This window comes from Puma concolor, chromosome B3 (assembly GCF_028749965.1).
Source record: "Puma concolor isolate L17-30 chromosome B3, mPumCon1.1.hap2, whole genome shotgun sequence".
NCBI lineage: Eukaryota > Metazoa > Chordata > Mammalia > Carnivora > Felidae > Puma > Puma concolor.
This window is the reverse complement of record NC_141672.1, coordinates 84,579,857-84,721,189: the sequence shown is the minus strand read 5'-3', so window position 1 is coordinate 84,721,189 and position 141,333 is coordinate 84,579,857. Positions and strand designations below refer to the sequence as shown.

The 141,333-nt window shown below is 41.9% G+C and overlaps 2 protein-coding genes and 1 long non-coding RNA gene across 3 annotated transcripts; 1 reads left to right on the top strand and 2 right to left on the bottom strand.

Annotated features, from left to right (window-relative positions):
* Positions 1–21,011: 21,011 nt before the first annotated feature.
* Positions 21,012–101,005, top strand: RASGRP1 (RAS guanyl releasing protein 1). Its single transcript, XM_086710332.1, has 17 exons — positions 21,012–21,245; positions 25,659–25,843; positions 64,703–64,808; positions 70,437–70,499; positions 71,696–71,827; positions 73,928–74,081; positions 77,963–78,136; positions 79,107–79,223; positions 81,398–81,673; positions 82,979–83,059; positions 84,324–84,428; positions 85,143–85,252; positions 86,037–86,181; positions 87,038–87,074; positions 87,831–87,983; positions 89,154–89,539; positions 98,469–101,005. The coding sequence occupies exons 1-17, from the start codon at positions 21,211–21,213 to the stop codon at positions 98,601–98,603; spliced, it is 2,394 nt and encodes a 797-aa protein (XP_086566458.1). The 5' UTR covers positions 21,012–21,210; the 3' UTR covers positions 98,604–101,005.
* LOC147580168 (uncharacterized) lies at positions 81,084–86,040 on the bottom strand. Its single transcript, XR_015252570.1, has 2 exons — positions 85,810–86,040; positions 81,084–85,686 (listed from the first exon to the last, which is right to left on the bottom strand). It is a non-coding gene; the product is annotated as an uncharacterized LOC147580168 (long non-coding RNA).
* A 2,901-nt stretch (positions 101,006–103,906) lies between the features above and the next one.
* On the bottom strand, positions 103,907–141,022 carry TSLIG3B (tRNA splicing ligase complex subunit 3B). The gene is made up of 8 exons (XM_086710333.1): positions 140,870–141,022; positions 132,763–132,908; positions 131,519–131,653; positions 123,757–123,935; positions 120,848–120,928; positions 120,168–120,284; positions 107,223–107,390; positions 103,907–104,937 (listed from the first exon to the last, which is right to left on the bottom strand). The coding sequence occupies exons 1-8, from the start codon at positions 140,938–140,940 to the stop codon at positions 104,530–104,532; spliced, it is 1,305 nt and encodes a 434-aa protein (XP_086566459.1). The 5' UTR covers positions 140,941–141,022; the 3' UTR covers positions 103,907–104,529.
* Positions 141,023–141,333: the final 311 nt, after the last annotated feature.

Genomic DNA, 141,333 nt, shown 5'->3' with positions numbered 1-141,333 from the left:
TCTGTGCCTTGCTTGGCCTTCAACTGTTTTGCAACTCTAGGTTTTGACTTGTGGAGACCTGAGAGCCATGCAAATGATGCCTGTCCATTAAAAGCAAATGAATTTGGTCCGGTGAAATCACAACTGATTTCCACCCCTGTGGTACAGGCTGTTTTTGCATCAACTAGCAAGTTAAAATCAGCATTTCTGGTTGCCCATGTAAGCGACCATCTTTGGCTTTTCCTTTGAAGTAGTTGTAATATCGTACTAGTTCTCTCAATATTAGCGAGTTAAATAAAGTATTTGACATGGGTCCATTCTGTATCTGTATGCGAGTCATGGTTTTACTTTGAAAACAATTATTCTCTAACAGTTGAGAGTCCACAATTCAATAGCTAACAATGAAATCCTTTCTCACTCTGTTCTCAGCCGTGACCCTAAAATTAGACCAGATGCCGGTTCGTGCTGGCTCTCAGAAAGACGTAGCTTTATGGGTTTTTTTACAGCTTTTTATTACTTTTTTATTTTTTTTTTTAGTATGAAATTTATTGTCAGATTGGTTTCCATATAACACCCAGTGCTCATCCCAACAGGTGCCCTCCTCAATGCCCATCACCCACTTTCCCCTCCCTCCCACCCCCCATCAACCCTCAGTTTGTTCTCAGTTTTTAAGAGTCTCTTGTGTTTTGGCTCCCTCCCTCTCTAACCTTTTTTTTTTTTTCTTCCCCTCCCCCATGGTCTTCTGTTAAGTTTCTCAGGATCCACATAAGAGTGAAAACATATGGTATCTGTATTTCTCTGTATGACTTATTTCACTTAGCATAACACTCTCCAGTTCCATCCACGTTGCTACAAAAGGCCAGATTTCATTCTTTCTCAAAAAGGCACAGCTTTAAAAGTAAGTAAATGAAGTTTTAAAAGGCTCCTTGCAAGGGGACTAAGGACCTCATTGGCCATGTGCCATTCATTGGTAAAGACCACCTGGTTCATGGAGGTTACACCTGGGCAAGCAGGAAAATATCAACCAGCAGCATCTGGCCAAAGAAAGGTCCTGGGCAGGGGGGGGGGGGGGGGGGGAGGGTTCTGCAAGTATAGCTCGTGTGTGCTAGCCTCACACTAGGAGAGCTGGGACACAACCTTCCTAAAGAGAGGGGTGGAGAAAGCAAACGTGCAGAGAGCAAGAAAGAGTTCTAACTCACATCACTTAAGTTACTTGAGAATTGGGGATGTTTTAGTTGATATAGTCTCACTTGTCTATTTTTGCTTCTGTGGCTTGTGTTTTTGGCATTGTATCTAAGAAATCATTGCCAAAAGCAAAGGAATATTATTCAGCCTGAGAAGGAAATCCGGCCATATGCGACAACATGGATGAACCTAGAGGACTCTAAGCAAAGCAAAATAAGCCAGTTGTGGAAGGACAAACACTGCATGATTCCACTTGAGTAAGTATTTGAAATAGTCAAACTCGTAGAAACTGAGAGTGAAAAGGTGGTTGCCCAGGGCTGGGGGGAGGGGGAGTAAGGAGTTGTCATTCAATGGGTATAAAGTTTCAGTTACATAAGTTGAATAAGTTCTAGAGATGTGCTGCACAACATTGTGTCTATAAATAACAATACCATATTTAATACAACTTTGTGAAGAGGGTAGATCTTGTTGTGGGGCAAGAATATTCCGTCTCCTTTACAGGGAGCAAGAACTCCTGTGCCCTTTAAAGTCTTTGTAGCTGGACAAAGAATCAAATTGACATGAGACAGAGTAACAGGAGAAAATCAAATTTAATAGTATTATGCATGGAGAAGCCGCATAGACATGGAAATTCCAGAGTCAGGCAGGCAAAATGAGATGTATATGTCATCCTGAACTAAGGAGGATGGGTAGGAGTCTGGGACTTTGAAGGGAAGGAATGAAATTCACAGAGCAATGAGGAGAAGAGCAGATACTTGGTAGTTAAATGTTTTTCGGGCCAGACAGATGAGTTCCTCAGATAAGAATTATCTCTGGTAGCAAATCATTATTCTGGGAAAGACCCCCAATTTAGATTCTTCTGTTCAGTTAAGGGAGGGCCAAAATTTCTCTCGAGCCTGCAGGGTTTTGATTGTCATCAGCTCAGAATAATCATCATGCCAAAGTGACCATCTTTGGGAGGCCTGCCCTTGACCCTTCCAATCTCATTACCACAATAAAGGAAGGAGGAAGAGAGGAAGGGAGGAAGGGAGGAAGGGATGAAGGTCAGGGGAGGGAGGGAGGGAGGGAGGAAGGAACAAAGGAACAAAGAAAGGTGAAAACGGAGTAAGAAACTTAAAAAAAAAAAAAAGAATTGGGGGCTCTTTCAGATTCCAGTTTTTCATTGCAATGTTATTAACCCAAACCCAACAACACAGACCAGAACGTGGCTATCATGATGGGGGGGGGGGGGGGGGCTGGGGACCGGCACCAAAGTTACATGGGCAGCTACTCCATTCCATGCCCCTGAGTTTTGAGCTCCTTTGATCTTTCTTAACCTGAGAAAAAAGGGTCAGAGGCAGTGAGCAGTACGTGCCCCATCACCACACCACTGCCCAACTCCCGACACCACCACGACAGCAAGTAGCCTGGTGTCATTAAATAACACACGGGCCCCACGGATCAGCTGGTTTCCAATCATGGTCCCAAGACCACCTGCATCATAAAGCTTGTCAGAAATGCAGGTTCCCATTCTCCACCCTAAACATTCTGAATCAGCTGGTGATATGAATGTCCCTAAAAGTTGGTAAGGCACTAAATTTTAGTTCAAACATCCAAAAGAGGGAAGCATGTTGCTTATCGTCTGTGGGCCTTAAAAACCAGACAGAGCTGAGTCAGAACTGGGCTCCAGCTCTCCAACCATGCAGGCTTCTCCCACCAGGCCCTGCTGCCTCTGAGGCACAGTTGAGGTTGAGAAATGAAACTAGCTTGATAAAAGTGTTTTGCTCTTTACCATCTGTTTACCATTTTCAAACCATCTGTTCCTTCTCATGAACTATTGTGGCTATTAAGGCAGTAGGGACTGGTGATTAGGGCTGGAATCTTGACCTAGAATACCAAGATTGAAATTCTGACTTTGCCACTTTCGAGCTTTGAAACCCTGGCTAAGCTACTTAACCTCTCTGTGCCTCAGTTTTCTCATGTATAATAACAGTATTTATTATTGTTGTTGTGAAAGGTATACTCATGTAATTAATACTCTTTAATGCAAGTTGTGATAGTTTAACACAGGCTGTGTGAATTCAAATAACAATGTATGCAGAGAGTTTAAAGAGAGCCTCATATGTAATAAATGCTCAGGAAGTAGTAACTGTCACTCTTCTTATTATTGCCTTCTCCCCTCTGATTATTTCTTAAGATAGGATGAGGGTTTAACAAATAATTTGCATGTTGTGGGTTAATACTGAGAGGCAATGGCCCAGATGTCTTCTTAGTCTCCTGGCTTAAACTCCTTCATTTGGCCTTATCAGTCAAGGTCACGACCTTGAAGTCCTGCCCAGGTGCAGTTTCAGTGAGAACTGAGCTTGGCTGGCACAGACTGTATGAGATAAGAACATGAAGGGGAACCCAATTATGTTGTGACTGTGAGATATGTCACTGCTGGCTACTTTTCCCTTGGCTAGCTTTCAGTAGAATCAAAGGTCTCCTTTAATATTCCATCCCCCTGGCAAAAATCAGAAAGGCGTCAATGAAGACTGAGCACAGGCTCCTCAGGTAAGAAAAGTTTGAGACGTCTCCCTCCCACCCTAATTGGACCTTGTTCTTATATACCTCCCCCAGCTTTCCTACCAGGTAGGTCCCAGTCAGAGGACTCTCTCCGCACGGAGACTAGTGTTGTGATCAATTCTGTACACCTGGCCTCTTCTGAAGCACTTATAGCATGAATCTTGTCCTTTTAAAAGATGCCATCAAGAGGTGGCTATTACCAAACCAAGTCTGTCACTTAAATAAAGATCGAGCCCTGGAAGCGAGAATCACTTGAGGTAATAACTCTTCTTGCTGTTAGGAGAACTCATGACACTCACCATGCGCATTGGGTTGGAAAGTCATTAAAACTGCAGAAGCATGTTGTGTTACAGTGCACTCTGTCATGGAACCCCTAGACTCCTCCGCCCCCCAACGCAACATAGGCTGGTAAGCGTCACAAGTCTCAGAAATGCTGCCGGCTTATTAAACAGCAAATATTTGTCCTATGATGCTGTGGGCACCGGAGGCCACAGGGGATGTATGAGAACTGTTCTGCGTGGCCACGTGCTGTGCTCCTGATTTGGAATGAATACTGCAAGTCTCTCTGAAGTTTGATTTCCTCACCTGGGACACGGGGGGCAAATAAGTATATTAGTTAGGATGCTTTCTTTGGGTGGAAGTTACTGAGTGCTTTAATAATCATGGGAAAGCCCATCTCATGGAACAGCAAATGCCCAGGTATGCCGGGAACCAGGGCCTCCCTCTGCTTGGCTTGGCTCTGGCCTCTTCCCTCTGTGCTGGCTTCTGTTTCAGCTATAGACATTCCAGGCAAACATCTAGATACCAGAAGGTCCAGAGTAAGGAAGAAGGATGTCTCTTTCTATGTACTTGTCTTTCCTCAATGAGGAAAACTTCCCCTACCCCCAGCCCTACCCAGCCAAGCTTTACTCAGGCCTCCCTGGCTTGAGCAGGGTCACATGACTACCTCTGAACCAATCACTGATGATGGATGCCATGACTGGTTTAGAGTATTCAGCACTTACTCCTGGGCTGAGGGCGGCATCACCTTTCCCTAGGACAGCGTGATAGGAAAACAAACCTAAACAATAGCAGGACTTTGCAGATACGGAGGAAGCAGTAACTGGCTGGGGTATAGACAACCCACAGTGTTTGCTCAATACCCTATCAAATTCTACCATGAATATAGGAGATGGTGGATGAAAATGGCCCACCCAGTGCCTGGAAAGTGGCAATAATAATAGCAGTTGACATTTTTGAGGACTTATAATGTGCCTGTCACTTTACATAAATTCTCTGCCCTATAAAGTAGGCACCACTGGTATGCCCATTTTACAAATGGGGAGGCTGAAGCACAGGTGAGTTAAGTAACTTGACCAAGGCAGAGTCTGCATTGAAACTCAGGCAGTCTGACTTCCAAGTCCTACCCTCATGCATTCATTGTCTAAGACTTACTGGAATGGTAAGTCAAGTTCATCACCACATCTCCAGCCTAATCTCAAGAACTGTGTCAATGTTAAGTTCAGTGGGATTCACACACATGAAAAATTTGAACACAATACAATACAGCAGCTAATGACAATCTCGGTGGTATAACAGAGGATAGAAGTAACCCACCCACATGCTGAGCATAGGGATGACAGTAGGGGATGATGCCATGTTAAGAATGCAACAGGGCCTGAGCCTTGGTGGAGGTGGAGGGAGTCAATGGAGAGCATGCCAGACTGGGGTAGCAGCTTATAGTTCTCAGGAATAAAAAGCTACTCTTATGTGACTTGGCCAAAGGGAAGTAAGTGGCTTTGGAATCTACTCGAAGGAGTGGAGAAGCAGAGTAGGGCTCCAGCCACATTAGACTCTGGGAGAAACCTTGAAGGCTATTTTGCTCACAAAACCTTGGACCTCTGAGCTGCATTACAGTGGACTTCCTGAGTCATACCACTTTTGTGCAAGGCGAACCAAATCCTATCAGTAAACTCTAGAGGTTTCCTAGTGTTCTCATAACTCATGCCTGTGGGCTCCAATCTGTAGTATTTTTTTAAGTTTATCTATTTATTTTGAGAGAGAGAAAGAGCACACATGAGCAGGAGAGGGGCAGAGAGAGAGGGAGAGAGAGAGAATCCCAAGCAGTTTCCACACCCTCAGCACAGAGCCCGACTCGGGTGCTAGAATTCACGAACTGTGAGATCATGACCTGAACTGAAATCAAGAGTAGGATGCTTAACCAGCTGGGCCACCCAGGTGCCCCTCTATAGCACTGTAAACTTCTAAGAGAAGTTTGATATAGGTGGACAAGGCCTGGAATGCCCTGCTGCCCCCATCATGGCAAGATCTCCTATAGATTTGAGTTGGATGAAAACAGGTGCTCAAGTTCAAACTCAAGGTAACTGCACATATGCTCATCTCCCCAAGGATTACATCCCATGCCTGCAGTTTGGGGGCCCAAGTCTTCTGAATGACTGGAGATTTGGACCTAAGCCTCACATTCTTATGAAGAGTACCTTGGGCTTCCCACTCAGAGAGAACACGACAGTGTTAAACACTAGATGGTATTTCCCAGAGGAATCTGACTTGAAGCAGGGAATTTCTCCTTATGTGTTACACCTTTCTCTGTAGCACCAACTTTCATTCCAGGGAAGTATCTCCAAGAATATGTTCTGGGCAGCATTTCAAGTCATATTCTGTTCCTAGGTTGATGTGTTTCAATCATATTGCTAGGTCTAGATCCTATTGAGTGAGAGTTTTGTCTCTTATCAGGTCTTGTTTATGATCTTTTACTTTATGTGGTCTTAAAAGTACTTCCCAAATTCCTTTGAAATCTGATATTTAGGCAACAGGTACTTCTCCAGGTTAGCAAATTAGATCCAAGTTGGAGAAGGATGGTCTTTGTCATCAGAGCTGGAGTTTAAATTTAGAGCCTTGTCACTCACCACTGGGTGCTTCTGGGCCCAGGACTGAACTTAGGAGGCAAAGACCCCCACAGGCAAGACAGTAAAATGCTCCATCCAGGCAGGGTGAGCAAAGCATAAGGAAGTCATCTAGATCATTCTTTGGCACCTAACTGGTATTTTAAATGTTAATTTCCTCCCCTCTGTCCCTTTCCCTTTATGGGGAGCAAGGGAGGTTCAAATGTGGTAAAAGCGGAAAAGTCCTTGTGTAGTTTACAAGATGCTCGATTGTGCTACTAAATTGCTGTGTCCTTTGGGGCAAAACCTTTACCTTCTCTAATTCCATTTTTCTCATCTGCCAAAAGAGGAGGTTGGATTTGATATTCTCAAAGTCACCTATATATTTAGAATTATAGTTTTATTATACACTGTGTACATTCCCCAAGTTCTGGGTCACAGGAATTTCCCCAATTCATCTGTCACATCCAGGCTCCCCTGTTGTCTCCCTCAAGCAAGCAGGTGTGGCCTGGTTTCTTCTCTTTCAATTTGGCCAGGAGGACCCCTCCTGCTTCTGACCTGTTGTGAAATGGCTGCTGGCTAAGATTAACAAGTACCTACGGACCCCTTAGGGGGGATCTGGCGGGGACCCAGTGATAGTGATCTCAGAATGGTCTAGACTGCTGGCAGTTTAGTCAAAGTATCTGATAGCAAAGATGTCAGCAGAAAGGAATGTGAGGTCACCTTGCTCTGTGGTTTACAAACTGTGGTGTCTCAAAGACCTAAAGTTTCCTCAGAGCCCCTGGAGGCTAAGGGGACAGGGAGGCAGAAACAGATGGGCCCAGCTCCCCTCCACCATAGTGGGTTTACCTCTGGTTCACTTACTTCCCAGGTTTCTTCAAAAGTTTCTGCTGGAACAGTATATTGGCTGAAAACAAAAGAAAGCTGGAAAGTCACCAATTTCATCTTAACCCTTTCATTTTACAGATAAGGAAACTGTACTTCATACTTCAAAAGCCTAAGAATGATTCCTATACCCTTTCCAATCCCACTTTCAGGTAAGTTATCCTAAGAAAGGATTGATTTGTGTAAGTGTCAAGAATGTTAACCATGCTGTGGTTTAAAATGGAAAATCGGTAATGCCCGCAAGAAAGGAGTAGTTGAACAAATACTGGTACATCTCTAAACATGGCATATGGGGAAGTCCCATATATCATAGAAGGAAATTATGTATATGGAGGATCAGCTACAGTTGACCTGTGGCACTCACCTGTCCCTTCTCTCACCTACCAGCTCTCTCTCATGCATGACCTCTACCTCTGCCACCAAAAGAATAAGTATGTCCATACCGCTGTCCTATCCAACTGTCCCCATGCTTCCATTACCAGTGCACGGGAAGTCTGCTGGGTTCTTGGCGAAACAGGTAACTCCAAGCCATATTTTTTCCTGATCCTGAATCAGCCCTGCATGTGCCCAGAAGCACGCAGTCTTTTTTAAATTTTTTTTTTAAGTTTATTTATTTTTGAGACAGAGAGAGACAGAGCATGAACGGGGGAGGGGCAGAGAGAGAGGGAGACACAGAATCTGAAGCAGGCTCCAGGCTCAGCCATCAGCCCAGAGCCCGACGCGGGGCTCAAACTCATGGACCGTGAGATTGTGACCTGAGTTGAAGTCGGACGCTTAACCGACCGAGCCACCCAGGCGCCCCAAGCACACAGTCTTTTTAAATGGTTCCATCCATTTCTGGCCACCACTGCCTACCCCACAGGTTTCAAGTCCAATACTTCAGCCAGAACTAGAATAGACCTCACAGAACCTTCCATTCTCTATTTCTGATTTTACTTTTCTCTCTTCCCACAAAATAAACCAAAAATCTCCTCATTATTCCTCATATTATAACAAAAAACATTTTCCCTGGACCTTGTCAATCTACTACCTTACGTGGCAAAAGGGACTTTGCAGGTAGACATGAAAGATCTTGAGATGGGGAGGTTAGCCTTGTAGGCTCAGTGTAATCACAAAGGTCCTCATAAAATGAGCCAAGAGGGACAAAGCCAGAAAAAGGTGATGTGACAATGGAATTAGAGATCGGAGTGCTGAGCTGTGAAGATGGAGAAAGTGACAACAGGCCAAGGAGTGCCAGCAGCTTCTAGAAGGTGGAAAAGTCAACGACACGGATTCTCCCCTTGAGCCTCCAGAACGCATGCAACTCTCAACATGTGAGTACAGCCCATAAGACCCTTTTTTGACTTGTGACCTGCTAAATGGTGAGGTTATAAATTAGTGTCATTTTCAAGTCACTAAATTTGGAGTAACTGATAGCAGTAATAGGAAACAAATACTGGAAGTTCAGGAATATGGTTGTCATGCCAGGAACAGCCAAACTATCCTATTGTATCATGGTCAGGGCAGAGTAAATATTCTTTTGCTTATGTGTGTTTCTTATCTTTACTAAAATGAACATTTTAGTAACAAAAAATGACAAGTTACTATCTTCGAAAAGAAAAGTCTGATGGACCATTGCCTTACAGTCCTAGAAGGGAGCTGGCCCGATGGCAACAGTGGGGAGGGGAAAGAGTCAATGGGAGATCCAGCATGCGGTCTGGAACATTTCTAACACCCATTATTCCCAGGGCAACAATGTACAGGAACTCTTGAGAGATGGCTAAAACAGCCCTCCAGAGCACCTGGCTTTCCCCACACTGAATGGAGAGGATAAGCAGGCACAGAAGAACGAGAAAAAACTGAGAAAAAAATGCATTAGGCAAAAACAGAAAAATTAAAATATTATGTGAAAGTGAATCCTCAGACATTTTATGAATCTGTATGAAGGAGGCAGAAAGAGCAAAGGTCAATCTGCTGGCTACGCTGAGAAGATGCATGGGATGGAGGGATGTTTGCAGCACCTTTTTCTAGCAGATTCTGTGGGGTTCCTTCCATCAGAACATCCCATCCACACCCTTCCAAGAAACAGTCCTTTCTGCAGGTTTTTCCTAGCCCTTTCTTTCCCACCAAAATCTGTCATATTCCAAGGACTGTCCAACTGTCAGATTTCATTAAGTCAATGTCATCGGGCAGAAAGGAAAGAGGTACGTGAATGATTATAGATCCTAGTTCTAGAGATTCTAGGATTCTAGATCCTAGTTCTAGAGAAAAGAGCTATAAAAGGCATTCTTCGGGGAATTGAGAACATTTGAACAGGAAATGGACAACTGGGGGGGAAAAGGACTATAGACTAGTTATTGGATACTATTATAGAATTGTTGTTGTAAGTGAAAATTATGGATATGTGGGAGAGTGTCCTTATACTTAGGGGACTTAGGCTGATTGATGTACTTAGGGATAAAGCATCATGATGTCCCTAAATTATTTTTTAAAAGAAAGCAAGCAAGGGCACCTGGGTGGCTCAGTCAGTTGAGCGCCAGACTTCGGCTCAGGTCTTGATCTCACGGTTCATGGGTTCAAGCCCTGCATTGGGCTCTGTGCTGACAGGTTGGAGCCTGGAGCCTGCTTCAGATTCTGTGTCTCCCTCTCTCTCTGCCCCTTCTCAGCTCTCTCGCTCTCTCTCTCTCTCTCTCTCAAAAATAAATAAATCTTAAAAATATTTTTTAAAAGAAAGCAAACAAACAGGGCAAACTGTTAAGAGTTATTGGGACCAGGTGGAAGGTAGGTAGGTGTTCTGTGTACTGGTCTTTCAACTTCTCTCCATGTTTGAAATTTGTAACAAAAACTTGGGGAAAACACATACACACACATCTGCCCTAGACTGCATTCCAAACAGGGACAATTTATCTATTGAAAAGTGTTAATCTGCTGAATGAATTGTGCTCAAACATTTTTTAGGGTGAAATATTTTCTGGAGGAAGCAGCATGGTTAGTAGTAAAAACTAAATTCAAAGAAAAAAGATCAAGATTCCCGTTCTAGGTTTATCATTTACTAGTTCTCTAACTCGAGTAGCCCTATTTTGGGAGGTTGCAATTCATAAATATAACCATACATATGGCTCTTTCTATAGGAATTCCATTGGCTCTTTTTATGGGAGCCAATGAGTGAGGAAGCTACTTTTGTGCAGAGGTACCCCGATGATACCGTTATGTGTCCACCTGGTTCATAATGCTGGCATCCTGGCAGGGGAGGGGTTCTCTGAAACCTCTGTCCCCAGCCACATGCTCCTGAGCTATGGTGACAAAGTATTTGCCCTGCCCGAGGTACCATTGCCCCACTAGCAGGAGATGGATGGGCGGCCTGGGTCACCTGATAGCTGGAAATGGCTTTGAAATTATGAAATGTCAAACAATATCTAGAAGTAGAAATATCCAAATCATGTGGGAAGGGGCCATCCCCGTGGACAAAGAACACCAGACATCCACTAAAACAGTTTGTTTTGGAATAGTGTCCATTCATCCTCAAAGCACCATAGTCCATGTAAGATAAAGAGAAAGCAGATACGTGGGTGTCCACATCTGTCATTTTAAGTCAGCCTCAGAGGAGTCAGGCAATGTCAGCATCAAAGAAGGAAAGAAAAATAAAGATTTTACTAACCGGAATTAAAGCTCCTGAAGGAGTTTTGCATGTCCGTGTTCTCCCTAGAAATTGGTTGAATTGGATTGAGTTTTTTTTTTTACTCTTTGCCAGAGTCAGGAATAGGATACAGGCCTCTGCTTCTAAGTCACAAACCTCAAGACTCATTTGTTATCCCCAAACATAAACACTTAGCAAATACAGAAATAACTATCTATCTCAGAAATTCTATTCTGGTGGGTTCCATTTTTTATTCTGCCAAAGATCTTAAGATTTCTGATGACGTTACACAGGCCTCTAACTCCCCCTCTTTGTTTTTTATGTTGCAAATCTGTCTTTTACTTAATTTTAAAATTCCGAGATGATTGCTTTCCTCTTTTCTGTACAGGTAACTTCAATTGCCCTTTCTCCCTTCCTTGGGTCTGCTCCCCTGAAATCTGTCAGCACTAAACATCTATCACCACAGCACACACACCTGCAGGGGTACACCCTCAGACACACACACACACACACACACACAAACACATGCACCTAAACAGACTCATACATTTGAAGACCACACTCAAATCCCAGAGGTTGAGATTGTCCTCAAATATGGTGGGTCAGGCAGCCCGGGTGACTCTTTAGGTTAAGTATCCAACTCTTGATTTCAGCTCAGGACATGATCTCACAGTTTTGAGTTTGAACCCCCGTTGTGCTCTGCACTGACAGTGTGGAGACTGCTTGGGATTCTCTCTCTCCCTCTCTCTCTGACCCTCCTCCCCACCACCACGCCCCCTTGATCTCAAAATAAATAAATAAGCATTTGAAAAGAAAACTCATGGTTCAATCAGTCCCTCCAAACCTTATAAAAATTATAACATCTAGATAAACTTCTCAAGTTTGGACCAACTGATGTGAAGAAGGTCAATGTCATATTTGTATTTATTTTTTTTTACCTAACTTATTGTCAAGTTAGCTAACATACAGTATGTATACAGTTATGCTCTTGGTTTCAGGATTCCCATGATTCATAGCTTACATACAACACCCACTGCTCATCCCAACAAGTGCCCTCCTCAATGCCCATCATCCATTCCTCTACCCTCCCCATCAACCCTCAGTTTGTTCTCTGTATTTAAGAGTCTCTTATGGTCAATGTCATTTTTTTTTAAGTCTCATCTATAGAATATCTTTCAGGATATGGATTTTTGGGTTTTTTTTTTTAACCTCACAGGACATGTATTAATTGAAGCTTCTTTTAGAATGTTGGCTCTGTCTACTTTGCTCAACTTCTCTGTATTAGTAGCAGAAGCATTTAAAAAGCATTTGTATCTCCAAAGTAGTGTTCTTCTTAGCAGTTGAACTCCTTACTCCTCCAATCATATACTTAGGCTTAATAAATAATTTCTCCATATGTATGTTTTTAAAACAGTAAGCTTCATCTCATACCTCTGGAATTACTAACCTCTAAAAGGATTGAGTCTGGAATAATGATGTTTTACTGTATTGCTTATGTAACTGAAGATCAGGGTGTTCAGTCAAGATTAGGTGAGATGGGGATACCTGGGTGGCTCAGTCGGTTAAGCATCTGACTTTGGTTCAGGTCATGATCTCACAGTTCGTGAGTTTGAGCCCAGCATCAGGCTTCGGATCTTCTGGCTCTGCCCCTCTCCCACTCTCTCTCCCTCTCTTAAAAATAAACATTTAAAAGAAAAGATTAAGTGAGATTGGAAATTATCACAGATGCTATAAGTAGAGCACTGCCAGGAAGACTAAGATTTCAGGAGTGACCTGTCTAGTGTGCAAAGCAAAGAAACAAAGAACTGAACTAACAACCCACCACTGTTTACTTAAAAGCTAAGGAAAACACTACAAACCTCAAAGTCTGATGGTCCCTGACCTGCCTTTTGAAACTAGTTTAAGGGTATCCTGGCCTTTGCAGCTCCAGAGAAGGAGAAAGGAGGGAAGTATACCTCCGGGACCATCTAGCCCTTCCAGAAGTTCATTGTATTTCTGATCAGTGCTCTTTGGGAATTTTTTCTCAAGAAAACAAGGTATGAAATTCAGGAGATTTTTGACATTTATGTCCATAGTAAAAATGAACGGATTCTTCCAGTTTATATACACAAGTCCCTATTAAAAGACAAAAATGACATATTCAAGGTCAATACTAAAACTGCTCTTAGGCATCGAGTTGAGTACTTGCTTCCCTAAACTGTAAGACCAGACATGGCACACAGCAAGGGCTACAGTAGGGATGATTTCCGGGATACACACAGTCTTTGATATGTCATTTTATTTTATTTTTTGTTACATGGGTTTCTGCCTTTTTAAATGAAACAAAATGACTTAGCAGAGAAGGAGTGCATAAAAATAAAATTGTAAAATGCAGATCAATTACGAAGGCTAGCCAGACTTTGCAAATACCTGCTAGAAACCAGGAAACAGAAATGAGATGAACAAAGGCAAAGACAAAAGTTTTACTACCTGTGACATAATCTTTTCCAGAAAGACTCGATGCTGTTTCGGTCAAGAGGCCAAATTTGAAGACATGATGCAATTCTCAATTTGTTACTGACTCACCTTGCAGCCTAAGACAAGTCACTTATCTCTGTGCCTTGGGAAGGACTCTGGTGAGTAATAAACAAATAAAAATGGAAAGTCCTCTATGAACTAAGAGGCACCTCCTATCTACAGAAGTCCCAGGAAAAATTCGGGAAGATTTGGGATTCCCCACCCCTCAGCCCTGAAAGTCTAGAACTTCCCTGTGTTAGACAGTCCCCAGTCATGAAGACTCAGTCTAGCATGTTTCCAGAGGACTCCCACAACCCTAAATCTCCCCCAGCAAACCAGTGCATATTTAAACATTTTTTTTAATTTTAGAGGGAGCATTTGGGGGGAGGAGCAGAGGGAGGGGGGGAGAGAGAGAGAGAGAGAGAGAGAAAGAGAGAGAGAGAGAGAGAGAGAGAGAGAGAGAGAGAGAGAGAGAGAGAGAATCTCAAGCAGGCTCCATGCTTAGTGCAGAGCCCAATGCCAGGCTTGATCCCACAACCCTGGGATCATAACCTGAGCCATAATCAAGAGTCAGATCCTTAACCGACTGAGCCACCCAGGCGCCCCACAATGACTTAGATTTTTAAGAGGACTTTCTAAACAACTGCCAACATCAATTATATATAATTGTCCAGGTCCATCCTGAGTCCAACCCAGATTCCTCACCCCTCCCCACACAAATACAAACTTCTGACATCAAAGCAATAACACTACAGCGGGATCACACCTGCCTGGGCCAAATTAAGATCCAGCATGTGCTAACCTTCCTCAGGGAACAAAGCCTCACTTCTGGGGCACTTGAAAAATCACAAATAATGGGCACTGACTGGATTTATCACAACATATGGCAATGCTTTTAACCGATTAATTTAAAATCAACTAAGCAGAACACTCAGTTGACTGTTGACAGTGAGGTCTCTATCCATACTTACGAAGCCACAATGTAGACTTCTCCATCCAGCTGCCCACTTTGCTCAGAGTTCAAAGTATCCTCAGTTTGATACAAGGTACAGCAAAAAAAAAAAAGGGGGGGGGGGGTTGGGGGGAGGAGCAATATGAAACAAAAAAGACAGCTTTCTTTTACAGTAAATTTTGGCTATCATTTGGCTGGACGTTGAGATCAGTTGCTAATTAGACACGGAGGCAGATCAGTCTTGGTCAATATTTGCAGCAAATTTAAGCTTTGAGCTTTGTTTTTTAATCAATGCATTTCTAATTGTCATGTTGGTTGCTCTCTTGGGTGTGACTTTGTTATTCGTGAAACGCAAACTCTGTACTCAGGGAACACAGTTACCCACAAGGTTGAAGATACACCCTTCTTAGTGGGGCCGACAGAGCCTCATGTCCTACTTCCAAAACCAGAGGAACACAGAAGACGGGTGATTCCAGCTCACTTTATACTTTCCTAAGCCTGCTCTCTGCCCAGAAGAGTTTCACTCCTGTTCCTATGACAAAGAATCAGACTGAATACAAAGACACTTACACCCCACGTGGGGTGGGGAAGACTGGGCTTTGGCACAGAGCAGTGGGATGGGGGTGAGAACCCCACCTACTGCTTGTAAGTTGTGTGTGAAATAAGTTACTTCAGTACTTCTTAAATATGAATAACGTATGACCCATTTTAAAGGGAAAATTGTTTTATCTAGATTCTTAACTATATGTCTACAGATGACCCCCATTCGAGAAACACTCACCCCTATTAATGTACAGTGATTTTCCCCACTGCACACATGCAAGTGCATCTATTAATATTCAGGAGTTTTCATTTCAATCCTATACTTATCACAGCGCTTTTTTGAGTGTGTATTAAACAGTTTTTGTACCCAGAAAACCACATCCTTTGACTGGTCCAGGCCATTTGAATCTTTCTATGAACTGTTTTTTTCCAGCTTTTACCCATGTGTCTTTGTACAGGTTAAATTATTAAGCAGTAACGATGCTGACACGGTGCCAGGTACACAATAGGAGTTTTAAAAATAGTGGTTGCATTCCAAAACTAGCTTTAGCATTTAGATTATTGCCATTCTGTTTGCAATGCCAGCCATTTGAGAGGGAGCCCGGTGTTGGAGTTTAATTAACTCCGGTCCTTTTTCAACAGTTCCTTTCAAGCACCCAAAGGCAGACTTGAGGAGTGGTGTTAATTGAATCACGTCTAAAGTGGAGGGGATTTAAAGAGCTCATGGGGGGACTCGTCAAGGTGTGAAGCCTCTCAGATTCTGTCAAGGCAACAAGATTAAGTCAGACTTGAGAACCTTATTTATCCATTGGCAGGGGGTGGGGAGAATCAGAGTAATTTCCTGAGTGTCCTACTTAGTTCAGCAAAGCACTTGTTCTTCCTCCTCCTTACTTCCACATCCTCCTTTTCTCTGAAAGACTCTCCCCTCCCCTCCCCTTCCCTGGCCCTTCACCTCCTCTCTCTGTTTGGCTCACTGTTCACCTTAACCTTTGCATAGTAGCCTAGACCTCACTTCCTCTAAGAAGCTGGTTCCCCGTGAATCAACAGCTAGGGTACTATCCCTTTGGGTGTCATCGCATGGCACTTACTAGGTTCTGGAAGCATTCACTTTGTATGCCCACAACTTGGCACCGACTCATCCCTCAGCGGTTGCTACGTGCTAGGTCTCGGCCATGTCATATCATCACCAGCAAAGTTCCATGAGGTAGGCCTTGTTTGTATCCATTTTCACAGACATGAAAATGGAGGTCTAGAAAAGTTAACTTGCTCAGGGTCACATTACCGGGAGGTATGAGGGCTGAAATGCGTGAAAAATATACTCTTTGACTTTATATATATATATATATATATATATATATATATATATATATATATATATATATATATATAAACTTGAACAAAGCAGATTCACCGGCAACTCACCTTTGCTGGTCCCAGCCTTTGGTTTTTTAAAGCCACTCAGGCCGGAATCAAAAGGTAAGCTCTATGTCAGAATGATTCAAAATAGGATTTATTTATTGAATAGATGCTTGTGCATAATACAAAAATAAAAGCTACAAAAGAGGAAACAATGAAAATTAAGATTCTGCCCCCCTCCCCAACTCAGAGCCAGCTAGATGCCTTTTCCAGAAGTAACCAAGAAGATCTATTGTTATCACGACAGGTAGATCTAGAACTATATTTTATAAACGATGAATCCAGCCTAGTAATGGATCAATGCAGTGGGTCCAGAGCAGCATTCATTTTTTAAGGTCATTAAAAAGATATATTTGAATGAGCACTGGGTGTTGTATGGAAACCAATTTGACAATAAATTTCATATCTTAAAAAAAAGATATATTTGAAAGGATTATGTTTCACACAGCTTGTGTGTTGGTTTTACACATAGTGTAAATGTACATCAGAGCCACAGAGTGTAAAATGTAACTTTACAGTTCCCATCACAAGGTAATGTTCCAAGCAGTCTGCAAGCCACTCACCTGGTAGACCTAGAAGTTGGAAATTATGAAAGCCACTCCCACACAGAACCTCCATCCTTACCTCCCATGAGTCACTTTGGAACCCAGAAACCTGAATGACCCTAATGAAACAAGTCAGATCCATTTCTTCTCTGTTCAAAGCCCTTCAGGGGCGCCCGTCTGAGGAGGGCAACAGCTATGAGGCAGCATGTATTTCTCTTTGTTTGTTGTGTTAGCATCCTAAAAAAAATATATTCCAAATCAAAAATATGGGCTGCATAATATAAATAAATATGGCTTTGTGGGGAAGGGGCTCTGGGAAGAGACTTCACAGAGATCGGCAGCATCCTTCAAAGCGGCTGAAATTAAGAATGGATATTCACAACTAGGGTCTGTATATGAGATGAGCCATTTTAAAAACAGGACATTCGTACAATTCCCCTGGAAGAATTCTGGGCGTACCTGAAGGAGAACACTGCCCAGAACAGCTGGCCCATAGACAGAGAGGCTCCCAGGGAGGCAGGACTCTGCATCCATGAGAGGATGCTGAGGACCAAGAAATGAGCAGGGGTCCCACACAAGCCCCCAGTCTATAGGCACGAAGCAAGAGGGGCTGCTTCTCGTGTGGGCAGTTCCTGCAGCCTTGGTCCAAGGTGAGCGGCAGCAGGAACACAGTGTCCGGTGTGCTGCTGCATGGGACAGCAGCACCATAACAAAATAATGAGGCCAAGTCTCCGTGCCTCAGAAACAGGAGCAGCACTCAGCAGGAGAGTAAAGCGTGATGCCGCATCGGCTCCTTCCCTTCCCTCTCCATCCCTCTTCGCTCCTCTCTGGAGCTGTGGCAGCTTTGTCCTCTCAGTTGCATGTGGGGCCTCCACTGGGACACCTCATGGTGTCCCCAGCAGCACAGGGGTAACCAGACTCTGAAGGGGCAGCTCCTGGAAGTCAGAATGTAAAATCGTGGTGCATTTGTTCATTTGTTGACTTGGTTACTGTCTGTCTGTTGGATTAGTGAGCTTGCATGAACAGGGATCTCATCTGTCTTGTTCTCTACCAAATTCTCAAGGCCACGGACAGCATCTGACACAAAGTTGGCAAGCAGTGAATATATCTTAAACGGATGAATGTTCAGCAACAGAGAAAGTGAGAGCTGTGGTGGCCATAGGTTCTCCAAGGACAACTAGGCAGATTGCGAATGGTTTGTACCCCTCTGTACCTGGGAGGTAGCCCTGTATATCCCCTCTAGGGTGACTTGACAGTTTGCCATATATATGGTGTAGCTGTGCCTTTGTGTGTTTACCAGGTGAAAAGAGACGGCAGGCGGAAGGAAGTTCACAAGCAAAAGCACCAAGGCTTGTAAGAACACAGGGCACAGCATTACCAGGAGTGACGGAGGTGCCGCCTAAAAGGTCAGGTGCCTGGGAAGGCATGGCTAGAGGCTAGGCTGGACAGGTAAGGTCCGGTTGTGGAGACACACACCATTAACAAGTTTGCACTTTATTCTGTAGCCAACTCGGGATCCCTTAGTGGTTTGGAAGCAGACTAATGACGTGATCAGGTAACTCTGAAAGCAATATGAAAGAAGGATCAGAGAAAAGAAGGTTCTGTAAGTAGGGAAGCCAATTATGAGTCTATGACACATGTGCAGATTCAGAGATAATGGGGGCTGAGATCAACGTGTCGCCATGGAGATGGCCTCTGGGACAATGAAAAGAGGTGACCAGTTGGAAATGTGAGTGTGAATGTTAGATATCAAGATCGAATATTCAGACCGAAAGTCACATGGGTCCTGTTGAAGTCATGGAAGAAAATAAAAACGCCTAATTTGAGTAATGTATCATTTAGAAAATCTGATGAAAACTGGTGTTTTTAGTTTCAGAGGCTTTGCACATACCCACCAAAAAAGCCAAGTAAAGGTCCATGGACATCAGTTAAGAACACCTGATTGAACAGAGGAAGAATGACGGAGCCCCAACCTCTCTCAACGACTACAGTTGGTATTGGCTACAGCCCATCCGAGAGGTAGGAGAAGAAGACAGGACCAGAGAAATGGAGAACTTTGTTCTTGAGGTCAGAGGTGCCTCACACAACACCAGGGAGACTAACCACATAGCAGAAGATGAATAAAGAGATAGAGCTCACTTCTAATTTTTTACATGTTTAGAAAAGATAAATTGTTTAAGTAGAAATGACCAGAAAGCCTCATCAAAGAACTCAGGTGGGTTCAGACACAGTCAGGTGCAGGTGGAGTGCAGCACTCTCAGGAAGCCAGAGATAAAGACGCTTTCCAGGCAGAAGCAGGCCTCTTTCTTCAGTAAACTCAGCAAGACTTGCTTACCGACTGAATCACTAATAATTTCTATACTTCTATATGTAACAGACTCTGGTGTTCAGGTGTGTGCAACTGCCTACATGTGTGTATACACCAAATATATACACGATACACAGTATTGTGTGTATACACCAAACAGCATATTTATCTATAGATGTGGATATGAACACATATTTACATATAATTTTTCATTTACATAAAGGTATGTTTATCCATTTAGCATATATACATATGCATATGCCATATAGTCTAGAAAACTGCCATAATGTAATATTTAATAAATATCCACATGCTCCTTCTATATACATGGCTTGGACTGAGGACACCTTGGCTGTGACCCAATGTTTATGATGATTCTCTGGAGAAATTTCTTTGTGGTCTTACTATTAAGAAGAGTTGATACTCTCTTGAGTAATTTTTTTTGTCTTGCACGTGACAGAAATTTTATTCTAGACCAAGCTCCCTTTTGAACATGACTACTAGAAATCTGGGAGACAAATTTTGGTCCCAGTTGTAACCAAGTGCATGGAGATCTATGTGGTGCGTTAAAAAAACAAAAACACAAAAACACGACTTTCACTTCTGGCTCCATTTTATATGCCTTATTTTTCACTTTTCGTTTCACTCACTTTTTTCTGTAGGTTATGTGCCTTTGTAAGCTTTTCTTTTGGCATATAAACACGAAGAAATATAGAAATGACATCACAGAGGGAGACTTTAAGGTCCAGAACATTATGGCTGGGAAGAAACCTATTATTGTGGCTGGAGTTAAGGCATGTAACGATGATAATGGGTGTGTTATTAGGACAGCCCAGCAGCGATTACAGGGAGTGAGACAGATCTCAGCCCAGGTCCCAGTTCTCTCTGCTGTTTACCAGTCGTGTGGTGGGAGGCATCTTACTCTCCATGTCCTCTCATCTCGAAAACAGTGACTTCTTGGGATTTGGGGGGATGGCTTAAACGAGGCAACGTATAGAAAGCACTTTAGCACAACGCATTCCATCAGTTAGCTGCTGTTACCATCACTATCTTTTGGACAAGCAGAGCTAGGTCGCCATTCCTGGCTCGGTCCGCTGTAAGAAAGTTCTCCCCCCCCCCCCCCCCCCCCCCCCGCATCTCCCACACCCACAGTCGCCAGGCGGCCAGCCGTCTCCCGCCAAATACGGATCACACTTCTGGAGCGCACCTCCGCTCCCGCCGCCTCCCGAGGGAGTGCAGGGCGCCAATCTCCGGCCAAAGTCCCGCAAATTGCTACCAAGAAAGTCCGGGAGGCGCGGGCTAAGGCAGATCCACACCTGAGCTTTAGTTCCTTACCCCGCCCCGGCTGCCCTCTGACACTTACAAGGGGGCCTGCGAAGGGCCCCGGGGTCCTCCGCGAGGCAGGACTGGAATGCGGGGGCGGGGGCCCCAGCGAGCCGCCCGGCTCGCACCTCCCCCGCGGTGCCCCCGGAGCTTCCCCAGCCCTCGGCTCCCCTCCAGACTTGACCCGGGGGCCGGGAGCGGCGGGCTGCGCCGCGGGCGCTCGCGCTGGATGGGGGCGGGCTTCGGAGAGCAGCCCGAGAGCGCCACACATTTCCTACACCGATAGCATCAGCGCGTGTCAGGTGGTTGGTGCGGGCGAGAGAGTGCGCGCGCGCGTGAGGGCGAGAGGGCGCGCTCACAGAAACTTTGTGCTTGCGGGTGCGCCTCGGGCGGGCTCGCCGGCTGCGAGAGCGGCGTGTGGGCGGCCGGGGGCGGAGGGGCCCGGCAGGCGGCGGCGGCGGTGGCGATGCGCCGCGCCCCGCCGAGCCCGTCCCGCCGCGCTAGGTGAGGCGGCCGCGGGAGCGCCGGCCGCGGCCATGGGCACCCTGGGCAAGGCGAGAGAGGCTCCGAGGTGAGTAGGGGCCCGGGGCCTCGGCGGCGCCGTCTTCCTTCCTTGGGGCGGGCGACCCCGCGAGCCCTCTCAGGGGGCGGGGGGGAGGGGGTGAGTGGGGCGGGCGACGTGGGTGCCTCCTTCTACGGGAAGTTGCTGACCCGGGGTCCGGGCGGCGGCAGGCCAGGGTCTCGGCTCAAGTCCGGGGAAGCGGGCGGCCGGGCAAGAGAGGCGGGGAGCTGGGTCGTGCGCGCCACGAGCTCCGGAGTTGCACCGACGGCCCTCCCCACCCGGTCCCGGCTCCCCGGCGTCCGGCACCTGGGTCTCTCCCACTCGCGGACTTTCCGTACCACCCGCACCTGCTGCGGTCCCGGGGCTCCGGCAGCGCCACCTGCCGGCCTGTCCCTGCCCTGCGGATCCGGGGCAGGGCCCGGAAAGGCCAGCGGCCGTTTGCAGGGAGCGAGTGGCGGTCCCTGAAACATACAGCCTTCTGGGTGGAAACTATGCGCCCCTCCACCCCCACTGCGATTCTAGAGAGATGTGTTAGGAGCGTCTCGAAGATGAAGTTAGTGTGGTAGTGCAGTCTTTTGGCAGGGGAAAGAGGCCTGGGGGGGGGGGTGGCAGGCAACTTTGAGTGTGCCCCCTTAGAGCAGGGAGGGCCTGGTCACAGCACACCAGTGTGCTCTTCCCAACTTCCTCCACGTGGACTCTAGTGTGACCGGCCCGCACAGACATGCCCGCGAGAGGCAGGAAGCTTTGCTCTGCTGGACTTTTTGGAGCCGAAGGTTCTTGGCCCTTTCTGCACTCGGGCACCCTGACGGTGTTTGCCCCAGGGTGCAGCCCTGCACCTTCCCTAGATTGAGGGGAGGGGTGTCTGTAAGTTAAACTGAGTATACATTAGAGGGCTGAGGGAGAGGACAGGACTGGAAAGAATCCTAACCAGAAGCCAACCAAAGCCATCTTCTGCAGAGAAAGTTGTGGAAGTCTGTGTTCTCATTCCTCCGTTTCATCGCTTAACTCACTCTTCTTGGCTAGTTTTCCTAAAAAGTTCAACCTGAAAGTGTGTGCCCTCTGCTGAGTCACCTGTGCTGGAGAGGATTTCACTTGAGCCAGGTCAGAGTTTCCACCGCCTCCTTGCTTCCTGAGGCAAATTCCATGCAGCCTTGGCCACTCATAGTCTCAGAAAACCCCTTCAAGTTAATGTGTTTCTCTCTGGCCTTATTTTTTTATTTTATGTGTTAATTTACATGGGAACATTTGGCTCCAGTCCTTTAAAAATATGCCTTTGGAGACTTAGAATATTCTTTCTATGATTTTTAAATACTCCTTGATCTACCTATAATGAAACATTTTGTACATCCTTATCTGTAGACCTTTCACCAGAAGACCGAGTGGTTTGAAGGTTTGTCAGGAAGCAGCAGTCAAGAGACTGAGCAGCCAAAGAGCCGAGTTTCCTACTTTATGGCGCAGATAACCCTATCTTCCCAGACCTCTCGGGATGCAGTGTGGTTTTTAGTAGCATCTCTTCTTCCTGGTGTCTTGGGCCCAAACTGTGCCTCTCTTTGGCCTCCATTCTCCGAGATTACATTTCTCACCTTCCCTTCCCCCTACCCTAAATACTCCCTTCACACTCTTTTTCTTTCTGTGTGGATCTACCCCTTAGTTCCCTCTTAGTTCTGATAAAAGCATCTGCCTCTAAGAATCACCTTGTGAGCCAAAGTGGTTTCCCCTATGGCTGACATTAGGGAGCATTACCAGAATTAGAGCCAGCGCACTTTTCAGAATCCTCAGTGGTCGATGCCACCAACCGAGAGAGAAAATGGAATGTTTCCTGGATCCCACAGTTGAGAGACAGAGATTAACACCTCCCAGCCCCAGGGGAAAGAGCTGTATATGGAGATAGGGCTTGTGGCCTGTGGTTGAGTCCAGTGGCCGCCTCTCTTTGGAAGTCCTAAGAGAAAAAGACTTCTCTTGAGAAGGACTTTGTTTTCATCTTTCCCGCCTTTGCCTTGGTGGGGGTCTTCGTGGTGGAAAGGCAGCAACGGAGGCAGAAGTGTTTCCAACACTGGACAACGAGCACCAGGTTTAGAGAGTTGTCTGTACTTATAGGAGGGGAAGGGAGCCTAGCTGGCGAACAAAGCGTGGGGCGCAGGAGGCCCGGCGTCTACCAGCCTCTGCTCCAGTGGCATTGCCTTTCTGAGCCTGGACCTCCACATATGTATATGAAAGTTTGGAACGTGACCATCAAGAGCCTGCCCAGCTCTGAAGACTGTTCCAGGGGCCCACAGGAGGGTATGAGGTGGAGACTTTATGTTATCAGCTATGCTTTTGGATGATTTTTGAGTCTTAAACTTTTCAGGCTCTCTGTGGCAGTCTCCTTCTAATTCTAATGTAGTGAAAGTTGTATGGTCCCAAGCATAGTAAATACTTATCAAATAAAGCCAGAGAGGCATCAGGTACAAATCCCAGATCTAGCACATATGAGCTGTACAGCCGTGGCTATGTCATTTAGCAGCTTTTAGATTCAGTTTCAACTTCATGTAATGAAGGTGATCTCTTTCTGGGGTATAGGCTTTAAAAATCATTTAAACCTCCCAGTACAGTGCATGTGATATCATAGGTGCTAAGTTCATTATGGTCATTATTACTTTCTCTTGATTTCAGATACTGATCTGATCGTGGGGTTATCACAGGGCCTGGATAAAAATCAGTAATGGTCAGAAACTTAAGTCCTGTAACACCAACTTGATCTTTCAGAAATCACTTCCGTGGGTTAGTAGATTCTGAGTAGCCAATTGTTGATGCAATTTCACTGGGCCCACCCCAGGCCAAAAGCAGAGTCCAGTGGTCACTGCCGGACCAGCGCCATGGAGCTAGTTTGAAACAGATCAGAGGGCATGGTCTTCCCTCCACTAGTCTGGCTGTGTAGAGGGTGGCCCGTAGATCAGTACACTCTCTTTTAGCAGAGAATCCATGTGTGCCCCCAGCATTTCATTTTGATCAAAGCATTTCAGCCCCTTCTGAGGGATGAGATTATATCTTACTGGAGCAGCTTCCCCCAACACTCCACCTGGAACTGGTTCTCTCTCTTCTGAGAACATCACGCTTCTTACGCTTGACACCCACAGGACACTTAAGATTTATAGAGCTGTCTTTTCATGGTGTAGGTCTGATTCTCCAACTAGATTTTTGAATTAAGGAACGTCTAGTTTACCTTTCTACAACAGCAGCAATAACTAATGTAAGGAGTATGTCTTACAGTTTACAGAGTACCTCACATAGACTGTCTCACTCCAGTCCCCTTCCCCTCTGGCCTATCACAGTGTCTTACTAATAGAATAAGTACTTATTAACTAATGCCCTTACGTGTTTATCAAAATAAATAGTAGCTAAAGTTATGGATCTGAGGTACAAATTTTTTTGTCTTCTCTTCGGTCGTAAACTCTGAAATAACCAAAGCCACAGAATTAATTACATGTTCAAAGAAGTTAACCAGCAACGACAACCATCACTATTAAACCTGAAAAGATTATAGATATGCATCTGTGTGTCTAAATAGGAAAGAAAGTAAAATACTTCATCATTTTGCAAACAACTTGACCTGTACTGATGAGGTCATGACCAAAGACAAAAGCTGAGAGAGAACATAGGTGACCTATTGGATTCCTAAGCCATTTCCAGATCCAGACTTCTCCTTTTACATTCAGTTCTGAAATAAAGCTCACATAAGCTCTGCTTTTTTTTTTTAAATCAGTATTCCCCAATTAAGGACTTGATAGAATGATAATATTTAGTGGTAAAAACTGACATATAATGATTGCCAGTATTATCAACAATGGAAAACAGAATCTTCAAGATTTGTGAGAAAGGCAAGATTAGCTGAAAATCTGAACACCTCCACTGTAAATCCTCTCCCTTGCACATGGGTCCTTAGTCTTTGACTTCTCCCCTAAAGTTCACAGGTGTTTTTGAGGCCACCTGACCTTCTGCAGCATCTCTGGTATTGCTCAAGATGAATGAATTTAGTTGAAGATGAGACCAAATAAAACAGTGCTTCAGACCCAAGTCAGTGGACTTCCAGCTAAAATCTTGGTAGGAGCTAAGGACTACCTACATGGCCTGGCCTCTGCCTCTCTGGTTCAGGAGCCAGAGCCAGCACGCCAAAGCAATTCTAATCCCAGACTGAAGAGCCCTCGTTGCAGCCCTGAAATCTTACCTTATTATTTGCTTGGGAGATGTCTCTTTAACAGCCAACCAGTCCGTTTGGTGCATTTGCCAAGTGGGAGGGGTATGTCTTCTATCAGCCCAACTCTCAGGATTAATTGTCTTATCTCTACTCCTTTCCTGCCCAATCTGCCTTCAGAGCTTGGAGCTGCCAGTCTGTCTGTCCCCTGGCTGCTTGGCTTGCACTCACTGCCTCCCCTCTTTCCCCAGGAAACCTTCTCATGGCTGCAGAGCTGCCACTAAAGCAAAACTAGAGACGAAGTCAGCCAGCAGCCCCTTCCCTTCTCATCCCAGCCTGGCCCAGATCACCCAGTTCCGCATGATGGTGTCTCTGGGACATTTAGCCAAAGGAGCCAGCCTGGACGATCTCATCGACAGCTGCATTCAATCTTTTGGTGAGTTCGCTAACTACCCACATGCATAAAAATCTATTACTTTGTTCTTCCTTAAAAAGTTGCTTTGTGGAATAGCAACCTAGATTGTATTTTGGCTTTAAAAATATCTTTTGAGCCTTTGAAATGTTGGAGACCGTGTGCAGTGCCTATGGCACATGACTGTGTGGGTGTAATAGGTCGTGATGAGAGGCGTGATTTCAAGTGAGAAAAGTTAAGGAGGAGAGTTTGCATTTCCATTTCTCTTAGGATGGAGGTTGTTCCTGTGATGAGAAATCTCACAAAATGCTACTGTGCCTCTGGTGCTTTGACATTCTTCTGCCCTTGTGTTCGTAGGGCACACAAAGACAAGGTTACATGAGCAAACACTGTTATCAAACAGAAATTTGAAAGCCTTTGGATCATGTGGATGATAGAGTGTAATAATCCCCCTTACAATTGGAGGGTAGTTGTGAGGGACTAGGAAAGGACAGGATTTAAGGCCAGAATGTCTGTGACTGGAAGATACTGGTTAGGAAGTATTTGTGATTGGGGGTCAGGGATCTGGGCGGGGGGTAAGCAGACACACACATGGACCGTGAATTCTCTAGAATGCTGCCCTCTGTCATCACCATTCTCAGCCTGAAGGGTGCACGGTTTCATGCAGCTCACGAGCGGTTATCTGCAAAGATGCCCATTTTTTTAAAAAAATCTTATAAGCACTGTCTTTTTTTGGATTGTGATTTGTCAAATAGTGATTGAAAAATACTATATATTGGTTCCCCTCAAAAAAGGAATTATTAAAATCGATGGAAAATTCATAGATTCCATCTATGAACAGATTCACTGTTCCCCCCTCTGTGCCCACTTTGAACCCCTGCGTCTCCCACCAGGAAGCAGATGAGCACAGGTGGCTCAGCTCAGAAGTGCCTGCCCATCTCAGACCCTCGTGGAGCCTCCTGGGGGATGTAGGGGAGGCTCGACCCGATCCCAGGCAGCACAACACGCAAATCAGTTAGAATTCAGAACTAGGGATTCTTGGCTGGACATGTTTACCGTTGGGCCAGACCTTATTTATGGAATCGGGAAAGATTTGACATCTTAGGGATACTTGTTTAGTACACTTCAAGTACAAAATTGAGTAGTTCTGATGATTTCCACATTGGTTTAAAGCAGCAGTTCTCACATGTTGGTGCAGAATCACACGGAGGTTATCTTTTTTATGAACACAGATTGCTGGGCCCTGCCCCCAGAGTTTCTCCTGGGGTGGGGCGCAAGGATTTACATTTCTAACAAGTTCCCAGGTGATGCTGATGTAGCTGACCCACGTACTCGCTTTGAGAACACTACGTTATTGTTGTAGGCTTTTTAACTTGGAAAAGAGGCAGCACTTTTATTATTACTAGGTGAGCCTCAAATTTTAATTAAATTTGTATGTATTTACACTCTAATTTTTCAGTTAAGAATGACACGGGGAGTGGAATGAATGATTGTCTGTTTTAAAATAATCTTAGAAAATACATGGGCAAGGAGGTGAACCTAGAAGTCAGGAGACTAGTGGGCAGGTGGCTGTGAGGAGCCATTGTTCTTCCTGGGTCTTACTTTCAACTGGCTCCCAACTGGAATGAGCTGCAAAGTTCCTCACGCAGTCTTGGTAGTCCTACATACCAGTCTTTTTGCAGGGCACTGTTGCTGTTTCAGGAATAAAGATGTTTATTCTTTTTCCATTTCACTTTTGAGAAAATGGGGACCGGGAATGTATTATCAGTAACTTTCTTCCTCTTGTGCCAATCAGGCAACTGCTGGCTGAGGTCAAAGCTGTTTTCCTAACCTTCCAATAATCATGACATCTACCTGAGAAATAGATGACCAGTTCTGAAGTCCTTCCCCAAAAGAACCAAGCCTAATCCACTCCTCTCAACAAATCCTACAGGGGCAAAAGATGTATTGTTTTCTGGAATATGTTGAACTGAAAAAAGTACCTTAAAACCCAAAAGCTTTAAAAATCCCATAGAGTCCAAGAGTCTTATCCACCCTGAGGAAGCATTGATTAAGCCCCTAATGGCAACAGACACAGGCTAGGCAGTGCACAAGGAGAATTACTGTGACCAGACCCCTGTTCCAGTATCAGAGCTTAGAATATCTGAGAAATGCACCTTTCAAGGGAAAAAAGATAGATACACAAGGCAGGGAAATAATCTAAAGCATGTAGGAAGAATACATTCTTTATACATGTGGAGTTTTGAGAAAGTTCATTTCAAGGGTAAGGATGGATTAGGGAGAACAGCCACTGTTCAAACTCCTCTTTGGCCATGGGATTGCAGGGGGAAGGTGGGTAAGTAAGATCTCAAAGTTTTGCATAGTATGCATGCACGGTTTCCTGCCACAGAATTTATATGAAAGAGGTGGAAAAGAAAAGACATGCTACGTCTGGAGGGAGTGGGAGACAGCACGTGATTTTCACTCATGGGGTATCGTGGCCATGTGTCGCCAGGGAGGGGAGGGGAGCGGAGTTCGAACAACAGAGGTGAGCAGAGCTGGGGATCATGAGCAGCTCTTGACAAAGAATAATCTGTGGCAGAGTGCCTGCCGGTGCTTCTGGAGGTCTCCTCGGAGGTGATCCAAAAATAGTAGAGTGAGCCTTCTGTTTCTCTTGAACCTCTTCTTACTAGTTATTTTCCCATGTTTGTATCGGAAAGTTTTGCTTTAGAAGAAAGCAGTCTAGCTTAGTTTTTTGTTAATGAGTTGAGATGTCTTATTTTAATGCCTGTGAAAAGAGAGGGAAATGGTACAGACATGTGGGGAGACTATTATTGGTTTGGTTTTGGTAATCTTGCACTTCAGACTCTGGTTGCAGCCACTCTCCCACCAACTTGGGGGGAGAAAAAAAAAGGAAAAAACACCTGTTTTGAGCATAAAGACTAATTAGTTAATTTCTACTACCTTTTCAGCCGCACCTTCATGCAGATGCTTTGAGGAGGTTTGAATTAGCTAAAGCAGTATGGTGCAGTATGGTTGCTATTAGCCAGATCTGGCTATTTACATATACATTTCAACTAATTAAAATTAAAGTAAATGTAAAATGTAGTTCCTCAGCCTCACCCGGCATATTTCAAGTGCTCAGTATCTGCAAGTGGTAGCTGCTGCTGAACAGAGTAAACAAAATATTTCCATCATGTATGGCAGAAAGTCTGTTGCACAGTGCTGGATAGGGTAGATGGTTGACTTGAAGGGGGAAAGCAACAGAGAGACCTTCTGGAAACTGTGGAACTTGCATATTTCTAGCATCTCTAGGTAATAGCCTGAATACTCGCTAAGGTATCATAGACATTTGGATTTAGCATCTTTACTGATGCCTCTCTCTTTAGTGTTATTAGCCATTAATTACCACCCACACTGTTCTCAGAGAGAGGACTTATGACAATGCTTTTAAGGATGGGTGACCAGCACATACATATTAAGGGTAGTCTTGAAGGTCTCACAGCAAGCCTCCTATTGTCACATACAGGGTTACAGATCTGTGATTAGAAACTCAGAACCTTGAGTCATAGTTCATTGCTTTAACCATGAGACAACCCACTCCCACCTTCTGTTTTAATTGGAGGTCATGCTTTACATTCTCAGCAAATTATTGCCCATTAATCCACTCTTCAGCTGAGCATAATGAGGCAAGTCATCACAACCTGGTACATTTATGTCAAACGTATGTGAATCACACCATCTGTTTCAGGGGTAGAAAAGACCTATGAGATCATCTGGTTTTTAATGTTTTCACTTTTTAAGAGGGCTGCCAGCATTTGGGGCCAAACGGAAGGCTTCTTATGTCCAAATTCACAAAACTTCCCTTGTTCCCTTCTGAATGCCAGACAACTTTCAGCAGCATCAGAAAGAAAGCTGTGAACGTGTCCCAGAAAGGGACCCTCAGCAAGGAACCCTCCTGCTCCCAGGTGGGGTGTAGGCGGACATTCAGCGTCTCTGTCGTACCTGTCAGTGTGAAGGGAAACGCAGCTTAGCTGATACCTTTATATTTATAGAGCGTTGTTTATTTTATATTGGAGCTCCATATGTATTGGTTTTCTTTTAAACTCAAAACAGCTCTGAAATTGGAGGGTCAGGTGGTATTGTCTCCCCTGGACAAATGAGAAAATAAATTGGGCCTCTGAGAATTGATGCAATTTGCCTCGTGCCCTCAGTCTAGAGAGAAAACATGCTGCTCGAGTGCTTTTTCCTCTGTCCCCAGCAGCCCCTTGCAACCTGAGCTGGGGCTCGCTCAGACCCCTCTCCCAGGAAGGCCCCTCTTCGTGCACGGGATACCTGCATGCCACACGGGACATGCCTGAACCCTGTGCCCACCTTCTGCAGGCCTGGTCTCCCCCAGATTAGAAATTAAACTCATTCAATATGAGGACTGTTCATTGGACCCCACATATATATGTCTGCCTGAAATTCTATCTTGAGCAAAGTGTTAATTAAAATTTCCCATAGGTATTGTGCTAATGCTATACAAAGGCCTCCCAAACTAATAGGTATATTTTCTGCAGCACGGAACGCTTAGATGTTAGATGTATTTTATAGACCTCAGCTTGTTAAGGGCAAAACACTACACCCACTTTTAAAAATTGGAGCCAAAGAAGGCAAACACACACTTTTTGGGACCACACACAGTTCCCTCTGTGGCAAAGGGAAGGCTAGGGATTTCTCACCACTCTGCAGGTTACAGGCTGTGCACCACAGTGAGGTGTCCAGAGGCAACAGGAACACAAGACCAGAAGCCAAGGGCCATGATATCGAAGGGCACTCAGACCCAAGGATGGGCAACTCCAAGGAACAAAGCCAAGTGTAGTGTCAAGAAGGGACTGAAAGCCATGTCCATTGTCGAACACAGGCCCTTTGTGAAGAAGACCCAAGGTGACCCAGTAGCCTCCTCAGTGGAACCCCCAGGTGCTTGGGTGTCACATACAAAGGATAGTCCTTGGGACACCCATGTTCTAAGGCTTCTAGGCATCAGAACAGCTCCAGGGCGTGCCTGTCGTTAGCCCTCTGGAGCAAATTCACATCCTGTGATCCAGATGCTATTTATTCCAAGCAGTACCTTTGCTGCATCTTCGACAGGCTGGCATCACCCAGTGCCCAGCCTGGCGTGTCCGCCTCTCATGGGTGTGAGGTACAGTGACTGCCAGGCTCAAGAAAGAAGGAGATAGGAAACCCCTGTCACTCGAATCTGTCTCTCCTGCCTGGTGGTGTTGACGGCAGGCTTCCCTCTGTCCAGAGAGATGAGGGTTACCACTGAGAGACATAGACAGACGGTGGACTGACGCTGGTTGAACACTTACTTCTTGTGGGCTGTAGAGTACTGTGCGTTTACCTGAACTGGGCCCATCAATCTTTACAACAACCCTAATTAATAGGGAGTGGGAGCTCGGGGTGTCACATAACCTGGGGAACTTGGCCCAGTTCATTAGTTGGAGAGCCGCTGGGATCTGAACTGTGGTCATCTTGTCTCCGACGCTGTTGTTCTTTCTACTCTACCAGAGGTTCTCCAACTTGAACATGAGCAGGAATCATCAGGGGTGGGGTGTGTGCATTTAGATTCCTGAGGGTCAACTCCAGAGATTTTCATTCAGCCAGCAGTCGCTGTGGTTTTGATGGAGGTGACCCACGAACTGATTGTGAGAAATACTGTCCTACAGCACACTTGCTATCCCTTCTCAGCTGTGCCTACTTCCTTCCAAACTTCCTGCCTGTCAGCGGTTTGGCCGTGGAAATAGACAACGTGGGTGTTCCTTACAACTACAGTTTGGTTCTTTGCACTCAAAGGCAGCATTCCTCGCCTGCATTTCTGCCTTTAAGCCATGCTCAGACCAGTTTACTGGAGTGCTTAGGGCCCTGGACCCCGTTGTATGCTTGTCCCCCATAGGACAGAGCGTGGCTATGCTGGGAAACGGGAGAGGTGCTTCATCTAAGTACTTCTCCAAAAGTGCCGCTTTGCCAACAGATGTTTTAAGGCTAGTGGTTGACATGAAGGTTGTTGAGTCCGTGATGGAAACACATCAGGAAAGGACGTGAAAGCAAAAGCACTGTAATCAGTAGTTGACCGAAACAGCAGTGATTGGGCGGAGGCCACTGGAGGTGGTCTGAAGTGCGGGTCCTGCCCCAGGCCCTCCTCCTGGTGGTGGGACCGACCCTCTTCTGCTGGCGCGGTTACAGCTGCTGGATTTGGTGGCTTGTTCTGCAGGTAGTTTGGGCTACCACCTAGCTGGGGTTGTCCTAGAGAGGGAGACAACAGGGGAAGACAAAGAGCCTAAGCAAGGCCGGCTTCACCAACACCATATTCGGTTTAGTGCCGTTACAGTGCTGAAGCTCTTAATCTGCAAAAGCAGTATTAGATTTTCAGGAGTTTTCAAGGCAGTTGTTAGACACAACCACCATTAAAAACCTGAGATTATAGGAAACCAATTGGACAATAAATTTTATATATTGAAAAAAAATAAAAAATAAAAAATAATTAAAAAAAAAACCTGAAATTATATTAAAAATGAAGGTAAGAGGGGCACCTGGGTGGCCTCAGTTGAGCGTCTGACTCTCAGTGTCAGCTCGGGTCATGATCTCACGGTTTGTGAGCTCGAGCCCCAAGTCAGGCTCTGTGCTAACAGCACAGAGCCTGCTTGGGATTCTCTGTCTCCCTCTCTCTCTGCCTCTCCCCTGCAAGTTCTCTCCCTCTCTCTCAAAAATAAAGGAACATTTTAAAAAATGAAGGGGCTCCTGGGTGGCTCAGTTGGTTAAGCCTCTGGCTTCCGCTCAGGTCATGATCTCACAGTTTGTGAGTCCAAGCCCCATGTCAGGCCCTGTGCTGACAGCTCAGAGCCTGGAGCCTGCTTCAGTTTCTGTGTGTGTGTGGGGGGGGGGGGGGTCTGTCTGTCTGTCTGTGTCTCTGTCTGCCCCTTCCCTGCTCATTCTCCGTCTGTCTCTCGTTCTCTCTCTCAAAACTAAATATTTTTTTAAAATGAAGGTAAGAACCCTCAAAACTCATCATTTCCTAATGCATGACCACATTTTACTATTATTCTCTATTCTCCCGAGGTTATGCCTGTGGTCCCCACACGGTATGAATGCTACACGGTGGTATGCTGTAGTATATGCATCTCCTCCCCGCCCCCTGATCCGTGAAGTCATGCTGATTGCTTGAAATTGGCCTGGGTTTGGGGTATTTATACCATGGAATAAATGTTTGTCTACTAATCAGGGCTTCACACACACTAGTTACTAATCAGGGCTTCCGGTTGAACCCTGTCCCTGGAAAGGCCACTGTTACAGGTTTGTGAGCGTAGCGCTTACTCCCAGCTGCAGGGTTTACTTACATAGCGAGGTGTCTGTGGTAAAACCAGAAATGTTATTTTGTATCCCCTAATTAGGAGAAATAATATTTTGTCATCCTTTGGCTTCCTTCATATAAGAATCATATACAACTCCATGTGCTCTTCAAAGAAAAGGAACAGTTCACCTCAGCTTAGAGATAAGAAAATCAAATGTGGCTGAAGTTGAAAACTTTTCTTAAAGTGACAGTGGAACTGAAAACTAAAAGTCTCACTCAGAAGTTGATACTATTTGTTTTCATTTTTGCTTTTTTGGTTTACCTCCTCTAAACATTCCCCATGATTCAGCTGTCTCTCATTTCTGACCAGCCAGACCTCAGTTTTGTGACCTCCGTTCTCCACGTGTTATATGCTCTGTTTCTGAGTCCATCTATGTACTCGTTTGCCTCCATTTCCCGCTACGTGGTAACAGGTGCTATTGGTAGTTGGATAGATAGGTAGATCGGTATTTATTTTATATATATATATATATATGTATATGTATATATAATTCCAAGCTTTTGTTGAATATGTTTTCATAAGTTTCTTTGCCAACTATATTTCCAGTTTTGTGAACTGTTCATACCCTTTATCACTCGCTGTTTAATGTTCTTATTATTAGAGGTTTGCAAAAGCTTTTTATTTTTTTTAAACATTTTTTTAAACATTTATTTATTTTTGAGACAGAGAGAGACAGAGCTTGAACAGGGGAGGGTCAGAGAGAGGGAGACACAGAATCCGAAACAGGCTCCGGGCTCTGAGCTGTCAGCACAAAGCCCGACGCGGGGCTCAAACTCACGGACCGGACCGCAAGATCATGACCTGAGCCGAAGTCGGACGTCCAACCGACTGAGCCACCCAGGCACCCCTGCTGCAAAAGCTTTTTAAATGAAAAGCTCTTTGAATACCATTTGCTATAGGCATCCCTCCCACCCCAATCCTATTTTCATATTTTATGTTGGTTTGGGGATATTAATGTCTAAAAATTTTACATTTTTATGTAGTTAGATTGCACCACATGTTTAAAATCTTTTGCTTTATTAACTCAGAATTTTTTTAAAAAAATATCCTTTTTACACAGATACAGTGAATGCTCCATTGTCATTTTAATCAAAGTTTGAATAAATCTATTGTATGATACAGTTCTGTATCCCACTCTTGTGAATGATCAGTGAAAGCTTGTCAGTAGGTTTTTGCTGAAGAAAAAGAAGCCTCCAGTTTTGTTTCTGACACTCATTGGCTTAAAACCAGAGTCTGGACAGTCGCTTTGTCACTCAGGGCCTCAGTTTCCCCTCGCCATGATGGCGTTGAAGTGACTTCTGAAAGTGACAGTGTCTAGGAGAAGGTGTCATAAGGTCTTCTTGATCATGATGTTGAATGTGAATTTGAAGAAACTTCTTTACAAGTAATTTCTATGTTTAAAGAAAATACTTTGTTCTATTTGAAGCCAGTACCCTTAGGGTGGAGGCTTAGATAACCAACCAAATTTAAATCCATTTTTTCCTAAATTATTAATATAGAGTGAGTCTGTATTGTTCTTACACGTTTTTACTGTCATAAAATGTACAAAGCATAAAATTTACCACTTATATAGACTTTTAAACTATTTTAGTAGTAAACTTGAGTATTTACTGTGAACAATATGGTGTTCGTATTAATATGTTATAGATACATATTATCACTTAATCCCCACCCTTTTATAAGTTCTTGTATTTACAAAGATCTGACACTTAGCTCTCATATTTACTTTTCACATTTTAATAACTTTAAAAATTATGTTCACTACAGAAAATTTAGAAAATACAGATGAGCAAAAAGAACAAAATTGCAGTCCTCCTTTCTACCACCAAGAGCAAGATAAGCACTACGAATGTTGTTTGGTATATCTCCCTCAATTCTCTTCCGTGCATGTTTACATGTACTGTAGTCTTGTTGACTTTTCTATGGTAGACTTACTGTTATTAACTCTTTGTTTTCCATAATTCACATTTTAAACAATTGTTATCTTAAAACCAATATTAGTATTGGTAAAGAGGTATGCTAGCATACAAAGTTGCTACCCACTCATCAAATTGATTTTTTAAAAAAGTTTTGCCATAATCTCTTCAAATGTGGGACATAAAGTTGAAGGTTGTTTGGCAAGTGAAATGAGCCTAACAAGGATCAAGAAAAGTAGCTACTCATTTCTCTCTAATGCTAAGTGCTATAAGCATGACTGATTAGAGTTATGATGAATCAAGGAAACAAAAAAAAATGCTTCCATTAGCTTAAAATTCTAGATGTGAAGGTTTGTTTTGTTTTTAATGCACAGAGAAACTCAGATGGCTTTTGTTGAAGAGTTTTGCTTTCAGAAACAATGAAAAAAATCTCCTGTCTTCATTAACTTTCTGAGAGAATCTTAAGAAGTAGCCACTGGGAAAGATACATAGCAGAAACACAAAGATGCCACAGTTTGGTACATCTGTGATTCTTCTGCAGACTAAGAGAGGTGGTGGGCAGTGGTGTGGCATAGGCCACGTTGAGTACTTTGGTTTTTTCCAGAGAGTGGTCAAGGGCCTTGCTGAGGTTCTTACCAAAATCTTGAAGCAGAAGATACTGCCAGGATGGAGTTTGGATTGGAGGGATACCAATGATTAATTGAAGTGGACAAAAAAAGTGAGGACTTGAGGCACTATCCTTTTTTTTTTAAATGAAAGTTATTGTCAAATTGGCTTCCATACAATACCCAGTGCTCATCCCAACAGGTCCCCTCCTCAATGTCCATCACCCACCCTCCCCTCCCTCCTTCCCAACCCCATCAACCCTCAGCTTATTCTCAGTTTTTAAGAGTCTCTTATGGTTTGGCTCTCCCTGTCTAACTTTTTTTTTTCTTCCCCTCCCCTATAGTCTTTTGTTAAGTTTCTCAGGATCCACATAAGAGTGAAAACATATGGTATCTGTCTTTCTCTGTATGACTTATTTCACTTAGCATAACACTCTCCAGTTCCATCCACGTTGCTACAAAAGGCTATATTTCATTCTTTCTCATTGCCAAGTAGTATTCCATTGTGTATATAAACCACAATCACTGAATTTACCCAAGGGATACAGAAGTGCTGATGCATAGGGGCACTTGTACCCCAAAGTTTATAGCATCACTTTCAACAATAACCAAATTATGGAAAGAGCCTAAATGTCCATCAACTGATGATTGAGGCACTATTCTTGATGGGGGGAGGAAGAAGCAGAGATTGCCAGTTTCATAGTGAAGGAGAGAGTGGGCTAACCAGAGTAGTCAAGCGCTCAGAGATGAAGTCATCTGGGAATTTCCGGGGTGGAGGAGAAAAAGTAGCCATGTCTGGCTTCCCTTCACTGATCACTCTGAACCACCATCCAGGACTCATTTTTCTAAGTTTTAAGAGGGCACCCACAGCATTTAGGAGGCCAAGAAATATTCCAGCATTAGCATTTATGAGTCTGTTGTGTTAGACTTTAGTACAGTCTACAGAAAGTTCTTAAATCTGATGAGCAGTTAATCATTTTGGTCAGTTTTACCTCCAGTTATTTAATGCCAGGTATATAGGGGGGTTTTCGTGCTTCCTTGCCCTCTTACTCCCCAGTTCATTAGCATCATGGGTTCCAGATTTACTCCATCCAAACCTGCCTTGGTGGGTTTACCATTTACCTCTACTCCCAGGTAGTTCAGGTCACACAGTGAGTCTCTCCAGCTTCTATGTGCTGTCTCCCAGAACTTAGTTGTGGTACTCATGCTGCTGGCTGCCAGGCCCTTCAGTTAATGCCAAGGGTAAGCTGAGTACTTGGTCTCAGCGCGTGACTCTGGGCTTCACCTGTTTGGTCCTGCTTCAAGCCCCAAAGGAAAACTCCCCACACTTACTATACCCATGGTTCCCCAATCCTCTCTGTCCCCAGTGGCTTTGAGTCCCCTTACCTGGTCTGAAACCAGCAATATCTACCTGAGATGGACTTAGCTTTAGTTAACTGAGAAACTGTGCCCTCAAAATTGCGAGAAAGCTAGAGAAGAACTCTGGATTGAGAGAGACTCAAGGGACATTTCACCCAGTCATAGTGTGTGAATATTTTTTCTAAAAATTGTGTGCATGTGTGTATGTGCATATACATACACACATACACTGGTAATTATGTTAGTATATGATTACTTGTATTTGGAAATTTGTATGCTGACTGGATAATTCTCATGTTAGGGAATTACTATTCATTTTGTTTTAGGCATGTTAATGCATTTTTTCTTAAGAGTCCTTATTCTTAAAAGTGTATACTGAAATAGTTACTGTTGAAATATCGCATTTGGGATTTGTTTTAAACTAATATGAGATAGAGAAGTGAGTGGGGTACACATGGACCAAAATTGGCCATGTGTTGATAGTTGTTGAAGCTGGCCAAACCCGTAGAGGTTCTCCACATTGTTTTGCCTATTGTGGTAAACGCTTATAATTTTCCATAAGATCTTGGGGTGCCAGCCGGTAGATCATGCAACTCTTGAGGTTGTGAGTTCGAGCTCAGCATTGGGTGTAGAGATTACTTAAAAAAAATAAAATCTTAGAAATAAATGTAATTTTCCATAAGATCTTGAAAAGTGTTCTCAAACCTAAGAAAAGTAGATGATTAAGAACTAAAGAAAATTCAAAGGAATGTATTGTTCTAACTTTCTTGGATGATGAGCTAGAGTACCAGGTTTGTGTTAAGGAGGGAAGCAGAGAGTAAAGAATAAAAATGGGGTACTTTGGTTCCGTATCACTGAAATTATTTATTCATGTCCCGTACTCGATTTTCCCCATCACATGCAGCCTGTTCTCTATTCAGCATAGAGATGTTGAATTTCTTGTATCCAGAAAGACAAAAAATAAAACCAAACACTTTCATCTTCAACCCCATCATCAGAGGTGGGAGTTGGAGTGAAGTGAGAGAATGTCGTAGTCTCTCCCCACCGCACCTCACCCCTCACACAGCCAGTTTTGATCTGGAAAATGCCATGGCTTTGGCACAGCCTGATTTCAGCAAGGTAGTGAGCAGACTGCAGAGGGACCCATGGGAGACCACATAGCACCATGGTCTTTGGGATCTGTCCTGACTCTACCACTCACCAGAGGCTGGCCTGTGGCAGGCTGTTTTACTGTCATTTTCTCATCTGCAAGATAGATGGTAAGGGTGAAAAATATGAAAGGTTTTAGTTTGGGTGAAAATTAAATATGGTCTCTTATTAGAAATAAAGCATTTATGGAAAATATTATCAAAATGCCATTACACAGTAGATACTCAAAAATAGTAGCAATCATTATTGCCGTGGACTCGAATGTTAGTGAAACAGTCTCTCAGATTAATACAAACTGCCAAGGGATCCAAAACCACATTTTGGAGATCTAAGATGGAGATATGTGGCTGGAATGGCTTTGTCAAAGAAATAACCAGGATGTTATCATGATAGACAAGCATGAGCCTAGGAAATAGTGCTATACGTATTTTAAAATTTTACATGAACTTGAGCTACATTAATAGTTGTTCAGCAAATAAGTTCAGTAAATAAAGCCATTCTCTAATGTTTCAAACTATTAGAACAATGACAGAAATCTAACATGAACTATCCTATGGAATTTATTAAAAGGAATGTAAGTATTTCATATACAAGAAGAGTATAGAATGCCTGTGGAGGCCTTGGGAACATCTGAAATTAGGGACTAGAACATTATCAGGAGACACTAACATGTCTCTGTCTCTTTCTCTGCCCTTACTGTTCCCCTTCTTCTGTCTGTTCTCTTTCTCTTCTCTCACTGGCTTTGCTTCTGTTTGGCAGTTAATCATTCTCTTTCAGTGAAGATTTGTTTCCTTCATGGACAGGAAGTATGGCACTAACATCTGCAAATCTTGCATCTCTTTCCATTAGAGATTTAATTTTTCCCCCCTCAAGTTCAACGAAAAAATTGCCAGGGAAGAACTTGATTGGTTCCAATTGAGGCTACTGCTTGAACCAGTGATCTGTGGTCACAAGGGTGAAGTCATTTAAGAATGGAGCCTTTCTCTCTAGAACCACATGAGTGAAGTTGGGGAAGTAATGTTTCCCAAAGGAAGTCTGATGTTCTGGGCATACAAAACAATATCTGTCTATTGCACCCAAGACCTGACCAAACACTAGAGTACAAAATGTTATTAAATTCAGGTTTAGTCTCTGGGTCTTAAGATAGGAATGGAATGTTAGAGACAGGATAGAGGAGATAAACAGTTAAGAAATGATATAGAAATAGAATCTATGAGGATATAAGATGGCAGCACCTGAAAAGAAGACAAATAAGTGGCTTTTTCTTTCTTCTTTGACTTAACAGTGTGGGCATATGTATGCCCTGATACTGTTAAGCAAAGAAGAGTTGGTATGAATTATTTACCTCCAAGAGGACGAAGAGTGAATGGATTTAAATTTCAGCAAACAACTGAAGCTTTCCGTTCGTAAAGGTATTAAACATCAAAATAAGAACTTCCAGGTTTGGCTGTAATTAAATATTGGGTACTGGAATTATTTTCCTTCTGTAAACAACTATGTAACTGGACAAAATATGTGAAGCAGGTATTTTCAGGTATTGAATGACAGGACAGACTTGTAATTGTGGATGAAATCAAAAGACACAAGGTAAACCCAAAATTCATCTTGGCCCTCTGCTTGGGGGCACTTTACAAATTGTGGTACAGGGAACTAGGGCCCAGATAGCAGTGTCTTACCCGACAGAGGAAACAGAGTTTATATTCAGGGCTTCTGGGATGGCTGGCATTGGTGGAGTTGGGTACTAGGGAGGAGGGATCTCCTTTAGTCTTAGGCCAAATACTAAACATGGTGGGAATCCATGACACCAAATAGTTAAGGAGGTCTGTGAGACAGAAGAAGTTTCATCTCCTGAGAAATACTGCAGTTACAACTGGCCAGAATGGAGAGAGAGAACACTTTGGGCATTCAGTTGAAACATAAAAAAGATTGCAACATAGGCGTTGAGGTACTCTAGCCCTAGAATAAGAGCTAGTCTTGACCCATCCTAATAAAGCCTAAATCTAAGCCTTGACAGGATCAGTTTGAGGTTCCCATAAGTTAACTGCCTCTGCAAAGAAACGTGATCTAAATTCTCAGAATTGTGTCCACTGTGTCCAGCATGTAACATCAAACTGCAGGAAAATATGACCCATGACCAGAAGAAAGAAGGTTAATAGAAATGAACTGAGTTGATGCAGATGTTGGAATTAGTATATAAGGAATTTAAGACAACTATTATAAAGATGTTGAAGGATTTAAAATAAGATGAATGGGGAGTGGGGTGCCTGGCTGGCTCAGTTGGTGGAGTGTATACTCTTGATCTTAAGGTTGTGGGTTTGAGCCCCACTTTGGGTAGAGATTACTTAAAAATAAAATCTTTAAAAATAAATAAATAAGGTGAACAGATGGGCAACCTCAATAGAGAAATGGAAACAATAAAAGGAATCAAGTGGAAATTCTAGAAGTGAAAAATACACCAAAAGGAAAAATTCACCAGATGGGCTTAATATACTCCATTGGATACTGAGAAATGGAAGATCTGTGAATTTGAAGGCAAGTCAGTATCTCAGAAAAGACTGGGAAAAAAAAATGGAACAAAAACTAGAGTTTCAGGTGACACAACTAGAGCTGATATGGAGATGAAAGGACCTGGGACGGCCAAAACAACCTGAAAAAGAAAAGTAAAGTTGGAAATTTTACAGTGCCTGATTTCAAGATTGACTGTAAAGCTACAACAATCAAGACCATGAAGAAAAATATATCAGTGGAACAGAATAATGAATCCAGAAATAAATCCACATATATGGGCAATGTACCAAAGCAAGTCAACGGAAAAAGGAATGTCAGGAAATGGTGACAGAACAAGTGATATCCATGAAAACAAACAAACCATTACCTATATTTCATACCATATACTAAAAATAATTTGAGATGAGTCTGGGACTTGAATATAAAGTTAAAACAATAAAGTTTCTAGAAAGAAATATAGAGGAATATTTTTGCAAACCTGGGGCAGGTATTTTTAGACAGAATGCAAAGGAGTTGCCATTAATGATATATTTTGTAAGTTGAACTTCATAAAAATAAAAAAAAATTCTGCTCGTCAAAGGATACTATTAAATAAGTAAATGGCCAAGCCACAGAATGGGGGAAAATGCTTGGCAATACATACCTTTCAAGAACCTTTATTCAAAATCTATATATAAAGAACTGCAGCAACCAAATAGTAAAGACCAATGTAATTGCATGGAAAAATAGTTGAACTCCAGCTTCACAAAGGAAGATACATAAATGCAAATAAACACATGAAAAATCCTCAACATTACTGGAAAATGTGAATTATAATCTGAGATACCACCAGGCGCCCACTAGAAAGGCTAACACTGAAGACTGACAACAGCAATAGGTGAGGAGGCGGAGCATCTGGAACTCTTAAACATTACAGATGGTGTTGTGAAATGATCTGATCACTTTAAAAACTGTTCAGTTTTTTATAAAGTTAAGTATACATCTACCCAATGGCCCATCACTTCCACTCCTAGGTGTTTACGCAAGAGGAATGAGAACATGTATCCACGATATGACTTGTGTAAGAGGGGCCATAGCAGCTGTAGACCCAAAAATCCCACACTGAAAGCAACCCAAATGCCACTGAACATCAAAAAGAGTAAGAAGAATGTTATTTATAGAATAACATACCCACCCAGCAATAAAAAGGAATGGACCACTGATACAGTTAACATGGGTTAACCTCTAAAACATTTTGCTTTGTTATGCACAAAAATACATACTGTATGATTCCAATCATGTGAAGTTCTAAAATAGGCAAAACTAAATCTGTGATACGAAAAAATTACAATAGTGGCTTCATGGTGGGTCGAGTCAGAGGAGCTGACTGGGAAGATTAGGGAATTTGCTGGGTCAAAGAAATATGCTAAGTCTTGAGAGGAGTCTGGGTTACATGGATGTATGTATTTGTCAGAAGATGTCAAACTGTACATTAAGATATGTCCCTTTCACTGTACCTCAATTAAGATAGAAAAAGTTATTTTTATTTTTTCAACGTTTTATTTATTTGTTTTGGGACAGGGAGAGACAGAGCATGAACGGGGGAGGGGCAGAGAGAGAGGGAGACACAGAATCGGAAGCAGGCTCCAGGCTCTGAGCCATCAGCCCAGAGCCCGACGCGGGGCTCGAACTCACGGACCGCGAGATCGTGACCTGGCTGAAGTCGGACGCTTAACCGACTGCGCCACCCAGGCGCCCTGAAAAAGTTATTTTTAAAAAAGACAACAGCAGCACCCAAACAGGTGATGAGAAAACTGTAGAAGTTCATTCTGTAGGAACTTTAAGAGAGGGGAGGTCTCCTTTTAACAATCCGTGGCCCCGTGGCAAGGTTTGCTAGAAGGCAGAGCAAGACTTTTGAAGGCAGCAGCAGATGACTAACTTCTGGTTCACCTCTGGTCTAATCCTTTGGGTTCTTCTGTGGTTGTGTGTGCTCTAAAATGTGAGGAACAAGATGTGAGGGACAAAATGTCTAGTAACTCAGAAGCCAGGGCTCCCCTGTGATGACTCGTAGGGCAGGGGTAGGGAGATAAATAAGACCACCCACATATTTTGTTTTTTAATCATTCTTTTGAGTTTGTTCCGATTGTTTTACCAGAGTTGCTGAAATGCTATAAAATAACTAGCGTTCAATCAATCCCCCTGTGAGTTCTCTCCCTGGCAGAAGTGTTGTTAGTGGTAAAAAGCCAAGAATTGGGTGGTGAGAAAGGGAATGAGAAGTGTTTTAATATCATGGATAAAATGCCCCAGTTTAAACAAAGTAGACCAGGGTCATCCGTGGGATTGAACTTTTGGTGTCCCTTCGTCACGCCTGGGAAGTGATAGACCCCAGTGAACACTTCCTACCATACCAAGGGCAGAGGGGAAGAAGACTGCCTGCACATCACCATAGACAAACACCATTAATGAGGAGAGCCTGTGAAGACCCCAGGAGAGCTGACATCCTTATTTTGGAGAGTTTGAAGGGCCCTCATCTCTGCTTCAGGGGTAAAATACCACCTCAGCATATGGCTGTGCAAGCCCGATCGAGAAGAAAGCTTTGCTAGTTAACAGTAGGAAGCTCCCTGTGGCCCAGATCAATTACCTTTGATAATGGTCCTCTGGCGCACCCCACACTGATTTCTGATGTGCTTCTGATTGTGCTTTATAAGTTAGAACTAACCAAGGCCCACTGGGCATCGGTAATGTTGATACCAGGTCGCCTGTTTACTTCCCTTGCGTCTAGCCCTGAAAACAGCCAGAAGACCTCACCACTGATCTCTGGAATTGGATGTGTCCTCACGGGGTCCTATCATAGCTTGCAGACCTACCCCAGGGTGTGGAATGAACTAAACAGTCTCAATCAGCCTAATCAAACTTGACCAATCATCAGATCCCTAAAGAGATTTAAAAAAAAATTCTGTGCCCCATCCCTGGTTATCTTGATGCTAGCAGGTATGAGATGGGGGCTTGGAACCTGTTTTGGGGGAGGTTGTCTGGTTTATTCTTGCTTGTTTTTAAGCTACCCAAGAGGTCTTGAAAAATCAGTTTTGATATGTTCATTTGCTTCTGGATAAGCCTGAACATATTCTTTCTAATATAGAAAACCACTGATTTCCAACCCCCCTCCCTCCCTGAAACTCTTCATTAAGGCCTCCTCACGGTGGGGGGATCCACTTCACCTACCAAAGCCCAAAATTTTACACTATTGGGAACATTTTCTATTATGTTATCTCTTTTCAGAATGACTGTTATTATGTAAATAGTGGTTGACGATTATTGAAGTCTCCAACACCTTAATAGGGACACCTTTCCTATGGTTTCTGTAAGTAACCACATGTGCGGAGAGGCAGAAGGGAAAGGGAAAAAACACACCAGGTAGGGAAAGCATTGAAGTGCTCACCTGCTTCATACTCAGCTCTAGACCTCTCTGGACTGGCCGAAAATTATAATTTTACTTAAGTCACTAGTATGGATTGGGCAGATAAGCCAGGTGGTGCTTCTAAGGGGCCAAAGATGAAATGAGGGTATTTACCCCCACTGTGATAAAACTCAGCCCAGCAGGTGAAGCGAAAGCCTTGCCAACTTTCAGCCCCCCTCCCTGCTGACTTCTTACACATTTGGGGGGTCTGAATTTGTTTGAAAGTGAGTGGTCCAGCATCTCTGTGACAGATCTGGGGAGCCCTAAAGTCTTTGCTCCCTTGTAATCATGGATGGCTTCCGTATTCCTCAGCTTCTAAAGCAGATAGGGAAGGGTGTGGATGGGGAAGGAAGTTCAGAATTAAGATGCTAAGGCTGGCAAAGTGAGGTGGGAGTGATAATAATTGCAAATAACTGTCTTCTTTAATTGAAAATTAGTTGAGTTTAATGAACAGCATTTCATACTCTGATATGACCTCACTGTGACAGCAAGTGCACATACATATACATACACACTTTCTAGCCTTCCCTTGGTGGCTGTGTCTCTTTGGGTCTTTGCAGTTAGGGGGAAATACACACATAGAAATTAAAATAAGTTCAAGGTTCTTTAGAGATGATCCACCTTGAAAAGAGAAGGGCCAAGGTTGTAAGGTGCAAAATGTGGTAATTGGAACAGAATGCTAGGTGAGAGGACACTGCTTTGCTCCTTCTCTAGACCATCTGCTCTGGCAGAAGGTGAAGGTGAAGGTCAGAGTAAGGGCAGCTCCCAAGTTTAGTGTGTGAAGTCCCCACAGTGCAACTCTAATCTCCATTTCCACATTTCTCTCCCTGCTTGGCCAGTGCTTTCTGATTCAGCCAAACCAGGCTTTACATCTTTTCTCAGATATAGTTGTAACTGTCGCATTTCCCACAAAGCCATTTCTCCCCCAGCCCAGAATATGCTCACTTCCATCTTCATCTGTCAAAATTTGAGCCCTCCTCCACACTGCCTTAGTGTTCTGTTGGTACCTCTCTCCAGGCCCTTGCTGTATTTGTACCGTATAGACCTGGTAGCTCCTGAATACTTAGTGGGACAGGATCCTGGTTATCTCTGCACACCCCCCACCCCATACCTGTCACAGCACTCTTCAAACAAAATCCCTCGACTGATGATAAGAACATCCAAACCTGAAACTCCCAACTCTGTTCTTTGGTGATGGTGTTATCCATGAGCCAGTTGTTTATCCAGGAGTGATATGCAAAATACTTAATAACCTGTATGGCACAGGTCCTCATCAACCTGAACAGATGCCAGTTGGGCAGATGGAACATCTGCCCTGTTGTGCCTTTCTCATCTGTAAAAGAGAGTCCCTAGCCACCTCCCAAGTTTATTGTGATAGTCCAATGAGATATGCAGGTGAAAGTATTTTGTAAAGTGAAAAGTATTATGCAAACCAAGTCAGGGTTGTTGAGTGGGATTTCTGGGGTATGTGTGTGAGGTTGGTTGTCCTGCCCGTTTGCATTGCCCTGTCCTGTGCTCTGAGCAGGATCCCAGGAGCTGACTGAGGAGGTGTTGGTCAGTTGAACAGGCTACAAAATTAGAGAAATCTTGCCATCAACCTATTAGATCCCACGGAAACTCAGGATCTCAACTTGTTCAAGCATCTCCCCTTACTTTTCAGTTCTGAAAATGTAAATTTTTCAGTAAATAAGTTTTGGAAGATCTGATCAAAATGAAAAGACTAGAAAATGCTTTTTGAACATTAGTCTAAAAATTTTCTCACTGAGGGCTTTGTCTTATTTTTTATTGGAGTATAGTTGACATACAATATTATATTAGTTTTAGGTGTACTATATAGTGATTTGCTATTTATCTATATTACAAAATGATCACAGTAAGTCCAGTTATCATCTGTCACCATAAAAGTGATTACAGTATTACTGACTATATTTTCTATGCTGTAGTTTATATCCCTGTGATTTGTTTATTTTATAACTGGAAGATTGTACCTCTTAACCCCTTTTGCCTATTTCACCCATCCCCCTAGTCCCCTCTCCTCTGGCAACCCCCAGGTTATTCTCTATATTTATGAGTCTTTTTCTATTTTCTTTTGTTTGTTCCTTTCTTTTGTTTCTCAGATTCCACATGTAAGTAATCATAAGGTATTTGTTTATCTCTGGCTTATTTCACCTAACACCTTCTAGGCCCATCCATGCTGTTGCAAATGGCAAGATTTCATTCTTTTTTGTGGTTGAGAAATAGTCTATTGTATACGCATACCACATTTTCTTTATCCATTCCTCTATCACTGGACAAATAGGTTGCTTCCTAGTTTGACTATCATAAATAATGCTGCAATGAACATAGGGTTGCATATATCTTTTTGAGTTACTGTTTTTGTTTTCTTCAGATATATACCAAGAAGTAGAATTGCTAGATATGATATTTCTATTTTTAATTTTTTGAGGAAACTCCATACTGTTTTCTATAGTGGCTGGACAAGTTTACCTTTCCACTAACAGCACAGGAGGGTTTCCTTTACATTCTCACCAACACTGGTTATTTCTTTCTTTCTTTTTTTTAACATTTTTATTTTATTTCTGAGAGAGAGAGAGAAAGAAAGAGAGAGCGAGCAAGCATGAGCGGGGGAGGGGCAGAGAGGGAGATCCAGAATCTGAAGCAGGCTCTAGGCTCTGAGCTGTCAACACAGGGCCCAGTGAGGTGCTTGAATCCACAAACCTTAAGATCATGACTTGAGCCGAAATCATATGCTTAACCAACTGAGCCATCCAGGCATCCCAACACTGGTTATTTATCTTTTTGATAATAGCTAGCCATTCTGACAGGGATGAGGTGATAATTTATTATGGTTTTGATTGGCATTTCCCTGATGATGAGTGATGATGAGCATCTTCTTATTTATCTGTAGGCCATCTGGATGTCTTCTTTGGAAGAATGTCTATTTGTGCCCTCTGCCTATTCTTTAATCACATTTTTGGGGAGGTGTTAAGCTATATCAGTATTTTACATATTTTGGATATTAACACCTTGTCAGGTATATCATTTGCAAATATTTTCTCCTATGCAATAGGTTGCCTTTTTGTTTTGTTAATGGTTTCCTTTGCTGTGCAGAATTTTTTAGTCTGATCTAGTCCTAATTACTTATTTTTGCTTTTGTTACCACTGCCTGAGGGGACAGAGCCAAAAAAAAATATTGCTAAAACCAAGATGTCCAAGAATTTACTGCCTATGTTTTCTTTTAGGAGTTGTAAGGTTTCAGGCTTTCTATTTAGGTCTTCAGTCCACTTTGAGTTTATTTTTTGTATGGTGTCAGAAAGTGGTCCAGTTTCATTCTTGTGCATGTAGCTGTCGAGTTTTCCCTGCACCATTTATTGAAGAGGCTGTCTTTTCCCTATTGTGTCGTCTTGTCTCCTTTGTCATAGATTAATTTACTGTATATACATGGGTTTATTTCTGGGCTCTCTGTTCCATTTTTCTAGGTGTCTGTTTTTGTGTCACTCTCGTACTGTTTTAGTTGCTGTAGCTTTATAGTATATCTTGAAATCTGGGATTGTGATACCTCCAGCTTTGTTCCTCTTTCTCAAGATTACTTTTGGTTCTTGGGATGTTTTGCGGTTCCATACAAATTTTAGGATGATTCATTCTAGTTCTGGGAAACTACTGGTTTAATTTCATTACCGGTAATAATTCTATACCAATTTCCAATTTCTTCTTGATTCAATCTTGGAAGATTATGTGCTTCTGGGAATTTATACCTTCTAGGTTGTCCAATTATTGATATATATGTACTTATTGTTATTTTGTAAATTGTTTTGTACGGTTGTTTTCATAGTTCATCTCTGTTTCCTTCTGTCTCTTCCCATATAATTTGATGACTTTCTTTAATGTTATTTTTGGGTTCCTTTTTTTTTGTGTGTATCTATTTTAGGTTTTGGGTTTGTGGTTACCATGAGGTTCATATATAACACCCTATGTGCACAGCACACAATTCAAACACATTCTAAAAGCACTAAGTTTTTACCTCCTGTCCCCTAAATGTTTTATGTATTTGACATCATATTTTACATTTTTATTTTGTGTATCACTTAACTAATTATTGTAGATCCTGTTGTTTTTACTACTCTTTTCTTTTAGCCTTCATACTGGCTTTTATAGATGGCTGATCCATTACCCTTAGTATATGTTAGCTTTTACCAGTGACATTTTTTCTTTCCTAATTTTCTTCTATTTATAGCATTTCCTTTTCTTCTTAGAGAAGTCTCTTTGACATTTCTTACAAGGCCAGTTTAGTGGTGATGAACTACTTTAGCTTTTGTTTGTCTGGGAAACTCTATCTCCTTCAATTCTTAATAGGTAACCTTGCCAGGTAGAATATTCTTGGTTGTAGATTCCTCCCCCCTGTTACACTTTGAATATATCATGACACTCTCTTCTGCACTGCAAAGTTTCTGCTGAAAAATCAGCTGATAGTCTTGTAGATATTCGCTTGCATGTAACTAGTTGCTTTTCTTTTGTTGCTTTTAATATTCTCTCTTTAACTTTTGACATTTTATTTTATTCTTGTTTTTTATTTATTTTGAAAGGCAGAGCACAAGCCAGGGAGGAGCAGAGATAGAGGGAGAAAGGATCCCAAGCAAGCTCCATACTGTCAGTGCCGAGCCCGGTGGGGGTGGGGGTGGAGGGTGGGTGGCCCTTGAACTCACGAATTGTGATATCATGACCTGAACTGAAACCAAGAGTTGGCCGTTTAACCAGCTGAGCCACCCAGGTGCCTGTAACTTTTAGACATTTCAATTATTATGTGTGTTGGTGTGGACCTCCTTGGGTTCATCTTGTTTGGAGCTTCCTGGACTTCCTGGATCTAAACATCTGTTTCCTTCCCCAGGTTAGAGAAGATTTCAATCATTTTTTCAAATAAGTTTTCTGCCTCTTTCTCTCTTCTCATTCTGGGATTCCTGTAATGCAAATGTTAGTACACTTGATGTCCCAAGGGTCCCATAACCTGTCCTCAGTTTTAAATTTTTTTTCTTTCTGCTATTCACTATGGATGATTTCCACTATGCTATCTTCCAGATTACTGATCTGTTCTTCTGCAGCTGTTGTTGATTTCCTCTAGTATAATACTGGTACTATATCTGTTGTTGATTTCCTCTAGTATAATACTGGTATTATATTTTCTCTTTGTTGAAATTGTGACCATATTCATCCATTCTTCTCCCAAGTGCAGTGAGCATCTTTGTGACCATTACTTTGAACTCTTGCTCAGAGGTATTGCTTATTTCCATTCTTTTAGTTCATTTTCTGAGGTTTTTGTCTTGTTCTCTCTTTTTAACCGTATCTCTGTCTCCTCGTTTTATTGAACTGTGTTTTTTTTCTATGTATTCAGTAGATTAACTCCATCTCTGGGTCCTGAAGGACTGGCCTTGTGTAGAAGGTGTCTGTGGGGCCCAGAAGCACAATACCTCTGGTCACCAGAACAAGGTGCTCCACAGGCATCTCCTGTGTGGGATATATGCACCCTCCTGTTGTGGATAGGCTGCAACTGCTGTGTGTGTGGTGGAGGGAAGGGCTGACTGCAAAGCCTAGCCATGACTGTTATGGGTACACTGGTGGGCCAGGATGCTACCCCCACCCCCCAATGGTAGGAGGTGTTTTGGAGGGGTGTTGGTCCCACCTGAGGCCACCTGCTGGGTGTGGCATAGTGGGAGCCACTCGGGCCTGGTGCTAGTCCTGGCTGAGGCCAACTTCTGGGTGTGATGAGACAGGAGCCACTTGGAGAGGGCATTGTCTCAGCCAAGGATGCCTGCCAGGTGTGGCAGGGCAAGAGCCCCCTTGGAGGAGTGCCTGCAACACAGGCGAGTTGGGTGGGACAGGTCTGCAGGGGAACAGTGGTGTTGGGTGACGATTGCTAGCAAGGTAGATAGAGAGTGTCAGAACTGGCACCCACCAGTGTTGGACCAGCTAGACAGAAGCAGAGGGGAAAAAAAAAAGTCGTGCCTACAAGCACTTCATTCCCAGAGAAAGTTCCTACAAATCCCTACCCCTCTAGCACGTGCTTGAAAATCAGTAAATCTCCTTTACATGTGGCCCAGACATTTTTTCATCTGCCATCTCTGTGCTGGGTCTTGGAGCGAGTGAGATTATGTGTGGACCCTTTAAGAGTGGAGTCTTGATTTCCTTTAGCCCTCTAGTTCTGTCTGCATTAAGCCCTGCTGATTTTGAAAGCCAGACTTTATGGGGGCTCATCTGCGGGGGTGCAGGTCCCCAATGGTGGGGTGTGCCCGAGGTGGAACTCAAGCCCCTCACTCCTCGGAGAGGACCTCAGTACTGGTGATATCCCTCTCACTTGTGCACTGCCATGCTGGGGGTGTAGGTCCTGCCCAGACTGCATCTCTGCCACACCTACCCCTCTCGATATGACTTCTTCTTTATATCTTTAGCTGTGAACGAGCTGTTCTGCTCCAGGTCACTCTCAGACAGAGTTACTGTGTATGTAGTTGCAGGCTTCTTGTGTCTGTGGAAGGCGCTGAGTTCAGGACCCTCCTACTCTGCCATCTTGATCCGGCTCCTCACTTGAGGACATATTGTTCTATGGCACAGTGCCTTGAGACGAAGGATTCTTAAAGGTATCTGAGAAGCTCTTATTGTTACTGTGTCAAGGGACTGTTCTGTCTAGATCTGTGAATGGAAGGAATTAAATGCCAGTGACATTAACACAGATTGAAAGAACAGTCTAAATCTTAGTTCCTGCTTTGTCCTTATAGTTTCTCAACTCTTGTTTTCACCCTTTCTTTTTAAAAACTGTGTTAAAATTTCCTCGTCATCACCGCCCCCCCCCCCCCCCCCCCCGCATCCTCTCACATTCTCCAGGTCCTGGGAATATAAATCCTTAGCTGTTTCTTCCTTCTAAAGGCATTTAACTCTTCACAGTAAGTGTGTACTTACTGTTGTGTGTTAACAGTGGTTGCTAGCCAATGGCTATTCTTATACGCTATGATTTAAGTGAAGGTAATGAACCCAGTGTTAATGGGTACAGCAGGGGACTAGAGACTGTAGGAAACTGATGGTTTCCAGCATAGACTAAAAACCCTGGAGTCAGAATTATAACCAGGACAGGGGTGCCTGGGTGGCTCAGTCGTTTGAGCATCTGACTTTTGATTTTGGCTCAGATCATGATCTCACAGCTCATGAGTTGGAGTCCCACATCAGGCTTGCTTGATAGCACGGATCCCGCTTGGGATTCTCTCTCCCTCTCTCTCTCTGCCCCTGCCCCACTTGCATGCTCGCCCACCCGCCCTCCCTCCCTTTCTCTCTCTCAAAATAAATAAATATTTTTAAAAAAGAAACAACGATAACCAGGACAGCAGTTCCCTTTCCTCCCAGCCTCTTCTCTTTGGGACCAGTACTGAGTTATTTTACTTCTCTTGAGTGTTTCTTCATGTGTGAAATGGAGAATCATCTAGCGTACATAGGTGGTAATAATTAGAATACCCGGCACATGGGATGCTCGATCCATGGTGGCAGTTGTTGATGTTAGTATTCTCATTTACAGTCTAAGCTGGATCCAGCAACCCTCAGGTGCTGAGGTGAAGGATGTGCCTTTAATCGTCACGCCTCTCAGAATGAGAAGCAGTGGCATTCGGTGGAAAGGGCAGGGCTTGTGTCAAAAGACCAGAATTTAAGCCCCAGCAGTCACTCATCAGATGTGTCACTTGAGGCAGATCACACTGCTTTACTCTCCCATTCCCACCCCCCACCTCCCAAAAAATAATAAAAATAATACCTGTCCCACCGATTTGCCATGAGGCTCAAAAGAGCTAGCATCTGAGGAGACTGTGGTCGGCAAGAAAGCACCAATAAATGCACTTCAGCAACAGAGTGAGGGTTTCATGTGCCTACGTGACAACTGTCAGGCAGCCTAGATATTCAGGACCCACAAGTCAACCAGATGTTACATGGTTTGGACTCAGTTCAGGACCTTGTTCTCCCCAGAAGATATCACAGCTCCTTCCTTATCTCGATTGATCTCCTGATTATCTCTCTACTGGGCGGCATGGGGGCAGGACATTGCCAAGTTCTCACTATGCAAATGAGCAGGCTGTGGCTCAGAAATGATCAGAGCTATCTGAGGCCTGGGAAGCCTGGGTTCAAATCCCTGGTCTGCCACTTCATAACTGAACTCGGGGAAGTTAGCTCAGCCCCTTTCTGCTTCAGTGTCTTTCTTAATCTGTCAGATAATAATATCACCTATGTCATAGAGTTAATACACGTAAAGACTCTCTTACACGCAAGAAGCATTTCATGTGTGTTAACAAAAAGACACAGAGAAGGAGACGTGGTCAGGCTAACCTTTGAGCGTGGTTCATTTCTTCTAGTCCGATGTCGCATTTACTCCAGCAATGCCAAATATCCTCCTGGCTCTTCCATCTTCTAGTTGGTATCAGCCTTGTGTTTCACTGCTGCATTTGGGCTATTTCTGTAAGATGGTGACAGCACCAGTTTCTGTAAGATGGTGACAGCACCCAACACCAGTTGGGGTGTTTTGGAACATTCTTATTTGGCTCTTGGCTCCTGAGTAGAGGGAAGTTTCTTTTTTCCCTCAGACTGTAAGAGATTCTTTGCCTATCCCTGCAGTTCTCTCTGGATAGTAAGGCTGGCTGTCTTACTATCTGTTCTCTCTGGATAGTAAGGTGTGTAGGTCTGTTAGGACCAGACTTGTTTCTCAGGTCCTCATGCAGATTTTTCTGGCACCTCACTAAACTCTGAGCTGTCCTCCTGTCTTAAGAGTCTGAGGGGTAGGTGCACTTCAAACCTAGGATTGCAAGGAAGTTAGGAAGGCCCCCAACTAACTCTGCCATGGAGCGGGACCGTGCCTGAGAGGAAACCAAGTCCATTCTCATTGGCACAGGCAGCATTTCATACCACAGTGGATAGCCACTCTTTGAGTTATGGTTATAGTGTTTCATGAAAAGTCAAGAGTTCCATCCGGAGTAGCTGGAGACTAACAGGAGCAACGAGAAAAACAAAACGGTATTCCAAACCCAGCAAGAGAAATAAGAACAATTCACCAACTGCCGGAGGGCCTCACAGTTTACTGAGCACCTTTCTGTATTTAGTCAAACGTAATCTAATCCTATACAATCAAAGAAGGCGGGATGAGACTTTCACAGTAACTTCTGTCTGATTGCAAAAGACTTCGCTGAGTGGCTTTCGCCTACATGGTGGTCTGATGATGGTCTCGTACAGGACTGCTCGCTGCAGGGGATTATACACCGAGAGCCGAGTCTTTGGTGAAAGCGCAGTTTGTGATGAGACTATACTCAGCGTAGTGCTGTCTGATGTCAGTACATAGCGATTGCCTCAGTCCTGTCATGCCCTGGAACGAGGTCTGTTAGGATCAAGTCACACACACTGAGAAAAACTTGTTGAAGAAGATGGACTGTGAGGCTAACCAATCCATCTCAGCCAGGCCTTGTACTAATTCTTTCCCTGGAGAGCATTTGGGAAGTTCCCCAGGCTGCTTCTTAGTACCTATTCGGCCTGACAACAAATATGCAAAAAAGGCTCAAAATGTAACAGTCAAGAATGAAGCCATAGGAATGTGCTCCAGCGAGCAAGGGAAGAGTGCTGTCCCAGATTTTCCTCCCTGTTTTGTTTGCGTTTGTCTCTTTTTCTTTGTGTCCACTCCCCCTTTGCTGGCCTCTCTCCCGGCCACCTGCTGGCAACTGTCTGTGTCCTCTGGGGAGCCAAGACAGGTCTCTGCCTGACACATCCCTGTGCTGCTGTGATGGAGGAAGATGACTGCGTGAGCCAAGTAGGCTCTACTGACGGTAGCTCACCAAAGACTCAAACGGCAGCATAGCTACCCAGGCAGATAATTTGCTCCCAGGGATTTGGACCCAGAGAAGCAGCTGCATGCTGGGTTTAGTTGGTGCTATCTTCCGACAGTGGCTCACAGAGTTTGAGGTCATGGTGTTGTCCTAGGGTCAGATCACGGGGGCCCACCCAGCACCTGTCACACCTCTCCCTCCCTGTTCTCTAGGCGCCAGCCCAGTTCCCCAGCTCCCATCTCAAGAACTGTGTGCAATCTGCAGAACTGACGAGGACAGCTTCCCTCAGCCCCCTTATTCTTCAGACGTGACAGGTCCAGATTGAGGCAGCAGTCCCCAGGGAAGGCCAGCTGTCTTGCTCAGCAGAGGCGACACAGCTAAGAGCTCTTTTTCACATTAGGCGATTCATGCACTTGGTTAGACATTTATAGATTGCAGTCGCTCATCCGAAAAATCTGGGTCATCTTTTACATAGAGCTTCACGCTTTGGAAGAAAAGCTGTGCCCAGGGAGGAACGTTCCTGCTGATGGCTTGGCCAAGGGAGTGGAGAGAGCACCTGCTGCACCAGAGAGGGGGGAGGCAGGCCGACACAGGAGGGCTGGGAGCTCCCAGGGGCCTTGGCATTTCCACCCACATGGCCACTGGCTCACCAGGCATTCTGGGTTCTGGTTGTCCTAGCTAAATTGTGCCAGCAATAGCTGCCTTGTGTTGATGCCATGAAAAGTGGTAGGTTTGTTAGGCTCTCCAGGGTGATTGTTAGGGAATGTGTCATGATTGTAGTGAGAAAGTTGGTCTGTATGGGTGCAGGGCTTCTTGGACAGAGAACCAGAAGTGGGGCTGCTGGTAAAGGAGTTAGCCTGGTAGCATGGATGGCCAAAAGGTAGAGCTCTTCCCAATATAACCAGTCTTCACCCCATTCACCTAATCCCTGAAGGGACACTGGTGCCAAGGTAAGAGCCCTGGGCTGGGGGCCAGAGGATCATTTCTGTCCAGGAGCCTCCACTCACCAGCCCTGTGACCATGGCCAAGGCATGATTACCTTATTTCTTCATCTTTAAACTTGAGCCAACGGTCCCTGAGACAGCACAGAGTTGTGAAACTCCCACGTTCCACACAGGTGATTCTGTATGTGGAAACTAAGTGCTATAAAAACAAAGTATTGCTATTAGGTGTTGTCATCTGGGGAGACCAGCGCGGTTCTCCACTGGCTTCAGGGACAGCGTGTGTGTGTGTGTGTGTGTGTGTGTGTGTGTGTGTGTGTGTGTGTGTGTGTGTGTGTGTGTATGCATGTGTAAGTAGATGCTGTTCCACTTGAAATGCCTGCCTCGCCCTCCCACTCCACAGCTCTGCCCCAACAGGATGGAAAGTAGGTAGAATGAAGAGATGGTGCACAGGTTCTTTTCCTTCACCAGGCATCTCCCTGGTTGGCCTCTCTGGGTCAGGAGTCGAGAGAGGCCTGATTAGACCAGATCCCCTTTATTGTAGAGGCTGCTGAGCCAGGTTTTCCCCTTCTCTGAGTCCCTCGCCTTGGCTGTCATAACCCCCCAGGGGTTGGGTGGGAGCAGAGAAAAGAGGTGAGCCTGACCAGCCTCTTCCCCACTTGGGTAATACTCTGCTTTTTAAAGGCCTGTTGCAGAAGTTTGAAATTGCAGGTCATGGTTCAGTTGAGGCTTGCGTATTGTCTATGTCATGGCATTCCCCGGCCATTGCAAATAAATAATTAAAAGCCAAATTCAACCAAGATACTCAGAGCTCCTAGACACTGTACTGGGCCACGGAATAGGAAATATTCTAACTAGTCCTACACCCTCGCACTCACAAGGCAGCCTCCATGCCTTTGGCCTGGGTGTGATATGCCAGGTTATCCCAGAGGGAGTAAGAGCAGGGCTGGATTTACAAGGCACTGGGAGCCTCCCTTCTGCCACATCCTCACCTTACATTTAAATGTTTGTCCTGGGTTAGAGCACTAACCACTTCAAGAAATCGTTGCTGTGATGTAGATCTCTCTGAGAGGGTTCACCCTTCTCCACCCGAGGAGCTTCTTGATCTGGATTAACTGCTCATTCTGTCACTAGGCAAGGCCCAGAAGGCATGAGGTGAGGAGTCAGGAGCACCTGATAGGAAGAAGTACAGCAGGACGCTGGGCAAGACCGCTGGCCAGAGCTGACTGCGAGCATCTCACCCCGGCTCCGCGCTCAGTGGCTTTGTGCTAGTAGCTTGGAATTGGCCGTAATGGGAGTATTTAGGTCATGGAAGTCTGCAAACACTACAAATCAGGGTCCCCCTCACCCCCAGGAGAGCTGTTCTCTAAACTCCCACCCGCGTACCGCTGGCAGTGGCCATACTGATTGTCTCCCTTGCCCTGTGAAGTATGACTCCATCCTGGTAGATCACTCGCTTCCTCCTGCTTGTTCTCCTGCCCCCAGGCTTGAGGGGCTGGGGCACCAAAGCAAGAGCAAGGTGGTATCCGACACGTGTTGGAAGCTGTGCAGGTGGTAGAAGTTGTGAGAGTTGAAGGCATGCATCACCCTGTTCCTCCTTCACGCGCACTTGCTGCCCCAGTGGCAGCTGTTGGCACCAGAAAGCAAAACAAAACCAAGGACAATGACAAACTGTTAAGTTGTTTTTTCAGCTTGCTGATTTTTTTTACCTTCTCCAGACAGGATTTAATGAATGTAATAGTCTTTTTGTCAAGTAGATTTTATTTCTTTAAAACATTTATGAAGTGTTACACTTCATAATTCTGTGTGTGTCTGTCAGCTTCTCCCTGGATCCAGTCTTCTCATTTCTGGAGACACTGACCTCCATTAGCAGCTTCTGCCCTGCTCTGGGTTCTGGATTCACCTCTGCTGTCATGGTTTTCTGTCCATAGTGTTCCCATTACCATTTTCTGGTCACTGGTTTTGACATACCTGTTACTTTGTGTTATGCCCCCAATGGTGACAGATGGCCTACCTGTGATAAGCCAATTTCTGAGCTTTTGTCTTTGGTCATGAGACTTCTGTCAAGAGATTTCTGTGGAAACCAAAACAAAGAGGAAGCAAAGACTCTGTTCTGCAGTTTCTCTGGGGTGGGCCATATTTTATGTCCATCTTGGAGCAAGTGATTTGTGCCTCATCCCCAGGTGAGCCTGTGCTGTAGGCAGGTCATCACCCCACTTGTCAGCAAGAAGCAGGGCCTGGAATGCAGCTAAGTACAGATTTACTCTCACGGGATTCTAATCATTAGGGAGTAGTTCGTTGCTATGAGAGGCAAATATTTAAGATTAAGCCAAGGAAAGGAAGAAAAAAGTGTACAGAGTGATTGAGGGGCAAAGGGCTGAACCATATGATCTCTTGAATAATCTCAAAGTTCTGGGTCACTTCACCACGGGTATCAAGATGCTTCCTGAACCATCATGAGTGGATGGGTCTCTGCTTCCTCTGAACTTTGCATCCTTCAGTGTGCTCTCTGTAAGAGCTTCACCCTTAATATTTACTGCCTGATATTATCATGTGTCTTGGGTATGTCTTATTCCCCAACCAGATTGTTGACTCCTTAATGACAAGGGGCTTCCTTAGAGCTCCTCAGCTTTCCTTTGGGATCTAAGATAGCACCTTGCACAGAGTAGATTACGGACCAGTATTGGTTAATTGCATCAAAAATGTTTCCGGTTGAAGTAGAATGAAAAGTCAGTATATGGAATAATTAGGGAGCCATATGCTTTCATTAGAAATGCGCAAGTAGATACTAGGTAACAAGTTACCTGTGGTGCTTTTAGGAACAAACAATGCATGAGATAGAAGGTTGAGGTAGAAGATGTCAGAGGTCTTCTCCACCCTGAGATTCTGTGATTCCCTATAGTGGAGTCATGGCCGCCACTGAGTCTAATGATGGAAAATGGGTTTTTTGGTTCATAGACACATGACTTTCTGGAAGCCACATGGCTTTTCTTTTTCCACAGGTTGGGTGGGTCTTTAATATACCTCCCTAACAGCGTACGTTACTCCCCAAGTCTAGTGATAGATTATATAAGATTGACATTTTGTACCCACTGAGGTTTCAGCCCTTTAAAGAAGTCTCCCCTAAAGTGTTAGGAGGAGCAGATGGTACTGAGAAAATATGCACATTTTATTATGCATTGCACATTTTACTTATTAGAATTTTTAGTATGACACCCTGCATTTTTAAAAGCCTAAAGATGCAAACAAAATGAAATTATTCATTGAAATATTTAAATCAGCTTACAGCAATTATATCAAAATATCAAAATTAAATCTTGCAGTCTGGAAGGTAAATCCCCCTTGACCACCCACTTAGAAATCTGACTTTGAAAGGGAGGCGCTTCCTCTCAAAAAAGAAGAGGTGCTTGTTCCGTGAGATGAAGTCAGGAAGGGAATACATCCTTAATGAGGTCATCCTTAATGAGGCCGAAGATAGCGTTGGAGAGATGTGGTGGTAACGAGGGCAAGTGAACATGCAGAAATTCTGGTGAAACAGAACCAAGAAGGGGGTTCTGGATGTAGATGTAGAGTTCTTCCTCCCTCACCCCATCCCTGCCTCCCTTTGCCGAGTGAGTCATCCCCTCCTGGCCTTACCATTTGCCAGCCTTCACTCCCACAGAGCCACAGTGGGGGAACGTCATGGAACTCTGGAAGAGGGGTTACAAGGCAAAAGTGGAGAGTGAATATGGTTTTGAATCTTGGGTACAGCCCTCTTCTTACTGAAGGACAACTTTAATGATCAATATCAATCAGCCAAGGCATGCAAGAGTTTTTCAGAAATCACCAGGAGTACAAAAGCTATTCTTCCAAATGTGCATTAATTCCAACCCTGTATCCCAGCAGCATCTCTTAGATTCAGCCCTGAGCACTGGAGGAGATCTTAAAGCTCATCTCCTTCAGCCCCCTCATTTAACCCTTGAATTCCCTGTCCTGACAAATGGCCGGGCAGCAGGCAGCTGAGTGTAGTGGAAAGAGCTGGAGTTCTAGAATCAAACAGACCTGGAGCCAGATCCTAACTCTTTTTCTCTTTGACCCAGAACAGATTACCTCATCTTTCTATACTACGATTTCCTCGGCAGTAAGTTTTGAGCAATATTGCCAAATTATTTTCAGAATTAGAAATAACATCATGAAGGTGCTTAGCACAGCTCCTGGTATTGGTATGACTTCAATAGATAATAGCTGCTATGCCAGTCAAAATGATGTAATCAAGTGTCCCTCTCCAGCCTCCTCGTGAATATCTCTGTGATGGGAGTGCTTCCGTTGTCTCAGTCCTATTGGTTCGAACCTTCTCCTCCATGTGGTGCACAACCCTCTTTCTTTCTCATCCTCTTCTGGTTCATTCTCTCTGGTTCTGCCATTTGTGGCCACACAGAACAAATCTAAACCTTCTCCCACAAATAGTACCCCAGATATGTGAAGACAATCCTGGTATCCCTCCTTGATTTTCTCGGTGGCAAACCTAGTTAGCTCCTCGAATCCTTCCATAGGTCACTTGGTTTTGATCTCACCCAGGACACTTCTAAGCCCCTTCCCCCAATACGTGAGCATGCATGGAAAGATGCCTGCCAGCCACAAAGAACAGTGGAGATAGCAAGCATGTCTATACTGAAAAAGCCTGTGACTGTGTCTGTAGCTCCTGTGATATTCCAGTGCATACCCTACAAATATGTTTCAGTTCCCCTGCTTTTTACCCTAGTATTTGGAACATGATGCTACTACCCTGGTGAGGAACGGAGCATTATAAAAACTATATTGTCAGATGCTGAACTGAAAAGTTATCCCCTCATAACTGTGGTAAGATGTGATTGCATTAGCCCCCTACCCCCATTTTCCACTTTCTCAGTGTCAGTGATATTTTTCACGAAACTTTAAGGTCCCTGCTCCTTCACTGGAGACCCCGCAGTGTGACTTGCTGTGACCAGCAGAATAAGGCAGAAGCGACAGCATGCCAGTTCCAAACCTAAGCTGAAGAGGCCTTCGGTGTTTCCAGTTGCCCTTTGGTGCCCTGCCGTCACCATGAAAGAACATACCGCAACTAGCCTACTGGTCCAGGGCAGCTGGGAGGTCTGCAGAACAGAGGCCCCCAGCAAAGCCCAGCCTCTATGTGCCGATCCCCTGTCCCCAGCCAATTCATAGCACTTGAGAAAAAATAATTGATTACTTTCTGAAGTCACTGAGTGTTGGGTGGTTTGTTATCTGGAATTTTTGTGGCAAGAGATAACCATTACAGAAGTTAAGCCAGAAAACAGAGAGAGGAAAACTAACCAGTTCCGTGTAGTTGCTGTATAAACATGTTTGCCGTGAGCATTTTTACCACAAGCATTTTCACTGCATAACTAATCATCTGAAACACAATTTTCCAAAAAAGATAAAATCACAAAAAAAAACCAGAAGAGGGACATTCATTAAAAACATGAAAAATGAATAACAAAATTAAAAACACTATTGCAAAATACAAAATGTTTGAGTACATTTAAAATGTGTATTGGCCATACTGTGCAAATAACTGAGTTTATTTTGTGTATTATATCTAAGCATAGTCTTCAAAGTCTTTCATTCATAGTATTATCCTTTTTTTTCTTTCTTTTGTTTGATTTGTCTTGTGGCTAAAATTTCTTCCTTCATTAAGAGAGGTATCCATTTCGAAATACTAGGATGCATACTTGTAGCTGAGATTTGTATTGCGTTTTGAAAGACTTCTCCACTGTCACTTGTCCTTGGCATATTGTCACATGTCCACTAGCAGACATTCCAAGTTTGGTAGGAAATGTAGGTTCAAAACTCTGCGACTGTATAGACCATTATGAGGGCTGAGCTTTATAGCCTGTAAAATGGAAGTGCTGCATGAAGGAGAGATGAGGCCAAACTGTCCAGCAGTTATTTTTTTAATGTTTGTTTATTTTTTGAGAGACAGAGTGCGAGCAGGGGAGGGACAGAGAGAGAGGGAGACACAGAATCTGAAGGAGGCTCCAGGCTCTGAGCTGTCAGCACAGAGCCCATCGCAGGGCTCAAACTCGAAAACTGCGAGATCATGACCTGAGCCGAAGTCAGATGCTTAACCTACTGAGCCACCCAGGCGCCCCCTGGTTAGTTTTTTAAATCTTGTATGGCAAAATGGCCTTACAGACTATTAGTTTTGTGGCAAAAACACTTGTGGGCCAAGATGCTCGTGGTGAAAATGCGCAACATGATATTAACCCTTCCTCACTAAGTTGAGAAGAATTGATGAAAGAGTGACAGAACTATAACCAGCCTAACTGAATACTTCATAAAGATGATTTGCCAAGTTTTGTTTTTTTCTTTTTAAAGTTCATTTATTTTGGAGAGAGGGGGAGAGAGTATGAGCAGGGCAAGGGCAGAGAGAGGGAGAGAGAGAATCCCAAACAGGCTCCGTGCCATCGTCAGTCCAATGCAGGGCTCGATCCTGCAAACCATGAGATCATGACCTGAGCTGAAATCAAGATTTGGATGCTCTGACTGAGCCACCCAGGTGCCCCAGTTTCTCAAGTTGTAACCTTGAGAAAACAAGTGTGTAGATTATGTATCTTATCAGCAAAATAGCTTATGACAAAGCAAACTGAATATCCAAAAACATGAAAAGTTAAGGGTTCTCCTGTTTGGTACAGTTCACTCATTGACTCAACAACTATTTAATGAATACCTGCCATGTATCCTCCTTGTTCTAGGCCCTGGAAATACGGTCATGGGAAAAACAGACAGGGCTCAGGTCTCATGAAGCTTATATTCTAGTGGAGACTCAGAAAATAACAAACAAAAAGATAACTTCTAATAATGGATGATAAGTGCTGTGCAGAATCTCAGGCAGGGGAATGGCCACCTCAGGTGGTTCAAGGAAGACCTCTCCAAGGATGTGATGTTGAAACTGAGACCCGAATGACATGAATAGGCCAAGAGAAAAAAAGACCACATTGCAGGAAATATCAAATGCAAAGGCCATAAGGTGCATGAATAACCTTGGAAGGTCTGAGGTGTAAATAGAGGGATGGAGAGGAGTGATGTGGTGTGAAATGAAGTGGGGGTTAGTAGAAGGGGGCAGAACATATGGAACTTCACTGGCTACAGCAAGGATTTTGTGTTTTGTTACAAGTGTAATGGAATCCATGAAAGTGTATGAAGGACATGACCTGGTTTATGGGTTTTAGGGGCTCACTCCTGGTGTGTGTGTGTGGAGGATGGATTGTAGGGGGACAAGAGGGGAAGCAGGGGTCTTTTAGGTCACTCTTGGGTGGTACTGGTGACATTTTGCAAGTAGAATTCAAGACTGGCTGATGGATTGTGTGTGAGGGAAAGTGACAAATTAAGGATGACTCCTAGGTTTTCTGTTGGGGTAACTGAGTGTAGTTGGTGCTGTCATTTCCTGAGAGGAGGAGGAGGAATGGGCGGGGGGGGGGGTGCGGAGAAAGAGGTCAAGAGTTTTGTTGGGATGAGTTAGTTAAGTTTGAAATTGGACGTCTGAGTAACTTTGCCAAGGAGGATGTTGGACATGTTAGTTTGGTACTCAGGCTACAGATAAGAGTTGGGCAGTCATCAGCAAACAGATGTGGGATTTTAGCCATAGGAATAGATGAGTTCACCTAGAAAAAAAGTTAAAAAGTTAAAAAAGTTAAAAAGTTAAAATTTTCAATTTAAAATTTAACAAGTTTCAAAATTTTTAAATTATTTTGAAAAGAAGTGGGAGGATTAAGCCACAGAGTGTGGTGACATTTAAATGCTCAGCAGAGGAAGAGGAGACAGAAGACGAGCGTGAGAGAGAAACTGAGACAGTGTGATGTTGTGGAAGCCAAGAGAAGCAAGTGTTCCGGGAAAGATGGTTGTCAACTTAGGTTGGGTTGGGCTGAATGCAACTTGACTCATAAAGTTAACATGAATCCAGAGAAAGAAACTATTGGATTTGGTGACCCTGAGAATAAAATATTTAGTGGGAGGACAGAGATAAAAGTCAAAATGGGACGGTTGAAAATGAATGGCAGGTGAGAAATTGATGACAGGTTCTGCTACAAAGGGGAACAGAGAAACGGAGAAGTCTTAGAGGTGGTGAGAGCTTAAGGTTTTGTTTCATTTTGTTTTAAATAGGAGATTGGGGCAAGGCGGGGGTAATGTTTAAATGCCATGGGTAGGTAAGGCAGGAGAGAGAGAAGAGTTGAGAATGCAGGAGAGAAAGTGGACGAAGGCAGGATCATCACCCTAGAGAACGGAGGAGACCCCAGGCATGGTGGAAGCCATGGCCTCTGCAAGGCCTCTCATGGAAACGGGAGGGCAGGCAGTGAGAGTAAGAGCATGCGCACGAATTGACGGGGTTGGTGAGGGGAAGGTAAGTGATCATGTCCATTCACTCATATTTTCTCAGTGAACTGTGACTTCAGGTCATCATTTGAGGACGAGCCAGGACTTTCTGAATCCTGAGCCCTGTGTCCTTCATTTATCATTTGGTGCCCTTGGAGAGATGAAATGGCAGGGCAAGTCCTGTCTGTTCTTCCATCTGATACTGTGCCCGGAATCATTCAAGTTCCCGTCAGAGAAGCGAATTCATGTGGTTTGTTTAAATGAAAGCACTCAAACGAAGGAACTCCTCACAGAGATGAGGATGCTGTTAAGGGATGCTGCGCCCAGGCTGTCAACAACCACAAGTTACCTCCCACCCCCATCACCACCACCTAGGGCCACAGGGTCAAGGAAGATTAAAAGTGTTAGATCCAATGAGAGCTGGAGTCATGGGGGAGTGGCCAGCCAGTGTGGTCATTCATTGAAGAGGCCTATAGCTGCTATCAGGGAAATAGCGCCAAAGCAGAGAGGGGATGAGAGAGAAATATCTTGAGTCCTCCCCCCTCCCATCTGTTGCTGATGCTTCCCTGTGGCTGAACCCAACTGGAAGCTGGCTGGCAAGGGTTATGCAATCCATGGTGAAGGACAGAGAATAGATCTGGCAGCAAATAACCAACACTTCAGGCCACAGCTGTTGAAAAGATTTTGAAAACCACTCCAAGGGGAGTATTTACACCCAACACCATGTATAGAATGCATCTCGTTATTTGGTTCCTGCTGAGACTTGGAAAACCTAGCTAGCCATGATCTTTGAAGTGAACCATCATGGATACTTGTAACCCACCCATAAATCTCCAAATGTAATGTTTGTCCATAGTCTTCCTCCTTTATTTTCATCTAGAGGCATATTGCTCTAAAACTAGGAAAGCTTGTTCAGGGCCCCTCACTAGCGTGAATATCTTCCAAGGCCATGGGAGAGCCACAGTCGTGTATTCTTGCCATCGTGTGTTCTTGTCAATTTTACAAAAGTAGTATGTTTAACTGTAATGTGTTAAGACTGTGTTTTTTTACTCTGACCCTAGAAAGGCCCCCCCCCATTATATGCACTTTAGGCCCCACAAAACTTGTATCTGCTTCTGTTTCCAACAGAGACTCAAGGATACAGTGCAGATTTTATCCCTTTCCCCAAATTCTCCCATCTTTCAGGTGGGGTGGTTAAAGAACATCAAAATGAACAATTTGGGAAGGGGGGAATGCAGCAGGAGGGTAAGAAGCAGAGAAGGGAGGGGTGTGCAGTGCTCAAGACAGGGGAGAAGAACTCTGTGTAGTACCCCCTCTCTGGCCATCCACCTTCAAGTGATGGAGGGTTGTCATGTGTCCCGCGGGGGACTCATTTCTCACGGGGGCCTCGCTCAGATGCTGCTCTTTATGCTTTCAGATGCAGATGGAAACCTGTGTCGAAGTAACCAACTGTTGCAAGTCATGCTGGCCATGCACCGAATTATCATTTCCTCTGCTGAACTGCTCCAGAAAGTTGTCACCCTATATCCTTTAGCACAGTGGCTGATGGTCCCCAAGCGGGATTCATTCAAAAGTATTTCAAATCTTGAGATTTGAAATTTGCTTTCATGTTGATTGGTTTGGAATAACCCCGAGTGGTAAATGGGTCCAAATGTCCTTTGAGAGGTATGGGGTTTGTCTGTGTGTCTTGGGTGTCTGCGTGCACATGCACACGTATGTGTCACTTCTGTTGGGTGGGGCAGTATTAGCAATGCTGATTGCTCTGGCAAGTAGTCACAGCAACGGGCAAACACAGTGGTCTTCAGCGTGTCTGGCTAGTAAAAATACGTGTCCTGTAGGTTAGTAAGAATCCCTTTTCATCCTGTGCAAACTGACGGGGGGGTGCAGTCATAACTCAGATGAGAAACTGGCTTTCCTGTCCAATTCCTCAATTTTCCCCAGGTTCTGGAAAGAGCTGCATGACACCCCAGTAGCTGGAGTCTGCTGGTGCTTCTGCTTCAGGCAGAGATGGCTCTCAGCCCAGCAAACCTGGCTGGATTTTAACTGTCTTACGCGGTGCAAAGCGAGTAGGGTGAAGAAGGAGCCTGCCCTCTCCTGCTCGCGGAGCACAGTGTAAGCTGTGGCTGTAGTTGGGGTGAGACCGTTGAGCACCTGAAGCCCGGGTCCCTGGCACTGAGTCACGAGTGGTAGCTCTTCTGATCCTTTACCCCTCCCCTGACCCCCCTCCCATTTCATCTCATGGCACACCAGAAGGTAAAAAGCCACCAGAAGAGACTGAATCTCTTCTATAACCCTACTTATAAATCTTTGCGTTTCAGATCAAAGGAGATGTTTCCAGCAGCATTCCAAGGGAAGAGCATTGGGAGGGGTCTCTGTAATAAGAGGTGCAGGTCATAAGTGGGTATCTGGTCTGCAGAGAATTTTTAAACCGTCATAAAGCTGACTCACAGTCTTCCGACTTTTTGTTAACTCCATGTACCAATAGTTCTAACAGTATCAGTGATTAAAAACTCCTCAGTGAAACACTTGTTGGTCTAGGGACTCAGTTGTGCCCCTGGCTGTCCCCATGGTGGGCAGACCCTCTACCCTCCCCCTGCTCTCTCCCACCCCCCAAAGGTTTGACCCCTCACCCCTGTCCCTTTCCTCCACTTTCACCTCTGTCTCCTCAATGGCACCTGCCCCTCAGCCTAAAACGCATTCAAGTCTCCCCAGCCTAAAAATAAACTTCTCAGCCCTGCCTTCCCTCTGTTCCATTGTTAGGGTTAGAAATTTGATGCACAAATGTCTTAAAATAGTCTGCACTCACTATCTCCAATCTCTCAACTCCCACTCACTCCTTAACTGAGCCTGGGCCCCCACCCGTGCTCAGACTTTCCTCTGATGTCACCAGTGGCCTCCTGGTGGCTAAGGCCAGGGGCTCTTTTCTGTCCTTGCTTACTCTGGGCTTTGTGGACAATCCCCTGCTTCTCCAAACCCTCTCCTGCAGGGCTCCCAGGCGGTGCCCCCTGGCTCTTCTCCTTCCTGAGCCGCCCCTCCTCTGACTTCCCATCTGGCGCCTTCTCTGAGCACATCTTAAATAAGGGGACAGTGTCCTGGTTTACTTCTCACTCTACCTCCTTCCTGGGTAATTCCCCACCAGGCTCTCCACCTCCATCCTTTGGTGCCATGGACTTTCAAATCTATATTTCTTTAACCCAAGCCATTTTGTAAAAAATATCCGGACTAATTTGTCCTGCCAACACTTGGATCTTAATATGCTCAAGCCTTAATTCGTTTTCTCACCAGCTTCATCTCCAACTACTGCCCATTAATTCTGCTCTGACACCTGCATTTTCAGTTTCAGTTTCAGTGCATGGTGTCATCGCCCATCCAATCGCCCCAACCAGAAACCTCAGAAGCACACTTGACTCCTCCCTGCCTTTCACCTCCTACAGAGTCCACTACTCAGTCCCAGGGCTTCTCCTTCAGAAATGACTGTTAGCTGTTTTCTTCTCTCCCCCTGCCCCGCCCCCCCACCACTCCGGGCTTCATGTGGGCCTCCATCTTCTCTCCTAGGCCCCTCTCTGGGACTGCTGTTCTCCCCCACGTGCCAGTTCACAAGCCACCTTGGACGTTACTTTCCGGAGAAGCACATCACATAAGCCCATTGCTCCAGAGCCCCTGTAGGCCGCACTGGTAATGCCCTCCTCAGCTGCCAGGACAAGGCCTCCACAGTCTGAGTCGGGGTGTCCGTTCAGCTCCACCCTGCAGCTCTCCCAGAAGCCCTTTCTTCCAGACCTGGAACTGCTCAGTACACCTGTGCCTGGGATGCCTTTGCCTCCCTCATTGCCTAGCAAGCAGACTCTTTCAGGATCCTTCTGTGAAGTCTTTCCTGACCTTTTCAGGCCTCCACACACCCCTCCCTTTTAAAGATACATCTAGTGTTTTTAAATAATGCTTTGAAAATCTAATTCCTGTCACTTTAGTTTTGTATTGCTAAAGTCAGTGTGTCTCACCTCTCTGGTCCGGATGTAACCCACCTTGAAAAGCTTTCCATCCGTGACTGCAGAAAGTGTGAGGTATTTCTATTCTGTTAGCTAAATAAATTGACCTACCAAGACTTCTGTCTGAGTTTTGCCAGTGTGATACATATGTGCTCTGATCTTTATAGATGACTGTTTCAAGTCAATTGCCGAAACTTTGCGTCTAGCTGCTGTTTGATTTGCGTTAGTAATATAGGAAGTTGCAAAGGTACTAAAAATTAATTTGATTACAAGTCAACTTAAGAAAAATATATAAATTTTCAACATATATTAAAAATATATACGCTGTAACTTATCCACTTACATGTCTCCTCTACTAATCCGTGTGTCCATCGACATCAGGAACCAAAGCTTATTTGTTTCTCTAGAACTTAGCTCAGGGACCATCTCATGATTGGACACAACATATGTTGCCTTACCATTCATGAAAAACATTGAATACTCTTTCTATATTGGGACTTCTAGGTGAAAAACTCAAGCTTTGCTCAGGTCTGGGGTGGTAGAAGAGATTCTAAGAAGGGAATATGAAATAAGACTGCCTACCATTGAAACCCAGGTTAAACACTGGAGGCAGAATGATTTTCTCTTCATGTGTCTGTCTCTGTTTTCTGACCTGGGAGTAATAGAATTATTAGTTAAATAAGCTACGGGTTTCCTGTTGTTTCCTGATTTTTCACTGTTAAAAAAAAAAAAGACTGGGATTTTGAAACATGCTTTGAATGGCTCAAATGCCTGAAAAGTACAGTCAGAACTGTACTGTACTTCATAGTCCTGGTACCAGCTGTGAAGAGAAGGAAAATGCGTGGAGCCTGAAGCTTCCAGCAAGCAATGACCTTAAGCCTTGCAAGGCAGACAGACCCCTGAGCCTCTTTTACTGGCCTGCATATACTGGGTGTTCCCCTTCTCCCCCAAAGGGAGAAAGCGGGTGCTCTGCCTCACTTCAGGGCTGCCTTTGCTATGGTTTAGGGGCTCTGATGAACAGGGAGGTTCTGCCCTTAGGACGGGCACCCTGCCTGCCTGCCCCCTGCATGCGGAGCACCCGCATGCACACTGACTGGTTCACTGGGTCACACAGGTTCTGCCCCGCCCTCGGCCCTCGTCCCACAAGGATGGATGGTCAAAGGGAGGGAAGGACAGGGAGTGACTGGGAGGAAGAAAAGTCCATAGTAAAGGGCACCATGTTGATTTATAGATCTACTTGGTTGTTTTAAAGGAGAAGTATGTTTTCTCTGCCTTCCCCATTAGAAAGGAAGACAAAAATTTCGAGAAGTACATCAAGTAATAGAAGTATAGAAGCTGACACCTATTGATCTGGAATGTGCCTTGTGCTTGAATCTCTTGGCACTGAAGCCAGACATTTCCTCAGCAGTGCAGCATAAGAAATGTAAAGTCATTCTGGTTCACTCTTAACTTCTATGCCCAAAGAAAGGCAGTCATCAAAGCCTTTTATTGTATGCAGTTTGCTGGTTTCCTGGGGTTTTTATTTTTATTGTCCATGTTGTTATGCATGTGGGGTTTTGTGTTTTGTTTTTGTTTTGGTGCTTCTGAAGACAGATTTTATAGGCAGTGAATCTATTAAAATTTAGTTTTTAAATTCAAGTCATTTTATTAAAAGTACAAATTTTACAACCATAGCTCTTCTTTAGGGATTCAGGTTTAGCTTCCAAATATTCTTCTTTCTATAAGCCTAACATGTTTCACCAAGCATTTTTAAGGGACCTTGAAAAATGTTTGGTTAATTTGAATAATGGTAATTAAGTACTTCCAATGGTTTTAAACTACAATTATGAATTTTAAATTTTGGATTATTTTTAAATACTTAAGATGCCTTCCTGAATTCTAAATGGTTTTTATAATAGTACATTGGAGTTATAAACAGTTACCATTATTTTAGAAGTTCCAAAACTATGATTAAACTTAGTAAGATTTCAGTTTAAAAGCACAAGTCTAAAGCACTTAATTATATATTCCAAATCACAGTTTCAAGACTATCGTTCTAATATGCTCTAAAATATTATAGGGAGACAAAATCCCCAAATGCTCAGATTCCTTCCTAATAAAAAAACACTAATCCTAAGATGTGGACTTTCCCTTTTCTGTATTTACCTGTAAATTTTTCAGAGGTTTAGAATACACATTCCCACTGAAGGAAGACCACTCCGTCCCGTTGAGATCTCTGCCATCTTACTCACTGGCCTCCTCACTGGACCACTCCTACTGAATTCCCAGTAGGGCCTGGGAATCACTGAACCCCGTATTGCAGTTATGATGGCAGTTTTTAAAAGGGAAAGAAGGCATTGCCTTGCGGGCGTGCACAGTGCACATACCAGCCTGATTCCTCAGTGTGTCGATCAAAAGTGGTAGATCCACCTAGGTTCACCATTGGATTGGATTTTGCATTTCTTTGGCTCATAAAAGAAATATTCTTTCCACATATTTCTAAAGATATGCAAACTTAATGGGATCTTACTATTCTTTGATATTCTTAGGATGGCACCCTTCTCATGGAATATTCCGAACGCCATGGATCCTTAAACGTGATCAATGATTGTATTTTGGATTGTTCACATGGCTTTGTCTGACTTGCCATCACAACTTACAAGGTCCATCTACTGAGCCCCTTAGGCGCATATGTTACCATTTTTCACATTACTGCTTTTAATTATCATGACAATATATCTGAATATTCATTCCCCTTCTAACTTACAGCACAAATTGTTTATCCATTACTGGAATCACTTTAAAAGAGAGGGGCTCCTCTTTTTAAGTTGTTTCAGTGGGAGTCCTCATCTCTTGGGCATGGGCAGGAGGCCTTTTGCCCCTTCACTTCATAGAGGCCACCTGTGCTGGGACCTTTCCACGCTGTTGGCTTCCCACTTCTCCTTCTGCAAAGGACTTCTCCTCCTTTCCACAAGCCATTTCAGTGTGGGCTACATGGAAGGTCACCACTGTCACCCTTCCAAGGTGATAATATGCATACAGCTGCACACATCAAGTTGGTTTTTATCCTATGGCCAGAAAGAGAAGAAAACATCTGGGAGGGGGGTAGTTTTAGCAAATACTTCCACAGATAAGAAGTTGTTTGGTTTCTGTAACAGAGGCTTTTATTTCCCTTAACCACAGCCCTACCTATAAGGATGCCTTGGCAAAGAATTCGCCAGGGCTTTGCCTGAAGATCTGCTATTTTGTAAGGTAATGTTTGTGGGTGCAGTTGGGACTTGTGGAGCAGGCGGAAATGAAAGACTGAAGCAAGGGGTGTTAGTTTTTTCCTTGTGCTTCCCACCTATCCTGTCCTGTCCATACATCACCTCTGGGAGACTGGAAAGGGTAGTGCTGCGTGCTAGAGATCCCTTATTGGAGCAGTGTTTTTCTAGCATGGCTGAGCTTTACTGTTTCATACCAGCCTTTTCTTCAGTCTGATAGCATTTTGATATCAAATGGCAGTAGGGAGAGATACAGAGATAAGGAAGGATCTCTTCTCTTTTTCATTTTTATTCCTAATTGTAAAAGTAACACAGGTCATATTAGAGCATTTTGAAAATACAGAAGAGAGGGTAACTTTAGTAATAGTTATTCATATCCCACCCCACATTTTGGGATATTTCCTCTGTCCTTTTTCTAAGCAGATTTTTTTTTAACATAGCTGAGATCAAAATACATATAGAATTTTGTGTCCTATATTTTTCACTTCATATCATAGGAATCTTCTTCCGTCATTAAAAACTTTTTGTAGGGGCGCCTGGGTGGTGCAGTCGGTTAAGCGTCCGACTTCAGCCAGGTCATGATCTCGCGGTCCGTGAGTTCGAGCCCCGCGTCGGGCTCTGGGCTGATGGCTCGGAGCCTGGAGCCTGTTTCCGATTCTGTGTCTCCCTCTCTCTCTGCCCCTCCCCTGTTCATGCTCTGTCTCTCTCTGTCCCAAAAATAAATAAAAAAACGTTGAAAAAAAAAATTTAAAAACTTTTTGTAGACAGTATTTTTAATGGCCATATAATATTCTGAGATCTGATAGAGTGTAACTTACATGTGTACTACCCTGTCTTTGGACATTTGGTCTGTCTGTAGCTGTGCTCCTTCTAATTATCTGTGACACACATGCTGGTGCCTAAATCTTTGTCACGGCTTTTTCTGTTATGATTCGCCCCTCCTATCACAGCATGCCGGTGTGCAGGGGCAGAGGACTGCCAGCAGGTGGTTTTCTTCCCATCCCCCACCCCCTCATATTCTGTATATAGAATATATATTCTGTGTTCCCAGGCATGTAGAAGGACAGGCCAGCCTCTGTGTCTTCCTCATTCCTCTTCATGGGGAAGAACCCACCAAAGCACGAGTCCTTGGCTGCAGTTTTGGATTGTTTTTTGTTTTTTTTTTTTTTAACTCCCACCTTTTAGGTACTGGATAACAGAATTCTGGATCATGTTTAAAATGGATGCCAGCTTGACACACACCATGGAGGAGTTCCAGGAACTGGTGAAGGCCAACGGGGAGGAGCTACACCGCCGTCTGATTGACACGACCCAGATGTGAGTGTCCGGGTTCGGGCTCGCCTTTCCAAACCACCCCCCCTTCTGTGCCGCCTCTGACAGCTGCTCTTGGCCCACTCGGAGAAGCCCCTCACACAGGCTCAGATTGCATCTGATCGGCTGAAAAGTGAAAAGACTGGCATTTAATAGGAAAGCAGATAAAGCTATAAGTGACTAATATCCAAGAGCAGAAGGAAAAAAAAAGTCCCAGTGGAAAAGAAATCAGGTAGCAAGGTACTGACTAAAATGCACCCAGGTCCTGAGAAACTGAAAGCACCTGCCTAAGCTTCCTCAGCAGCACGTGCCTCAGGTGTGGGCCCTTGTCAGTGAGGAAGGGGCAGTGCAAAAATGCATTGAGGGTTTCTAACCTGTATGGGTGTCCACGACAGACGCTTAGACTTGCAGAGATGGGAAGGCTCATGGGAATATTTCAGATCATACCTTGGATTTCCTGTCTATGAGATTGGCCCACTCTGGAAGCAGGAGAGCCTTTCCTAAGTCAGGGAGAGGACCGTGCACACACACACTGCATGCTAAGGTTTTCTCAGTGTGGCCCCTTTGTTTTGGAATAATACACATCCCTGGAATATAGACTTCTAGGATTGAAGCATATTCTGGAGATCATTTCTTCCAACACTCCAGGAAATGGAGGCTTAGCAAGGTCATTTGGGGTCACACAGTTAGTGGCAGAGCCGAAGCAGGACTGTGACAGCCCTGGCAATGTGCTGTCCCATAGCCACACAGAAATGACTTCAGAATCACATTTCACGGCCCCAAATATTTTTCTGTATGACAGTTTGGATTCACTGTACTTCTCTGCTTAGAATTTACAACTTGAAAGATAAAGTTTCAAAGAGTGGTGCCTTGGTGGCTCAGTCAGTTAAGTGTCAGACTTCGGCTCAGGTCATGATCTCACAGTTCCTGGGTTCGAGCCCCACGTCAGGCTCTGTGCTGTCAGTGCAGAGACTGCTTCAGACCCTCTGTCTCCCTCTCTGCCCCTGCCCCACTCACACACTCTCTCTCTCAAAAATAAATAAATTTTTAAAAACTTAAAAAAATTTTTTAATATAAAATTTCAAAGTAACAATGCTCTCTTTTTAAACTTATAGAACCTGGGGCATAGGGCAGTTCTCACACCCCAGTGTCTTCGTCCCAGTATGTACCTAGCTGGCTTTTTTCTACCAGGATTTCCCACAGTAAGTTCTTTGGGAAGTAGTCAGTAGGATAGTGCCTGACCAGATCTGCTTGAGAGGTAGTGAGTGAAGCTTCCCTTTTGCAGCACATCTTACCCTGTAACGTGTTCATTAACCAACGGGGCTACAGAATCTGTAGCATTTCCCAGACTCATTTGAGCACAGAACCCTTTGTCAAGAGACAAGGTGCTCCTGAATACCAGTTTGGGAAACACAGATCTTTACCCTGCTGCCTCTCAAAATCTGCTGCTTCCTTCTGCTGACGTAGTGAGGGAAATTGAAACACACTGATCGATTATAAGAAATTATAAGAATTATAAGAAAATGTGGGGATTGGAGGGGCACTCTAGGGTTAGATAGGCTTCCTTGGTCATTTCAGTGTCTGGGAATATCTGAGGGAAATGCCACAAGTCTGCTCAGAGTGACCACACATTCGTGCACGATTCCCTGAAGCACAGCTTCTCATCTCTGTGGTTCTCTGTGCTCTCCTGGCACCAAAGCTGAGATCTCCAACCCAAAGAGAGAGTCCCCGTCACCCTCAGGAGAACGAAGGGACACACGGAGGGCATGGAGACCGCAGACATGCCAGGGGACAAAGGAAAGCAAGGATGAAAGGCCAGGAAACTGTGACCAATGCCCGAGACTGTCTTCCCCACGGCCTTAAAGTAGACACATTCTACCCAGTTCCCCTTGACATGCTCAGAAGGTTTGTTGAAAACAAGCAAGGCTTTCCTTGTTGGTGCCCTAGAAAAAAAAGTTGATTTGAGGAAAGTGTTAATGCTTTGTTTTGGTCGAAGACAGTTAGCTAATGGTGCTTTGTATATTCTTGTAGATTTACTCGAATTAAAAAATAATTCTGACTTATTCTTTTTCCCCATCTTCTCCCATTCATGTTTGTCCACAAAAGCAATGCCCGTGACTGGTCCAGGAAACTGACTCAAAGGATAAAATCGAACACCAGCAAGAAGCGTAAAGTCTCCCTGCTCTTTGACCACCTGGAACCAGAAGAGTTATCCGAGCACCTCACGTACCTTGAGTTCAAGTCCTTCCGGAGGATATCCGTATGTACCCAAGGGGCAGGAGGAAAACTTCCCTGTGCTATGTCAGAAAACAAGCAGAGCAATTCAACAGCTCATCTGCCATCTAACCCTGGAGTCCCTCCATCCCCCCCAAAGCTCAGGCTTTCCCATCAGACTTTGTAGAGTCTGGAAAATGAGTACACTAGAAATTTCTTTGTTTCTCTGCTGTGTTCCTCACCTCCTGTCATCCATGCCATCCCACCACTCACTCAGGTGACAGTTCTGTGGGCACAGGTGACACCCTGCATGCATACATAGACAAGTATACACATGCACACGCGCACACACACACACACACACACACACCCACACACCTTACCCTTGATAACCATTAGGCTTCCAGATTTTTATTTTTAAATTTTCCTTCAAAAAAAAAAATGAGGATATGTCCTTACAGAGTTTGATTCTAGGATAGGCTTTGAATAGCTCTGGGAAATCCTGAAATAAAGTATACACTAATTTTCTAGCCCAGAATATAGCCGAGTTCTTGACAGAGTGCTGACAGGGCCCAGCAGTCACCCATGATTCTAGAGATAAACCATGCTGACCCAAACCTTGCTCCTTAAAACTCCCTATGTGATACCAAAGAACGCTGGTTCTGTACAAGAGAACTTGTCAGCATGTCAGATGCCAACAGACCCTCGCTGGCCAATATGCTTTCCTGAGAAATGATACCTGTCGTCCACTCTGTGTCCACCCCTGCCAAAAGACAGTCTTCAACTTTGCTCTAAAAATACAGACTACCTAGTTGCCGGATGCGTTTCTTAGAATGACCTGTGTTCCCCAGATGAGGGGACGGGCTGCTCAGAAAGTGGCCTAAACAAGGTCACTCGGCCTGTTAGACCAGGGCTGGGGCCACATGACTCTTTGTCACTCAGCGCCAACTTATTGAGACAGCTTGTGTCTGGAAGGAGAACTACAAACCAGGTTAGAGTTACTTCATCTTTTCTCCCATGCTGCCGACATCGTCCCGTTTACACATAGCCGAGCGGCCATTCAGCCAGCCCCCCAACTCCCATGTGGAGACAAGCCTCCAAGCACTGATTCACTGGCAAACCAACCCCCGCCCCCCACCCTGACAGAACCACAGGCCCTGACTAGGAAGTTCCTCCCGGGGAGTTTCCATTTGGCAGTGCCTCCCGTGTCACAGGGAGGGACACTGAAAAGAGCCATTTATCACATGGGGAATCTGAGCTGTGCCAGGCCCCAGCTGGCGAGGTGGTTCCAGCAGGCCTCCGGGATGTCTGCACGACGCCAGTGCTCAGACCGGCAGAGGCGGAAGAAACTGCTATTGAACTAGGACTCTGAGCTAGTGCTCTGCCCGAGTTGAGACCACGTTCTATTTGCAAATGACAACATCAGTTTAAGTTTTTATTTCTTCGGGGTAGCATGATGCCTTCACAGAAGAGGACTTGGGGGATTTTGTTTCACCTACACAGTTCTAAGCAGTTTTCCCAAACAGTAGTGTCCCTCTCATTTGCTATTTCCTGCTTATTATAGTACTTATGACAGTACTAATTATATTAAAAAACAAGTGGATTCAGTGTTATAGAGAGAGGGGTATATGAATGTATTCACTGGAATGAGTCATGGGAACTTTCTCTCAGAACCAGTTAAGATTGCTTATTATGTCCCTCTTTTTTTTTCATGATTGATTGATTGATTTAGAAAGGGGGAGGGGGAGCCCATAGTGGGAAGGGCAGAGAGAGAGAGAGAATCCTACATAGGCCCCACAGCTCTCAGCGCAGAGCACTGCGCGGGACTCAAACTCACAAACCCTGGTATCATGACCTGAGCCAAAACCGAGAGTCAGACGCTTAACTGACTGAGCCACCTGGGTGCCCCAACTTATGTGTCCATCTTGAGTACTTTTGGTCTGCTCTTATTTTTCCACCCATCAGCAATCACAGCACAGCAAAATGGGGCTCAGCTAATTTGCATGTATTTGATTTAGGTTATGAGTTTTTCTCCTCAGTGTATTGCTTACAAGTCAGGCAGGACTACGGTTCGTCTACTGAAGTAACAACCCCCCCACCCCCACCCCGCCCAATCTCAGTGGTTTAACAAAGGCAAGTTTATTTTTTACTGACAGTAGAAGGCTAACGTGGGTCAGCAGGGCCTCTGCGGATCCCAGTCACTCAGGGACCCAGAAGTAGGAGGCTTCATCTTGACACGAACTTCTGCCATCTCTGTGCCATTGGAAAGGCAACGTGGCACATCATTCACTGGCTCTTAGATCTTTCCCTCAAAAGCCCCATCACTTGCACCCAGTGTTCTCCTGGCTAAACCGTGTCACATCTGATTTCAAAGGGGAGTTCAGAAGCAGAGAGCTCAACATCCCTGGGAAACCGCACCAAAAGCTTCCACAGGCCTGCTAGAACAGAGTAGACGACTCGTCCCTTGTGGTCATACTATCTGAACAGAGGATGGTTTGTGATAGGGACAAGATAGCTGCAATCATTGCTTAGACAGCGATCTCCTGACACATTTCCAGTTTCATATAAGCTGTTCACTGTCAGCCATAGTCAGTACCTTTGTCCACTTGGAAAACTGTGGTCACTATGTTGTAATAGCTAAGCAGGTTTCATGTACCCCACTCACGTGGCCTCTGCCCAAGCTGGTGAGTTGAAGGAAATCCAAACAGGTTTGTTTCAGCATGAGGTTAATAATTACCCGGCCAGTAGCACCTCACGTGTGCAGCGCTCTGAAAAGGTAAAGTGCTTTCACACATTGTTGTGTTACATTAACAATTCCGTGACCTGGATAGGCCAGATTTTATTCTCCCATCTTTTTAAGACGGTTGTTTATTTTTGAGAGGGAATGAGAGCGTGAGCAGGGGAGGGGCAGAGAGAGAGGGAGAGGATCCGAAGCAGGCTCTGTGCTGACAGCAGAGAGCGTAATGCAGGGCTCAAACTCACAAACTGTGAGATCATGACCTGAGCCAAAGTCAGACGCTCAACCAACTGAGCCACCAGGCACCCCTGTTATCCCATTTTTAAGTTAAGAAACAGTTGGGGGTGCAGGGGAGAGAGAGAGAAAAAGATTGTGAGAGGATTATCTGCTCGTCCCCTTAATTTCAGCAACAGAGCTGGAACTAGTACAGATCTTACTCAAGTTGAAAATATCGTTACCTCGAAATGCATGTAATACATCTAAGCTGTCAGCATCATAGCTCGGCCTAGCCTACCTTCAATGTACTTGGAGCACCTTACATTAGCCTACACTTGGGCAAAATCTGATGCAAAGCCTATTTGTAATAAAATGTTGAATATCTGCTATAGTTTATTGAATACTGAAAGTAGAAAACACTGGTTATGAGTACAGATGGTTGTAAGCAGATCAGTTGTTTACCCTCCTGATCACACGGCTGCCTGGGAGCTGCAGCTCGCTGCCCAGCATCACAAGTTTTGTACTGCATATGGCTAGTCTGGGAAAAGGTCCAGATTCAAAATTCAAAGTATGGTTTCTTGCGAATGCATATGGCTTTTGCAACATTGTACAATAAAAAAAAAAAAAAATCCTAAATCAAACCATTCTAGGCAGGGACTGTCTATACTGAGATTTCTGTTCTATATTCTTTAGAATTTAGAAGGGACACAATCAGTAGCTACTCAAATACAGTATTTGGGTTAACTAGTGTGTGTACACATCCACTTACGCCTGATGACTTTTGATGGAGAGAGGCCATGCTGTGGGTAGAGTAAGAAAGATTTCCTTCCCACCATTCTTATCAGCCAAGTGGAAGACATGCAAGGAGAAGACGAGAGTTCCCCTGTCCCGTAGAATTAACTGAGCAGAGGTGATGTGCCCCTCGGATCTCCCAGAATACCAGAGGCAGTCCTGATGGATTTCTTTTTCCCCAGTTCTCCGATTATCAGAATTACCTTGTGAACAGCTGCGTGAAGGAGAACCCCACCATGGAGCGGTCCATTGCCCTGTGTAACGGCATCTCCCAGTGGGTACAGCTGATGGTTCTCAGCCGCCCCACCCCACAGCTCCGGGCAGAAGTCTTCATCAAGTTCATCCAGGTGGCTCAGGTGAGTGACTAGAGTTAAGAATTTTGGCCTGGGCAATGAGCTAAAGTATCCCCTCTTTCCTCCAACCTAGTCTATCAATTAGGGCTGCTTTCCTCTCCTAAAGCATGGTGGAGTTTATGTGCCTTGAACTGTTCCCAGATTTAGATATGATGATTTGTCTCTTTCCCATATAAGGGCAGTATGGTGAGGACCATACATACTATCTCAGGGATCAGGATACAGTTTTAGATCTGTTTAGATCTTTTAACATTTTCAGAAGATGCTTACCAGCCTACATCGTTGCCCCCAATCTGGCCCACACAGCAAAGGGAAATTTTCCAGTATTTCCTGGAGCTGGACCACCTCAGTTCTTAGGTCTTTGAGCCCATATCGTGTCGAATGGCTGCGTTTAACGTCTGAGGGCAGAGTTTAAGCATTTGATAAGAGGAAAACAAGGTAGTACGAACACATAATTGAAATTCCCGAGATTCTACCTCCTTTCCCAGTTACTGTCTTGCATAGACACTGACATTGCACAGAAAAGACCGTCTTTGTCCTTAAAAATACAAGTCTGGTTATTTAGGATCAAGGATATAAAATATTAGCTCTAGGTGGTCAAGACCAGTGCTTCTCAAAGTCAGTACATGGCCCACCTACTCTGATATTACCTAAATGTTTATCCCTAAGGTCAGCCGTAGATCTCAGGAATCCAAATAGCCGTGCTTAGATCCAGAAATCTTTGGGTTAAACAAGTACTTTGGGCGGTTCTTAGAAACCAATGATGTAGAGGATGGTCCGCAGATCCAGTGCAACAAAGGAAGATGTGACACCGTGCTAAATTTGGGACCTTTGGTCTGAAATTAAGCCTAAGGGAGAAAGTGGTCCGACAACTGCAACACCTCATTGCTAGGCTTTGGTATTAGGAAGACTCTAATTGAGAGGCGTGTAACTGACATGTATATTGACTACTCTCATCTCTTTTGTGTCACAGAAGCTCCACCAGCTACAGAACTTCAATACATTGATGGCTGTGATAGGTGGGCTGTGTCACAGCTCAATCTCCAGGCTCAAGGAGACAAGTTCGCACGTCCCACATGAAATCAATAAGGTCAGTGCTACTGGCTTCTCCGGGGCCCCTTAGTACCATTCCCAGGACGAGCATCAACATTTCCCCCTTAAGAGGCAACCCAGAGAGCCTTTCCGGGGCACATCACCCTTTGTCAATTAGGCAAACTGCCAAGGAGGCAAACCCCAAGAAAACCCATAGGATGGGAACGACCCAGGTCTGAGAGTCACTGTGATTCAGTCTGGGCTCAGCATTACTACACGTTCCAACTGATCAGTTGAAAGAATGTGTGTCTCTCTCCTGCACTCCTATGAATATTCGGAGTCACCGTCTTTAATACTGACTCTCTTCCTCCAGCAACTTGTTCCAAAATGTTTTCCTAAATAGTGCTTCAGTTGACTGTAGTTCAGTTTGCATGTGAGACGTGTACAGCGAGCAACACATTAGAAACCTACCTATTCAAATCCTATGGAGAATGACATTCTGGATAGTTGAAAATGACCTTTTCAGGTGCCACTTTGTAATAGATAGTGTTTTGTTGAGTATTTTTCTTAAATGTCCTATACACTTTTCTACATTCTTTAGATGTTACAGAATAGACTTTAGCTCTTTATAGCATAGGGCTGTTGTGATGAATACAAACCACGAAGACGCACTGGAGAGAAGAATGCAGCTCCGGTGTGGACCAGATTAACTGCTCTTTTGAGCATTTCCATCTTGTGGGAGAGGACCCCCTTACTAACCTCAACCCCAGGCCTCCCAAACTGCATGGACAGACTCTTCTTAGAGAGACATGCCTGTGTCTCATTGCCCCGTTTTTCCCGGGTGTTCAGCCTCCTTCTGGGGAGTCTCAGATTCATCATCCCTGCTCTCACCCCACCCCCACCTCCCAATTCCCTACTAGTTCTGCCAGAACTCGGTGGAACCACTGAAAAGGTTGTTCATGTCTCAGAAGTCACAGAGGGAGACAGTCATGGAGGTTAATATGCTCTTGTGCTGTTTCACTTACAAGATACACCTTGCTCCTCTTAGCCTTGGGTCCCTCCACAGCAGTGCTTTCTTGTCTGTAGCTGCTTGACCCTCAGGGTGGTCTGCGGCCAGACTTAAATCAAGTATCCCCTCATCCCCTAGTAGTTTATTTCACCTTCTAAGGAGAATAAAACTATCTCATTTTTGCTGCTAGTCTCTCACCATGTGAGCACTGTTGGCTCAGAGGTGAGGAAGAGGCTGTCTTGCCAGCTCATTGTGAATGGGGGAGGCTAACTTCAAACCTCAAATTCTTCACTGAGGAGAAATGGTACTTCTTAGGCCACAATTTTATTAAAGGAATTTCCAGCAGTGTTTAAAATATTTTGTGCTGTAACATAATTAGTGGTCTTTACTTCCCATCTTTGCCTGTGAGGAAGCCGGCCATCATGCATGGGGATTGGGGTTCTGCAGACTGCCACCTTGAACCAGGCATATTTGACAAGAATACCAGAGGTGGCTGCTCCCTTTTTATGCTGTACAGACCTGCCCTTTCCTGGGCCGGAAGCCCTAATGAAGAGCTCCCTGGGGCCTCAGCCTCACCTTGTCACATGCCTTCTGCTGGAAATTGGTCTATTGGTTCAGTCTCTGGTTCAGGATTTCAGTCTGTGAGTGGAACATCACCTGCTTCCTTGACGTAGGCCTGTTCTGAGAACCGCTGAGAGAAGGCCCACAGAGGGCAGCGTAAGTCAGACAAACGCTCAATAGACCACTGAGGCTCCCAGCTGTTCCCCATGCCTGCGACGGTCAGCACTTCCGACATCACATTCCACACGTGTCTCTGGAAGCATTCAGAGGATACTAGGGAGGGGAACTGCATGGCGTGGGGACAGAGGTCAGGGGGACACTTACTCTCTGCTGTATATTCTTGGACTGTTTTCATTTTTATCTCAGGTTTTTATTTTTATGTTTAAATTTCAGTATAAAAATAAGACCTCACTTAAAATTTCCCAGTAGATAGTACAATCAAGTAAAGCATACTTTGTGTAAATACACTCTGACATTTGAAATCAGCTAGACTTTTTTAAATCTGGGAGTCACAGTCTGTAGCTTTTAGCGCATCACCTCCCGCCTGACAAATTAGGGATGGGGTGAAATAGTGGGAGAGGCTGAGAGGAAACAAGGTGGCCTCTGCGGACAGTACAACCTGCCTGGTGGGCACCTGTGAATGGGTCTCTTCTGTTTTGTAGGTTCTGGGGGAGATGACCGAGCTCCTGTCCTCCTGTAGAAACTATGACAACTACCGGCGAGCCTACGGGGAGTGCACCCATTTCAAGATTCCCATCCTGGGGGTGCACCTCAAGGACCTCATCTCCCTGTACGAGGCCATGCCCGATTACCTGGAGGATGGGAAGGTGAACGTCCACAAGCTGCTGGCTCTTTATAATCATATCAACGAACTGGTCCAGCTGCAAGAGGTGGCCCCACCCCTGGAAGCCAACAAGGACTTGGTGCACCTGCTGACGGTGAGGCTCACACGGGAGGCAATTACTGAGGGCTGTCCGTATGCCACACACCACTCTCTGCGCCTTACCAAGTATTAGCTCAGTTCATTTTCATGAAACACAATGGAGTAGGTACTACCATCATCTCCATTGTTTGGACATGGATACTGAGGCATAAGGATATGACGTGTCAGAGGACCACACGTGAGTAAGCAGCAGAACCTGGGTTCACACCCAGGTGGTAGGACTCCAGAGGTTATGCTCCTGAGCAGTATGCCCTCCAGAATCCTAGAATTGTTTCTTGCCCCCAGCTACAAAAGCAATCCTCAACTTTCTGGGAGGAAGGAAGCTGATAACAAATTAGGATACAAAACTTTGTAAGAGTTAGGGATAGTGTATTCTCAGTTACAAAAGGGTAAGGCAGTGAGTAAAAAAAGCAAACAAAATGGAGGCATTCGAGTCAAGAATAGGTGAACACATGTGGTGGTGCAGGAGCCTACCTGCATGGTCAGATAAACTCCCTTCCAGAAGCATGATTCTGTAGCTCACCACTGTGACTGTGGGCATGTAACTCTAAATCTGTTTCCTCCTCTGTAAATCAGAGATTACTCTCTGGGATAACTTACAACTTCTCAGTTCTAAAATTATACAACTTTTTATCTGTATTTTTGTAGAATGGAGTAACTGTTACAGCCTCTTCCTCCCTCACATCATGATTCTGATAGAGCCCCAGGATTCACAGCCAGCTGGGGTCTAATGTTAGCCCTTTTGCTAACTGGCCAGATGACTGTGGCAGGCCTTGGCCTTAGACATTGTCTGTTAAAAAGATGTACCAAATCTTAACTTTCTTGGATCACAAATCATGTGATGAAAACCATGAACCTCCCAGAAAAATAGACACGAGTTCTGGACCTCTTGAAGCCATCCGTAGACTCTAGGTTACAAACAAGATTAGTTATATGAAATTAACTCTTAGTATCATTTTATAATACCTGTTGTCATTTAAACTGGGTTGTTGTAGAGAACAAGTGAGGTGTGGACCATCTGACCACATAGGGCCTTCTGCCTAAGCTCTAGATACAGGCTTAGATATTAAATCAGATCTTAAAAGAGGACATCTTGAAACTTCTCCAAAATTTAAAACATTTTAATAAGAAGGAGCTAATGTTTGCCTTATTGCAGTACCAAGTGTTACGCCCTCTAAGCTTTGTGAATCTTAAAACCAAAGAGCCTAGGAGAGGAGGAGGTACCAAGAAAGAAACCCATCAACCCTGGGAAAGGCAAACAACATCCTAGCAGTTAACCCTGTTCTGTTTTGATCTGCAGTTGTCCTTAGATCTCTACTACACTGAAGATGAAATCTATGAGCTGTCCTATGCCCGGGAACCAAGGAACCACAAAGCCCCAGTGAGTTGTTCATATTTTTATGCTAAGATTGCTGCATGTAACAGGTGCTTTACAAGTTGCTCGAGCTCATCATCTTAAGGAACAAATCTTTATGTGATAAGTACTGTGTTTCCACTCTGCCCAACCTTGTGCTAGGCACAGAGAAAACTTCACCATATGTACAAGTAATTCTTGGCCAGAAAGAGCCTGCAGTCTACTTGAAGGGATGAGACTAATACAGGAACTGTAAATATATGCCCTAAGCACATCCAAATGACAGGTGCAGTCAGTCAGTGGCTTACTGAGGAGGGAGATGGTGTTGCGGGCCACAGTGACATCTCCTTCCTATTATAAAGTATCCTCACATCATTCGTTTCTCTTCTCTGATTTTTTGATGATAAGTGTATACTACTTAGTAAAGCCATAGAGATCATCCTGTATTCATCTGGGTCAGAAAGGACAGTCTCCTGGGTCTTTTGACCTCTTGTGCTGACAAGTCCTCACAACAGTGCAGTCCTGGTGCTGCAAGGAAGGATCTACACAGGTTGTCTCGCCCCACCTCCCGTACAGGCAGGTGAAAATTTCAGTTTTCCTTGTGAAGGACCAGAATTCCCCTGCAGTCTCCAGGGAAGCTGCCCAGTCCCCAGATAGTACTCAGGGGAGAGAGTTATCCACACATAAGAAATTCAATTTGTCTGTTCAGGTGGCTACATGATACTGTCTCTACAACCGAAAGATCAAGTTCTAGCTCCTACTCTAATGAAAGCTGTTCACTGAAAATACTTAGCAGGTTCCACTTTCAGGGTGTTAGAGGCATTTCCATGGAAAGGGTACCTTCCTCCATTTGGGTCAAGTCTCAAATATTTAGGAATGGATTCCATCTCCCCTTGTCCAGGCCTCAGGCTTTCTTCCTTGTGTTATCCTGCCGTTTAGCTGTTTTTCTCCTCATCCACATCTTTATTAACCAGTAAGTAGAGAACAGAGAGGAAATTTAAATGATCCAGTCTTTTGCTGACAGTTTGACAGAAAGTCTAATGGGTAAGTTTAAATTATCTGTAGATGGGAGATAATACACATGAGAAGCATTTTGTCAGCTATGAAGCACAACAGTTGTTATTAGCCAGGATTAGAGCTCAAGATTTCAGTTCCACCGGCTCTCAGTTCCTGGCCCTGGCACATAGTTGAGGGCTGTCCATAGATGCAGCCATCAGGTAGTGGGAAAGGAAGTTGCTGCTGGTTGTAGTGCTTTATAGTCACAGGGATTTCTCTGAATATTTCTTTTCAGCCACTAACACCTTCAAAGCCCCCAGTAGTAGTGGACTGGGCTTCTGGAATATCTCCCAAACCTGACCCAAAGACCATAAGCAAACACGTCCAGAGGATGGTGGATGTAAGTACAGCTGTGCTCCAGCCGACAGAAGCAAGGCACATACAAACTGGCATAGTTCTGTATGCGGCCTGGGGGACACGGTGGCAGACGCGCAAAGGTGGGAAACCTGACACTTGTTCCTAGCGCACACCTCATATTGTGCCTGCAGGACAGTTCATTGGTTACGTTTTGCCAACACGCTTTGACTTCCTGTTGCGGGGGGGGTGTGTCTCCTCTTAGAGACCAAGCAGGAGAGCATAGCAGTGGATTTGGGGGCAGAGAGGTGGTAGAAGGGTTTTAGTAGAAATAAGGATAATAAGGAGAATCTAATACTGCAAATTTGGCCCTCCTGATTCTCTTCATGGTTAACTGCTGAGGAGAGTGTGTCTATATTCATCCTTATGGACCAATCCAGCATAACAGAAAAGTGAGAGCCAGTACGTGTCAGAATAATTAGTAGAGGACTACAGGGCAGGGAGCGCTTGCAGCTGGGCTGTTCACAGAAGCAGTGGAAGGGGGGCAGAGCAGAGGGGACACCCCTGTGCAGTGAGCTAGGAGCACGCAGGCACCAGGCAGACGGCACGATTGGTACACTAATGGACCTGAGGGAACCGTGTCCTCTCATTCAGGCTGAGGAGAGGCTTTTATCAGATGCTCAACCCTTTGTCATTTGGCTAAAGGGAGAAACGATCGGTTTTGCTTTGGTAACCACCAGAGAAACTCCTTTTTTCACAGTCGGTCTTCAAGAACTATGATCATGACCAGGATGGATACATTTCTCAGGAAGAGTTTGAGAAGATTGCCGCCAGTTTCCCCTTTTCCTTTTGTGTGATGGACAAAGACAGGTGAGGGTCTGTGTATGGAATATGAGGCTCTTGGTGCTAAGGGAGCAATCATCACATGAATGCCTGTCTGGTTTTGGTTCAGATCACAACAGACAATAAAAAACACATCTGTGTTAAATGTCTCAGAACTGAAAATTTCATAAGCCTGCCAGTTTAGTCAACAAGAAATAAGAAAAACTTTAGTCTTCCTTCTGGCTACAGATTATGAGAAACAACTATTTATTAATACCTTGCCTATTTTTCTGAAGTTGATAGAAGCTCTCTTGGTTTTCTGTGTGAAATCAAAGGTATGGCACGTGGGTTCCAGTTATATGTCATGTACTATCTAAAGGCAAACCGCAGCATAAGGTATTTCTCTCCCTATACGCAGTTTCCATTTCTTTTTTCAAGTCTTAAAATTTGCTAGGAAAACCTGCTTTGGCCAGATAACACCTCTGTAGAAGTGGATACTACCACGTCACCTCTTTATTACATGCTGTCCATGTATCGCTATTTAAGAGGGCTCATGGAAGTAATCCTCAGTCCTATGTGCTGTACTGCCACGCAAGGATAGAAACAAAAGTGAGGGGTGCCTGGCTGGCTCAGTCGGTGGAGCATGTGCAGCTCCTGACCTTGAGGTAGTGAGTTCGCGCTCCACGTGTGGTATAGAGATTGTTCAAATAAATCAACTTAAAAAAAAAAAATTAAAAACAAAAAGCAAAACAAAAAAGGTGAGTTTCTAAGGCTAGAAGCCAGTCTCTCTACCTCAGACCCTACTCACACCTGGTCTGTCGCTCGCTGGCAGGGAAGGCCTCATCAGCAGAGAGGAGATAACGGCCTACTTCATGAGAGCCAGCTCCATCTACTCCAAGCTGGGCCTGGGCTTTCCTCACAACTTCCAAGAGACCACCTACCTGAAACCTACTTTCTGTGACAACTGTGCTGGATTTGTAAGTTGTTCCTAGAGTCCCTTATCAACTATGCCAGCTTAGAGCCTAAGCTCTAATAACCTTGTTCTCAAATGGTTTGATGCATGGTTAACTTGAATTGAATGTTACCATTTCTTCCGGATATTGTTTTTACCTCTGGTGCATGAGGCTTGGGACAAATGGTAAGGAAATGTTATATTTGGGACATACTTTTTAAGTAATTATATTCAGATGCTATTTCCAATGTTAGAAAAAAAAAAAATAGACATCCCTGCTCTTCCCCCTTCAAAAGGAACTGCTGTTAAGAAGCCATGTAGCTCTGCCCCTCCTCTGTCTTCTGTATACTTGTTCTTTAGTTTGGAGTTCTGAGAAACCTGTTTATTCTTTGATTCATCTACTTCAAGCCTCAAGAAGGCCTAGACCATAGAGGTGCCTGGGTAGCTCAGGCTGTTAAGCGTTTGACTTCGGCTCAGGTCATGATCTCACAGTTTGTGAGTTTGAGCCCCTCATAGGGCTCGGTGCTGACAGCTCAGAGCCTGCTTCGGATTCTGTGTTTCCCTCTCTCTGCTCTTCCCCCACTCACGCTCAGTCTCTCTTTCCTTCAGAAATGAACATTAAAAAAAAATTAGAAAAAAGAAGGCCTAGGCCGTAAGTCCACACTACTGAGCTTCTTGAGAGCATGAGACTGTGATCACAAAATCTTCGTGTTTGCAGTTTAAGGTCAGGAGGGTTAAGACAGGAGATAAACAAGGCTTTCCTTCCTTGAGGAAGAGAGCACAATGAGGGAAAATAAAGAATGGGTATCAATGTCTCGCCTAATACCAGATTGATGAAGGATGTATAGTGTGCTCTAACTGTCTCCTATCTTGTCTCATAGCTCTGGGGAGTGATCAAACAAGGATACCGATGTAAAGGTAAGGCTCAGTTTTGTGGATTGTCTTGCTTTTTCTGGTCTTTGACGCTCTCCTAATAAAGCATTTTTTACCGATAGTAGTTGTCCATTGAATCCACAACTTCTCAGTGCAGCTTACAGCCTCATCCCCAAACTGGCTTCCCTAGAGCACCCACTGAGAGTGACTGCCACCACAGAGAAGAGGAATGCCTGGGTGACCGGTTATAAAGCTTCCCCTTACAAGGTCCTCTCTCTGTATGGGTTGTTCTGGAAACAGAGATCACTGGTAGGAGAGGCTTTCATATGGCCATGAAAAGGTGGGTCCCTAAGGAAAGGCACTTTGGGAATGGAAGTGATTACCAAAGGGCCTTGCCAGTTTTCCTTTTATCAGTAGGTACCTCAGGGCCTAATTGTCCTTCCTTATGACTAGAAAAATTCAGGAGTGGACAGGAGACTTTTACTGCAAGGAAGAAAGAGTAAGACCTAAGAGCTGGGAGCCTTTAGGGGGTCTCCTTAAGGTAGGCAGTATATGCAGGATGACTAGGACATGACTTGTCTCCAAGACAGTGGATGCTGCTTGAGACTCATGATAAGGGCTACAGCAAGATGGTAAGATCCAGAGTTGACCAAATACGACTACTAGGTTCATTAGGAATAGCAGGTGTCCTAGCTCCAGACTAGGACAGGCATGTGTGACAAGACAGCCCTGCATGAGTGTGGTTTTGAGACTCTGGAAAAGAAAGCCAAAGCCTTGCTGACTAGGCTGTCTTGTCCACAGACTGCGGGATGAACTGCCACAAACAATGCAAAGATCTGGTTGTGTTTGAGTGCAAGAAGCGAGCCAAGAACCCAGCAGCAATAACCGACAACAGTACTCCTGGAGGGCCAACATCCAGCCTTTGCTCACTGGGAGCCAAAGACCTGCTCCATGGTAAGGAGACACTGAGAACATTCCTCTTGGAAAGTGAAGTGGGAAGGGTAAAGTTTTCGGGGAGGAAAGATGACCTTTGTCCTTCCCATTCTTAATAGAAACCACCACAGACACCATTGTGGAAGACACATTTTCAGAGTTAAACATCATCTTTAGGGACCACAATTCTGTCACATAAAATACAAATTTTGATGGGAGAAAGGTGGCAGAGAGCAACATGAAGGTCTGGGGCCTATTAAAAGATGGAGATACAAAATATCATCATCCAAAATGCTCCTCCAAAAAATACAGGGTTGTTACTTTAGGATAAATACAGTAATTTAAATATTCTGATACTTGTGTTAATTACAGTTTTGAACTTTATTTGGGTAAAAATTTAGTGCTAAATTATGTCCTCTGGGGGAAAGTTAAACTAGGATCCCTATAAGGTTTCTAGTATTAGAAATTTTTTTGTTGTCCAGAAGCCACGTTGGATTTGTACACTATCCAGGCTGGGTCCTGGGCAAGGGTGTTGGGTGGAAGAAGAAAACCAGAATGATTCCTCTCTCCTTTCCAACCAGTATCAAACAAAGCTAGAACTTCCCTATGCTATTCCCACTATACAAATGGGTCCCAAAGAAAACTCCTACCTGCTCCTATAATAGGACCAAACCTTGAATGCTGAGAGCTCCCAAATCCCAGGGTCCACAGAAAGTATTTATGGACTGGGACCCCTGGGTGGCTGTCGGTTAAGCATCGGACTCTCTATTTCAGCTCAGGTCATGAACTCACGGTTGGTGAGTTCGAGCCCCACATCACCTGGGCTATAAGAGTGGATCCTCCTCAGGATTGTCTCTCCTCTCTGCCCCTTCCCCCTCATTCACATATGCTCTGAAATAAAAAGAATTTTTTTTTTCGAAATGTTTACTTAATATTCATAGACCGTTTCTCTTGCACTGAGGCAGGGACTTGAGCTTACCTGCAGAAACAAATCTTCTGGGCAGCCTTTGTGCAAATAGAAAAATGCCTGTTTCTCTGGGTAGATGCAGCCTGGCACCAGTGGCTCTGGTAGCCTTTATCCCCTAAAGAGGGTGCCTGCAAATGAGTCCACTTTGGGCCTAGAATAAGAAAGTTGTCAGTTGAGTCTGTTTTTCTGACTAGAGTACCAACATGCCACGTATCTTCCTACAGCACCTGAGGAGGGACCTTTCACATTCCCTAATGGGGAGGCTGTGGAACACAGTGAGGAAAGTAAAGATCGGACCATCATGCTCATGGGAGTGTCCTCACAGAAGATTTCTGTTCGGCTGAAGAGGACTGTCGCCCACAAGGCCACCCAGACGGAATCCCCGCCTTGGCTTGGCAGTGAGCGTCCCTGTGGTCCCTTTGTGCTCTCTTCCCCAAGGAAGACAGCCCAGGATACTCTGTATGTGCTTCCTAGTCCCACATCTCCTTGCCCCAGCCCAGTCTTGGTCAGAAAGCGGGCTTTTGTCAAGTGGGAGAATAAAGAATCCCTCATAAAATCAAAGGAGGATCTCCGTCATCTCAGACTGCCAACCTACCAAGAGCTGGAACAGGTACCTTCCTTTTCTTTTCTTTCAGACGCCGAGAGAAGTGGGGCTAACCCAGGGAAAAGCGCTGAAGACGCTGACCAGGTTGATTACTCGTAGGATAGAGCCACAAAAGAACAGAAAGGATTCTGGCTTTCTTTCAAACCAGTGGAGGCCCTGGCTCACATTACATGAGTAGAACAAGACCGACAGAGCTCCCTGTATGCCAGAAAGGTACCATTTTAAAGTGTTGGTGCCAGGCCCAAAGTGTGTTCACAACAGCCTCCTTGAGAAAAACCAGTTTCTACTGGTCAGCTCTACTGTGCTGACACCACACCCTTTTTCTAGATGAAATTAAATCCTCCTCCCCTAGAGGTCTTTGTTAACCTACTCATCAGGATGTTTTGGGACTTTTACGGTTGCCTAAGCATCTCCCCAAAAAAGCATGTAAGCCTTCCTCTTAATATAAATGAGCAAGGAAATACATCTTGTACATCTTGTAATACCTTGATCTTGTAAATACATTAGACAGTATCTGGCAGATACACAGCTGTACATAATATAATATATAATGTATAAACTGGTAACTGTTATAGTACCAGGAGCTTCCTTTTTTTGGTTAGGCTTAGGAGGTCCTAATTATAAGATGCCCCACAGAGAAAAGGGCATAGTGCAAGAGGAGGATAAGGAAAAGGACAACAGGCAGTTGTTCAAACAAAAAGAAGATGTTAATTGGCTGACAGGATTGAGTATTTGGAGTCCAGGGGTCATGTTGAGGGCTGGCTCAGGTTCCTACCAGTGATAGGTAACTAGGGATGCTTAGATCTAACATTATCACTCATTTTATTAAAGGTTTTCTTTTTTCCAAAACATCCAGGTTGGCCATGTGTTTTTGGAGGCCTATCAGCACAAACCCAAAATCAACATCCAGTAGCTAGAATTCCTTAAATAATTCTATGTAGTGAAATTGCCCAAAAGGGCCTCAGAATTCCCTACCTTGTCCTCAGTGTTGTTCCTTCCCTGTCAAAGACTCCTAGAAAATGAAATACAGAAACATTTGAAGAAACAAGTTAGATAACATATGTGAAACTCTTGGTGCTTTGAACAAAGAACGTAACGTTAAGAGGAACAGATGAAAAAATACCAGGTTTTCTAGATGAAAGGTATTCTCTTGCTCAGAATGTTTTAAGACATGCTTTAACTTACACAAACCCCTTTCTCTTTAGGGGTAGAAACTGCCAAAAGCAGCTTACAAGAACTCTGGTCTTGGGGACAAAGACTTGTGATTCTAGTCCCAGACATTTCTTAAACTAGCTGTTAAACTGCGCCTTACTTGCTCTTGTGTAAAATACAAGGCCAAGAATCCATGCTCTCTACGACTTGCTGCAGATTGTGAATAATTACTGTTATCGTCTGACACATTACCACATCGCTAGCTAATTTTTGTTGAGAAACAACTCATTGTATGCAAATCACCCAGAAATTGCCCACATTTGTGGGGAGGGAGTCATCAATCTGATATAACAACACTGGATTCCAAGTCCGAAGACAAGAGACGTCATCATGGCAGCGCGAGTTGTACCTTTTCACTCGCCCCTTTATTTACAACAAACTGGTTATTCATAACCAAACAAAAAGTGACTGCGTTACGTACCCAGGAGACTTTTTTAAACAGGTGGACAGGACCTCAGGGGGGGCTTTGGATCCAAGGGAACTGGTGACCCTGCGTGCCCGTCTTGCCATGATCAGGTGAGAGCACTACTGGAGAGTGCAAACCAGGGTGGACATGCAAGGAAGATAGAGAAGTGGAGGTCCTGCCAGCCAGGGGGGGGCGTTTGGAGGCGTCCTCCCTCACAGAGGACAGGGAAAGCACGAGTGGTGACTGACCAACCACCTGGCTGCACAGGCTGCATTTGGAGGGACCCCTTTCTCTCCAACAGCGCTCAGATTTCTAAACAGGGACCTCCAGGACTAGGGGGAAAGAGAGGAAAGAGGCAGACGAGAATAACAACAGGCACTGAAGGAACGCATTCCCCGCTGCCTCCCTTGGGGTTTCAGCAGGTTTGCCCACGGACCTCCAGGAGCACCCCCACTGGAGGATCCCCTCTCATGCCACGGGCACCCCTCCAGCACTGTGTACACCAGCTTTTTTAGCACACACTCCCAACTACACCACCAAAGTCAGCTCAGGTAAAAAGAAACCCAAAACTTGAGCTACAGCATGTGGCCACCTTAGGAAAAACAGAAAGGATTTAACTGCCTGTCTGTTGAACTGTAACAAAATCAACAAGAAAAGTGTGTGCTACTTCACATGTGATGGCAGAGGCACGTTTCATCGAATACTCTGAGAAATCACAGTATTCCAGCAACCAAACTCAAAGGCGTGGAATATTGGGATCTTAACTGATCAAGAATTCAGAATAGTTGTTATGAAGAGATTCAACTCAGAAAGCTAATTCAATAAACCAAAGAATAAAACTAATGAACAGAAGGAGTTAATTAGCACAAAGACTGAAATTTTTTTAAAAACACCAGAGATTCCAGAGCTAAAGAATTCAATGAGATACAGAATGCAGTAGACTAGAAAGCTTAGGAAATCAGATCAAGAGCTAACAACTTAGAGGACAGGAATTTAGAAATGATTCAGAAGAGGCAAGAGAACTAAAAAGTGAAGAAACCCTGCAAAAGCCATCAAACTGTAACAGGGCTACCAGAAGGAAAAGGGAGAGAGAGCATATTTAGAGAAATAATAGCTGAGAATTTCTTCAACATGGAGAAGAAATTGGAGAACACAAGTCCAAGAAGCTAATGGAGCACTCAATTAATGTACAAAGACCTTATTCAAGACGTTATAAGCAACTGTCAGAAGTCAGTGATAAAGAATCTTAGAGACTGGAGAAAAAGGAGAAACCTACAAAGGAACCCCCATTAGCTGTCAGGTTTCTCAGCAGACACTCGACGGCCATGAGAGAGTGGAATGACAAAGTAGTAAAAGATAAAAATTGCCCATCAAGAATACCTTTCAGTCAACTCACCTTTCAGATACAAAGGTAAAATGCTTTCTCAGAGAAAATGTGAAGGAACTCACCACCATGAGACCTGCCTTGCAAGAAATGCTGAAAGTAGTTCTCCAAACTGAAATGAAAAGATGCTAATTAGTGACATAAAAGCAAATGAAAGTACATAAAATTCCACCAGTGATGAGAAATAAACAGAAAACTGTGACTATATTAGAATGGTGTATTCAACCTCTTAGAGTATAAAGGCCTCAGGAAAGGAGCATTAAAGATAACTATAGCTACTATAATTTCTCAATGAATTCACAGTAAAAAAAGTTGTGACATAAATATAAAAAGGAAGAAATAAAAAAGTAGAACCTTTATAGGTAAACAAAGGCAATAAAAAGGACCAAGGGGCACCTGGGTCAGTTGGTTAAGTGTCTGACTTCGGCTCAGGTGACAATCTCGTGGTTCGTGAGTTCAAGTCCCGAGTCAGGCTCTGTGCTAACAGCTCAGAGCCTGAAGCCTGCTTTCAATTCTATGTCTCCCTCTCTGCTTGCATGCTGTCCTCTCTCAAAAATAAACACATACTGGGGTGCCTGGGTGGCTCAGTCGATTAAGTGTCCGACCTCACCTCAGGTCACGATCTCACGCCTTTTGGGTTCAAGCCCCGCATTGGGCTCTGTGCTCACAGTTCAGAGCCTGGAGCCTGCTTCCAGTTCTGTGTCTCCCTCTCTTTGCCCCTCCCGCACTCACAATCTGTCTCTCAAAGTTAAAAAAATTTTTTAAGATAAAAAGGACCATTTTATTTATCATTTATACATAAGTCACATGGTAACCACAGAGCAAAAAAAGACCACCACAAAACATTAAAAAAAAAAAGACTGCAAATCACCATGGAAAAATCACTTTACAAAGGTAAATAGAGAGGAAGAGAAAATGGAGATATAAAACAACCAGAAGGCAAATAAGATGGTAGTGGTAAGTCCTTACCTAAGAATAATCACTCTAAAATATAAATAGATTGGTTTCACCAATCAGAAGTCACAGAGTGGCTCGATGGTTAAAAAATAAGACCCAATTTTATGCTGCCTAAGGAAACTCATTTCAGCTCCAAACAGCTGAAAGTAAAAGAATGGAAGAGGATATTCCATGCAAACAGAAACCAAAACAAAGCGGGAATAGCCACACTTTTATCAAAGAAAATAGACTTCAAGTCAAAAATCATAACAAAGGTCGTCATATAATGATAAAAGGATATGATACATCAACAAGATAACACAACAGTAATATGTACACACCCAATATTGGAACGCTAAAATACTAACAGATCTAAAGGGAGAAGTAGACAAAAATAGTGATAACATGGAGTTTCAATACCCCAATGTCAATGATAAACAGGTCATCCAGACAGAAAATTAACAAGGAAACGTTGGAATTGAACCAAATTCTTAAACAAATGGACTTAACATACAGAACATCTAACAGCAGAATACAGATTCTTCTCAAGTGCACAAAGAACATTTTCTAGGACAGAGTATCATGATAGGCACAAAACAAATCTCAGCAAATTTAAGGAGACTGAAATCAGACCATTTTTTTCTGACCACATGGTCTGAAACTAGAAATCAACCAGAGGAAAGCTGGAAAATCTATAAATATTTAGAAACCAGACAACACATTTCTGAACAAATGAGTCAAGAAACCAAAAGGAAGTTTAAAAATTATGGAATGCAGCAAAAGCAACTCTGAGAGCGCTTTTACAGTTAAATGCATATATGAAGAAATTATTTCTCAAATACACAACCTAAAAGAATTAGAAAAAGAACAAACTAAATAAGCCCAAAATTAGCAGGAAGAAGAGTCCAGAAAAATAGAAAGGATCAACTAAACTAAAACCTGGTTCTTGAAAAAGATAAAATTGACAAATCCTTAGCCAAACTAAGGAGAAAAAAGAAGTCTCAAAATTAGAAATGCAAAAAGAGGAGCACCTGGGTGGCTCAGTCGGTTAAGCGTCCGACTCTTGATATCGGCTCAGGTTTTGAGATCGAGCCCAGTGTTGGGGCTCTCTTAAGATTCTCTCTCTCTCTCTCCCTCCCTGTGTGCTCTCTCTCTCAAAACAAACATACATACATACATTTTAAAAAATGTGAAAGGAGACACTGCAACTGTTACTACACAAATCGGACCATAAGAGACCATTATGAAAATTATAAGCCAACAAATTAGATAACCTAGAAATAAATTTCTAGAAACACACAACCTACCAAGACTGAATCAGGAAGAAATAAAAATCTAAACAGACCAATAAAGGGCAAAGAAATTATATCAGTAATCAAAACCTAGCCAACAGAGAAAGCCCCAAGATCAGACAGCTTCACTGGCAAATTCTACCAAATGTTCATCTCACAATCTTCCCAAAAAATGAGGAAGAAATGCTTCCAAACGTATTCTAAGAGAACAGCATTACCCGATACCAGAGCCAGATTAGGACACCACAAGAAAACTATAGACCAGTATTGCTGATAAATACAGATGTAAACATCCTCAACAAAATATTATCAAACTAAATCCAAGAACATACAAAAAGGATTATACACCATGACCAAACTAGGATTTATCCACTGAATGCAAGTAGATAACATAGGCAAATCAATAAATGTAATGTATCACATTAGCAAAATGAAAGATAAAAATCACATGATCATCTCAGTAGAGGCAGAAAAGGCATTTGACAAAATACAGCAAACATCCTTTCATCATAAAACAAAACAAAACACCAAACTGGGTATAGAAGGAACATACCTCAACATAAGGGCCCAAAACGATAAACCCACAGCTAACATTACACTGAATGGGGGAAAAAGTTAAAGCTTTTCCAGTAAGATCAGAAACAAGACACAAGGATGCCTACTCTCACCACTCTTATTCAACATATCACTGGAAATCTTAGAGCAGCTAGGCAAGACAAAAAAAAATAGCATCCAAATCAGGGAAGAAGTAAAATTGTCAATATTTGCACATGAGTCTGTATATATAAAATCGCCAAAATAACCAAACTACTGTTTGAACTAATCAACAATTTTGGTATAGCTGCAGGCTACAAAGTCAACATAAAGAAATCAGCTGCATTTCTACACACTAAGGATGAAACATCTGAAAAAGAAAACTGTCCTATTCACAGTAACACCAGAAGCAATGAAATATTTAGGAATAAATTTAACCAAGGAAGTGAAAATTCTGTACAATGAAAACAAGACTCTGCTGAAAGAAACTGAAGACACAAACAAATGGAAAGATATCCCATGTTCATGATCCGAAGAATTGTTAAAATGTCTACACTACACAAAGCCATCTACAGATTCAATGAAATCCCTATTAAAATACTAATGGCGGGGCGCCTGGGTGGCGCAGTCGGTTAAGCGTCCGACTTCAGCCAGGTCACGATCTCGCGGTCCGTGAGTTCGAGCCCCGCGTCAGGCTCTGGGCTGATGGCTCAGAGCCTGGAGCCTGTTTCCGATTCTGTGTCTCCCTCTCTCTCTGCCCCTCCCCCGTTCATGCTCTGTCTCTCTCTGTCCCAAAAATAAATAAACGTTGAAAAAAAAAATTAAAAAAAAAAAAAAAAAAAAAAAATACTAATGGCATTCTTCACAGAAATGGAAAAAAAAAAATCCTAAAATTTGTATGGAACCGCAAAAGAATAAAGGCAGAGGTATCATACTTCCTGATTTCAAACTATACTCAATGCTACAGCAATAAAATCAGTATGGTACTGACACAAAAACAGACACATAGACCAGTGGAACAGAGAGCCCAGAATTAAACCTTGCTTATACAGTGAGCTAATATTTGATAAGGGCGCCAAGAGCACCCAAGGGGGAAAAGGATAATCTCTTCAACAAATAGCGTTGGGAAAACTGGACAAGTACATGCAAGAGCAATGAAATTAGACCCCTATCTTAACACCACTCACAAAAATTAACTCAAAATGTATAAAAGACTTAAACATAAGACCTGATAACTATAAAACTCCTAAAAGAAAACATATGGAAGAAGCTCCTCAACACTGGTCTTGGCAATGACTTTTTTTTGATGTAACACCAAAAGCAAATCAACAAATGAGACTACATCAAACTTAAAAGGTCTTGCAAAGCCAATGAATTAACCAAATAAAAAGGCAACATACAGAATAGGAGAAAATTTTCGCAAACCATAAACTGGATAAAGGGCTGCTATCCAAATTATATAAAGGATGCCTACAACTCAGTAACAACACCACAGTCTGATTAAAAAATGAGAAGAACTAGGGGCACCTGGGTGGTTCAGCTGGTTAAGCGTCTGACTTCAGCTCAGGTCATGATCTCACGGTTTGTGGGTGCAAGCCCCGCGTCAGACTCTGTGCTGACAGCTAGAGCCTGGAGCCTGCTTTGGATTCTGTCTCTCTCTCTGCTCCTCTCTTGTTCACTCTCTCTCTCTCTCAAAAATAAACATTAAAAAAATTTTTTTTTTTTAATGAGAAGAACTAAAGACACACTCTTCTACAGAATACATACAAATGGCCAACAGGTGCATAAAAAGATGCTCACTATCACTCATCATCAAGGAAATGCAAAATCAAAACACATTGAGATACCAACTAACACCTGTTAGAATGTCTAGCATCAGGAAAAGTAGAGAGCAAGTGCTTGCAAGGATGTGCTGAAAAGGGAGGAACCCTCATGCACTGCTGGTGAGAATGTAAATTACTACAGTCGCTATGGAACACAGTGTGAAGGTTCCTCAAATATTAAAAACAGAACCATCATATGATCCAGCAACTCTGCTTCTGGGTATTTATCTGAAGAACACAGAAACACTAACTCAAAAAGATATCTGCACCCCATGTCCACTGCAGCATTATTTAATAACCAAGATATGGAAACAACCTAAGTGTCCATACCTCATCAATGAAGGGACAACACACACACACACACACACACACACACACACACACACACACACACAGAGTATTAGCCATAAGAAAGGAATGTGCAACATGGACATTGAGCACATTATACTAAGTGAGGTAAGTCAGAGCAAAACAAGTTCTGTATGACATCACTTGTATATAGAATTCTAAAAAGCCGAACTTATAAAAACAGAAAAAAATGGTGGTTATCAGGGGAAAAAGGGTGGAGAGTACAGATGTTGTTTAAGGGTACAAACTTACGAGTGGCAAATAAGCCCAAAAGATGTAATGCGTAGTATAATGAATGTAGACAATACTGTACTATAATGAAGCCTGCTGACACCAGATCTTAAATTATTCCAATTATTAAAAAAGGAAAACTACTAACATGAAAGGTGCTGATTATTGCTACAATGGCAGTGTTAAAATTTAACTATCAAATTTACATGTTGTACATCTTAAATTTATACAATGTCATATGTCAAATATATTTCAATTAAAAAAAAAGTGGAAATTAACTACCACAGAGAATTAGATACCTAAAGTCCCATTTAGGGGGTAGGATAAATTCTTTATCAAAAGAGTCCATTAGTTTTCTATGATTTGGGGGGGAAATTAGAAAACCATCATATGACATAGTTCATTTCATTTAAATCACTGTTTTCATACCTCAGACTTGACCACAGACTCTCCGTTTCTGCCAAGTTTAGGTTTCCCACTATATAACATCCAAAGGTTTTATTAGCCACCTATCGTCTGGGAATGATGTATTCTGCTTGCTACCCATTCATATCTTTGATATGATAACAAAAACTAATTGCTGTTTGCACATGCTCATTTGGTATTTAACTTGTTATGTTCTATTCAGAGCAAAATAACTGCCTCGAAAATAGTTTTTAATTCTCAGCCACAGTGAATAGAAAATGCCAATCAAGTGTAGTACTCCCAATATTGGAACTGATTTGCTATTCATTGCTGCTTTATTAACATACATCTCCTTTCCCTTTAGGAAATAAATACCCTGAAAGCAGATAATGACGCTCTAAAGATCCAACTGAAATATGCACAGAAGAAAATAGAAACTCTCCAACTTGCAAGAAGCAATCACGTCTTAGCTCAGATGGAGCAGGGTGACTGTTCTTAGCCAAGAATCTCAAGGAGCACAATGTGTAGATGAGTATATCAGAGATCTCACTTAACTAAAATAAATAACAAACACCTGGTGTACCTTAGATCAACCAGCTCTTTTAAAAGGTCACTTTAAAAGAGAAAAGCAAGTTACTTTTTTTTTTTTTCCTTTAACCTAGTAAGTGGAACTGTCTTCCCTTCCAGTCACTTGAATCAAAGGGGAGGAAAGCTGAAGAATGCAAAATTTTTGCCATTCACACCACAAACATCTGCCACCCCCCACCCTGGGACTAATACCTACAGCTTGATAAAAACATGGCTGTAGTTTTCTGACAAGGTAGCTTCTCCTATGTGGCCTGCCTAGCTACTTCCTCCTTAGAACTAAAATCCCTGGAAAATGAATTTGCTTCCTTCTGTGGGTTTTCTGGGAGCTGAGGGATTTACCCTGTTCCATCCAAAGCTTGCTTACAGTGGAAAAATACATTCCACAAACAGCTTTACTTCCTCTATATTCCAGCATTCTTTTCGAATCTGGTTCCCACTTCACTACCTCAGATCTGATCAACTAGCCTTCTCCCACTCCTTCCTCACTAGGCTCATACTCACGTGAGAATATCTACCTACGAGTAAATATCTAGAGATGGAGCCACAGATCAGGGGGGAACATTATCCAATTACAGGTCAACTCATAGTTTTAGTCACACAGTCATAAGTAGCCAAACTAAACACCTAGAAACATGGCAAATACCACTTCAGACATGACTAGCCAGGTAGCTAAAATAAACATACTACAAACATGATGTCTGTCCTCACAGATGTACATTGGATAGAATTAGGAACTTCAGGCTTTTTGAAAAAGAGTCTGTTAAACTTTTCATGTGCCATCTTTTTTTTTTTTTTTTTGGAAGTTAACTATTTTGAACTGAATTTGTGCTTATACGGTCTTAATACTATTTAGAAATAAGCTAATTGGATCAGAGGCTTCAATAACAGCCCAGAGTGTATATGTGTATATTATGTATATACAATATCAAGCATGCATGTGGCTTGGAATTTTGTCTCCTCCTTCATAAAATGTGGAATTAAACAACTTTTAGTCATTTACACAAATCCACAAATTTAAAGTTGTTTGTTACAAGATAAAGAAATAGCTCACCACATAAATTGTATTGTTGAGCAAAATCACAAGAATCTGATGAGCTTTCTAGTAATGAAGGTTAATGATAAATGGGCTTGTTTAGTTGGGCAACTGTTTATAAACTCCTTTATCAGATTCTTGATTTCTCTAAAAAGTTCAAATTATCATTCTTTTTGAGGGGAACTTACCTTCCATGTTGGAAAGCTTGGTACCAAGCAGACTTGAAATTCATACAAGTTGACCAACAGCCAAGAACTTAATCTCAACAATTTAAAGTTCCAAACCTAAAGCCAACAACACCAAATCTTAATCAGAATACGAAGAACATATACAGTATAGCTTCCTTGGAGGATTCAGACTATTTAAGAAGTTTCCTTGATGAAAGACCAGTTCCCATTTGCATACCTCCTTGCTCTGAGCATTAGTGACAAAGCTAGTGAGTAGCTTTCAGTTAGTGTTTCAAAGAATTACTTTACAAATTTACCCTTTCCTAAATCCAAACTCAGAAATCCCCCCAGAAGGCTGCTTAAGTCCATCACCTGGTATCTAACTTAAGAAGCACTTTGCTACTTACCTTATATGGAACAAATTTATGATAATCTTTAAAATTCATACTCTTCACTGTTCTTTTCCTCTGATAAAGACCAAAGGTGGTACAGCTCAATTTCTTTATATAGTTATCTAACACAAATTTTTTTTCATTCTCCTTATCCTCCAAAATACAGACCCTAGGTTAGTTTCTGTGTAATCTGTAATCCTAGAACTCCAAAGGTCAGAACTCCGTTAATCAGTCAAATGTATATGGCTAGAGGTCTCAAACATTCCAGAATTTATCACTGAAATGGGTAAGAAGCAGTTTTATCACAAGTTTTTGCAGTCCAGCAAGGGCCAAAGAAGAACAGCATGTAAATTAGTATTATTTGCACTGAGTTACATGGGATTAGTGGAATATAGAAATAATCTGGAAAAAATTTTGGTCAAGCCTAGGATACAAATTTTTGTCTTGTACGGACTTGAAATAAGTTTGAGCATATATTTATCTGTCAAAATAAGGACAAATCTTGTTCTGTCAACAACATTACTTTTCATTTTCTTTGGTAATTGACTTGCCTTTTTACTGACCACTTGTGAATTTCTGTCTAAGGATATACAATGTAAAAGAACTGCAAGGAAAAAACAAGTGTACAGATTGTAAAGGTTTTTTTTTTTTTTTTAATATCTAATGTAAGTTTTCTTTATGTAATATTTATATGATAAAAGATATTAGGATCTCTACCACATAGCTGTCTTGTGTTTCTTCTAGTTCATGAATATATGGAAGCTTCTCTTGAATTTTTACTATAATCCACAGCTGACACCACTCGCTTATTAACCAAACTGAGTTTTCCTGGAAGGAAAAGCAAAGCAACTAATTATTCAGTAGAAGTCTTATCTAAATCGTTTCAGAACATGCAGAAGTAACAGTTCAAAAATATTCGACCTTTTCCCATCTTACTGCATCAGGACTCACAGTGGTCCCAAAATATTGCCTATGAATATTTCACAATGAAGGAGACAAATTTGAGCTTGCCATTTCTCTGTGGCTTTTGTCTTTAATCCCACAGTTCTAAGAAAACCAGCAAGTAAAGGAGAACTTTGAAGTTGTGTGTGAAACTGGTAGAGAGGGTGGTTCAGTCCAGGGTAGACCACCCACAGCAACTCGTTTGTGTTCATGATTACTTAGAGTGATTAAGAGATAGCCGTAGCTTTCCCTTAATCCTCAGCCAACTTTTGTTTAACCAGACCAATAAAGAGTGGGGGTAAATTCCAATCACTCAAATTCTGAGGAATGCATTCTGGTACATTTGGATGTGGGTGTATCTATCATTTTGGCAATTCGTAACACTTCAAGTCACATTGACAACCTGACTCTGAAGAAGAGATTAAACTGCCTCCTCTCTTTCCTCTCTTCCATCCCCAGTTCCCATCCCAAATTTCTCCACCCTGTGCTCCTTATAAGGAGTTCTCATTGCTCAGAACATTCTCTGGTCACAAATCTTTTTTGGGTTACCTACCTTCTTTTGACACAAAGGTAATTAAGTGTACTTGGTTTAAAATGTGTTTTTCTGCTTAGAGAGGCAAGGTTTCCCTGATCTACAGAACATAAGGGAATAGGTTCAAAAAAAATACCTGATCCCTTCTTTCGCTGAGAGCTCACGTCTACAATGGATGGGAACACAAATTCTTTATATAGTCCAGATAAGAGATTATTTTTTTTTAATATTTATTTTTTAGAGAGAGAAAGAGACAGAGTGTGAGCAGGGGAGGGGCAGAGAGGGAGGGAGACACAGAATCCGAATCAGGCTCCAGCCTTTGAGCGGTGAGCACAGAGCCCGACACAGGGCTCAAACCCACAAACCATGAGATCATGATCTGAGCAGAAGTTGGATGCTTAACTGACTGAGCTACCCAGGTGTTTCCCCACCCCCACCCCCACCTTTTCTTTAATGTTTAAGAGATTAGTTACTTCTTTAATGCACAGTCTCTCAGTAAGGTCTTATCTACATGGGCTATTTGATACCAAAGGCTAGACTAAGGTAGGGGGTGGGAGGGGAGGATAAATGAGATAATAGGAAAAATGAAATTAGAAGAGTAGGCACATCAAAAGGTATTAGATTGCAGAAAGCAGTCATGTACCATTCATCATACTCTATGCATTGCCCTCAATTTATAAAACATTTTTACATTATGGCTCTTCACATCAAAGCCCCAAATTGCCTATTGCTGGCCTAGATACTGCACAGGACACTCTTCTACAAATGAAATTTTTACTGAAAAAAGGTATCATGAAAATCCTACCTTCCAGGGGAGAGTAAGATATTAGGGTCTAGATCACCCTGGTTTTCACTCAAGTGACATTTATAGGAATGTATAAACACCAGTGGTCCCAGCTCCAATACAATTCCAGGAGCAAGTGATAAACTTGCGTAACACTTACAGTGAGTACAGTGGATAACCCAACAGCACCCCTATGAAAGTACACAGAGGTGTTACAGAAATGGATAAATTAATGTTTCTGCAATTATTGGCCATAAACCTCTAGCGATAAAAGAAGTTAAAGTAGTTGAAAACCCGTTCTGTATCAGCAACTATAGTCCAGTAGTCTTTGATTATATATTTTTAAAAATTATTTATTTTTCAGAGTTCATAGCTATTGAAAAAAGTTTTTTCTTAATTATGGAAAGCCTTTTTTTCCAACTATCACAAATGAAATTAAGTATATTCATTAAATATAAACACATTTTAAAAATCTATTTTACAAATAACCTAAAGTTTATGTTTTCCTATCCTGAACAAATTTCTTTGAAGAGTTAGCTTGAAAAATACATGGCAAAGACTGCAGTATATTTACCCTTAAAGTTTTAACATTATTTTAGATTTCACTACAGGGTTTACTGGAAGCAAAACAACAACAAAACTGCCAAATGCCAAATACCATGTGTCCACTGGTACTCCACTTTCTATCTGTTGAGTTTGTTAGATCAGAGGAAGTTGTTATGCACAGGTGTTAACCAGGCGCCCACACCAGGACATTTTATAGTGGGCATGAAAAAACGTGTGTGACTATCTTATCTAGCTCTCTTTACTAAAAGAATAATGCAGTACTGAGCCCACTTCTTAAACCATTTACAACAGCCCTCAACAAATCGCACTATACTTAGGTCTTTATGAAACAGTTTGAGAAGAGATCAAGTGTCACAATCCCCATCTGACAGATGAGGACAAATCAGTCCTTGAGAGCTGTGGTCGGTTCACCTCACAGCGCCCCTGGGCTAGTGCCATGATTCAAATTCACAACTCCTCATCTCCGAACCTTTACCTGTTCCAACCACCAGACCACATGTAACCATTCACTAAGCTGGTTTCCCAAATCTAGCTGTGAATCAGAATTTCTAAGGGATGCCTTGAATCCTGCCTCTGATGGACTGAAACAGGAAATAACTGCCCTAATCCTGAGCAGTGCAGCTCAGCCTGCCTTTTAATATTCAAACACCTAAAGCGACGGCATAAGTGATGAAGAGACCAATTTATACGAGTGTTTTCTACATCGTAATGTAAAATTACTTGTCTTAATCCCTTCAGAATAAATTCTGACTTCAGTCTTTAACTTTGCTTTGTCAAAGAAAATCACAGGTTTCAAATCCACTTGGAAAATAAATCAAATATGCATTGCAAAAAGTAGATGTGAGCTTCAATTAATGGAACTTTAACAGAAGCCTGGCGAGAAACTGTTTCCTAAACAAGAGCAAACAGGTCATGACAACTACCTATTGAACACAACAATCAGATAAGTCCCTTTCCCTATTTCATAAAGAATAATTAACAAATACAAACACAGCCACAGGAATACAGATGAGGCAATAGTCTATATTCCTTTCCATTACAAGTGGGGTAATTTATGTGTTTCAAACCTGAATAAAATACGGGTAACAATCTAAATTCAATCATGACAATAAAATACTTTCCATTTTCCAAGTTTGATGGTAATAAATATTTACATTTTTAAAAATAATTTTTGTTCATTTTTTGTTTTTTAAAAAGACATGCTCAAGGGTACACAGAATATGGAAAAATCATCACTTTGTCTAAGAGATCAAATGGTAGTATAAAAACAATGCTCTTACATATTAACCCAATTTAAGAATGATAACAAGGAAGCTAACATGGTGTTTACTTGAAAGCTGACATTCAAGTATGTTACTTAGAACACTACACCTAATGTCCCTACCAAGAAGTAAGCACTGCTATCTAATTTTGGTGGTTTTTAATACCTTCTATATCCACCACCACCTCCCCCATACGGATCTCCATAACCTCGTCCCCCATAGCCCCCTCCTCTTCCACCATAGCCTCCTCCTCTTCCACCATAATCTCCCCTCCCGCCATAATCTCCCCTGCCTTGGAAACCTCCTCCTCTACCGCCCCCTCCCCCACTTCCACCCCACCCTCCTCCGCCACCTCCTCCTCCTCCCCCACCACCTCCCCAACCTCCTCCACCTCCCCAGCCACCTCTTCCACCCCCACCACCTCCTCGACCACCCCCACCACCCCCACCACCCCAACCACCCCTTCCGCCGCCTTCTTGTCTCTTTTGCCAAGGGGGCATTTCCGGGGGCGGCGGTTCAATTTCATTTGGCCTTCCTCCTCTGTCAGGCACCCTTCCCATCAGCACCTGTGTGAAGAAACATGGTCTTTCAGTTTCTAATATTTTTGAAGTTACAATTTAGATAAAGGATTTAAGTGGTACTGAACTTACTCTTCTCATAAAGAAACAGAAGCCAAACATTTAAGGACGTGGAAGTATCAGACATGCAGTACAGATTAATATTGAAAATATAAATGTGATATGTGAAAAATTCCTCACAACATGGTATTATTTTTAAATAATCTGGGGAATATTTCAGAAACTTAAGAGCTTTGTTAATTTCTCCTTATTTAAATTTGCTTACCAAAAAAAAAAAAAATTTTTTTTTTTTTTTGAGAGTGAGCCCATGCATGTGCACACATGAGCAGGGGAGGGGCAGAGGGAGAGGGAGAGAGAATCTTAAGCAGACTCCCTGCCCAGTGTGGAGCCTGATGTGGGGCTCAATCAAGCATGAGATCATAACCTGAGCTGAAATCAGGAGTCAGACACTTAACTGACTGAGCTACCCAGGCACCCCTGTTTACCAAATTCTGTAACAAATGTAGTACCCACACTAAAATATTTTAAGCAGAACACTTTCAATATACGTAAACTATTCACCCTATATTAATTAACTTCCTATCTATACAACAACTCTGGACTTTCCACTGCCATTCATTTGGTCATGGGTTATCCAATAAAAGACTATATTCTAAGCACATTTTATTTTAACAAAGTATGAAGTATATATGGTGACATGTGGGTTTAATGAGACGTCAGAAAGGAATATAATGACTATTATCCAAGGTATTATTCCAGAGATAAAAGGATTCTCAATGAACTATTCCCTTCTTTGAAACTTAACCTCACAAACTTTCAATGATGATACTAGTTACTATATTATTATACAGAAAATAAAGACTTAACTAGGCTTTCTTAACCATGCTTGATAATACTTTGAAGGATAAGTCAGGGAAGAGTTTGGTTTAAGTCCCCAGCCTTCTGTATAAAGGAGCTACTTGATATGCCCATAAAGAAAAACAGACAGTGGTGAGGAAGGAAGCTAGGAAACTAGCTTCATGCTAGTTTCTTTCAGGAAAGAAGGTAAAACAGTAAATGCCTCAACCAAAATGACCTATAAATCAACTGGGTTCTACTTCCATTGATCCTCTAATCAAAACCATGTTTTAGCAATTTATGTCATAAACAAAAAACAAAAAGTACAACACCCTTACTATGGGCCAAAGTTTGAAGAATGCAAACACTCTTTTAAAGGCACCAATAATGTCCCAATCATCAATGAAAAAGAGCTTTTCTTGGTTGTTATTCTCATTGGTCTCACCATCAAACATGCTACGTGGATGGCTATATGGGGACAGTGTTGCAAGAACTGGTAAGACTGCCTTCAAATAATTAGACTACAAACTTGGAAAAGAGATGGACAATGTCACTTAAGAAGTAGAACTCGTAATCTGGCAAGACTAGATCATCCCCTGATAGAAGATACTAAGTAACATATTTAAAGACAATACTTTCAGAAGCTAGAGGAGACTGATCTAAAATGGAAGAGAGAGGAACAAACACTGGTGACTAACTTAGCAATAACTAACTTTACATACAAACCATACCTCTAGCAAGACATCCTGTATAGAGAATACTTTTTTCACTACACCGAGTGAGGAGCGATGTTTTAAAATTGCCCAAATCCCTTCTGGTTTTTTGCTCTTTTGTAATAAACTCTGCCATACATGCCACTCAAACTGACAAATCTAGATTAGTTTATCACTATTGCTGCTATTGTAAAGTAAAAGATTCGGTCTCTTTGAGCTTGTTTAAAAGCAGTGTTGGAGAAATGGATCTATACTCTGAATCAGAAAACGGAACCTCCAAAACACTCAGTAACTTGCCCTGGGTGATTTCTCTCTGCAAATGATACAGCTAGGATGTGAATCCTGATCCGTATGACTCTCAAGCAAGTACTCTTCCTTCCTTCCCAAGTATATAAGGAATCTGTTAGTACTTAAATACTACACATTTTTACTGACAAAAAAAAAAAAATGACATTCTTAGAAGACAAATTAATTCTTGCTAAAGCTATTGACAAAAACAATTCTTCGTTCTTCCAATTCAAATAAAACTGTGGCTTAATTTATGAATACAGAAATTCAAATGAACATGCACACACAAAACATAACTAAGCCTAGATGAACTGAAATGCTTTCACCACTCTCTTTTCTAGGAGTTTACCACAAAAAAATGGATTAAAATCTGTAAAAACATCAAATGAGGATATTATAAATTCATTCTCCATTGCACTGAAAAGAAAACCCAACCTTATTAATGGCACATGCCGTCTTCTCTCGGCTGGAGCCGCTACTTGTTCTAATGATCTTGGATAGATCTTCACGAGCAGCAAGTAGATGTGCCAATGTAATCGTTGTCTTCGGTGATAGAGCATAACGCTTCGGCTGGTAAATTCTTGCTATGTCATCTGTTTTTACCTAAATAACCAAAGTTAGGGGGGAAAAGGAACCAAAGAACATTTCAGTGAAAGAACAATAAATCATAGTCTTCAGAAAGAAAAAAAAAAGAGATCATGCACAAGCAAAGAAATGGAAAAGAGCACAATATTAAATAGCTCATCATTTGTATGCAGAATGAAAAAAACAGACCAACAGATCCCTAAAGAACACATAACTACCAATAACAAGTCATTAAAAAAGTAACACACAAAAAAAGATTCCATCCATAGCTAATAACAAAATAGCTAAAAATAACTTTAACCAAAAATCACTTATAGGACCTTTAAGAAGGAGACATTAAGTAAAGCTTATAAAAAAAAAAAAAAGAAAAACTTGAATGAATAGAGAGAAATGCCAAGTTTCTGAATAGGGACAGTGAGTAATGTCATTTTCCCACCACATTAGCTTATAAATGTATCGTAATCCTACTGGAATGGTTTGTGATAGGATGGGGAGAAAAAAGGAATCTAAAGTTAATTCAGAAGCTATATATGTAAATACAACTAAAAGAATTTTGAAAGAGGGCTAAATATTAATATGTGATATATCATCATCAGTCTTAACAGCTAACATTCCTTGAATAGTTATTAAATATGCCAGGATACCGTCCACTTAATAATCATTTCTAATTCTTAAAATACCTTTTAAAAAATGGTTGCTTTTATTATCCCCTTTTGCAGATGGAAAAAGAAATGAGACCGGGAAAGCTTAAACAGTTCCCCCAAAATACACAGAGTCCCAGCTGTGCCTGGGTCCAGCTGACCCTGCCTTACCCCAGGCACAGGTAGAGATAACAATACACTATCCTACTTCAGCCTAAATGGGACTTGGGGTAAAAATAGACCGATGAAACAAAATAGGCAAATGAGATTCAGAACCTCATAAATATATGAATGCAAGAAATGACAGAGGAGGCATCAAAGATCAGTGAGAAATGGGGGAAGGGGGTAAAAAAAAAAAAAATCAGTGAGAAAGGAATGGATTAATTTTTAAATGGTGTTGGAATGAACTGTTGAACAACGGAACATAATAAGGTATACCATATAACAGAGAATTCCAAATACACTAAAGAGTTCAGTGTTTCAAGTTTTAATTTAATTGAAAAACTTACCTATATTATAAAGATTAAAATTTCTATACATCAAAAACATAAAACAGTGGTGTAAATATATTCCACAAATAAATCAAGTAGCTAACTTCCTTAATATATAAAAAGCTCAATCAAAAGGAAAACAGGAAGACCCAAAGGGGAAAAAGGACAAGACAAAAAGAGATTTCGAAACAAGAGGAAATTCAAATGACTAATAAGCTTATGGAAAAAAGTTGAACTTCACTAATAATGAAAATATACAACTTAAAACAATTTAGTCTTTTTTAACCATCAAGTTAGCAATCAAACTGTTAATATTCTAAATATTAAAGAAACTAAAGTGAGGACAAAATTTCATTTACTCTATTGGCCGGAGTTTAAATTCATAAAAACCTTCCAGAAAACAATTTGGCCATGTGAATCAAGAGCATCAAGAGTCATAAGCTTTGGGACACCTGGGTAGCACACTCGGTTAAGCATCCAACTCTTGATCTCAGCTCAGGTCATGACCTCACAGTTTGTGGGTTTGATCCCTGTGTCAGGCTCTGCACTCTCACTCTCTCAAAAAAATAAACTTAAAAAAAATTTTTTTTTTTTTTAAAGAGTCATAACTTTTGACACAGTAAACTTCCACTTAGGAATCCACCATAGGAATATACTTCGAAATTTACAAATAAAAATTACATATATTAATATTCCTAGCAATTAACACAGGAAAAAATGTATAAAATAAAAAAGTAAACTATGGCATCAATATATGATAAAATATAATGCAGCCATAAAAAGGATACTGAAAGGAAGTACTGTTATATTAAAAAACAACGGATGAATCTTGAAAGCATTATGCTAAGGAGCCAGACATAAAATGCCACATAGTGTATGATTCCACTTATAAGCACTGTCAGAATAGGTAAATCCAAAGAGACAGAAAGCAGATCATAGTGGCAGCTGCCAGAGAATGGGTACATGTTTCTTTTTAGGGTGATGGAAATGTTCTGGAACTAGACAGTAGTAATGGTTACAAAAATATAGTAAATAAACTAAAAGCCACTGAACCGTACGTACACTTTACGATGGTGAATCATATCTCAAAAAAAAGAAATAAATTAAAAATTAAGTTAAAAAGAGTATTAAAACTTTTAGAGATACAGGACAATGATCACAATATGTTCAGTGAAAAAAGCAAACTATAAAATTATACTCACAGTCGTATCTCAATACTAACAAAATAACAGAGAAAAGAAATCAGATTATCCTTACTAATATATATAATCCTTCTGAAGGGCAACTCTGCAGTATGCATCAAAAATATTAAAATCTACTTATACATATTATTTCATCAAAAAATCCCATTTTAGAAATGCATCATGGACATGAACAAATATTCAGCTCCAAGGATTTCATTAAGGGTCAAATAGATAAAATTAAAGAAAACCTCAATACCAACAGAGTATACCTAGATGATAAAATATCCTGCAGAGTTTAAATGCTGTAGAACAATATTTTATGAGTCATTCGACAATCTCAGACACATGAAATAGGGGGGAAATAATAATAATGTGTTAAATTTAACAAGAAAACCTGGTGTCCAATGCATGTATTCATATAATCAATTGAAAAGAATCAAATGAAAAGACAAGCTGACCCTAAGAAAAAGAATTTTTAAAAATCATCCAAACTAAGGAATAAAGAACAAAAACACAACCTCCTTTACCTAAAACATGATGAAAAAAAACCAAGATGAGAAGATAAATATCAAGTTACTTCCTAGAGGCATATTTTCTCAAAGTCCCCAAGATGAAGGCTAGTAAACAGTCAACGTGTCCATGAGTCCATGCCACTCCAAATGTTCAAAGAAAACAACCTGTCAAAAGTTGTTTTTGAGCCTGCCAGCTGAGGTCATAATCTGTGCTAACAGCTCAGAGCCAGGAGCCTGCTTCAAATTCTGTGTCTCAGTCTCCCTCTGCCCCTCCCCTGCTCATGCTCGCTCTCTCTCTCAAAAATAAACATTAAAAAAAAATTAAAAAAAAAAACAACTTGTTTTGGATTTCTGTGTAAACTCAAGGTCCATACTGAAAGTATCCTAAATTAGTATATTAAGATCCTTTCAGTGCACTACATTTCATAGCTTTCCTAATATTCTTAAATTCCTTTTCATCATTAAAATTCTATCAGGTTAAGCTGAAGACCCAATATATAAACAAACTATTAAATTTATAAAACTGGTACCTCCCATACAGTGATTGACACATATGAGGTGCTGAATAAATGTTTTTTGAAAGAAAATACATGAATGACAGCTCTACAACTCTGCCTTATAGCTATTCTATGATTCCTATGCTCAAATGTTTCTCAGAGGACAGTTCAGATGGTGGCACGGGAGGATCCTGAACTCACTACCACCACGGGTCAAAACAAATATGAAACTACATATAGAATAATTCCCTCAAAAAAAAGTCCTGAAAACTGAATGAACAGAGCCTCCACAAGGAGGGACTAAGAGGAATCAAAGTGGCAGAGACCTCCTCCCCCCCCCAGAGGGGGGAAAAAACCCACACCACAACACAGCAATCCACAGACAGGAAAGAATTTCAAAAACATGGAACTTCTTCCTGAGGAGTGAAGGGTTTGAGGTCCACACAGGTACTCCAACCTTTAGATCCTGCACAAGAGAAAAGAGAGCCCCAAAGCCAGACTTTCAAAACAGAGATTACATCCAGGAAAACCACAGAGCTACAGGGAACAGAGAACCTGCTCTTAGAGGGCTCATGCTGCTCAGACAGGCAGGCAATTGCTAAGACACACTCTAGAGACGGAAAACACCGTCAGGGGCCCTTTTGAAGATCACATTCTACTTTGCTAGTGCTGATGCTAGCAGGTGCCATCTTGGAACTCTCAATCTAACATGCTAATGCTGCTGTCACCCCACTGAAAGCCTCACCCACTGGCCGAGTCCTAGAATAGGGAGGTATACGTAGCTCACACAGAAAATGCCTCTTGAGCATGTGGCTCTGGTGATGAGGAGGGAGTGCACTTCTGGGCCCCACAGGACATCTCCTATATAAAACCACTCCTTTAAGACCAGGAGAGGTAGCCAATTTGCTCAACACATAGAAACAGAGTCAGACAAAATGAGGAAACACAGAAGTATATTCCAAATAAAAGAACAAAACAGAGGCGCCTGGGTGGCTCAGTCGGTTGAGTGCCCAACTTCAGCTCAGGCCATGATCTCACAGTTCATGGGTTCAAGTCCCGTGTCAGGCTCTGTGCTGACAATTTGCTCAGAGCCTGGAGGCTGCTTCAGATACAGTGTCTCCTCTCTCTACCCCTCCCCGACTCGTGCGCTGTCTCACTCTGTCTCTCAAAAATAAAGAAATGTAAAAAAAAAAAAAAAAAACTTAAAAAAAAAAGAACAAAACAAAACCTCAACAAAAGCTCTTAATGAAACAGGGGCGCCTGGGTGGCGCAGTCAGTTAAGCCTCCGACTTCAGCCAGGTCGCGATCTCGCGGTCCGTGAGTTCGAGCCCCGCGTCAGGCTCTGGGCTGATGGCTCAGAGCCTGGAGCCTGTTTCCGATTCTGTGTCTCCCTCTCTCTCTGCCCCTCCCCCGTTCATGCTCTGTCTCTCTCTGTCCCAAAAATAAATTAAAAAAAAAAAACGTTGGAAAAAAAAAAATTTAAAAAAAAAAAGCTCTTAATGAAACAGAAGTTATCTGAAACAGAGTTCAAAGTCAATGGGCATAAAGATGCTCATCAAACTCAGAAGAATGGATGAAGTGTAAGACAGTACTACTGTTCAAAAGTGTAAGACAGTATTAATCAGAGCTGAAACATGCAACAGATGAAACAAAAAAAACAGAGGGAATCAAAAAGCATATTAGATGATAAAGAAGAACAGAAAGTGACCTGGAAGATAAGGTACTGTAAATCACCACCATCAGAACAACAAAAAGAAAAAAGAACTTTTAAAAATGAGGATAGTTTAAGGGACCTCCAAGACATCAAATGTACTAATATTCACATTCTAGGGGTTCCAGAATGAGAAAAGTGGAAAAAAACAGGCAAGAAAACTTATTTGAAAGAATAATGGCTGAATATTTCCCTAACCTGGGGAAGGAAACAGACATTCAGGTCCAGGAAGCAAAGAAAAACCCAAATAAAGAGATCCATACCATTGCACATTGATAATTAAAATATCAAAAGTTAAAGATAAAGAGAGAAACTTACAGGCAAGAAGTGAAAAACAACTAGTTATATACAAGGAAACTCTCATAACGCTATCAGCTGATTTTTCAGCAAAAAGCTTGCAGACCAGAAGGGAGTGACATGATATATTCAATGTGCTGAAAGGAAAACTTACAACCAAGAATATGCTATCCAGCACAGTTATCATTCAGGATTGACAGGGAGGTAAGAGTTTCCCAGACAAGATAAAGTTAACAGAGTTCATCAACACTTGCCAGATCCCAAAAGAAACATTAAAAGGATTCTTTAAGTAGAAATAAAAGGCCATGACGAGAAATAAGGAAATATATGAAAGAAAAAAATCTCACTGGTAAAAGCAATTACATAATAAAGGTAGGGAGTGGATCAACCACTTATAATGTTAGTATGAAAGCTAGTATGAAAGCTAAAAGACAACAGTAGTAAAAACAACTATAACTACAATAATTAGTTAAGGGATATATAAAATAAAATGACACAACATATGATGCCAGAAGCATAAAACACTGGTGGCAAGGCAGAGTATGCATTCATTAACATATTCTAAGTGACCATCAACTTAAAATAGACCACTATATATACAGGTTATATGTGAAACTCATAGTAACCATAACCAAAAACCTTATCAATAGATACACAAAAAATAAAGCAAAGAGAAGCTAAACCTAACACTAAAGAAAGGCATCAAACTACAGGGAAAGAGAGCAAGGGAAGAAGACAGGGAAGAACTATAAAAATAACCAGAAAACAATTAACAAAATGGCAATTAAGTACATACCTATCAATAGTTACTTTAAATGTTAATGGAACAAATTCTCCAATCAAAAGGTACCTGTACGTTTTGAACAGATAAAAGAACAAGGACCATTTATATGCTGCCTACATGACACTCACTGTAGATCTAAAGATAAAAAAGGATGAAAGTGATGGAATAAAAAAAGGTATTCCATTCAAATGGAAATGAAAACTGGATACCAATACTTTTATCAGACAAAACAGACTTTAAAACAAACACCATAACAGAAGATAAACAGGGGTATTGCACAATGAAAAGGAGGTCAATCCAACAGAAGGATATAACATTTGTAAATATTTATGTACCCCAACAAGAAAGTACCTAGATATATAAAGCAAATATTAACAGACATAAAAGGAAAAGGTGAGAGCAACACAATAATAGTGGGGGACTTTAACTCCCCACTTACACCTATGGATAGATCATCCAGATAGAAAAATCAACAAGGAAACAATGGCCTTAAACAACACATTAGACCAAATGGACTTAATAAATATATACAAAACATTACATAAAAAAGCAGAACATACATTCTTTTCAAATGCACACAAAAAATTCCCCAGGACAGATGGCATGTTAGGCCACAGAAATCTCAATAAATTTAAGAAGACTGAAGTCCTAGAAGGCACCTTTTCCAACCACAACAGCACGAAACTAGAAATCAATTACAAGAAGAAAATCGGAGGTGTGCCTGGGTGGCTAAGTTGGTTAAGATCCAACTTGGGTTCAGGTCATGATCTCATGGTCTGTGGGTTCAAGCCCTGCATTGGGCTCTGTGCTGACAGCTCAGAGCCTGGAGCCTGCTTCTGATCTTGTGTCTCCCTCTCTCTCTCTGCCCCTCCCCTGCTCGTTCTCTCTCTCAAAAATAAATAAGCATTAAAAAAAAAAAAAAAGAAAACCTGAAAAAATAAACGTGTGGAATTAAACGTGTTAAAAAAAAAAAAACAAAAAACAATGAGTCAACAAAGAACTCAAAGAAAAAAATAAAAAAATACTGGGACAATGAAAATGGAAACACAATATTCCAAAATCCTTGGGATAAAACAAAAGCAGTTCTAAGACAGAAGTTCACAGCAATAAAGGCTTACCTCAAAAAACAAGAGAAACCTCAAATATTCTACACCTAACGGAACTAGAAAAAGGAGAACAAAGCCCAAAGTTAACAGAGGAAGGAAATAATAAAGATCAAAACAGAAATAAATGCACTAGAGATTAAAAAAAAAAAACCAAAAAACAGAAAACAACAATGGAACAAAGAGCTGGTTATTTGAAAAGATAAACAAAATTGATAAACCTTTTGCCAGACTCATCCAAAAAAAAAACCTTTTGCCAGACTCATCCAGAAAATATCCCAAACAGAACTAAGAAATGAAAGAGAAATTACAATTGGTAGCATTGAAATACAAAGGACCCTAAGAGATGATTATTGAACAATTACATGTCAACAAATTGGACAACTCAGAAGAAATTAATAAATTCCTAGAAACATACAATCTTCCAAGCCTGAGTCATGAAGAAAGAGAAAATCTGAATAGACTGATTATTAGCAATGAAGTTGAATCAGGAATCAAACAACTCCCAACAAAAAAAGTTCAGGATCAGACAGCTTCAAAGCTAAATTCTACCAAACATTCAAAGAGTTAATCATCATTCCCTTCTCAAATTATTCCATAAAACTGAAGAGGATGGAATGTTTCCATACTCATTTTACAAGGCCACCATAACCCTGAAACCAGACAAAGGCACTAACAAAAAAATTACAGGCCAATATCCCTGATAAACACAGATACAAAACTCCTCAACAAATGATTAGCAAAACGAATTCAACACTACATTAAAATGAATATACACCATAATCAAGTGGGATTTATTCTACAGACACAAGATGGTTTAACATCTGTAAATCAAACAAGATACATCACATTAACAAAATGAAGGATGAAAATCTTATGATTGGGCAGGAAGCCTGGGTGGCTCAGTTTGTTAAACATCTGACTTTTGATTTCAGCTCAGGTTATAACCACACAGTTCTGAGATTGAGCCCGCATCAGGGTCCATGCCCAGCCTGGAACCTGTTTAAGATGCTCTCTCCCTCTCCCTCTGTCCTTCCCCTCTCACACATACACTCTCTCACACTTTCTAAAAAAAAAAGAAAGAAAGAAAACATCATATGATCGATCATCTCAATAGATGCAGAAAAAAACATCTGACAAAATTCATCATCCATTAATGATAAAAACTCTCAACACAGTGGGTAACATACCTCAACAAAATAAAAGCCATAGAAGACCAAACCTTTGCAAATATCACACTCAACAGTGAAAAGCTGAAAGACTGCCCTCTAAGATGGAGGAAGTCCTAGCCAGGGCAATTAGGCAAGGAGGGGAAAAAAATGTGGCATTCAAACTGGAAAGCAGCAGCAAAACTGTCATTAAGTGTAGATGACCTGATATTGTATCCAGAAAATCCTAAAGACTCCACCAAAAAACTATTAAAACCAATCAATGAACTCAGTAAAGTTGTATGATAATATAAAGAAATGTGTTGTTTGTATATATTAGTAACAACTATCTGAAAGAGTTATTAAGAAAACAAATCTATTTACAACTGCATAAAAAAACAAATCAAAACCCTAGGAATAAAGGCTTAGGAATAAAATTTACCAATGAGGGGAAAAACTTGTACAGTGAAAATTACAAGACACTGATGAAAGCAACTGAATACAAATAAATGGAAAGATGTACCATGCTCATGAATCAGAAGAATTAGTATTATTAAAATGTCCATACTACCCAAAGCAATCTACAGATTCAATGCAATCTCTATCAAAACCCCAACAGTATTTTTCACAGAACCAGAATACCACTACTATAAAATAGTACTAAAATTCCTACGTAACCAGAAAAGGCCCCAATTCGCAAAAGCAATTGTGAAAAAGAACAAAACTGTACATATCATGTTCCCTAATTTTAAACTGTACACAAACTATAATAATCAAAACAGTTTGGTAGTACAAAAACCATACACACAGATCATCTTAACACAATAGGGAGTCCAGAAATAAATGCATGCTTTACGGTCAATTAATCTACAACAAAGAAGGCAAGAATATACAATGTGGAAAGGACAGTCTCTTCAATAAATGGAAAACTGGACAGCTACATGTACAAAAACGAACCTGGACTATCTTCTTACACCATACACAAAAATAAACTCAAAATGGATTAAACGCTTAAATTAAGACCCGAACCCATAAAATTCTTGAAAGAAAACAATTAGTAAACTATTTGGTATCAATCTCGGCAGTATTTTTTCGATCTATCTTCCCAGGCAAGGACTGCAAAAGCAAAAATAAACAAATGAGATGACACCAAAGAGGACACCTTCTTCATAGCAAAGAAATCAATAGAACTAAACAGCAACCTACTGAAGGTATGGTTGAAAGGATATTATCAATAAGGGTTTAACATCCAAAATATATAAAGGACTCATTCAACTCAGTATCCAAAAAAATCGTATTAAAAAGGCAGAGGACCGGGGCACCTGGGTGGCGCAGTCGGTTAAGCGTCCGACTTCAGCCAGGTCATGATCTCGCGGTCCGGGAGTTCGAGCCCCACGTCAGGCTCTGGGCTGATGGCTCAGAGCCTGGAGCCTGTTTCCGATTCTGTGCCTCCCTCTCTCTCTGCCCCTCCCCCGTTCATGCTCTGTCTCTCTCTGTCCCAAAAATAAATAAACGTTGGAAAAAAAAAAAAAAGGCAGAGGACCTACATAGACATTTCTTCAAAGAAGACCTACAGATGGTCAACAGGCACATGAAAAGATGTTCAGTATCACTCATCATCAGTGAAATACAAATCTAAACCACAATGAGATAACATCTCATACCTGTCAGAATGGCTATTATCAAAAAGACAAGAAATAAAAAATGTTGGCAACAATGTGGAGAAAAGGGAACCCTCGTGCACTGTTGGTGGAAACATAAATTGGTGCAGAAACTGTGGAAAACATTATGAAGGGTCCTCAAAAAATTAAAAATAGGAACTACCATATGATCCAGTAATACCACTTCTGGCTATTTACCCAAAGGAAAAAACCCACTAATTTGAAAAAACACACGCACCCCTATGTTCACTGCAGCATTACTTATAATAACCAAGATAAGGAAGCAACCTATCGGGGGACACTGATAGATGAATGGATAAAAAAAGATGTGGAGAGATTGTGTGTATACACATATATATAAACAAATAATGGAATATTATTCAGACATAATAAAGAATGAAGTCTGGCCATTTGCAACAACATGAGTGGATCTAGAGGGTTTAATGCTAAGTGAAATAAGCCAGACAGAGAAAGGTAAATACCCTACGATTTTACTTATATGTGAAATCTAAAAAGCAAAGCACACAGCTTTTCAATGTCTTGCTCTTAATATGATCAACCAAGAACCATCCTGCATTTGAGGAAAACCACCATAAGCAAGAGACTAAGAAAAACGAATAAAAAATTACGCTGGAGGAAACAGAGATAATTTAAGACCCTTTTTTTTTTAACTTTTCATTTTTATTTAAGATGATAATACATCCATAAAACAAGAAAAAATATGAAAAAAAGGAAAACTACAGAATCAAAAAGATTCCCTGGAAATTAAAAAATGATGGCAGAAACAAAAATTCGATACCAAATACAAAATAAAATTGAGGGCATTTCTAAGAAAACGTATCAAAAAAGGAAAACAGATAGAAAATGGGAGAAAAAATAAAGCAACTTAAGTGGATGTATACAGGATGTCCAAAATCTGACTAATAAGAATTTCAGAAAGAGAAAATAAAACAAAATGAAAGGGATTAATGAAGAAAAATGTAAGAGTCTACACATTCAAAGGTCCATTTACTGTTTTAGCACAATGAATGGAAAAGACCCATACGAACCCTTACTATGAAATTTCAGAACTCCAAAGCTAAAGAAAAAGCCCAAAAGTTTCCCAAGAAAAAAGTTTAAAAGTTATCCAAAAGGACACAGAACTACATCAGGTTTCTCACCAGTAGCACGAAACACTAGAAAACAATGAATCAATGCCTTCAGTATTTTTAGGGAAAAATAGGTTCAACCTAGATTTTTATATTTACCCACACTATCAATCAAATGTGACAAGAGAATAAATACATTTTCACAATGCAAGGATTCAGAAAAATCACCTCCTATAGTGGTAAGGAAGATGAGGTGTCTGGTAAATTAAAAAACAGCTCCCCTAAAGATGTCCACATCCTAATTCCTGGAATATGTTACCTGACAGCTGTAGATGTGATTAATTCAAAGATTTTCAGATACAAACATTATCCTGTACTATGTGAGTGGGCCCAGTATAATCACAAGAATACTTGTAAGAGAGACACAAAAGGTGATGTGACAATGGAAACAGAAAGACTGGAAGATCTTACACTACTAGTTTTGAAGATAAAAGGATGACGTCAGGAGTCGAGTCAAGGTATGCAGGTAGCATTAAGAAGCTAGAAAATACAAAGGAAAGAGATTCTCCCCTATAGTATCTGGAGGAATGCAACCTTGCTAATTCCTTCATTTTAGGACTTCTGATCTCTAGAACTATAAGAATAAATGTTCATTATTTAAGCCACTAAGTGTATGCTAATTTCTTACAGCAGCCATAGTAAACCAATACAAAACACCACGTAGAAACAGAGACCACTTAAGAACCAAGACAGGCAAAGGCAAAGCACACCAACAATCAGCAGAACCCACACTATGAGACAACCATCTTGAATATTCCAGCCCAGTCCCGGCATCAGCTGAATGAAGCTGCATAAGTGCCCCAGCTGATACAACATGGGGTAGAACTGCCTAGTCAATACAAAAAAACATAATGATAACGATGACGACGATGATGATGGTATGGTATGTGAGAGTAAGAGGCACCAGATTTACCATCCCACCTGAAACAAAAGTGGACAACCCATGTGAACTAGTGATTTCCACACACTGGACATGAAGGAGCACAGAACAGTAATCCCTGAAACAGGGGACGCAAATGATGCAAGCCCTATTAACTGTCCCAGCTTACTGTCTGGAGAATTTCTAGACTATGATGCAGAGTGGGGCAGGGTACCCAGACGAAGCTTGAATACAGTTTAAAGGCATAAAATGGGAGTGATGGGAGACAGCTCTCTAGAAAGCTATGTGATAAATCCATTATTTGGGAATGCCCCCACCATCCAACCTCCTCTTAAACCAGAACACAGTCCAGAGCCTTACAACACCTTTCAGAAGACTTGTTCTGGCATCAGCACTACCTACACCTATTCCAATGGTCTCCTTTCTTGACCGGTTGTTTACTGTATCTATCTCACTGTCTCATATGACACCCCTTCTTTTATGCCTATCATTGCATAAATCACAACATGTAGTAGTTTAAAATCAATGTGAAAACATTTGGAAAGAAATCAAGATATCTGCAAACAGGGATTTACAAAAGACTAGGACCATTATGTAAGAGCAGTAGTTGGCCCGGGCATGTGCTTCAGAGTAAGTGGTAAGTGCAAATGTGGCACAATTACATAACGACAAACAGTGCAGCCTGAAGAGCTGTCACAGAGTACCACCTACAGGACACAAATGGGAAAACAGCCCTACCTTTGCTCTATCAGACCAACCAAAGGACTGCACTGTCACATCTAATCGTTTCATCAACATCCGCCGGCGGCATTCATATTCACAGGAAAGAGCTTCATTGATTCTTTCTAGTTGTTCCTAAAGAATTCAGAAACAAAAATCATAAACTTTACACTCTGTATACACAGAAATTTGAAAACTGTGGTCAATACCTCCTGATTCAAAAGATATTGTACCTGGTAACCATTTTCTGATCCCATGAGACTTTATGGTAAATTTTTTGAATAATAAAGAGTATCTGAGAGAACATTTATGATATTCAGAAATACTAACCATATGAATTAAACTCTACAACTGGGAGACTTTACCTCATCTTCAATCAAGCGTTTTAAGTAAAACATCTACTTGCTAAGTGGTCTGGACCAATAAGGAAAGAAAATGCCAAAAATTTCCACCTTGTTGGCTTTTGAGCTACTATCTTTTTCTAATCACAACTATGCTAACATACTGGGTGCTATCTATACTCTTGGACAATTAATAATCTGAAATGTCAGAACCTATTACTCTAGGATGTCAATCCATTTTAATTCTCTAAAGTAATAAAGGTATGCTACCCATTGTAAAATCTAGGTGTCCACTAATAAAATTAAGTCATATTCACTAATTGAATTACATAAAACGAATAAAGCAAGGTATTTTACCGCCTGTTCCAGATTTAAATCAATTTTCAGCAGTGGTTTTCCCACATGATTTTTCTGGACTTTTGAGAGAATATCCTTCACCTAAAAGTAAATATAAAAGATTATGAAAAAGTATATCCCTAATTTAAAACAACATTATCCTTAAAATGCTGTTTTGAATGCTGAAGAATAAGTGAAATGTTCAAGTAAAATAAATGAAATATACCTTCACATACTAGGAAAGAATATCAGCACAGTGCAGAGTATCTTCTTTTCCAGAATAAGAAATAATGTATATAGACGACTAAAGAAGTAGCTACTGAAAGGTTTTACTATGAGAATCTGTGTGGCCTTATGTGAAATAATTTGGGGAGCTTCTCCTTGAAATGGCACACTCTTATGCATGCTTCTGTATACATGCCAAGTGCAAGCATTCTGGTTTCATTGTTCAGCAAAACGCAATAGATCAAGTCCTCTAAATTATAGTCACCACATACACATTTCATGACTTTTGCAAAGCCACTAATTTGAATTACTTGCAACACTTTTGTTTTAGTAAAGAAGTTATTAGACATTTGTTTTTGCTCTAGCAATATCAGCCATTCCAATAACAGTAATTTATCCCGAACAAAACGACTGAGAAATGATAGCCTAAGTTGGGCTCACCCTAACTGAAGAAATTTTCATTATCTAAAAACAATTTCAAAACAGAATGATATATCTACAGTTTCTTAGTTATAAGGTACAATCAAGACAGTTCAGATTTTGAGGAATATCAAGCTTATTTAATGTTAAGGGCATTCTTTAAGAAAAAGTTAAAAACCGTGAACACAAAATTAACTTGGAAACTGCTGGTAATGATGGGGAGTGACTGTAAATGGACAGAAGGTTTCTTTGGAGGCTGATGGAAATGTTTTAAAATTAGATTTTGATGATGGTTGTACTCTCTAAATAAAATGCATTTAATTATCTATTTTAAGCGAGTGAACTTTATGACATGTAAACTCTACATTGAGAAAGCTATTTTTTAAAAAATTAGCTTAGAAAGGCTTGTACAAATGAGAGGCCCCAAAGCTTAAGCTCTATTAGCTTCGTGGCAAATCTACTCTACAACAATACAATTCTTACTTATTATAAAGAATTAACTTATTTTCTTAAGATACTCAACTTCTGCAGATTTCCCAACTATTGCAACCACCTCCAATTTTGATTATTTCATATGTTACTAAAAGTCTGAGTTATAACTCCTCACTCGAGAGGGATTCTGAATGTTTACCTATAACTTCTTACATGTAATCATGCTCAGTTCCATTCCCAGGATTTCAACATTGGACAACAGTTTCAGTAAGTTTGAGAGTTCAACTCAAATAGAGAGGAAGTTTAAGAGCACAGACTCTGGAGGTTGCCTGTATTTAAACTTCAGGTCTGCCACTACTACTTAGAAACTTGCTTGCCCAATTTATTCCATCTTTCAGCACCTCACTTTCCTCATATGGCTGTTGTAGATAATAGCAACTACCTCATTATATGTGACGTGAGAATTAAATGAATTATTATATGTAAACATTTACAACAGTAAATGTATATGTTTGCCATTAATATTACTATAATTTCTTTAGAGTCACACTTGAACAGCTTCAAGTTAGAAAACACTAATTTTCTTTCCCAATGGTGACAAAGCATATTCAATAAGGAATGGAGAACAAAGTCCTTTTAGGAAAATATTTGGCCACAATGGCCACAGTAGCAAGTACCTTCAGATTAGCCTGCCAGCACTTGAACGTAGGCATTATGCATAGCCTACTTCAAGTAGAGAAACAACAGGTTCAGGGATATTTTTAATTGTAACTGAGACCCATAAAAAAGAAAAGCCTTTTGGGGATCAATATGTAGAAGCACAGGAAGATTAGAAAAAGCCTAGATATCTGTCTCAAGGTGAAATTATCCCAGACATTTTAGCCAACCCTAGATCATTCTTAATCCAGAGGAAAAGAGAAAAGCATTGAAGAGTAACTTGTTAACTCCATAACACTTTTGAGTGATTCAAAAAGAGTTATTCTTTGGTCTGCAGGTTCCACAAAAAGAAAAAATGTTTTTAAAATTGTGTTTTCATCTTAATGACACCAAAATTCTGTTATGTTCAATTAAGACAAATCTTTTTATCTTTTCAGTTCCTAAATTATCAATGCAGGAATATTTTATCCAAGAATTTAGTATAACACAGCATGTATAAAAATGGAGCTTTAACCTGTTCTTGAGAGTAAGAACATTCTTTTCCTTTAAAATGAATCCTGTGTTATTCCCCTTGAGGAATCCTAGGAAATAGGCTGGAATTTGGACTGCAAGGGTAGCATTCTCTCTAATATGTGGCTCAACAGGGAAGAAGAGTAGTTTAATAATTGAAGAGAAAATTTCACAAAGTTTGAGGTACACAGCTTGTGGTTGTTTTTAACTACATCAGGACACTTATTCATTCATTTATTTTCTATACAACAAACATTTCCTAAACACCTATCCACCAGAAATTGTGATTGCTCACTGCCAAAGACAACTACATTACAATTCTATTAACAATATCCATTTTTTTAAAAATGTAGTTTGCCTTCAACTTTGGATTACTCTACTTCTTTCATTATACTACATTCTAACGTTACTTGGGAAAGGGATCCTTTAACTTGCAAAGTGATTTCTACCACAGAATACTCTTGCAAAGCCTAAAGGCCCTCACTCATTAAGATCTGATTCCTGAATATTAGCTATTGGCAAATTAAGTCACATACGCATATGAACTCAGAATCCAAAATTTACTTTACAGGAAGATAAACTTCTCTTGAAATGGAATGCATCTTAAAGGAAATATTTTCATTTTCAGTACATTTACATGTTAGCATTTAGTTCCATTTTTGGGAAATGAAAAATAAATACGATACCTTTGATTCCACTTGGTTTAGCATAAGCGGAATGTCAGAAGTTGCTGACTTGGGTACACCAAGAGTATCACAGATAGCTTCAACTTCTTGATAAATTTCACTGTTTTTATCTAATTGAGAATTTTTACGTTTCTTATTCTGTAGTATCTGTAAAGCTTGAAGCTCTGTACTTAAAAACACTATAATAAAAAAAGGAAAAATGAATAATGTTAAAACATGCAAGAACTGGGGCGCCTGGGTGGCGCAGTCGGTTAAGCGTCCGACTTCAGCCAGGTCACGATCTCGCGGTCCGTGAGTTTGAGCCCCGCGTCGGGCTCTGGGCTGATGGCTCGGAGCCTGGAGCCTGTTTCCGATTCTGTGCCTCCCTCTCTCTCTGCCCCTCCCCCGTTCATGCTCTGTCTCTCTCTGTCCCAAAAATAAATAAACGTTGAAAAAAAAAAAATTAAAAAAAAAAAAATGCAAGAACTTCTTAAAAATCCCACTTTTAGGTATATATCCAAAGGAACTGAAATCAGGATCTCAAAGAGATTTGCACTGCCCTGTTCTCTGCAGTACTGTTCACAATAGCCAAGATATGGTAACAATTTAAGTGCCCTTCAACAGATGAATAAAGAAAATGTGGTATATACATACAATGGAATATTACTCAGCCTTAAAAAAAAAAAGGAAATCCAGCCATTTGCGACCACACAGATGAAACTGAAGGACACTAGGCAAAGGGAAATAAGCCAAACACAGAAGGACAAATAGTATGCAATATCACTTTTCTGAGCAATCTAACACAGTCAAATTCATAAAGCAGAGAGTAGAATGGTGGTGGCCAGGGGCTGGGGGAGGGGAAAAACTAGAAGTTATCAAATATAAATTTCTGAAAAACAGGTGATCTGTTTTAATGAAGCTTTCAAATCAGAAGGACTTGGCAGAGTCCTCACAAGCAAAGTCTGATAAATTTTGGTCAATTATACAAGATGATTTAGTCCCAGAGACCAACTTTATAGGAAAGTGACTAATTAACAATAATACTGTATCATATACTTAAAAATTTGCTAAGGGGATGCCTGGGTGGCTTAGTCGGTTAAGCTTCTGACTTCAGCTCAAGTCATGATGTCACAGTTCTGGAGTTCGAGCCCTGCATCGGATCCTGCACTGACAGCTCAGAGCCTGAAGCCTGCTTCAGATTCTGTGTGTCTCTCTCTCTGCCCCTCCCCTGCTCATCCTCTCTCAAAAATAATCATTAAAAAAAAAAATTTTTTTTTTAATTTGCTAAGAGGGTAGACCATTATGTTAAGTATTCTTATCACAAAGACAAATTAAAGAGGGCAGGAGGAAACTTTTAAAAAATGGGATAGTACCTACTGCAGAATTTAAAGTCTAGTAGGAGAGACCTACCAGCAGTAAATCAACAATTTAAGAACGTATAAGTGTAAAAGTGAAAATATTTTCTCATATGAACAGAGTGCTCAACCCAGGGGAGAATGTTAGCTCTAACCGACCTATAAGCTGACAGAGTGGTTTGAATAACCATTGGCCTTTAGAATAGACCACCCCCCGCTGTTCACAAGTCCCTTCACTGCCATGTCATTTAATCCTTTCAATAGCCATATTTAAGCAAATTACTTAAAACTCTTACATGATTACAGTTTTGTTTTAAATTCTATAGTGTTTAAAATACTGAATTTTGTTTTTGTTTAAAGTCACGAGCACACAGGGGTACCTAGGTGGCTCAGTCAGTGAAGCATCTGACTTCAGCTCAGGTCATGATCTCGCGGTCTGTGGGTTTGAGCCCCGCATCAGGCTCTGAGCTGTCAGCACAGCTGACATCCAAGCCTGCTTAGGATTCTGTCTCCCTCTTTCTATGCCCCTCCCCCACTCACGTTCTGGCTCTGTCTCTGTCTCTGTCTCTCAAAAATAAATGCTAAAAAATTTTTTAAATAAATAAAGTTATGCACACATACTACCTACACACCCCACAATACAGTAGTTTCAACTTCACCTGAGAAATATCTGAGAAACTGTTTAAAAGTAGTTTTACTGCACTTCACTTTACTACACTTCACAAATGATTGCGTTTTTACAAATTGAGGGTTTGTGGCAACCCTATGCTGAACAAGTCTATCAGTGCCATTGCCATTTTTCCAACATTGGTCACTTTGTATCCCTGCGTCACATTTTGGTTTTTTTTTTTTTAAGCTTATTATTTATTTGGGTGGGGGGTGAAGGGAAAGACAGAGGGAGGGAGGGAGAAGGAGGGGGCATGGGCACAGGAGGGGCCAGAGAGGGAAGGAGAAAAAGAATCCCAAGCGGGCTTGGCACTGACAGCGCGGAGCTTACTCTCATGAACTGAACTGTGAGATCATGACCTGAGCCAAAATTAAGAGTTGGACGCTTAACTGAGCTACCAAGGCGTCCGTCCCCGCTCATTTTGGTAATTTTTGAAGGAGATTAAAAAAAGTGCTACTCCAGTGAACACACGAATAAGAAGGTGCAACAGCCTGACTGCTGATATGGAGAAAATTTTAGTGGTGTGAATAGAAGATCAAATCCAGCTACAACATTCCTTAAGCCAATCTAATCCAGAGCAAGGCCCTAATGCCCTTCAATTCTATGAAGGCTAACAAAGGTGAAGAATCTGCAGAAAAGAAGTTTAAATTTGAAGCTAGCAGAGGTTGATTCATGAAGTTTAAGGAAAAAAGGTGTCTCCACAGCATGAAGTACAAGGTGAAGCAACAAGTGTGATATAGAAGTTGCAGGAAGCTACCCTGGATATCTATCCAGAAGACGTAGCTAAGACAATTAATGAAGGTGGCTACACTAAACAACAGATTTTCAGTGCAGATGAAACAGCCTTCTATTGAAAGATGCTATGTAGGATTTTTCATAGTTAGAGAGAAATCAATACCTGGCTTCAAAGGACAGGCTGATCCTCTTGTTAGGGGCTAATGCAGTTGGGGACTTGAATCCAATGCTCATTTACCACTGTAACAATTGTAGGACCCTTAAGAACTATGCTACACCTACTGTGCCCGTGCTGTATGAATAGAACAAAACCTGGGTGAAAGCACATCCATTTACAACATGGTTTATTGACTATTTTAAGCCCACTGTTGAGACCTACTATTCAAAAGAAAAGATTTCCTTCAAAATACGACTGCTCATGGACAATGCACCCAAGGGCTCTTGTAGAAATGTACAATGAGAGGGGCGCCTGGGTGGCGCAGTCGGTTAAGCGTCCGACTTCAGCCAGGTCACGATCTCGCGCTCCGTGAGTTCGAGCCCCGCGTCAGGCTCTGGGCTGATGGCTCAGAGCCTGGAGCCTGTTTCCGATTCTGTGTCTCCCTCTCTCTCTGCCCCTCCCCTGTTCATGCTCTGTCTCTCTCTGTCCCAAAAATAAATAAAAACGTTGAAAAAAAAAAAATTTTAAAAAAGAAATGTACAATGAGATTAATGCTGTTTTCATGTCTGCTGACACAATATCCATTCTGCAGCCCACAGATCAAGGAGTAATTGTGACTTTTAAGTCTTACTATTTATGAAATATAATCCTTAAGGCTACAGCTGCCATAGTGATTCCTCTGATGATCCAGGCAAAGTAAATTGAAAACCTTCTGGAAAGGATTCGTTACTCTAGATGTCATTAAGAACATTTATGATTCAAGGAAAGAGATCAAAATACCAACATTAACGGGAGTCTGGAAAAAGGTGACTCTGAACCTCATGGATGGCTTTGAAGGCTGAAGACTGCAGATGTCGTGGGAACAGCAAGGGAACTAGAAGCAGAACTGAAGATGTGACTGAACTGCTACAATCTCATGACAAACCGCAACAGATGACGAGATGGATAAGAAAATGATAACTTGAGATGGAATCTTCCCATGGTGAAATACTGTGAAGATTGTTGAAATGACAACAAGAGATTTAGAATATTCCATAAATTTAGTTGATAAAGCAGCAGGGTTTGAGAAGATGGACTCCAATTTTGAAAGAAGTTCTACTGTGGGTAAAATGCTATCAAACAGCATCGCATTTTATAGAGAAAATGTTTGTAAAAGAGTCCACTCATGCAGCACACTTCGCTGTTGCCTTGTTTTAAGCAATTGCCACAGCCACCCCAACCCTGAGCAACCACCAACATGATCGATCAGAGGCCATTGGCATATAGAGTCAAGACCCTCTAGCAGCAAAAGATTACAACTTACTGAAAGTTGAATGATGGCTGGCATTTTTTTGGAATAAAGTATTTTTTAATTAATGTTCATTGGGTTTTTTTCAGACATAATGCTACTGCACACTTAAAAAAACTGCAGTATACTATAAATGTAACTTTTATATTTACTGGGGTAACCCAATATATATTACTGGGAAACCAAAAAATTAATTTGATGTGCTTTACTGTGATATTCACTTTACTGCAGTGGTCTGGAAATGAACACACACCATCTCCCACCCTCAAAGATTCTGAACCAGTAGGAGTTAAGTATGCGTATGATGTTAGACCCAAGGTGATTCTCATGGGCAGGCAGGATTGAGAGCCACTGATTTAAAGACTTTTCCCTGCAATCTACACATGATAGTCTAAGGAGCTCACAAAAAGTTAAGACAGTATGTATCAAACTGTACTTATGAAGACTATGCCAAGGTCCCTCTGATTTCAAAACTTCATTCAAACAGATCACCAGTTCTTCAAAAATGTGTACTCTGGACAGAATCTAAGCTGGTCTGCCTTTGTTCTCTGGGAACGTGCTCTATGTAATACTACAAACAAGAGTTCAGTCTAGTATTTAAAAGGCTAATCCATGCAGATGGTAAACAATACAGTGAAAAGTCTTCTTCCCACCACAGATCTTCAGATTCCCCTTCTCCAAAGGCAATCAACATTAATGTCTGGGATATCATTTTAGGCATATGTGTATGTACATTAAGAATGCATATCTACCATCCACATGCTTTTGTTTCTTTTATATAAACGAGTGTACTGCACATATCCGTATATATTTTTAAAACTTACCAATACATCTCAGAAATCATTCCTTATAATCACATTTGATCTATTTTCAATCTAATGGCTATATAGTGGCATCACTGCAAAGATATACCATTTCTATTTAACTACTATGAATAATGCCATAATGAACACCCTTTTCATATATCTGTGTACACTTAGGGAGATAAATATGTATTCCTAGTTACGGGATTTCTGAGTTAAAAGGTAGGTGAATTTTAATTGTGATATTGAGAATTTGCCCTCAAATAATTAAGTGAAATAAAATATATAAAATAAATAAAATAAAAAACTGTTCTAAGTTATTCTCTCACATTTTAATGCCTAACAGTATATGAGGATGCATATTCCCCCAAATTTGTATCATCACATTTTTTTTACTTTTTGTTATTTACTTGTCTGTTAAGTGAAAAATGGTATCCTGTCATTTTATTTTTGTAACTCTTTGAGTGATACATCTTTTCATGATTAGAAGCAATTTTTTAAAAACTTTTTTCTGTGGAGTGCCAGTTCATTTATTTCGTACTTTACGCATTTTTCCACTGAGCTTTTATCTTTTTCTTCTGGATTTATGAAAGCTCTTCACATACTAAGGACTTTGGCCCTTTATGTTTTATACATGTTGCAAACACCGCAAGAAAAGTATGAAGAGACTTACTGCATCATTACGTTTTAAACACAGAGTCAAGACAAAGACAGAAGAGATGGTGGTAAGACTGTGAACTGGTGTAACAACTCTGGAACAAAATATGGTAATATATACCTAGAGTTTATTTTTAAATGTTTATAATCTTTAAGTAAAAGTAGCCAAAAACATGAACAATGAATTAAAAATAGAAAAGAATCTAAACACCCATTGTACAAAAATGTTATGTCCATAGCATAGAATGCTCTGTAGCCATTTATTCTTTCCAAAAAAATATTAAGTGATGGGGAAATGCTCACAATACATTAAATGAGAAGGAGGAAGACAAGGAGCTGCATCTACAATAGGCTCTTAATCTTACTTACATGTGTGTGTACAAAGGAAAAAGAGAAGGAAAAGAAAATAACACCAAAAACAATTGATGATTCTGAGGAGTGAGATTATCAATGATTTTCTTCTTAACAATTCTCTATACTTTGTAAGAATTCTATGATGAACATATAATTTTAAACACACAACATAAAATTTACCATGCCATTTATAAACATACAACAGCATTAAGTATATTTGCACTGGTAGGCAACCATCACCCAACTCAAAAACATTTTTATCTTCCCTAACTGATACTGTACCTGTTTAACACTAATTCTGTTTTGCCCCATCTTCCAGGCATACATTTTCATCATCAGAAAAAATTATACCAATTTCTCTTTTACCTCCTTATTTTTACTTGTACCAGAAACCTGTATTGCTATTATTGTTCAGATTTTCAGCAGATAAGGCAAAAAGGGAAACACAATGGAGCACACAGTTCTCACTGATAGAGCGCCCATGTTCCTCTGGGCCAAGGCTTCTCAGCTCCCTTTCTGTCCCCAAGGGTTACTGTGCTCTCCCATCACTAACAATGGTTCCTTAAATCAGTGACTCCTACTGAATGGGAGGAAGATGGGGAAACAGTATAAGAAAAGGGTGTTGGGAGGCGGGGGGAGGGGGGAGAACGACATAATTTTTATCCCCTGCAACCCATACAAGGCAATTCAAATGTCAACACTTCTATCACCACCACTTAACACTTATGATTTCTGCGCAAATTAAACAAACACTACAGCCTATGAGGAATATATCACATGGAGTTTTTTATAAATGGTACAACCTGAAATAACAGAAATCTTCAATAACAGATGCTAGAAAAATTCTTTCAAATGACCACTGTCTGTAGAACTTTGAAAACAGCATGAAATTAACTGAATTTTAAAAATGTTTAAAGGACCCCAATACAAATAAATGGATTAGTTGTGGTAATTGTTTGGATACAGGGTAATCTATATTCCAAACTCACCCCTGACAAAAACAGGTCACACTCACTAGAATTCAAATGGCCAGAGGGCACAATCGTTTTAAAAACTGATATAACCCTAGTGCCTAGAGCAGTTTCCAGTTTAATAATAGATCAGTAAATATTTTTGAACCAACTCTCATTCAATGCCTAGCACTAAAAACAAGATCTAATAATGCACTTAACTGCCTAGTTTCAGAGTTTTTTGTTTTTTTTTTTTAATTTTTTTTCAACGTTTTTTATTTATTTTGGGGACAGAGAGAGACAGAGCATGAACGGGGGAGGGGCAGAGAGAGAGGGAGACACAGAATCGGAAACAGGCTCCAGGCTCTGAGCCATCAGCCCAGAGCCCGACGCGGGGCTCGAACTCACGGACCGCGAGATCGTGACCTGGCTGAAGTCGGACGCTTAACCGACTGCGCCACCCAGGCGCCCCCAGAGTTTAAAGAATAAACAGGGCTCTAAATGACCAACCTATTCATTTAGGTATAAATGCTGAGTGATGAATTACATGAAGAAAAAACTACTAAAACAGTATGTAAATCACAAACACAGCATTCTACAATGGCCAAATAAATCTTAAGTGTTAGAAATCTCAGCACATTAGAATTTATACATTTATGTAAGTATTGCTAAGTCAGCTTCATATTTTAAGTCAAATATTAAAATCTTTTTAACATACAAAATGTCCAAAACTTCATTAATCAAATTTCTAAATCTTGAACGTAACAAAAACCACATCAAACACATGAGTTTAAATGTTCAAAGAAAGATAACTTACATAGAAGCTTCAAACAGTCATCCTTCTTTTTTAAACGGTCCTTAATATCTCCTGATATGAGTACAGAATACGGACATGCCATTTCTTTTAAAAACCCACTTATCTCAAGCTGGAAGCTTTCTAGATCATCTCTCCCTTTAAAAAAGAAAAACCATAAAACACTTACCGAACATTTTATCATATAATCTGAAACTATAAAATCTACCGCTAGTTGATTTCAATTTTATACTTAATTAAAAATTTTCAATTTGACGTAAAATCCTTACATGTGTGACACCCCCATGCTTAGGTATAGATAATCAATTTCTACATAAAAAAGGTACACTTAAATTTAAGAACTTAAGTATCTAATCATGACATAAGTATTTTTATATTTCAATCCCTGTTTTCCAATGGACTTTCCACAAAAGCAGATAAACTGGAACTATTTTACGTCAGTAAATGAAATACTGAAAGTGTTACTGTGACTATAATAACTGGCTTCACAGCAAATGATGTATTTCTATTGTATTTCTATGGATTCAGATAAAAAATGCAATCATTTGAGCTTCACTGCTTATCTTTCTTTCATAATCTAATGATGTATGAATTTGTGCCACATTTTTTCAATTCAGCTAATTTTACTTTGCTTCAAGGGAATTCTACTGGATTTGTCAAGAAAGGAAAACAATTTAAAAGGACAGCTCCAGAAGAGAAGGTTACTTTGTACCCTATCAAGTGCTCAATTTTTTATTTTTCATTTTAATTTGCTATCTGAAATTCCACCAAAGAGCCACAAGGACTCCAGTTACCAAGACAGTAACAAATTAAACAAACATTTCTGATCTAGCACAGGAGTTTTTTAGAGAAGTATTTCTACGTGAATCCATGTCCTGAATTACAGGCATGGTAATTCAATTTAAATTAGGAATTACATGTACCTTAACAACAAAAACAAAACCTAAATTCAAAGTAAGCAATATTCAAAAATTTAACCTTTTAAATAATCAAATTCAGACTCTACTTTCTCTGAAGAATGATACTAAGGTTAAGATCGTAAACAGTTGTTGTTTATAATCTTATATAAATTTAAGAACCAATTTTGAATTACTATAAAATTTAACCCAAAGGTATTCAGTTTCACATACTGCAGTTCTTCATAATGTTACTGATTTTTCTTTGCGGGCACATTGCAGGTAAAACTATAAATCATAAGCCATCATTTCATTTTACTACCACAGAAAAACAAAATACAATGGCAATACCAGCTGAAGTGATACTTTCTTCCAAGTTGCACAATGATTTTATCTGAGAGCCTAACCAAACACAGAGCTCTGAAAATTCAGGCGAAGACAGTCCACCCTCTGCTGCCTTGGTAAGGGCTTGCTCTTCTAACAGTGGTCCCTTGTACCTAGAAAGAAAGACGTAAAAGGTGTAAAAAAAAAAAAAAAAAAAACCAAACTGGTAGCACTCTATATATCAAGGCCTGGGGCCTATTTTTATAAATAAAGTTTTACTGGAACATAGCCAATAAATGTATCCATTTACAAACTATCTCTGGCTGCTTTCATGTTGCAACTGCAGAGTTGATAGTATGGTCAGCAAAGCCTAAAATTACTATTAGGTCTGTTATAGACATGGTTTGCCAATTTCTGCCCTATTTAATTGGCATTTGACTTTTTGTCAACATTTTATCATGTTTTAGTAACATTATTAACCAATTTTAAGATAAATATTACAACTAACACAAAGTCAAATAGAGCAGTCTAATAACCATATACTAGTTACAAAATAAGCAAAAAAAATTTTAGCAAAAAAAGAACAGACACAAATTTTATTTTATTTTTTGAGAGAGACCAAGTGAGCAAGGGGCAGAAACACAGAATCCCACAAAGCGCAGAGAGATGGAGACAGGGAGAGGGAGAGAAGCGGGGCTCATCCAAGGCAGAACTCAAACTCACTAACCTTGACACCATGACCTGAGCAGAAGTCAGAAATTTAACTGACTGAGTCACCCAGACACCCAGATGCAAATTTTAAATTAAAAAATTAAAACTGAAAAGGACCTGCGTATGAGATCATTTTAACCTAAATCATTTATTTTATAATTTTGTACTTTTAAACATTGCTACAAAATGTATTTGAATAAACCTAAAATTTTCTAATTTTATATATTAACTTCATTGAATTATATACCAGTTTTCTACTTTTATTGTTCTTCCTGCAACTATTTTTTTCCATTATAAACTTTTAGATTTTAACATATTTAAATTTAAACCACTGCCACTTATGTATGTATGTATGTATGTATGCATGCATGTATGGATACTTAAATTGTCCTACCTCTGCTTAGTGGGAGCCCATTCATATTGGCCACGGAATCCTTTTATTCCCTGTATTCTCTGAATTCTTTCCTTGCTTTCTATGACAAGATGTTCCTGCCCTATACCTGTAATTGGCCATTTCTCCAAAAAGCCCTGATTCTTTTTAATCATACTTAAGAGTACACAATCTGATACTAAAGGTAAGTCATTGTATATGTATCTTTTTAAGAGAAATTACATCAGGAGTTCACATTGCTATTTCTAATTCAAATTTAGAATTGTAGGATATTTACTTATTCTGTTTTACATTTCTATTATCTCTCAGAATGAAATTCTGGTTTGTAATGACATTTACAGAATCCTACTACACATAAAAATAGATTTACAGATAGCTTCAGAATGGGAAAATCAAATAACAATAAAATTACTGAAAACAATTTTTTTTTCTCTTTAGAATATATTCTATTAAGGGGCACCTGAGTGGCTCAGTCAGTTAAGCGTCCAACTCTTGGTTCTGGCTCAGGTCGTGATCTCAGTGAGTTCAAGCCCCACATCAGGCTCAGTGCTGCTGGTACAGAGTCTGCTTGGGATTCTCTCTCTCCCCCTTTCACACTCGCGCATGCTCTCTCTCTGTCCACCTCAAAATAAATAAATAAACTAAGGGCACTTGGGTGGCTCAGTCAGTTAAGCGGCTGGCTTTGGCTCAGGTCATGATCTCATGGTTCATGAGTTGCAGCCCCCACCAGGCTCTCTGCTGTCAGCACAGAGCCAGCTTCGGATTCTCTCTCTCTCTCTCTGCTCCTTCCCTGCTCACTCTCTCAAAAATAATAAATTAAAAAAATTAAAAATAAATAAATAAGCTGAAAAAAAAAAGAATATATTCCAGTAAGGATGTAGGAAAAAACAATCCCTTTCCATGGGATGAAACCACCTACTCCATATACTGGTAAACATTTGTTTCATTTTGCTTTCAATTTTCAGCAATTTTTCTTGCTTTGATTTCATTTTATTTACTTTTGCTTTATAATTATGTAAAACATGTACATTATTTCAAAGTCTAATTTAGAAAACCAGGAATATTCAACAAACTTAGCTTGCAATCTTAATCTTGTTCCCTCTACTCTGTTCCTTCCTTCCCGTGCATGTTTATTAGGGGTGGTCATTCCATAATGTTTTAAAATATAAACGTATATATACTTTTTTAGGTAAAGGCAGTCTACTACACACTGTCCTATTCCTTGCTTTAAACACATACACACTCATACACATACATTTACATATATAGCAGACCCAAAAACAAGGAGTTAGGGGTGCCAATCCTAACCCTGCATATAACTTTGGACTCCTGAAAAACATAACTACTAATAGCCTACTGCTAACTGGAAGCTTTACTAATAATATAAAAAGCCAACTAACACGTACTTGGTATGTTATTATGTACCACATACATATTCTTACAATAAAGCAAGCTAAAAAAAAAATCATAGGAGTTTTACAGTATTATACATGTATTTTTTTGAAAAAAGTCCATGTACACATGGACCCATACAGTTCAAATCCATGTTGTTAAAGGGTCAACTGTACTGGAGATCAGCAGAGACACTGCCCAATTATTTTACAGTTATATAGTACTCCACTGTCAGGAGTACTAGGCCCCCAGTTAAGGACATTTGGGTTATTTGTAGTATTGTGCTATCAGAAAAAATTTGGGGTGCATCTGGGTGGCTCAGTCAGTTGAGCATGTGACTTCAGCTCAGGTCATGATTTCACAGTTCATGAGTTCAAGCCTCACATAGGGCTCGCTGCTGTTAATGCGCAGAGCCCACTTGGAATCCTGTGTCCTGCTCTGTCTGCCTCTCCCCCACTTGCACTGGCTCTCTAGCTCTCTCTCAAAAATAAACATTAAAAAAAAAGAGAGAGAGAAGAAAAATTTAGCAAATTTTTGTCAGTTTTTACCTGCGATAGATTTCTAGAGGTCAGACTGTTGGGTCAAAGGGTAAATGGATATCTAACTTTGCTAGATATTATTAAATATTCCTCTACAGGGGCTGTACCATCAAGGTGTAAGAGTACCATTCCCACACAACTCACCAAAGTTGTCAAACATTCAGATTTTTGACCATCTGGTATCTCAATATAGTTTTAATTTACATTTCTCTTAAAAGCAAGGCTGTACATCTTTTCATATGTTTAAAGGCCATTTGCGCATCTTTTTCTCTGAATTCTCTGGTCAGAGCTCATGAAGGTATTTTCAAATCCCCATTTGCAGGTAAGAAATTAAGGCTTTGGACACCTGGGTAGCTCAGTCCGTTGGGCATCTCACTCTTGATTTCGGCTCAGGTCAAGATCTCAGGGTCATGGGATCAAGCCCTGCATCAGGTTCCACAATGTGCAGAGTCTGCTCAAGACTCTCTCTCTTCTCTCTGCCCCTCCCCACCCCAAATAAAAATTAAAAAATTAAGGCCTAATGAGGTTAAGGTACCTGCCTTAAGTAGCAGGCTAGGCACAGTAATTGGCAAACATAGATAGATATATGGTACAGATATTGATAATTATATTTATTCATAAATCATTTAGCCTTTACAGTAATGCTTTGGAGTCAGCATTATCTCAATTCTATAGGATCAGAAGTAACTAGGTGATGACTCTAGGATTTAAATCCAGATTTGAACCCACACACTCCACATGAAGTCACACTTCTGTCTATACTAATAAGGAAACTAAGCAAATAACCTGGCCAGGTGATGCAGCCAAGTAAAGGCAGAGCTAGGACTAGACCACTGCCCCTGTTCCTATAGGCAAGACTGGTTCCTCCATATGTTACCTTTCCTCCAGATCTTACAGTGCCTCTTAGTGAGATTGAATAGGAAACATCTTCTTTCCCCCTACTTGCTTGCACTTCTGCAGTAAAGAAATAATCATAAATTCTTAAATAAATTTAATTAATTCATATCATTGGTGATAAATTATTTTTAACTGATATGCCACTTATAAAATTCAATTAAAACTTTTTAAATCATCAAAAATAATTTAGAAGAGAAAAAAACCATAAATCTCAATGCCTCAGCTCATCACATGAGGTAAAAAATAAGAACAAGAAAAAGTGCATTTAACCAAACTGACTAATAATAATCACAGTTTTAGTAGTAATACCACAAACTGCTCTTATGGTAGGCCAGTGCTGTGTGCTTTATGTATTTAATTTAATTACCTCATTTAATTGCCACAATATCCTATACGATAGGGATTATTATATGCTCTTAGTTCTATGTATTTTTATGTAATTAAGAAAGTGCTATTATTCCAAACACTGGGGACACCTCCCCTAAGCCTAGACTTCCCCACAGTTGCTGGTCTGGCCCTGCTTCAATCTGGGTGATCCAAATCTTCAAGTCCATTAAGGCCATTGGCAAACCTCCACAAATACACAGCCACTGCCTAATTTACTTTCTCTTTTCCATCAGCCAACATATACAGTATGAGAACCTTTCCTTCCCCCTATCATTTACACACCCTACTGGCTTGCCTCTAATCCAGCTCTCCACTTCCTGCATCCCAGACTCTTACACTAAGTTTCATCCGTGAACAACAACTCTCCTACACTGTCCCTCTCTTCTCAGAAAGATTATCCCTGCCACCTCTAGCTTTGGTGATTTTACTCTCAAGTTCTTCAGGAGCAGATGGTAAGGTTTCTGTCCTTTTTGCTTCCCCAAACAGCATCCATATCACTGCTTCCCCATCATCTTATAAATATTCCTGGTCTCTCTAGATTCAGGCCAGTCAGATTTGCCACCCTCTTTCTCTTGTGGTTTTCACCTATTAATTGTTTGGACACTCTCCAAAATTCCCTGCTCTCAGTTTTCCTCTCCATCCCTATTTCTGCCATTGATCTGTATGTATACCCTATACAATAACCTCAGCTCTAATTCCTGAACTTTGTCTTTTCCGACCTTTGCCACTTCATGTCAGTGAGCCACCCCTTAGAACTTACCATCACTGGGAACTACTCCACCTGCAAAATCATTAATTCAACTACAACCTACTACCTATCCTTGGGCTTGCCCTTTTGACCACTCACTGACAACTATTCTTGGATCTCATCTCTACCTCCATTCCATTGGTCCCTCCATAATCTCTGTATTGACTAGCTCTCTGCTGTCTTCATTTTCTTCCCTGTCCAATTTAGATTCCAAGGTGCATCCTTTCATTTTGGTTCAATAAATACTTACTGAAGAAATGAGTCATTGATACCATCATGTTCTTCAGTTCCAATATCCAAGCAACCACTAAGTTCTGCAGTGCACTTCTTTCCATATCCACTTCCACAAAGCACCCATCACTTCTTGTCTTGACTATTAACTAAATTCTCCCATCCATTCTCCACCTTACTGAGGTAACTCTTGAAACTGGACATCTGTTCTCTCCCCTTTTTATTTAAAATCCTTCAATCATGCCCCACTGCTGTTACGACAAAGAACAAAATCCAGAACACAGCCTAAAAAGTGTTGCATGCCTTGGTCCTCACCTAACTCTTCAATCCAATTTTCCACTATCTTGGCCCTTGCTCTCTGCCCTCCAAACAATACAGCAAGCTTCTTTCCACTTCAGGGTCTTCCATTATTTTGTTCTCGCTTTAAGGACACCCTTGTTCTCCTTTCCCATCCAACTTCACCTAGGTTACTCCTGTCCTGCTCCTACCCTGCCCTTACATAGGTCCTCCTGTCATGTTATGCCACCCTTTTTTTCCTTTAAAGCATTTAATACAGTTTATCATGTTTGTGTGATCACGTCTGTTTCTCCACTGGACTGTCCACCCGGACAGGGCTCAATTCTATTTTGCTCACCACCGACTTCTCAGAACAAGGTGCAACACAGAGTTGTGATCAGTAAATATTTGAAATAAACCCCCTTCCATAATGGTGATTCTCAAATAAGCTGTGAAGCTTTTTCAAAATATGCATGCCTGTATGCACCCTGGAAGATCATGATCCAGTCAGTCTGGTACATAACAGCCTGGAACATTTTATTTCACAAGCTCCATACATGATTCTGATGTACAACCAGGGCTGAGATCTACTCTACAAAATCAGACTGTCAAAACTAAAAAAGAACTCTGAAATCATGAGCTTGAACTCATGAGGAAACAGTTATTCCTACCCACTTTTCAGTATATCACCGAACTGTTCTTTCACACAGATTTTCCCTTTTAATTCCTCCCTTTAATTTCTAATTTTACTTGATAAAGTACTTTCACTGATACCCTCAGTGTTTTAATCACAACAGAAAATGCATTATTCACAAACTACACGGATATTTTAAAACCTAGTGCTCAATTACAACACACATTTTAAGTAAAAACTGCTTTCTGTATTTCATTATCATTGTAAGAAAACTCAAACTTCAAAATCATGTCCTCACATATTCCAGGAAAAATCAGTTCTAACATACGTAAACTTTTATTTTCCATATTGAATAATCTGAAACTAGTTTTCCTTGATGAAAGTCAAGGTTATAGCAAACTTAATTTTTCAAAACACCTATAATAGGCACAATTAAAGGAATGAAAGAAGAGAAAAAAAGCACTGACTTTCTCTTTTTCATAAACTATTCACATAATCATACTATTTTTATCTGGAGTACTCAGGATCTCAAACTATTTGGGGCCTACACACTTCTAGTAAGTATTTTAACTTCTTGTTTTGGCTATTTCTGTAACCAAATTAAGTGAAAATTTCCAAGAGATTTCACAGAGTAAAAATACCCCTTAAATAATCTGACTCAGTTCTTTCATTTGACAAACATTTATTCCGATCTACGAAGTGCAAGGCTCTGTAACACTGCCAAGTAGGTATTATTGGGGTCCAAATGAAGCAACTGACAGAAGAGCAAGTGCAGTTTTAGAAAAAAATAATAATAATAAAGTGGGTGGAGGTTTCAAGCTTCACAATAGAACTGCAAAGACACAGCCTATCCCATTCAAGAAACTCCAGCACGTGGCAGGGCAAACAACTGCGCAGATGGTTCCAATCTCTAAATTTAAGTAAGGAGTATTTTTTGACTCCCAACTATCTGGCCCTATCTCTATCTCTGTGCATTCTCTTTCTTGAACTTTTTTTCATTTACCCATTCATCGAACCGTAATTTATTGTACAGGCCGCCACTGTAGGACGTTGCTGGGAACAAGACAGGTAAGGCGCCTGACTTCCTGGAGCGGGAGGAGGTGGGGGCACTGCGAGAGAGGATAAATACACGGGGCAAGGTAGTTTGGGATACGGACAACAGCTGGGAGTAAAAACAGAATGAGGCTGAGGGAGACTTTGCACCTCATGATCCCCGTGCTTCAAAGCATTAACATCATTCTAGGAGTTCTCATGGCACTTAGTATCCTGAATTGTAAATTCCAGTAGACTCTTTGTAGCCCCAACTATGTGAGCTACTAGTAATCTGAAAACGGTCTTTTTCCTCTGCCTTAGCACATAAACATGCGTTAATTAATACGTATTAACACTACGGCCGTATGTTAAACGAACGGATGAAACGGTAGAATGAATGGACCCACACCAACTTAAAGACACTTTCTACGGTCAAGGAAGCAGGAGATTCGCTCCCGAACCCTCATTAAGCCACAGGTTGTACATCGCAGGGACAACAGTCCCCAGCCGCAGTTGGGGTTCCAGCACCCATCGCCCCGGGGCGCGACCACTACGTCAACAAAAATACCAGCCGCGGCGCAGGGACACGCTCCTCGGCGAGGCTGCCGCTAACCTGGCTTATCCGCGCCAACGCCGCGGGGCCCGGCTGCGGAGTTTCGGGGCCAAGAGTTTGGAAGAGGGGGCCACGCGCCCCAGCTCGCCGGCCCCGCTCCACCCCTCAAACGGATTTCTCTCCCGCCTCCCTCTTAACTCCGTCGGCGCCGGCGGGAGCGCGGCTGGGAAGGCCTCCACCCAGCTGCCCGCGCCCAGCAGAGGCCCACGGGGAGGAGACCCCAGCGGCCAAACGGAGGGAGAGCTTTACGTTTTCAGGGGAGGGCGTCCCTGGGAATACTCACCCCAGCGCCTCCAAGGTGTCCAACACGTCCCCTTCCATCGTAGGTTCGGGACCCGACTCCGGCCCTCTCATGGTCCTTGGGCCCAACGCTGTTCGGCGCTCTAAGAAGCCCGCCGGAAACCTGCGTCACGGCGCCAAAGTTCCGGGTGGAGTCTCCGCCAGGACTGCTTAGGAGCGCCGCTGAGTGGGGGCGTAACCGTTCCGGCCGGAGGCAATCGGAGCTCTGTGCCTGAAACCGCTTTACGTAACAGTGCGAAGTTTTTTTAATTACGGTAAATTATAGTAATAAAAAGATTTCTTTGTGCTGGCTCTTTTCTGTGTTGACATCAATCTTAGGAAACATCGTGATTCTACCCAAGTTGTTCTCAACCTATCAGACTCCAGACCTTTTAGTAACAAAAGTCCTGAAATGAAATCATTATCTGGAGTAAAACTGGTATATAATATTACGTATCAACACCTATA

What these genes read in the sequence shown, in the direction of transcription:
- RASGRP1 (XM_086710332.1), top strand. Translation starts at nt 21,211, where the DNA reads ATGGGCACCCTGGGCAAGGCGAGAGAGGCTCCGAG. An exon ending in GTGACAACTGTGCTGGATTT is followed by an intron (nt 86,182 to 87,037) that starts GTAAGTTGTTCC and finishes CTTGTCTCATAG; the next exon opens with CTCTGGGGAGTGATCAAACA. An exon ending in ACAAGGATACCGATGTAAAG is followed by an intron (nt 87,075 to 87,830) that starts GTAAGGCTCAGT and finishes TCTTGTCCACAG; the next exon opens with ACTGCGGGATGAACTGCCAC.
- TSLIG3B (XM_086710333.1), bottom strand. Translation starts at nt 140,940, where the DNA reads ATGAGAGGGCCGGAGTCGGGTCCCGAACCTACGATGGAAGGGGACGTG. An exon ending in ATTTAAATCTGGAACAGGCG is followed by an intron (nt 120,285 to 120,847) that starts GTAAAATACCTT and finishes TGAATTCTTTAG; the next exon opens with GAACAACTAGAAAGAATCAA. An exon ending in GTTGGTCTGATAGAGCAAAG is followed by an intron (nt 107,391 to 120,167) that starts GTAGGGCTGTTT and finishes TTGGTTATTTAG; the next exon opens with GTAAAAACAGATGACATAGC.